Source organism: Cynocephalus volans, chromosome X (assembly GCF_027409185.1).
Source record: "Cynocephalus volans isolate mCynVol1 chromosome X, mCynVol1.pri, whole genome shotgun sequence".
NCBI classification, from domain to species: Eukaryota; Metazoa; Chordata; class Mammalia; order Dermoptera; family Cynocephalidae; genus Cynocephalus; species Cynocephalus volans.
The window spans coordinates 23,735,194-23,879,372 of NC_084478.1; the positions used below are offsets into that span (position 1 = coordinate 23,735,194).

The 144,179-nt window shown below is 39.0% G+C and overlaps 2 protein-coding genes across 7 annotated transcripts; one reads left to right on the top strand and one right to left on the bottom strand.

The window, feature by feature from the left end:
• The first annotated feature begins 7,264 nt into the window (after positions 1 to 7,264).
• On the top strand, positions 7,265 to 55,689 carry ZRSR2 (zinc finger CCCH-type, RNA binding motif and serine/arginine rich 2). Of its 4 annotated transcripts, XR_010022359.1 has the most exons (14): positions 7,265 to 7,327; positions 7,732 to 7,811; positions 11,338 to 11,419; positions 14,779 to 14,887; positions 15,249 to 15,335; positions 18,250 to 18,288; positions 18,896 to 19,014; positions 28,561 to 28,774; positions 32,838 to 32,893; positions 33,672 to 33,781; positions 36,674 to 37,136; positions 38,080 to 38,277; positions 40,876 to 41,022; positions 55,641 to 55,689. XR_010022359.1 is itself a non-coding variant. In XM_063083097.1 (12 exons), the coding sequence occupies exons 1-12, from the start codon at positions 7,287 to 7,289 to the stop codon at positions 38,150 to 38,152; spliced, it is 1,473 nt and encodes a 490-aa protein (XP_062939167.1). In that variant the 5' UTR covers positions 7,265 to 7,286; the 3' UTR covers positions 38,153 to 39,498. The 4 variants fall into 4 exon arrangements, 2 of the variants coding, with proteins under 2 accessions (XP_062939167.1, XP_062939169.1); XR_010022358.1 differs by lacking the exon at positions 55,641 to 55,689 and having other exon boundaries at positions 40,876 to 41,113; XM_063083097.1 differs by lacking the exons at positions 40,876 to 41,022; positions 55,641 to 55,689 and having other exon boundaries at positions 38,080 to 39,498.
• AP1S2 (adaptor related protein complex 1 subunit sigma 2) lies at positions 39,721 to 66,252 on the bottom strand. Of its 3 annotated transcripts, XR_010022360.1 has the most exons (8): positions 66,078 to 66,252; positions 63,778 to 63,956; positions 57,592 to 57,700; positions 56,887 to 57,024; positions 52,939 to 53,033; positions 51,344 to 51,475; positions 41,415 to 41,576; positions 39,721 to 40,998 (listed from the first exon to the last, which is right to left on the bottom strand). XR_010022360.1 is itself a non-coding variant. In XM_063083100.1 (5 exons), exons 2-5 carry the CDS (start codon positions 63,954 to 63,956, stop codon positions 40,951 to 40,953), a joined length of 474 nt encoding a protein of 157 aa, XP_062939170.1. In that variant the 5' UTR covers positions 66,078 to 66,252; the 3' UTR covers positions 39,721 to 40,950. The 3 variants fall into 3 exon arrangements, 1 of the variants encoding a protein (XP_062939170.1); XR_010022361.1 differs by lacking the exons at positions 41,415 to 41,576; positions 51,344 to 51,475; XM_063083100.1 differs by lacking the exons at positions 41,415 to 41,576; positions 51,344 to 51,475; positions 52,939 to 53,033.
• Positions 66,253 to 144,179: the final 77,927 nt, after the last annotated feature.

Consider the following 144,179-nt stretch of genomic DNA (forward strand, 5'->3'; position numbering starts at 1 on the left):
TATGCTAATAATAAAAATTTGAAATAAAAACTATCTGAACTTTATTTTATTTACTCATTAGTCAGGGTTCTTTGCAAGGCAGATGATCAACTTAAATCTCCCAATTTATACAGTGGTTTAGAATACTTTTGTTACAGTAATAGGGAGAAAAACTTGTCAGGCAAAAATCTAAAATCTAGATAATTCTACATATTCTGAGGAACCCCTGCTGCTGTTGCTCTGGCTTGTGAATATCTTGGAATGTTTCCAACTGCCTTTAAACCTAAGTTCAGACTCAACGTTGTATCAATAACTAGTAGTATTTCTTTCATTAATATGCTTATCATCTGATCTGCAAGATAGGGTTGGATGAATATACTTAACACTACTGAACTGTACACATAGAGAGGGTTAAGATGGAAATGGGACATCAAACTTAAAAACTTCTGTGTGTCAAAGAAAGCAGTCAAGAAAGTAAAAGGTAACCTACAGAATGGGAGAAAATAATTGCAAATCATATATCTAATAAAGGGTTAATACCCAGAATATATAAGGAGCTTCTATAACTCAACAATAAAAAACCAAATAACCCAATTTGAAAATGGGCAAAGGACTTGAATAGACATTTCTCCAAAGATACACTAATGGCCTATAAGAACATTAAAAGATGCTCAACTTTACTAATTATTAGGGAAATGAAAATCAAAACCACAATAAGATATCAGAAGAACAAAAAATTAACAAGTGTTAGGAAGGATGCAGAGAAGTTGGAACCCTTGTACACTGTTGGTATAATGTGAAATGGCTTTCCGCAACCATTACGGAAAACAGTACAGAGGTTCCTCAAAGAACTAAAAACAGATTTACCATGTGTGAGGGTTAATTCTAGGTGTCAACTTGGTTAGATGAAGGAATGCTGAGAAACCTGGTAAAGCTATCTTTTTAAGTGCATCCATGAGGGTGTTTCCAGCAGACATTAGTATGAGAATCTGATTGGACTGGGTGGGAAAGACCCACCCTTAATGTGGGTGGGAACCATCCAATCCACTCGGGGTCCGGAGAGAACAAAAGAGAGGAAAGAGGTGAAGCTCTCTCTCGATCCACTGGAGCTGGGATACACTCTTCTCTCCTGTCCATGGACATCAGAGCTCGAGACCCTTCAGCTTTTGGGTTCCAGGACTTACACCAAGGACACCATCAGCTTCCCTGGTTTTGAGGCCTTTGGACTTGGACTGAGCCACGCAACCAGTATCCAGTTTATAGACGGCCTATCATGGGACTTTTCTTCATAATCACGTGAGCTACTTCCCCTAATAAATCCCTCTCATATAATTATAACATATCCTATTGATTCTGTCTCTCTGTAGAACCCTGACTAATATACCATGTGATCCAGCCATCCCACTTCTGGGTACATATCCAAAAGGATTCAAAGCAGGATCTTGGAGAGAGATTTGCACGTTCTTGTTCTTAGCAGCCAATAGCAGCCAATTATTCACAATAGCCAAGAAGTGGAAGCAGCCCAAATGTCCACCTACAGATGAATGGATAAAAAAAATGTGGTATATACATACAATGGGATATTATGTGGCCTTAAAAAAGAAGGAGATCCTGTCAAATGTACAATGTGTATGAACCTTGAAGACATTATTCTAAGCAAAATAAACCAGTCACAGAAGGACAAATACTGTGTGATTCCACTCATGTGAAGTATCAAATGTAGTAAATATCATAGAAACAGAAAGTATGGTTACCAAGAGCTGAGAGGAAATTCATGTTTAGTGGGTACAGAGTTTCAGTGTTGCAAGATGAAAAAATTCTAGAGATCTGTTGGGTGTGAATATACTTAACACTGCTGAACTGTATGTGTAAAAATGGGTAAGATGGTAAATTTTTAAAAGTGGTCGAGATGGTAAATTTTATATGTGTGTGAAACTTAAAAATACCACAAAAAAATTCAATAGAACAAAAGGTAGGGTTGAAGTTGTATGTGTAATTTTGGGGGATATCTCTTCTCTAAAAAAGGGAAGGTGTGAAGGCATGTATGCCCTAGGAAATGCATAAAAGTCTTAAAAATATAAACATGGTAAAAAAAAAATGTTTGTTTACTTTATGCAATTGATCTCTTTCAAACTAGTTACCTTTAAAAGGGTAAATACAAAAGATATGTGTTTTCCAGGCACACAGGCTTTCCTACCAGCCCTCTTGCAAACTCTTAATGCAAAACTCTATTGCAGTGAGTTTTCCAAATTGGGACAAAAGTAATGTACAGAATGCCTGACTTGGGCCGAGCCCATGGCACACTCGGTAGCGTGCTGCGCTAGCAGCGCGGCGACTTTCCCGCCGCGGGTTCGGATCCTATATAGGAATGGCCAGTGCACTCACTGGCTGAGTGCCGGTCACGAAAAAGACAAAAAAAAAAAAAAAAAAAAAAAAAAGAATGCCTGACTTGCCCTTATATCTTAGAGATACAAAGGATGTATCTTTAGAGTGACTATGTTTGGAGGATATTAACATTTGTAAAACAAATGTATTTCACAGGGCCTAGCTTCCAAAGCCCTGTAGTTTCAGGTGTAACCTAACTTTTTAAAATTACATATAGCAATGTTAAGCTTGCAAAAGACAGGAAACTTTCCCCAGGCTAAAGTCTCTGTTGTAGACAAAAAATTATAACACAGCAAAATTGCTGGCTCAAGGGACAGATGTCTTTGGTGCAGGTTAACCTACTGATTGATATGTTAAGAAAGTTGCTTGATTGCTATGTAAATATACTGAGGAAATTGCTGTATGAAAAGAAAGTGTTTGCTAAGAGCAAGCTTTTGTTGGTAGATCGACTTAACCTTTTACAAATTACATTATGGAATGTCACTTTGTTTATTTCACTGATGTTACTAGTTTCCATTTGTTAAAACTATACTTAGCCATAATTCTGCCCATATCTTGTGTTCTTTTTTGTTGCCGTGCCTCCCATGGATTTGTCATCTCTCTTCCCCTGGGTGATGGAGCCACAAAAGGATTACTCAAAGCCCATGTCTTCTGAGCAGTGAGAAGCCCCGAAGGGGTTAATCTCATGGAACCCTCAAGAGAGAGGCATTCCTTCTTTTTGGGAAATTAACCAAAAACTGGGGTTCTTGCCCCACATTTATTTTCCAGACTAGGAAGTTACAGGAAAAGAACAAAGGGGGGGGTAATAGTTTAAGTATAGTTTAGCAATAACATCAGTAAAACAAGCAAGATGACATTACATAATGCAATTTGCAAAAGGTTAAGTCAATCCACCAACAAAAGCTTGATCTTAGCAAACGTTCTCTCTCCCTACACAGCTTCCCAGTAACTTTACATATCAATCAGTAACTTGTGTGTCCTTTAGCCAGCAACCTTGCTGTATTACAATTCTTTATCTTACAACAGAGACTAGCCTGGGAAAAGTTCCCTGTTTTTTGCAAGGTTAACATTTTATATGTACTTTTAAGAAGTTAGGCTAAACCTGAAACTACAGGGAACTAGACTCTGAAATATATTTGCTTTATAAATGTAAGCATACTCCACACTTTGTAATGATTAAATCAACTGAATTTTCTTGTGAAACTTCCTTGTCTTTACAATAAAAGGGGGAGGCTAACTTTGAATCGGGGCTCTCACATTCAGTTTTCTCCTCCTAATGGGGAAATTACTGAAGTGCAGTCCTTCCGGGCCTCTCAATGCATACATAGTGTTTTGAGTAACCGAGTAATCCTTTTTTACATCTCCGTTATACAGGGGGAAGTGTAACAACTGTGTGTCCTGGTTTGCCACTCCTGACTTACTAATACTAGGTGCCCTGGTGAAATTATTAACAGCACCCTCCTTCACTCTCAACCATGTCCTGGTTTGCATGATAAATTCATGGTCATCTTCTCTGCAGAAGTCATCAAAACTTCCTTGAGGGGGTGGTTTGTTCCTCCATGCCTTAGTCATATGACCCTCAAAGGGGCATTGCAGATTCCTTGGCTACCGATACACCTTCACAAGAAACTTCTGGTTTTTTATACCCTCAAAAGGCTTTTATTTGCACCTTCCTAGACATGAAGGCCAAAAATGGACCTGAGGTCTATCAAACGTCTTGAGAAAAAACTTTGCATTAAAATTGCTGCTTATCTTCATTAAATAATACTAAATCAATAAAACCCTTTCTTCACAATATTAATGGTTGTTGAATGACCCTTCCTTCGTATCAGTTGTTTTGGTATATAAGATGTTTGAAAAATTAGCGAGACATCCTTTAACATGTAGATCAGAAAGCGACTGGAAAACTCAGAAGAGATTTACTAGAGAAGAAGTAGTGGGAAAAACCAGGTGATCTTCCTCAGCTCACCTCTTTCTTTTGCACTATCCAGTGCACAATCTGCTGGCATTACCATAAAGGGCAAGCTGCCAGCCCCTTTCTACTTTCCTAGGGCTACAAGGTGTGAAGTAGGTTCACTGTGCACTGGCTACCAACTTGTCTGAGTCCAGTGAGACAGAACTCACATGCAACAAGTTACATGAAGCAGATTTCTTACTTACAGACAGGCAGCAATGGACGAAAGAAGCCTAGGATCCACTGTGAGCTGGTCCCCCAAGGCTCGAGAAAGCTGCCCACGGCAGGGCGGATGGAGTCTCAACTGCATGTGCCCAACTTGCACCACAGCTGAGGGCCCCCGAAAGGCAGCCTCGCCTGGCTTATATACCTCAGGGGGCATGTGACTCACTGGGCAAAGCTTTGATATCACCTGGGCTGTCCCGGGCAGTTCCTCCTTAATTCAAGCTGTTACATTTCCTAGGAGGGACAGGAACAAGGCCTTGGCTATTTCATGCAGTCCTCAGGATGCTGCATTCCAGCACATTCTACAGCTGTTCTTGAGAACTACAAGAAAGGAGGGAGAACTAGGTTGGTCCATGGACACCTGAAGAACTATCCTATACATGGGTTAGGGTAAAGTTGGCTATTATAAAACGAGGCAGCCACCCCAAAAAAGTTTAGGAAGATGTCTTCCCCATTGAATTCAAATAATGATAATTATAGTTTGGAAATGGAATTGGCTTTTAGAGTTACTTCTGTAATGAAATTAACTTGAGCAATTCAAGCTTGTTCATGAAAATGGATTCAGTTGTTAATTGTTGGAAATAAATGTCTAACTCCTATAAAAGGAGATTTACATTCATTTCTAAATCACAATCAAACCAAATCTACGTCTGTATCTTTTTATACTTAGGAGCATCATCCTAGATACTCTTACTTACTGTTCTGAAGTGAAAGTCTGGTCTGATTCATAAGAAATGTTACACCAACCCAAAACTGACATTTTCAGAATGGCAGCAATTCTCAGCCTAAGTCCTGGTCACAGGGACCAGCAAAATTGTGACTTGCATAGCTACAACATTCTATGCTACCCAGGGCATTCTCTAGTTTGGGGATACAACTGCCAAATCTCCACCTTCAAAGGGTTTAAGATTTGGTGCAAGCAGCAGACAGGTGAAGGCAACAAAGCAGTTACTGTGACAGGCATTATAAAATGTGGAATACTTGTGCTGGGAGCACACATAGTACCTAACCCACTCTTGAGGGGGCTGAGAAGTTTTCACATCGAGGATGATGATGGTGATGATTACATAATAGCTAAAGTTTTGGGGACACTCACTATTGCCAGGCACTGTGCCAACATATAGCAGGGGTTATCTTATCCAATCTTCACAATAAAAGCCTTATAAGATGGAAACTATTATTATCATCTTGATTTTTACAGATGAGAAAACTGAGAACTAGACATTAAGGAATTTACTCAAGATCACAGAAAGCCAAGGCTTGAGATTCCCAGTCCATTCAACTCAAAAACCTGTCTCTAATTACTGATGCACTGACCTGGACAAAGTCAACTTGGAGGCAAAGGGGGACATGTATTGATGCAAGTGTCTCTGAGAGGGAGTAGGGTGAGGTTTCATGCAGGGTTTGGCCTTCTGCTGAATGATTCTAATGAAGGATTAAGGGAAGGAGGGGCAGTTGAATAATTGGGTATGTCAGCAATTTTAATTTAGAGGAGAGAGGAACAAAGCTAGGCCAGGGAAGTTATTCAATCCCTCAAAAGATGAGAGTTGTCAGTCATTTCACAACTGCAATGTGTCCTTGGGAGAAACATTTTTCTTGGCTTTGTCCCTGGCCTTGTATGTGTACATCACAGTCTGCTTATTAGCAGGGCTGACATTTACTTTCTCACTCCCTACTCTCATTGTCCCAGTTTAATTCCTCATCACTTCTCACCTAGATTATTGTGATATTCTAGTTTTATCTTTTAGTCATTTATCCTACAAACCAGAGTAATTTACCTAAAATACAAATGTGATCACAGCAAGCCTCTGCTTAAAAGCTTTCAACGGTTCCCCGTTGCCTACAGAATGTAATTAAAGGCATCTTAGCATGGCGTAACCGAGCCTCTGCCCACCTCTGCCACTGTATTCCTTGATACACTTGAACTGCACTTTAAATTCCACTGCCAAATTTCTTGCTGTTCCTAACATATTCCAGTTCTACCTCTCACTTGCCTTTGCTTGTGCTGATCTGCCTATAATCCCATTCCCACACTTCTCCACGTGGGTAAAGACCATCTTCCTTCAGAACTCAACTCAAGCATCACGAAGCTTATTACGAAGCTTCACGAATCCCCAGGTGGACTATGTTAGCAGATCCCATTAGAAAGCGCTTCCTGAATCCCCAGGTGGACTATGTTAAGTAAACTTCATCTTTGCCTTTACCATACTATCTTATCTACGTATTGGTCCTTCTACACCTTTGTTGCAGCTCCAAGAGTTCGGAGTCGCTTATGCTTGAGGAGCCAGCAGGTGTGACTGGAAGAGGGTGGAGTCTGGAGCTTTGTCTGAGGCGCTGAGAGGCGGAGCCGCGGAGGGGGGCGGAGCCTGGAGAAGACGGAAGGGAAGCAAGACGAGCGGTTCTGTGTGGGACGAGGCTTCGTGAGTGGATGAAGAGAAAAGGGGATGTTGGAAAAAAGACATTCCATTACGGCGGGGGGGGGAGATGGCGATAAAGCACTGGGGAAGCGCTGAGGAGAAAGAATTACTTCTAGCACGGCGTAGGAGCCCCAGAGGGTTTTCAGGAAGGAGATGCATATTTGACCAGGGTTTTGGAAGACGAGCCCCCGAAGGAAACCTCCCGCCCCCGTTTTTGGTTTCGCCCAACTGGGCGCCGCGCTGCATCTGCGGCTGCGCGTGCCCGCCCCCGCGCCTAAGCCCGCCTCTTCCGGTCTGACGTTGTGGGGCGGAGGGGCGCTAGCAAGATGGAGGCGGCTCAGGAGGCATCTGTCCCAGTGAAACTGAGGTAAGCTCCGCTAGGGGAGCTGAGCAGGCGAGAAAAGGGGAAGGAGCGGGCCGAGCCTGGGCATCGAGGATGTGGAGACAGGAAGGAAATGTGATCTGAGTCATCTCCAGAGTGAAACCACCGAGTGAACCACCACGGCAGCTCGAGCTCTTTACGGGCTGCCACAGGCGTCCGTTGGCTCAGGGAGGTGAGGAGGGGAAAAGGTGGCGGGATCCAGATCATCTGCCGTCTGGGCGTGGAAGGATGAGGCTATGGTAGGTGCATGTGCTCCAGTTTAAACACCGAAAGCAAGACTTCTCGCCCCAGCAGACGAGCGATTCCTGTCATTGGGCGCGAAGGAGAGGGGGGCTCGGGCAGGGCCGCTGCGGCGCTGACGCTGATGTGCGTATGTCTCAATTTTCTAGTCGCAAAAAGTACAGGGCCGCCCTGAAGAAGGAGAAACGAAAGAAACGTCGGCAGGAACTCGCTCGATTGAGAGACGCAGGTAATGGACGACGTCTCATCCTGTTTTCTGTGTATGAAACTGCTCCCCCCACTCCCGCCCTAATTTGAGGCTCCAGTGTCAAAAGGAAGTCAAATACTGTGTCTGACGGAGAATTGCTGTGGCTACTGCCTCCCAAGTAAAGTTATGTTAGACCCATGTCAGAAGCAGTGTTAACATACTAAGGTGGGGGTTCATGGTGAATCGTTATCCACTGGTTACGTGCGAGTATTTTCTAAAGTATCTAATATTACAGGTGCAGGCATCATGAATTACAGCTGATAGCACAATCCTTGCACATAGTATTTGGTGAATGTTTTTCCTTGTAAAACCAGCAGGAATCAAGGGTTTTAATGAGACATTTTGCAAGTTTTTCTCAAACTTGAGTAATATAAGAGAACTTTTTTTGACTCAAGTTATTATGTTATCTAAATATGTATAAGCCTAACAGTACTTATGGAACTCTTATTTGACTATAAAACAATAGATTTACAACTTATAAAACCAACTGAAATCACACATCCAGTAAAATACAAATCTGCAGTAAGGTAAAGCTAGGGCTAGATGTGAAACAGATGCTCCTCACAAACATGAGTATGGTACTGATGGGAGTTTGGAATGCCTCCACTACTGTTGCCCTATAGTCTTTTTCTACTAAACTACTGTAGAACCTTCATTTGCACAGCTGATCATGGTGTCATGTGGCCTACACATAGCAAAACCTACCATTTATGTATTAAATATGCCTGTTTAATATGATAAAGTTAGTTGTATTGGTCATAAAACTGTATAGTCATAAAGTTACATAGTAGTTATAAATGTAGATGGGATCACCAAAATCACACAGCAGTATTGGGTTATAATGGTTGCCATCCAGAATATGCTTATTAAGTATCCTAGACAATTCTTGAAGTCCAGAAACCACGGCCTTAAGTAACCAGGATTCTCGGGCCTTGAGAAACATAACCGTAGAGGTTTCATTTACCATTGGAGTTCCCAAGTAATTATTTTAGTAGCAGTACTTATAATATTTAGAATGGAAGGAGCAGGTGTTTACCTGCAACCTGTGTTAGCATCTCTCTTCTGTTAGTTGAAAACTGGTTCACTAGAGGCAGGACAAAGAATCAGGGATAAAAGGACCTTTTAGAAGGGTAGCTAGAGTTATTGATGCCCTTGTTGTACTCCCTGCCCCCTTCCTGAAGTTCTCAGCTACCTTACTTTGATCATTTAACCTGTTTTATTCTAACATACCGTTTTTTAAAACAAACAAACAAGAAACACCTCTTTTTTTCTTTCCCTGTTTTAAATCCTATAACAGGCAGTGTTTGTACTGTTGATTTTTTTTTCCCCCTTTTGACTAGCAAAGTGCATTCAGAGTGAGCCTTCGTGGATAGTCGAGTAGATTGTGATCCTTGGTAGTTTAGTCCATTGAAGGATCTAAGTCACTGGTCTGCTCAAGATTGTATACCTAAGGGCACATCCAAGACTAAGTACCTGTATCTGGACTGCTGCTCCTAATTTTGCCCACTCCAATTCACAATTCTTTACTTAGTGGTGCTTCATGAACACTGGACTACGAAACACTGCTGTTCATTGTAACACACATCGGATGGGCAAACGTTACCCACAAGGCTAGAGTATTAAGAGCATTGCTGTAAGAGTGCACTGGCAAATGATTGGTAGAAATTTCTGGAATATCGACCTCTCAATTACAGCTGGTCTCTTTGGCACCCAGTTAGTTCTATTTGAGATAATCTGAAGCAAGCTGCCTTGTCAGAAATTAAGGTAACTACGAGGCCGGCCTGTGGCTCACTCGGGAGAGTGTGGTGCTGATAACACCAAGGCCACGGGTTCGGATCCCATATAGGGATGGCCGGTTGCTCACTGGGTGAGTGTGGTGCTGACAACACCAAGTCAAGGGTTAAGATCCCCTTACCGGTCATCTTTAAAAAAAAAGAAAAAAGAAAAAAGAAATTAAGGTAACTTAAGTATAAAAGCAAGTTGCAAAACTATAGCATGATTCTATACGTACAGCTACATGTATAATACAATTAGATATTTGATTGTACATGTAGAGAAGATGTTACACCTGGAACTTTTAGTGATCACCTCTGTGGAGAGTGTGAGCTTGGTTTGGGGGAATGGGGAGTTGAGTGCCTCAGTTATAACAGATATTTGTGAGTATCAGCTATGTGCAGGCCATGTCTAGTATATGGGCATACCTCTGTGCCAGGTTCTCTGGCACTTTATGAACATTAGATCATTTTATTATTATTTTATGTGAGTTAGAACTTATCCTAAATATTTTGCCTTTTAATTTCAGGTACTGAAATAATAAAGTTTACTTACAAAAAGTAAATTATTGTAACTATCTAGTACTGGATAAGCCTTTGGTAAGACCCTATACTGGATATAAGTGACAAACACAAAATCTTTTTCCTTTAAGTCTGAGATCTGTTACATTCAGTTTTCTCCTGTTCTCTACTTTCACTGCTTTTTTTCCCTCAACTTTAGATTTTGAATAGGAGAGGATATCAATTTCTATTCCATTAAAATTAGTTTACCATGTTTTTATTTTTAAAATGTTTCAATCTACAAAAAGTTGAAAAAAAAAATACAATAAACATCCATGAACCCTTCAGATTTGCCAACTGTTAGCATTTGGCCTTACTTTCTCTCTTTCTCCTTATGTAGAGAGAGATATATATACATATAAATTTTTTTCTGAACCCTTTGCACTGCAGTTTGCAGATATCACAGCACCTCACCCCTAAGTCCTTCAGCCAGCATCTCCTATGAATAATGATGTTCTCTCACAGAAACATAGTATCAAACTTGCACTTGAGTAAATGAACAGTAATTCGATGGTATGATATACAGGCTGTATTTAAACCTTCCCAAACCAAGATTGACTGTTTTGAACAGCTCAAGTCAGTTATCTTATGGAATGCCCTGCATTCTGGATTAGTCCGTCTTCTCATGATTAGATTCATGTTACGCTCTTTATGACAAAATACTACAGAACGGATGTTGTAAACTTATTACGTACATCATGAGACCTATAATGTCGGTTTGTTACACTCCCAGTGATGCTAAGTATAAAAAGTGTTGCCCACCAGATTGCTTCATTGTAAAGGTGCACTTTCCCTTTTGTCATTAGTCCTCGTCTGTGGGGTGAAATTTTGAGATAGTGTAAATATCCTCTTCCCAACAAGCTTTCATCTAATATTTTTAACATCTTTGTCTAAGTTTTTAGATGAATGTTCCTTCCCACACCCCCACTTACCTCTTTGAGTATCACTACGGAGCCACTGATTAATCTTTTAATGTGTTATCCACTATCGTTATTGTTCTTTTTGATGCTCACATTGTACCAAATATGGGCAACTAGAGTCCTTATGATTAGAAAGTTTTAAAAACAGGTTTTTATCATAATTGTAAAGATTAAAGATTATATGTATGTTTTTTCCTGAATTTTTGTCCCAAAATTTTCAATACTCAGTTTAATAAAACATTTAAATTCCCTCAGAAATCTCAGAGGAGGATGAGGAAGATGACACTTTGACTGAAGAACAACAACTAGAAGAAGAGAAGCTGTTGGAGAGAGAGAGGTCAGTGCTAATTGAAACACTTAAAGTGAACTCAGTTATTTTACTGGAATATTATCACCCTTTACTAACCTAGTACAGGTTTTCTGTATAAAATCTTGTACTAAATAGGTCTTATAAAATACCCTGTATAAACTATTTAAATATCTAGCTGATGGGCTAAAACTAGATGTTACCATTTTTTTGAGGTGGAAGTATTTTTCACTGTTTTTGCTAATTTGTACATTTAAAAAAAGAAAAATTAACAATTGTAAAAAGTGAAAAGGCTTCAGTTAACACGACACATTATAGCCACCGTTAAGAAAGAAATGAAGTATAAATGTCCTGTACATGTGTATTTCTATAATGGGATGATATTTATATATTTTTTCTATAAATTGCTTTCTTGTTAAATATGTAGTACATATATTTCATTGTTGATGCAAAGATCTAATTCAACCATTTTAATGCCAACAGAGTGTACATTGTATGACATAGTAATTCTTTATAATTTATTCATTCATAATTGATAGTTCTGTACTCAGGGACATTCAGGTTGTAATGGTTTTTTGCTATATAAAAAGTTGCAGTGAGCATCCATGCTTATTTGTCCTTGGTAATTGTCCTATCATTTCCTTAGGGAAATGCCTAGAAATGAAATTGTTGGGATCCATGGGAAATGTAGTTGCCTGGGTAGAAAGGGAACCTAGTTGGTAGCCCTTCTGGCAGTGAATCAAGGTGCTCATTATCCCTGTACCTTCACTCACACTAGGCATTATCAATTTTTAAAAATCCTATAGTGAAAAGTTATATTTTATTGTTTCAAATGTACACTTCTGATTTAGTAAGGTTGAGTATCTTTTTATAAATTTTATTACCTATTTGTGGATTGCTTAAGTCTTGCATCTTTTTCTTTTAAGATATGTGTTCTTTTTTTTTTTAAGATGACTGGTAAGGGGATCTTAACCCTTTGACTTGGTGTTGTCAGCACCACGCTCTCCCAAGTCAGCTAACCGGCCATCCCTATATAGGGATCCGAACCCATGGCCTTGGTGTGATCAGCACCACACTTTCCCAAGTGAGCTACGGACTGGCCCTGAGATATGTGTGTTTTAATTTGTTTTGTAAGCACTTCTATTACTTGAGTAAGGATATTAATCCTTTATCTGTCATATGTGTGATGTATATTTGTCTCATTTGTCATCAGTTCTGACTTGGCTTCTGGCATTACCATGATTTGATTTTCATGTCATCGACTTTTGTCATGATAACTGGTCGTGTTATCTGCTTAAAAAAGTCTTCCCTATCTGAAGATGATGAAAATATTCTATTTTTTCTCTTGGTTATTTTTAGAGGGTCATTTGGGGGGGGTGGAAATCGGGGCACACACCAATGTGAATGTACTTAGTGCCATTCAACTGTACACTTAAAATGGTTAAAATGGTAAATTTTATGGTATGTTTTACCACAATAAAAAAATAAGTTTTTAAGACAGAGAAAAAAACTATATTATCTAGCTATTTAGCATGTTACTGGAAATGTTGCTTCTTCTCTTGTAATTGATTCCTGTTATCTATCTAAGCACATAAATATGTGGAACTATCAAAATGTGGGGGGGGGGGGGGGGAAGAGCAGTAGTGATTGAGAACATGGAGTTGGTTTCAGCCAGACCTGAGTTCCAGTACTGGCCCTGCTACTTTCTAGCTGCATTCGTTTCTTAATGTTTCTAAGCTTCAATTTCTTTGTCTTTAATACAGAGATAAAATTCATCATAGCATTTACCTCATAGAATTGTGGAGATTAAATGAGGTGATATGCGTATAGTGTTTAACACAGTGTTAGCAGATAGGAGGTGCTATAATAACTCTAGTTGTTCTTATTATAGATTTCTGTTAAGATGAAGACAGTGTACGAGGATACTTCAAAAAGTCCGTGGAAAAAATCATATTATCTTTTAGTTCTATTTTTCCACAAACTTTTTGAAGTACCCTTGTATATGGTATGAAATAGGGAAGTAATTTTTGTTTTCCCATTTATTTGAAATGCTTCTTTTAAATCACATACATATATCTTTGCGTTCTTTTGATCTTTGTTTATTCCTACACAAGTTGCATCCTATTTTAATTATTGAAAAACAGGAAAATTACTTATGTGAAAATACTGTGTGGCTTTATATCCTATTTTAAAGCAGATATATAGTATATTCAAGTTATTAAGTTTTGCAGTTTTTAACATTTTACTTTTTTGTCATCTTAAATTTGTATACCATTTGGTTTAGTTATATACAATTATATGTTCCTCAAAAGATTTATAAATCAGAGCTCTGCACACTGAAATATCTATAGGGTACCTAAAGCATGTATAGGAACATTGACGTCTGCAATACAACAGCCTCTACCATGGCTAAAAGATGTGCTCCTGGAATCTATAGTTGGAAACGGAATATATTTTCCTGTAGAATATTTAAAATTGTGGTTAGGTTCCCAGGTTAGACATAAAACCTTATTAACTCCTAATGTTGCTGAAGTAATATAGAATAATTTCTCATATTTCATTTCTTTTTTACAAATTCAGTGAGAAAATGAAATCTAGGTTCTAAACACCTGATTGGCAAATAAACTTTGGAAATCTAACCCCTCTTTAAATTAAAAACTTGTGATATTGTATATCTGAGACACTTGCCACTTTAAGGTAATATCACTCTTTATAATGGGTCATTTTAAAAATAAACTAGATGGTCGCTAATTTATTTTTATAATTTCTTGTAATCTTTTCTTAAAACCTGTAGCTTGCTTTCTTTTAAAAACATGATCACAATGTAGTTTTATTTTCCTTCTTTCAGCACTTCAGGTGTTTGGAGGCAAACAACAGGAGTCTCTTAATTGTATCGAATGGTAGTCCAAAGGTTTATGGCAGAAAATGCCAGCTTTTCATAGTGTTGCAGTCATGGAATTGCCACTTTTAAAATGCATAGAATAGGAAGGATAATATTTTCTGAATGTGAGAAGCTAAATGTTGCTTTGAAACTTGTTACCCACTTTATTGGCACCTGAACATCACTGTGATCAGCTTAAAGGGAAAGTCATAGTGGTTTTTTTTTTTTTATTGTAAAAGATGTCACAGCTGTACCTATCTATGAAATGTAGAAGTAGTGATTTTAATTTATTACTCTCTAGGAAGATAGTTGCTGACACCTGGTGCTTTTCCAAAAGCTCTACTCATATCTTCTGGTTCTCTTACCTCCACTTGACTACTTTATAGAAAAATACCTTTCTTGATATTTTAATTATTCCCCAAATGTGTCATTTTGCTATCACATGTGTGTGAGTATGTATTTGGTTACTGCCCATTTCTTTTATTTGATTACATCATTATATTGATAGGCAAAGATTACATGAGGAGTGGTTGCTGAGGGAGCAGAAGGCGCAAGAAGAATTCAGAATAAAGAAGGAAAAGGAAGAGGCAGCTAGAAAACGGCAGGAAGAACAAGAGGTACAGTATTAATCAAATAACTGGTTAACTAATTATTTAGTTAGCCAAAATAATTCATTAAGAGTTGTATATCTTGAACTTTAAAATACTGATGTTTTTAAAGTTTTTCATTTATTTGTGCAGTGTTAAATGTTCTTTGGGGCTGGCCCCATGGCTCACTCATGAGAGTGCGGCGCTGGCAGTGCCGTGGCCATGGGTTCGGATCCTATATAGGGATGGCCGGTGTGCTCACTGGCTGAGCGTGGTGCAGGCGACACCATGCCGGAGGTTGCGATTCCCTTACTGGTAAAAAAAAAAGTCTTTAAAAGTAAATCTGAAAAATAATTAACTTTCCTTCTTTCTCTTTTTTTTTCCTTTGAAGAGAAAGTTAAAGGAAGAATGGGAAGAACAGCAGAGAAAAGAGAGAGAAGAGGAGGAGCAGAAACTACAGGAGAAGAGAGAAAGAGAGGTGATTTCTGTCACAGGAGGATAAACGCACTGCATATCCTTAGTGTCCCCATGTGCTGTGTGATGGGTTTGAAGAATAAGCTGTGGGCATGTCAGGGTTTGGGTTTATTTTTTTCTTTTTTGTTCTTGCTTTGTTTGGAAAGAGCCTTTTTTGTGTGTGGCTAGCCGGTAAGGGGATCCAAACCCTTGACTTTAGTGTTACAAGGTGGCACTCTAACCAACTGAGCTAAGTGGCCAGCCACGAAAGAGTCATATTTTTAGTCTAGATATACACCAGAGTTTCCTTATGATGTTCTTCTTTGGGTCTGTTCGGTGGCAGATTCCTTAAATTAAGATTTTCTTCAACTTTACCCAATTTACCCTTTATACCAGGGATTGGCAAACTTTTCCCATAGAGTCAAATAGAAAATATTTTTGTGTGTGTGGTCTGTGTGACAAACATCCAGCTCTGCCAGTATATGCTAAAAGCAGCCACAGATAATATGTAAATGAACCGGTATGGCCGTGTTCCAATAAAACTTTATTTAAAAAACAGGCAGCTGGCCCATACTTTACACTCTGTATTGCTCTAGCAAATGGTGTTTTTCTAAGGTGCTATTCTATGTGGGTTTACTTCTTTAGAGAATATTTTGTATCGTTTCCACATTTTAGTTCATATGAGATTTAACTGCTTATGACATGTCAGCAAGAATATGTTGATTCGAAGAAATCAGGGACTCAAATATTGAGGAATTAGAAAACATTCTTGTTGTTTTTATTAAATCTTGACTTCCTTTCTAACTTAGGCTATACAGACAATTGTAGCTAACATGCAGTGGCTCATTTAAAAATATCTATAAGCTATATGTATACATCTTCTCTGCCAGGATTCTTTTTTAAAGATTGATTTGGTATATTTTGTGGCTATTCCTTAACAGTGTATTTATTTCAAAGATAGCACAGCTCATCTTTCCTTGACTGGTTCATCAGGATGTATCTTTTCTATAATATTGCTAAGTTTGAATAGCGTAAAATTGGGTAGTTAATCACCTGATAATGAGGAAAAATGCATTTGTTAACATCCTAGTCATGACAGGGTAGAAGCAGCTACCACAACCTCTGTTTTTTTATGTCTCAGGCCATCAGTTAATTCCAATGTAAATTTTAGACGCCCTTATTTGAGCAGTGCTTTCCAGATGAGGCAAGATCACACTAGGTTTTTATGGGGCAGAAAATTTGTTGGAGATTGTCATTTTTCATTGAGAGGAATCAATTCTTATGAGATTGTCATTTTTCATTGAGAGGAATCAATTCTTATTTTAACAGTAGAATGTTCTTCAACTGAGGTCTTTCAAGGATCAGGTAAAAGCTAAGGCTTTTTTTAAATGCTTTTGTTTCAAAGGGATTCCGGTGAGTCATTAAGGAGAAGTGGGTCAAATGAAATAGATTCTAAGCATACGTAAAGTATTATGTGTTATGTGTTTCTTCTGTGTGCTAAACACTTCTCTAGTGGATGGAGATAGAGCAGTGAAAATGACAAGTCCCTGCTCTCACTGGGTTAGTTTTTTAGATGGGAGCATCAAATAATAAGCAAAACATCATTTTAAATGTGAGAAGATAATGTTACGTGCTATAAAGAAATAAAGCAGAGAACAATGTGATAGAATGATGGGGATAGAAAAGTACTTCTTTAAATTACCTGGTAAAGGAAATCTCTCAGGAGGTAATGTTTGAGCTGATACCTGAGTACAGAGATCTCAGGAGAAGAGGCCTGAAGCCTGGAGGCTAAAAGACGGCCAGGGTGCCCGAAACCTAGAGACGAAAGGAGAGAGGGGCAGGGGTGTAAGGAGGAGGTCAGGAAGATAGGCTGGGTCAGATCACGAAGGGCCTCCTGGATTTGAAGGAGGAGTTTGGATTTTATGTTCATTGTAATAGGAAGCCGTTGAAGGGTTTTTAAGCAGGTCGTGACTTCATCTCTCTTATATCTTTACCTTTAACAGATCATTCTAACTTTTATATAAAAAATGGGGGATGGGAAGAAGCAATGACCAGTTAGAAGGCTGCTATTCCAGATAGGAGATGATGATGATTTGGATGAGGGTAGTGCTTAATAAAGATAAGTATGTAGATTTGGGGTAGGTTGAGGCAGAGACAGCGGTTCTCTAGCTAGTAGACAGAATGGGAGGGAGGAGACAGAAAGGGAGGGGAATTCAAGTCATACTTTTAGGTTTTTTGTTTGAACAGGTGGGCAAGTGGCAGTGACATTTACCAAGAAGGGCATTTAGGTGGCAGGGTGGGTAGAAAATAACAGGAGTTCTGTTTTGAACGTATTAAGTTACTGAGGACTCTACCTGACTAGTTAAGAGTTATCAAGTAAGCAGCTAGACATATGAGTCTTATGTAATGCTTTAAGGGGCTTGGGAAGAATAATCTGTTGAGCATAATTTAAAACTTGTTCAAATGCTAATTAGGTAGAAAAATACTGGCATATTGCAGGGCTTCTTTTGCCTTATTGAAAAGTTTGAAATTTCTCCTAAATCCTAGTTACTGCTGGTTATGTCATATTTTAGCTTCTGTTAAATGTTTATGTTTCAGCTAGCATCGTGTTTTATATTCAATAATACTTCCTTTTAAAAACTAGAATGTGATAATATATGCTCAAATGTACTAAATATCACTGTTACCGGAACTGTTACAAATCTCTATTTTTAATATTTTGCAATGTGATCTATCAAATTTTCTATTTGAATAGAAATTCTCAGCCATATATCCTTTGAAAGCTTTTCAGAAGATCTATGAATAGAAAGAAAGTTAGAACCAGAAGCTACGCATGTGTTTGTGTGTTTTGTTACACATGGGATTCTTAACCAGAGAAACCATATGTGACTTACCTGACTTATCGGTTTTCATTAGTCCTATGTTTGCACCATTTGTAGGAAGCTGCGCAGAAGATGCTGGATCAGGCTGAAAATGAGGTATTTTCAAAACATTTCGTTAAGAATTTGAGACCAATTAATGTTTCTTTAGAAACTGTAGTTCCAGTAATGTTTTGTGGTATGCTCTTTAGATCGTGTCTGGATATCTGGAATCACCTTTGTGGTTTTTCAATTTATACAGCAACAACAAAAGTTTATTGATGAACAAAATTAAATGGTATTGAATCTTACCTGTGGACTGTACTTGTTTCGAGTCCTTATAATGTGTGTAAGCAACATCACATACTGCTAGCCTCAAATGGACAGTCGACTTTGATTCAGAATAACTTCCATTTCTGTCAGTGACAGTTTCCTAATAAGTCCTTGGACCCTTTTCAGAATGGATGGACAGAAGGGAAACCCTGGTGACTGCCCCTGGTAGCAGTAGTGATGCCTGGTAAAGGAAATTGACTACGAGCCAAGAGAAATACAGCTCATGTCTCAGAACAGTTCTTTGTAAAGTTTTGATTGCCTGTTAACAATTTAAATGTTTGTATTCTTAAATTAAACTGTTTTTACCTTTGACAAATATTTGAATTCATTTTGAATCATTTGTTCTTTCATGGGTTTTTAATACCACCAGTGAAGTTATGGTTATTTTCAACAGTTGGAAAATGGTGCCACATGGCAAAACCCAGAACCACCCATGGATTTAAGAATAATGGAGAAAGATCGAGCTAATTGTCCATTCTACAGTAAAACAGGAGCTTGCAGATTTGGAGATAGGTAACTAATTTTGTTTTATCCTGTGTGAATGAATGAAGTAAATCAAAATGTCAAGGTCTGGGAGTTCTCTTTGGAGAGGCCCAGGCTTCAGTTTGAAATGTTCATCATCAGGCGTCTGCTGCTTTGCTGCTGCTGCTCCGTTTCCTCAAGTGGTCGTCCTCTGTTCCCTCTGTTCCTGTCCCCTGGGCTTAGCCGAGTTCTCTGATGCTGCTTCCTGTGCTTACATCAGTCCACCGTGGACAACTAGGATGGGGTAATAATATATTTGAAGAGATTGGAGCAGCCTGGCTATAGTTTTGGAATGGCAAACACTGCCCAAAACAGGCTTTTAAAACTTGGCATGCGTAAAACGGTATTTGTGAAAGAAGGATCAGACTGAATAGAGGAAAAGTATTTTAATGCACTATTGTCAGTTTGCTCAGACTCAGGAACCCCCTGGGTTCAAAAACTGGCTTCAGTGGTTGTCACTTTGGGAAAGTTACTTAAGCTCTGTGAGCCTTAATTCCTTCATCTGTGAAATGGGGGTAAACGTAATGTATTTGTCCGTTTCTGTTGCTTATAACAAAATACTTGGAACTGGGTAATGTGTAAAGAGAATGAAATTTATTGCTTATAGTTTCAGAATCTGGGAAGTCCAAAGTCCAAGGAACACATGTGATGGTGGCAACAGTTACCCAGGAGTCTCACACTGCAGAAAATGGCAGAGCACAGAGAGACAGAGGGTCTCAGTGCTCTCCTTTTAAAGCCCTCAGAACCACGTCCATGACCACCACCATTAATCCATTCAGTAGGCTTGGTCCTGAGAATCTAATCACCTCTTCAAGGCCCCACCTTTCAGTTACCATAATAGGATTTCCCACCCTCTTAACAGTCACAGTGGGGATCAAGCTACTAATACCTAAAACTTGGGGGATACAATCCATATCATTCTGCCCCTGGCCCCCAAAGTTTATGTCCTTCTCACAGGTAAATACATTCTTTCCATCCCCAAAGTCTTAACTTGTTTCAGCTCAAAAGTCCAAAATTCAAAGTCCCATCTGTGAAGTCAAAACAAATTATCTACTTCCAAGATACAATAGTGGAACAAGCATGAGGTACATATTCCCATTCAAAAAAGGAGAAATAGGCAAAAGGAAAGGGGTAACAGGTCCTAAGCCAGTCTGAACCCAGCAGGGCAGGCATTAAATCTTACAGCTGGTGAATCATGTACGTCGACTCCATGTTTGCTGTCCTTTGCATGCTTGTGCAGGGATTGTGTCCCCAAGTCCTCAGGCAGTTCGGCTCCTGTGGCTTTCCTGGTCCCCAGCTATGCTTCAGCTCTCGGAGGCTGGCATTGCACACTGGTAGCTCCCCAATTCTTGGGTCTCCAAGGTAGTCCAGCTCCCACGGCTCCACTATGTATAGTATTAACGGGGCTTTTCTGCTGCAGCTCTGACCCACATTTCCTCTTGGCATCACTCTAGCAAAGACTCTGCAGTGAATCTGCCCCTGCAACAGATCTCTTCTGGGCCCCCAGGCTTCTCCATACATCCATTGATATCTGGGTGGAGGCTCCCAAGCCTTCACAGCTCTGGCATTCTGTGAGCCTACAGACCTAACACCATGTGGTCACTGCCAAGGCTTCTGCTTGTATTTTCCAAAGCTGCTGGTCCAACCACACCAGGGGCCAAATTAGCCATGGCTGGAGCAGCCAAAGCAGCTGGGGTGCTAGTTGCTGGAAGCAGCTTCCCGAGGTGGCCCTGGACAGCGAGCCTGTGGAGGGTGCCTTGGGCCTGTTCCCTGAGATCATTCTGTCTCCCTAGGTCTTGGCCTGAAATAGAGGGGTTGGCCCCAGAGGCTTCTGCAGTGCCTTCAGGGCGTTTTTCCCCTTCCCTTGATAATCCCTTTCTTTTGTATTAATCTTCTTAGTACCATTGCATTTTTCTTCTGAAAAAGCTCTCTACTTCTCTCCCACATGGCCAGGCTGCAAATTTTCCAAATCTTTATGCTCTGCTTCCCTTATGAATTCTGGCTTTATGTCATGCCTTTGCCGCCATAACTTAGTGTAGGCTATTACAGGTAACCATGGAGCTTCCTTAATGCTTTGCTGCTTAGAAATTTCTTCTGCCAAATACCCTGGGTCAGCTCCTTGAAGTTCCACATTCCATAAAGCTTTTGGGCATGAACAGAATGCTGCCACGTTCCTTGCCAGTTCATAGCAAGGGCAATCTTTGCCCCAGTTTCCAATAAGTCTCTTCTCATTTATATCTGAGACCTCTTTAGAATGGTCTTCACAGTCCATTTTTCTATCAGCATTCTGCTTACTACCACTTAACCAGTCTCTAAAAAGTTCCAGTCTTTCTCTGGTTTTATTATTTTATTTTATGTAATGTTATTAAGAATTACTTATAAGAGGAAAATAGTATGCATATAGTCTAAAAGACATTTTTACTTCTGCTTGAGTCCTAATCAATATTCATAAATTCACAGATCAGTATGGACTCTTCATTGGTGTCAGCAAAAGTGTATGCTGTTATGACTATAAACTTTAGGCCTCAGTTTCATGTCAGTCCAGAAAAGCCTTAGTAAAGCCTAGGTTCCAGAGTAAAATTAGTGGGAAATACAAAGGTACTTTATTTTCATTAGTCACTAATGGCCTTGATATAGGCCAGTCATTATATTTCAAAATGATCAGCCAGACATGATGTCTGGAATTTGTTGAGAAATTCTTCAGACCAAAAGAATAAAAGGGTGAGCAGGCAGGGGGAATGGATCATAAAAAATTCTCTCTACTTTTATGTTTGCTAGAAATTCTCCATAATAAGATTTTTAAAAATATAACTGGTTAAAATAGAAGATATATCTAAATTAATTCAGTTAATTTTTTTAACATAGGGATTTATTGAAAAAATATTGATATATCCATAAATAAAATATATATGGACTATTAAAATTACAATTTTTTTGTTTAAATTTTTCCTTTTTTTCTAAAGTCTAAGATCATAGAAAATATGTTCTCTGACCACAATGACAGAAGAAAATTTACAAAACTCACAAATGTGTGGAGATTAAACAACACTCTCCTAAATAAACAATGGGTAGAAAGAAAAATCACAAGGAAATGAGATAAAGTAGGGGCATTATTACATTTTCATTATGGTTTTTTGTGGTGGTAAGATTTAGTTTCTCTTGTTTGCATTTTTGTTGTGCCAGTGCGTTTTATTCTTTCTTGTGTATTCGTGGTAGTGATTATTGCTTTTTGGATTCCAGGTGCAGGACTTTTGAGGATTTCTTGTAGGGCTGGTCATGTGGTGGTAAACTCCCACAGCTTTTGTTTGTCTGGAAAATACATTATTTTTCCCTTATTTTTGAAGGGTAGCCTTGCTGGGTATAGCATTCTTAGCTGGTAGTTTTTTCTTCTAGTACTGTGAATATATCATCCCATTTTCTTCTGGCCTGTAGAGTTTTTGTTCAGAAGTCTGCTGTTAGTCTGATGTGGGCTCCCTTATTGGTGACTTGATGCTTTTCTTTTAAGATTCTCTTTGTCTTTAAGTTTTGCCAGTTTGACTGTAATGTATCTTGGAGAGGATAGTTTGGGGTTGAATCTGTTTGGGGATCTTTGAGCCTCCTGGATCTGAAGGTCCATGTCTCTCCTTATAACCTGGGAAGTTTTCTGTTATTTCGGTGAATAAGCTTTCCATGCCTTTTCCTTTCTCCTCCCCTTCTGAGGACCCGTAATTTGAATGTTTGTGTGCTTAAGGTTGTCTGCTAGCTCTCTTAGATTTTCACCTTTTTTTAAAATTCTTTTTTCCTTTTTTTGTCCACCTGGTTTATTTCAAAAAAACTATCTTCAAGACCATAAATTCTTTCTTCTGCTTGTTCTAGCCTGCTGCTTAAGCTATTGGTTGTGTTTATTATTTCGTTGAGTGAATCTTTCAGTTCCATGAGTTCTGCTACATTCTTTTTACAGGTATCAGTCTCTTTGTAAATTTCCTCCTTCATAGCCTAGATTTTTTCATCTCATTTCATTATGTTGTCTAACTGAGTCTTCTTGTATCTCAGTGAGTTTCCTTAAGATTGTCGCTCAGGATTCCTTTTCAGTCATTACAAGGGTTTCCTGCTGTATAGTGTCTGGTATTTGAGACTTACTGTATTCTTTTGGTAGTGTCATATTTTCTTGGGTTTTCGTATTTCTAGTATCTCTGTGTCGATGTTTGGTCATCTGGTAGAGCAGTTGCTTCTTCTGTTACTCTGGAGTGGGTTCTGAGGAGAGAGACATCCTCTTCTTTTTCCAGTCTCCATTGGTGACTCTCCTTGTGTCAGTGCAATTGAGTGTCTGGTGAACTGCTTGCATGGTGACTGGCTGCTGCTGTAGTGTTGAGCCACTTTTGTGGCAGCCATGGCTGTGGCATTGGCCGTGGTGGGTCACCCATGCAGAAGTGGTGTTTTCAGTGTTCTCTCTTGCCTGCTTTCAGGTGGGGGGTACTGCCCTTAGCTCCTTGCCTAGGACCCTGGGTGTGCTTTCTTGCCTGCTTCCAGGTAGAGGGGGCTGTGGCCCTCGGCCACTTGCCTAGGACCTTGGACATGCTCTCTTGCCTGCTTCCTGGTGGAGGGGGCTGTGGCCCTCAGCTCCTTGCCTAAGACCCTGGACATGCTCTCTTGCCTGCTTCCAGGCGGAGGGGGCTGCAGCCCATGGCTTCTTGCCTCTCCCTGATTTTTTTGTCTTCTAAACTCCCACCAGCCGCCAGGCTTTTTCTAGCCAGCTTCTTCACATTCTTCCAGCTTTTCCTCAACACCCAGTTCCAGAGCCACTTCCACATTTTCAAATATTTGTTATAAGCAACACCCCTTCTCTGTTACCGATTTTCTGTATTAGTCTGTTTCTGTTGCTTGTAACAAAGTACTTGGTACTGGGTAATTTATTTAAAAAGCCAAAATTTATTGCTCACAGTTTCAGAATCTGGGAAGTCCAAAGTCCAAGGAACACATCTGATGGTGGCAACAGTGACCCAGGGGTCTCACATTGCAGAAAATGGTAGAGCACAGAGAGAGAGAGTCTCAGTGCTCTCTTTTTAAAGCCCTCAGAACCACACCCATGTCCACCATTATTAATCCATTCAGTAGGCTTGGTCCTGAGAATCTAATCACCTCTTCAAGGCCCCACCTTTCAGTCACCATGATAGGATTTCCCACCCTTTTAATAGTCACATTAATCAGTCAAGCTACCAATACCTAAAACTTGGGGGACACAGTCCATATCACAATGTATTGCCCTCGTGAGGCACTCTGAGCCTGAAATGAGTGAATGGGTGGGAAAGCATATGGAACTGGGCCGGGCCCACAGTGAGCACTATCGAGTATGTGCTGGGATTTTCATTATTGTTACTGTCACTGTTATTCTCTAAGGCACTCTTCTTTTTCTATGCATCTTTTGGATCAATGTTTTTGAAACCAGACATTGATGTGAAAAACTAGTATTCATCCCTTTTGTCATTTAGGAAGTATTTGAACACCTACTTTATGCCAGGTAATACTGATTTTTATAATTTGGCTTGTTTATGAATGAACAACTCAAGCAGGTAAATGATTCCTAATGGTGAAAGAATCCATCTGAGGCAAAGTCTAATTATTACTTTATAACCTGCAGAAGAAAAGATATAATCATAATCTTTATGTTCTATTAATCCTAAAAAGGCATATGAAGAGGAAAACATGTCTATTTAAGAAGGAAGTATATATTGTCTCTCAGGTTTACTTTATTCATAAAATTGTCTATGCTGTGAGTTTTTTTTTTTCCTTCTTTGAAAATATGAGCCTTGTCTATATTTCTCTTTTTTAATTTAAGCCTTCATATCATTTTTCATTTTTTTAAGAACAGTGGTTCTCAACCCTGGATACACATTAGAATTATCTAGAAAGCTTAAAAAAATTATGTTTCACCCCAAAGTGAATAAATCAGAAAGAATCTCAGAGACTTGAGTGGCCTTAGTTTTGAAATGTCCTCAGGTGTTTCTGATGTGCTCCAGGAATGAAAGCCACTAATGTAGAATACATAACTTCTTTTGTATTTTTTGGCTAGGATTGTAAATGCCCAGAATATGCATGAAAGAATTCATAGGATCCGGTATCTAGTAGAAAGTCTCCTCCTGAGGAACTAGGAACTAGGGAAAGAGAAATACCTTTAGAAGTGTTTATCAAATGTACACTTAATCTCAGCAAGAAACAGTAATGATTGATCGTTATAAAACATCCCCCACCAAAGAAAAATGTACAGCAAATTACCTTTCAGAGACAACTGAGAATCAATAGGAGTTCATTTGAATGGAGAGTTGAACCAAATTGCATTGAAGGTTTTCCAGCTGCAGGATTCCTTGTTTATGACATATCTGACATTTCCTTGAAATTTAAGACTTGTCCTAGCCTGATTCTGCATTCTCCTTATGTTGGGCATAAGTGAGAGAAGGGGAACTGTCACAAATGGTTTCAGGAATGCAGCTGACAGGCACTTCCTTGTGGAAAGGGGAGTGGCCTATCAGGCTCTCAGACCTCATCTCTGAGAGTCATTTCAAGGAAATATGGACTGGCCAAATTAGTTTTTGAACATATCTTACTATTTTCATAGGCACATGAAATTTCACCATTACAAATGTCAAAGTATGAGCGTGATTCGGGTAGTTTCATCATTCAAGCAATGAGTTGTGACATAAAATTCTGTGAAATTAGCAGACAAAATCCAGCACCATTCCTTCAGACAAGTTTACCATTCTGTTCCTTTTACGGAGAGCCTCAGTGACTTAACTGCAGATCGTACAGCCATTCATTTCTGTTAAGGTTTGTCAGATTATCAGAGAAACACTTTCGTAACTTAAGCATTTCTTTGGTGGTTTACTTTTGTAATTAGAACAGAGTTCAATTCTAGAACCTTTCTGGAATTGGTATTTTCTTAAAGTCATAGCTTTGAGGGGAATTCTATTTTTTTTTTCTCCTAAAAGATTATAATCACTGATGGGAGATAAAACTTTATTTGTATGAATATCTATACCTCACCTACTTCTAAAAGTGATTTAAAGAAGGCTCACAATCTGCTGCACTAAGTTAAATAAAATAGAGGAAATCAAAAGCAAAGAGAAGAGGAGAAAGCAAGTTATTCTGAATGTGCAGTACTTTTGACTCTGGATTTTAATGCGTCCCAAGCAGATAACAAGCTATAATTCTTACCAAAAAGGATGAATGAGTGTTATCTCTGGAAAGACAAGAATTTTCTGGACATCAGATTCTAAATGTTTCTCCCATGGAACATTGTATGAAGACATTGAGTAGGAAGGTGGACAGTAACTTTGATCAGTGTTTCGTAATAGTTGCATATGTAATTTTCATGAGAATATTTCTTATGGTGACCTTTGTTAAATGATTGCACCCTAACTTTGGTGTGCAGTGTGGAGATTCTAAGGTAGTGGGTAGTAGACGGGCTCTCTCAAGAAGAGGAAAAAGAAGAGAATAGTCAGCTATACCTGAGGGGGCATTTGGATACCCACACCATTTATTGGCCATCCTTGGGCTGAAGTAAGGTCCAACTATGTGTTTTGTTTTTGCGGCAATCTGAATTGATTCAAGTGTCAGGGTAAGAGGTACATAGCATGACTTAAACCAGTGGTTCTCAAATATGGCCGATCTTCAAGACCAAAGTAGGAAGCTACTTTGAAAATATGGGTTCTGCAATCTGATTACATGGTCTAGGACAGGACCTGAGAAATCTCTGTTCTTCCTGGATAATTCTGAGAACCACACAGGCTTGGTACCATAGCTTTAGACTGCCTTCCTAAATACCATTACTCTTAGCTGACTCTTCAGTAGAAGCTGTAGGGCTGGCCTTTTGTATACACTCAGACTGTAAGGATTATCTCCAGGCCAAATGGGGATTTTTCCTAGACAGGGACTTTGGCTCTGTTCTAAAACTGACAAATGCTTATTTGACATTCTGGGAACTAGGGCCAAGTTTGTTCAGATCTAAGAATCCTGTAGGCAGAATTTTAACCTCGTTAAATTGGTTCCTGTTTAATTCTATATGTGCTTCATACTTGTAAAATTTTGATTCACTGCTAACATTGCCAGCTAGGTTGAATCCTCACTCTTTGTTCTGTCGGTAGCTATACTTGGGAAGATAGATCTAATTACAAGGTCTCTAACTGAATAATCCAGGAGGTCATTTGTAAAATAGTAAATTTCACTTTAATGAACATTAACATTAAATTGAAGATTTCTGAGCTGGGCATGTTGTATGCTAGGCATTCTGTATGCCTGATCTCAGTATGCTTATAGATGTATGTTACAGACATGGAAAGTATGATTAAACACTTCATCATTTCAGGGCCATTGTTTTTTTCCCAACACTTGCCCTATTCTTCAGCTTTCTTTTTTCCTAAGTTCTATGGATTTTTTTTTCCTAAAAATTTTGTCTTACCAATTTTTAACTAGAAAGCTAACCAGGAAAATTTTGTTTATTTGGAACCTTGAACTACATTTTTTTCCCCCTCATTTTATTTTAGGAGAAGAAAGTAAACTCATATTAAGGATTTTTTAAAAATCACTCAGGTATAGCCTGGTCAGCTTAGCCTGAGTCCAGTTTAAACTATGAAAAGACAATTATTCATAATGGTTAATCATCTTTAATAAAAATTAAATTATATTTTATTATACCCTATAATGAACAGGCTCCAGTTGTAGGGCAATTCAGATCTCTGGACTCATCCCTTCCCGGTCACGTGATCTGGACAAGTGTGCTTCTCTAGGCCTCAGCTTCCTTCTTTGCAAAGTGGAGAAAATACTAGCCCTACCTGTCCTAACAGGTTATAAGGATCAGAAGAAAAAAGTAAAAGTACCGTGAAAACTCTAAAATGCTGTACATGGATGAAATACTCCATTAACTGGATGGAAATTCTTAGATTATTCTCTAAGCATGTGAGTTAACTGAAGATTGTGCAGAAGCAGGATTGGATTGTTAGTTCTCACCTTCCTCACAAGAGTCCCGCCATTGTGGCATCTTTTTACCTGTCCCCACACCAGTGGACCTTCTTTTTCCTTATGGTTCAACATATGTAAGGCTTCCGGAACTCCATTCAGAGGCAGCTGAATGGCATATGAGCTTGGAAATCATTTCTAACTTAACATTTTGATGAAAGCCAATATACTGGTCAGTGTTAGAACAGTTTTCTTAAGTGCAGAAATTTAGCATCTGTTTTTTTTTTTTTTTTTTTTTTTTTTTAAAGGTGACCAGTAAGGGGATCTTAACCCTTGACTTGGTGTTGTCAGCACCACGCTCACCCAGTGAGCTAACTGGTCATCCCGATATGGGATCCGAACCCGTGGCCTTGGTGTTATCAGCACCGCACTCTCCCGACTGAGCCACGGGCCGGCCCAGAAATTTAGCATCTGAGTGGGGTTTATTACCTTATAATTAAGTCAAAACAACTAAGTTACTTGACTCTTTATCTCAAAGTTTAAAGCAAGCTTTTTGTGTATAATTTTTAACTCTTGGACTAGTGCATTTAAGTTTTCTTTCATATATAGGTGTTCACGTAAACATAATTTCCCAGCCTCGAGTCCCACCCTTCTTATTAAAAGCATGTTTACAACGTTTGGAATGGAGCAGTGCAGGAGGGACGACTATGACCCTGACGCCAGCCTGGAGTACAGTGAAGAGGAGACCTACCAGCAGTTCCTTGACTTCTATGACGATGTGCTACCGGAGTTCAAGAATGTGGGGAAAGTGATTCAATTCAAGGTGGGCATGCGCCTGGAGGAGGGGACTGGTTCGCTTCACCCGGAAGTACTCATGACACGAGCGCTCGGAAGCACAGGTGGTTTACCTGGGTGGAGCCTTGTGATGTATGTGCCTGGTCCAGGGTCAGGCACGCAGGCTCTTGGTCAATTTACTTCCTTCTCTCTCCCTTTCCACCCCCTCGTTGCCAATGCCATATAGATACCACATGAAATTAGCATATTTCCAGAATACTAGGGTCTAGATTGGAAAGGATCTTTCATTTATTCAGTACCTTTGTGTTCTCTTTTCCAGTGTATGAATTCTCTGTATCAGGTCCTCGGCACATAGCCATCCAAGCCTTCAGTCAGCCACTGCTTATGACGAACAGTGTGCCGTCTTTCGACCATCCGTCCTTCCGTCTGTCCATCTTTCTTTCTGTCCGCCCTTCCTTCCGCCCTTCTGTAGGCATCTCACCTATAGCTACCGTATACGCAGTGCAACACAGCGCCACTCACTGAATTTGTTGGTGCATTGTATTGATGATACCTGCTTGCAACTTACACCCATTGTGCATATTCATTCTTCTGGAGTTACACAAGAACAAAAATCTAGATCCTTTTTTATTAAACGCTGTTTTTATTCACTGCATACTTTCAGTATAGAACATAGTGTCCCAAAAATTATGGTTTGTGATGCAGTATACTGGGTGAAAAAGACGCATTCAGATGACACATAATTATTTTAAATATGCCTTCAGGCAAGGGTAAAGCCAGCAGTAATCCCTAGGGGCTGACCCTGTGGTGCACTCGGAAGAGTGCGGCGCTGGGAGCGCAGCAGCACTCCCGCCGCAGGTTCGGATCTTATATAGGGATGGCCAGTGCGCTCACTGGCTGAGCGTGGTGCGGCCGGGCACAAAAAAGACAAAAAACAAGCAAACAAAAGGAGTCCTGAGTTATCACTCATCGACATCTAAAAGGGCCGGCCTGTGGCTCACTCGGGAGAGTGCGGTGCTGATAACACCAAGGCCACGGGTTCGGATCCTATATAGGGATGGCCGGTTTGCTCACTGGCTGAGCGTGGTGCTGACAACACCAAGTCAAGGGTTAAGATCCCCTTACCAGTCATTTTTTTTTTTTTTTGTCTTTTTCGTGACCGGTACTCAGCCAGTGAGTGCACTGGCCATTCCTATATAGGATCCGAACCCGCGGCGGGAGCGTCGCGGCTCTCCCAGCTCCGCACTCTCCCGAGTGCGCCACGGGCTCGGCCCCCAGTCATCTTTAAAAAAAAAAAAAAAAAAAAAAAAAGTAATCCCTGCTGTTCCTCGGACCCATTAGTTGAATCTTAACGTAGTGAAGCCTCCTACCTTTTCTGTGATTTGATCACATCCAACCCAGGCAGAGAAAATGTCCCATAATTTTGAAAAATGAATAAAGCTGTGGTTTTTTCCTGCTAGTTGGACATGACAGTGGAGTTTAAACAGCCAAAAAAGAGAGAGATTCCTGACATTCAAGGCTATACTTCTGTCAACTGATTTCGGGATGTTTAAAAAGTCTTTTAAAACGTCTTTTCCCCTTAACCATTTTGTTTCAGTGGTAGTGCGCCTTCCTGTTTTCGCACTACTCAGCACAGGCAGTAACCACTAAAATGGAAGTACATGGTCACCCCCACACAATACCATGTTAGAAGCGCTGGCTGAGGAGACAGCGGGGTTTGCCCAGCCCTGTGCTCTCCAATGTGTTACTTTACTTGTCCTGCCTTTTATCCCACAAGTGAGGGGGTTAGATTACCTCAGTGGTTTCCCTCATAGGTTCCCTGGATTATACAGCTTCTGTGAACTGTTAGCGTTGGAACTCCTTTCAAAACTTGACCGGTTAATGGAAGTTGCACTGTTGCACCCACTAACCACAATGTATTTTTTTCCTTTTGTTTAGAATTCTATCAGCCAAGCTGATAGAATGGCCAAGTTCCTGCTAATCACATTGGCAGTTACAAATGGAAAACTGTTAAGTACATTTTTAGGAGGAAAAATTTCAGAACATTGAATTCAGCATGGAAAATTAATAATGGGTCCTTGGGAACCACTGCATTAAATGATCTCTAAGGTCCCTCGCACGGCTGACACGGACTCCTGAGGCCTTTTATTCTTCCTTCTAAGGATGGTGTTACAAGCCGTCACTAAGTATGGATCCTGCCCTTTTTGGATATTCTAATATTATGGAACAAATTTGTAAAATTATAGATTCATTTTGGAGGTAAAAGCTAATCACTAGTATGAATATTTGAGGACCTTTTTTACCTACTTATTAAATAAAAACAAATCAGATTTGGTTTTTTGAAGGCAAATGATCCAGTGTTCAGCCTAACTAGTAATAGGAACAGTGCATATGAAAATGAGATATTCTTGGGCCGCCCCGTGGCGCACTCGGGAGAGTGCAGCGCTTGGGAGCGCAGCGGCGCTCCCGCCGCAGGTTCGGCTCCTAGTGCGCTCACTGGCTGAGCGCAGTGCGGGCGACACCACACCAAGGTTTGCGATCCCCTTACCGGTCACAAAAAGACAAAAAAAAAGAAAATGATATATTCTTACCCATCAGGCAAAAAATTATAAATTCTATTAATACCAAGAGCAGGTGAGGATGTGTAAATTAATAAAACCACTTTAGAGAGTAGTTTGTCAATAGCTAATGAAGTGGAAGTTACCTATGGATCGGCACACTCCTGGTTACGCATGCTAGAGACAGCCGTCCACCCGCAGAGATGTATTCAAGGATGCTGACCGCAGCACTGTTTGTAGATGAAAAATTGGAAGCACCTTGGATAGCAATCATTAGGGGAGTGGATAAATTAACTTGATAATTTGATATATCCACTATACAGTAGTTAAGATGAATCATTAAGTTTATATGATTACATCTTTAAAAAATGTGGAGTAAATACTATTTATATAAAATTTTAAAATGTACAAAACAATATTATACATTATTTCAGTACATACATGTGTTTCTTTGCATGTGTATACATAAATAGACATTTATGTGTATGATACATGTTTTTTGGCATGTATATGATATATGTGTACATGCCTATGTGTATATGTATACAGTAGTCCCTTCTTATCCATAGCAGATACATTCCAAGACCCTCAGTGGATGTCTAAAACCGTGGATAGTACTGAACCCTACCTATATATACTGTTTTTTCTTATACATATATACCCATGATAAAGTTTAATTTATCATGTAAGAGATTACCACTAACTAATAATAAAATAAAACAATTATAACAATATACTATAATAAAAGTTATGTGAATCTGGTGCCTCTCTCTCTGAAAATATCTTATTCTACTGTACTCACCCTTCTTTTTCTTCTTGTGATTGTTGATAACCAAGACTAAGTAACTAACGGGCAAGTAGCATATACAGAGCGGACAAAGGGATAATTCATGTTCTGGGCAGGACAGAGCAGGATGGTGCAAGATTTCATCATGCTGCTCAGAACGGCTTTTAATTGAAAACTTATGAATTGTTTATTTCTGGAATTTTCCATGTAGTATCTTTTGACCATGTTTGGGAAACTGAAACTGCAGAGGAGAGGGACTGATGTATTTGTGTCTGTTTATGTGTCTGCGTACGTATGTGTGCATTTGGAATGTGAAGGCTACACCCAGCCTCCAGATAGTGCTCACCTATGTGATGGAGGAGGGAGAATAGGATGGAAGGGCTTCAACTGGGTCTTTAATGTTTTAGTTATTTAAATGTTCTCAGTCAAAAATGGAAAAGTTAGTATAAAATCTGGGTATTGTATGGATGGGCTGATTTATATTCTTTATTTTTATGCACGTATGAAATGTTTCATATTTGTAGAAAGAAGCAGACCTGGCTCGACAGGGATCAAATAATTGTGGCCCGCAATGCTGCTATGTGCTGAAATATGCCTTAAATAGACACAAGAGTAGGCTAGTATCTCTGTTTTGGAATCTTTGATTGGTCACTGCTTTTGGGAGTTAGCCTGGATAAGGTGCATTTGATGACTGGATGGTTTCTTTTCTGTAGTTTTTAATGAGAGCATTTTTCATTGCTCCTTAGGTCAGCTGCAACTTGGAACCTCATTTGAGGGGCAATGTGTATGTTCAGTACCAGTCGTAAGTATTTTGAACATAAACATCTTCATGTTTGTCATAGTATGGTGTTCTGTTTCTGCTGACATTTGGGATTTTTCCAGTGGTTATATAGCTTTCATATGCATGGTATTTTTAAAAATGTAAATATTAAGGGCTGACTTAGAAATGCAGAAGGGATTTGAAAATAGTGCACTTGTATTTCATTCTTTGTATACTTACATAGTTTTGAATCTTTTACAATATAGTTATATTATTACTTATATAATTTTAATACTGAAAATACAGATTGAAAAGCAATAACTAGAATAAAGAATATAAAAGTATACATCAAAAGAGCCCGCGATTGAAGCCCCATATAATCTTAGTGTGCATTTGGCCAGCTGAGAGAGCAGCTAGTGTGTCATTTCTGCTTGTCTTGCTGTTTGCCTAGGCCACACCATGGCTAATGGGTTAAATTAACCATTGTAATAAGAAGAACAGCAATCTTAGCTGAGAAAGAATAGGCTCTAACAGTTGAAAACACTTCTGCATTTTTAATGGTCCAATCTTTTGGATTAAGAAGCTTTGACTCAGGCCAAATTCCATGCATCAAAACTTCTCAGAGGGTTAGTAAAAAGGGGTCCTGAATAAATTGTGAGCTTTGGGAGCTTGACTGCTCTAATGAGGAATCCCTAGAGGGTATAAAAACAGTGAACTTGGTGGTCCTACAATAAATTAATTAAAGGGTTAAGTAATAATAGGGTTAATTTACATATTAAAAAGTTACTGTAAAACACATCCTTTGATTTGTGGTTTGAAGGGAAGAAGAATGCCAAGCAGCCCTCTCTCTGTTTAACGGGCGATGGTATGCAGGACGACAGCTTCAGTGTGAATTCTGTCCAGTGACCCGGTGGAAAATGGCCATTTGTGGTAAAAGACAATGTGATGATTTTTTCCCCAATTGTTCCACTGTTATATAGAGGGATATTCATAGGGAAAAAACAGTCTTTTAATGGGGTAAAGCATAGCTCTTGCCTCAGTAGATGAGCAGAGATCTTTATGTATAAAGGGCACCACAGTTTAGATCTGTAACAGACTTTGTGGGTCACTATATGGATGAGGTGACTAAGGTTACAACGTATCAGTGACAGAATTGGGGCTAGAATTCCAGTCTTCTGATTCTCAGTCCTGGGCTCTGTGTCTGACAATTCAGGAAGCTTGAGAAAGTTGCCTCTATAGGAAGCCACAATTTCCTTGTGGCAGTTTCAGAGGTGTTTTCTATTCATTGGCTCGCCTCACTTGAGCTGTGTTTGTGTGTTTTTCCCATCATTATCCTTAATGAAGCTTCTGTCATCCTTGCCACCTAAAATATTAGCTGTAGTATTTCCCGCCTTACTGGAAATGCATGCTTTTGTGCATTAGAGCCTGATTGTAGGCATAAGATTGGTCAAGCATGCTTTCAGACTGACTCATGAGACAGTGGCAGCCGAATCAGGAAGTGATTCAGTCTGTGTGGAGAGCAGCCAGCAGTTTTGAAGGCCTCCTTACTTTCCGATTTCTGTCTATGGCTTTAGCCAAACTATTGTGGACGTTCCCCAGGTAAAAAGAGATGAAGCTCTAAATGCCTCAGGGGAGCACTTATCTTACCCTTTACTTGTGTTTCTTTGCTCTACGCTCACTTGCTTAAAACCTCTTATTAGAAAATGGATAATTTAGGGCCGGTCCATGGCTCACTTCGGAGAGTGTGGTGCTGATAACACCAAGGCCACAGGTTCGGATCCCTATATAAGGATGGTCCGTTAGCTCACTTGGGAGAGCGTGGTGCTGACAACACCAAGTCAAGGGTTAAGATCCCCTTACCAGTCATCTTTTTTAAAAAAAGAAAATAGATAATTTATAATCTGAATCTTTGGCAACCTTATCTTAATGGGTGCTGTCATTTTAAAACCACTTATGAAGGGAAAAAAATAGATTTTAGAATTCCTTGCTTAGGAAAACCAGAAGAACCATTATACCTTAAGTTTAAAGGCTTGGGGGATAAAAGAGATGGAATTGTTTTCTCCTAAAGGCAATTACTTTTGTCAGTTCCTGGGAATCCAGTGTTATTTCAGTGAGGTGCTTCTGAGTGTGACTTTGACTCCCCCCAAGGAGACTAAGACTATTTATTTCTTTTTTAAAAATAAATAACAGCATTGTTGTTTTCCTTAGTGACTAATGATGCTGAACATCTTTCCTTGTCTTTATTATTGTCCATTTGTATATCTTCTTTGGAGAGAGGTCTATTCAGAGCCTAAGCTCATTTATTTATTTATTGAATCATAATTATTATACATATTTTAGGGATTCATTGTTGACATATGTCGATCAAATCAACATTACTAGTATGTATATTGTTACAAATTATACTTATTCTTTATGCTCCTTGTCCAATCTCTCCCCATCCCTCTCTCCCTCTGACCTCCCACCACTGATAACCTTAGATTTCTTCTGTCCCTCTGAAAGAGTAATGGTTACTTTGTTATTTGTTGCCTAGATGATCTTTCCAATGCTGAAAGGTGTGTTCAGGTCCCCCAATATTATCATAGAGCAGATGCTTCTGTCACTCTGGAATGGACTTTGTGGAGAGACATCCTCTTCTTTGGTCTCTGCTGGCAACTCTCCTTGTGTCAATCAATGCACTCCAGTGGCTGACAGACCATCTGAGTGGTGGTTGTGACATCTAGCCACAGCCGTGGTTACTGTGGTGGCTGTGGTGGGCCACCCATATGGAAGTGATGTTTTTGGCATGCTCCTTGGTGCTGGTGGTGTGCCTGGTTGTGCTTTGCCCATTTTTTAATTAGATTGTCTTTTTATTATTAATTTGTAAGGGTTCTTGATATATTGTACAGACAAATACCTGATCACAAAAATGATCTGCAGATATTTTCTCCCATTTTATGGGTTCTCTTTTCACTTTGTGTCCTTTGAAGCACAAAAGTTTTAAATTTTGGTGAAGTCCAATTTATCCTTTTTTTTGGCTTGTACTTTGGTGTCATATCTAGGACACTCTTGCTTAGCCCAATGTCATCAAAATTTACTTGTATAGTTTCATCTCTTATATTTAGGTCTCTGATCCAGTTTGAGTTAATTTTTGTGTACAGTATGTGGTATGGTGGTATTTCACTTTTAACTATTTTACATATTTGGGGAATTTACTGCTTTAAAAAGAAAAGTCAGCCAGTCACCAAAAAAAGTTTGAAAACACCAAAACAATCTCAAAGTTGTTCATGTTCAAATAGATTTCACTTTTGACAAGAATCTTGCATATTAAAAGCACTTGGTAAATTTAAGGCATTAGGCCAGTGTTATCTTAAAGTGTAAAGAAAACACAGGATCCTCCCCCTATAATAGCCCTTCTCTTTTGACCAATGGTTCTATCCTGGTACCACCATGCCCTCAAAGCATGCTACCACAGGGATCCCAAGGGCTGGTGTTTATTAGGGATCTGAATTGTCCATCAGTGGGATGGTGAAACCCTAGAATAGTAATGTGGTCGCCACTTGTTCAGTTGCACTCCAAACCATAATCCAATAGAGTCGTGGGATATTCTGGGTAATTAAAATTGTTGACCTTTCAGAGTGCCATTTGTTAGAGCATTTGCGTATTTTTGAAATTCTGGAAACCAAACTATGACCTCAATTTATGTAAGCCCTTTTTAAAGAATACACAGTGGGAAATAGTTCTAACATATCCAAACATCAGAAATGTACTTTCTGAAAAGACAAAGTGCTGTCTTCAGAATACACAGTTAATAAATGCTGTCTCATCACTGTGCCATTGCAGGTTTATTTGAAATACAACAGTGTCCAAGAGGAAAACACTGCAACTTTCTTCATGTGTTCAGAAATCCCAACAATGAATTTTGGGAAGCTAATAGAAACATCTACCTGTCTCCTGATCAGACTGGTTTCTCCTTTGGTAAAAACTTGGAGAGGAGAGAACGGATGGGCCACCATGATGAATACTATGGCAGGCCCAGGAGAAAAAGAAACCTTAGTCCAGAGTATTCCTACATAAGAAATGGGGAAATTGAGAAGAAAAGGAGAAGTACTGACAGGGGAAAGAGATCTCACAAACATACATCAAAGAATCGTGAGAGGCACAGTTCACGAAGTAGAGAAAGAAAAAGGGACCACAGCTGGGGCCGGAGCAGCCGAAGCCAAAGCCAAAGCCAGAGCCAGAGCCTCAGGAGCCGCCAGAGCCAGAGCCAGAGTTCTTCTAGGTCCAGGAGTCGTGGCAGGAGAAGGTCAGCTAGTAGAGATAAAAATATTCAAAGTCCCAAATCCAAATAAACCTGTTTTGTTCTTAAATGATTTTATATCTTATTATGGATGCTGTGTACTCAGAGGGCTATGAGCTCAAATGGGTTCACAAGTCTGGTTGAATCCTGTGTACCCTGGAGTCCTACTAAAATTACTCTTATTCTCTGATAATCACAAAAGTGTGTCTGGTATAGAAATCCTAGAAAACATGAAATGTATAAATAACGTGAAAATTACTTGTAATACTAACCCTGAGAGAGAACCAATTAACACTGGAGCACTGCTTTAGTCCTTTCTTTTCTTCTTATGGGTGTATACACATTTTTTACACAAAGATCATATTTGGCTGCAGTTGAATGTTTTTTTCACAAGAAACATTGTCATATCTCAAGCTCTACTGTTATTTTTAATATTTTAATAGTGTGTTCAAAAGTTCTTTATACAGGGAGTAAAGCTTATTTTTGTCATTTCCAGGATTTAAAGTTAGGGTCATTGCTACTGAATTGCCTGGTATTAAAGCAATTCTCATATAAAAATCATAGAAGAGTGGTCAAAGAGAACTTAAAGTAGGAAAAAGCATCATGCAAAGTACTATCCCCAGATTTTAGATCATAAATAAGAAAAGATGTTCTCACACTTGCTTATACATTTTTTCATAACTTCCTTTCCATTGACATACTTGGGATATTGAATTTCAGAGTATGTGGCATTTGACAATTTGAGATTTGGGAATAAGGACTTAAAGCTGTACAAAATACTGAAAAGTTAACAAAAATGAAATAGGAAGAAGAAATTTCTTAAATATTGAGACTTCTGTGTGATATCTGTTAAGGATAGGAGTTCTTTAATCTGCAGTCAATAAAAGAAATGAAGTATATGGTTCAGAATAATTTTACTTTAAAAAATCTGTTGCTTTACCCCCCACAGATTTGTCACCCCACTTCCCCTGGGTGACGGAGCTGCAAAGGATTACTCAAAGCCCATCTCTACTGAGCAGTGAGAAGCCCTGAACTTCCCTGGAACCCTCCAGCAAGAAGCATCCCTTCCTTAGGAAATTAACCCCAAGTTGGGGTTTTCTTCCTGCATTTATTTTCCGGACCAGGAAGTTACAGGAAGAGAACATAGGTGGGGTTATAGTTTAACAATATAGGCTGGTAACTTTCTGTGAAACAAGTCAGATGACATTCCCTTAGACAATTAAGTGATCCACCAACAAAAGTTTGATCTTAGCAAACATTCCTTCTCCCTCCAGCAATTTTCCAGTATCTATCTTTACACATCAGTCAGTAACTAGTCTGTCTTTGAGCCAGCAACCTTGCTGTGTTAGAGATCTTACACCAAAGACTTTATAGCCTGAGGAAAATTTCCATTCCTCCGCAAGGTCAATATTTGAAACTGCAAGGCTTTGGAAAACCAGGCCCTGTGAAGTACATTTGCTTTAAGAATCCTCTACCAAAATCCAACTTATTCCACTCTAAATGTGTGCTTTACCCTAAAAATTACTGAAAACTTCCAGAACTATCTACCAGGTTCACTAATGCTGAATAATTATCACTAAAATCAGTATTTTTCAGTACTTTTCTAAATATAGCCCAGATATACACAATTAAATGTGGTATGCAAAGCTGAAAACAGATGCTCCTTGACTTATGATGGGGTTACATCCTGATAAACCCATTGTAAGTTGAAAATGTCGTTAAGTCAAAAACGCATTTAATACACCTAACCTACCTAACATCATAGCTTAGCCTAGCCTAACCTAGCCTACCTTAAACATACTCAGAACATTAGTATGTTCTACATACTAATAATGTAATGTTCTTACATTAGCCTACTTAGCCTATAGTTGGGCAAAACCATCTAACACAGGGCCTATTTTATAATTACATGAATAGCTCATGACAACTGGTATTTCAGTGACTTTTTCCCTCAAATGTTAATAGGCAGTGTGGTAGGGAGGGAAGGTTTTTAAACCACTGGTTCATTATTCTGATAAATGTACATCTTGAACTTACTGAATTTATTAATGTATTTTTGTACATATAACATGAATTACTATTTATGATCCAAAAATTACAACTCTACATTGCTAGCAGAAGCCCACAGGGATATTTTCAGTGAATAGTTGCATGTCTGAGGCTCTTTAAACCTATGTCTTTTTAAAAAAATTTTTTTTTCTGTTCATCCAGTTAGGGGGGCAGGGAGGAGGGAATGAGAGGAATCCAGTTGATTTGAATACTCTTGATTACCTGATAATTAGATATTCATTCATAAAGAGTAAAGTCAATTGCATCAAGGTTTTAAAAGCGGCATTTATTGATTGAAAATAAATGTGTAGATAAGCTCTTGGTAGCGTGGAATACATGTTATTTTTAACGAACTTGAAGTACATGAAGGCCTCCTGAAGTCTTCCACCATTTATCTTGTGTGTGCTTATAACAAAACCACATTCAAATGGAGTGGAATTGTCAACATTTTACTGAAAAAAAAAAAAAATGAAAAATTCTTCTTTCATCAGCTCTCCATAGTTTGACAAACTTTTGGAAAGAGAGATAAAAACACACTACAGTGTTTGTACGTTGAACGTTTATTATAACTAATTGGCGATGTGATAAGACAGTGCTCACGTAGCCTCAACATTGGTCACAATCACAACAAAGCTTAATCCAGCCCAGCATATACAAGTGAAAATGTAAAACATGAACACATATTTAGATACGTATAAGTACGTATAAAAGTGATGCTGAACAATTCTATAGCTTTAAAAAATATAGGGCCAACTAATGCCATTTTCTCTCACTTAACTCACTTTTTTATATGAAAGGTGTCTTTTTAAAATTTATATAAGACTTCTGATAACTAGGCAATGCCATGGAAGGAAAGGAAGCTGTTGTAAAGTTTGCAGCACTTCTAAGAAGAGGGAAGCAAAATAAATTTGGCTTTAACAAGCACCCAGAAGGAATGTTAGTGCTTTAACAGTGACTTTACACGCCACACTCTGTGAAGAGAGTAACACATTTTCTGTAAGATACTATTATGAAGAATTCCTGGTAAAATAACATACCCACTTTATTTGGGGGCACCAAAAGGAAACCAACTAAATGATTATGACCACAAAAAATTCATCTCAGGAATCAAATGTGCCTTGGCCTTAAAAATTATTTGCTCACCATTATGAAACAATGTTTGTCATCCCAGGTTTGAATGCCTAAGAAATAAATTTTAGTGTAAAACAGCATTATTCCAATTTAGTTATTTATTCCCTTTGCTTTAAGATATGTAGTTTCCAGTACAGATCTTTGGTAAAAATTTGTTAAGTTTTAACAGAGTTAAATTTTCACTCGATATGTGACATGTCAATTCCCTTTATTATATATACTGAAATGCTGCACTAGTGCTTGGTTTCATAAAACCAGGTTTCACATTATAATTTAAGTCTCCTTTGTCAAATACAGTAATAAATGTATATTGCCTGATTATTTGATTTTACATCTATATAGATGTCATTTTCATATATGCACATAATCAGATTAAAAGAAACTGACCTATAAACTTTAAAATCTCCAGAAAAAGTATCTTTCTGCATCATTCTAATTCATATTTAAGTCCCTTAATTTATCATTTGATTAACCCAAAGTTCCCTTTTTAAAAAAAATTGTGTAGGCCTGTGTTAAGCAGCTTAGCAAAACAGTAATACTGACAAGACATTTCTTACACCATTAGCTAACATGGACATGAAGGCAGTGACCATCTACAGTGTGTGAAATGCCACAAGAAGTCATCAACAAGGGAGGAGAGTTATGTCAGTCCAATTTCTTCAAGAACACTACGTGGGGTTTCAGCTTCCTGTGGAGGGAAAATGTGACTCTGGTAAGCAGATCCAGGGAGTCCGGAGAATATGAAAAATTGATACGGAAGGACATGCTTGTTTTAAGAATAAAGAAAGCAATTCAGTGTCATAGGAACATTCTACTAGTGACAGCCAGTGGTTATTTAGGGCTTGGGGTCCAAAACATTGGAGATCACAGAAGATATTTTCAGGTATTTCATTAAATACCTACTGATTACCTACCAATGGTGCTGACACCATTACTATAAAACCAAAAGCAGTCAAGTTCAATGTAAACACACTGGCAATTTATGAAATCATAGATACTCAATTATATGCATGAAAGCTACCTTAGTGTTAAAATTGAAAACCACCTCCAAATAAAAAGTAGGAACCCCCCCCCCGCTCCCCCTGAGTTCCCACAATTCTTCACCTAATTTTGTTTTCCATGTTCTTTTTTGTCACATATATACGGAAATGTCTTCCTCCTCGAGGTTTTACTTAGCTGTGTCCGTAGCAGCAAGGCTTCATAAACAGCCAACTTCCCCCAGGGCAACCAATGGCATCAGTGGAGGCCACATACAGAAAGAATGCTCTGGGACAATAGGCATTTTTCTCATAAGTAACAACCAATACTCATTTTTAAATGTCAAAGGAAGACAAAACAAAGCAGGCATATCTAGAAAAAAATTATTTCCAGATTTTCCAAAGTAGCTAATTTTGCACATCACAAAATAATAAAGGACCAAACAGGTCAACTTCAGGTATTACTAGCAATGAATTTGTAATTAAAAGGCAACACTATATTTTAATGGAGAAAAACAATGTAAATTTTTGGTATCCAATAATAAACTTACTTTTGCATCCTAATCGTGGTACAGCACAAAATAAGAAGAAAAATTACATTAAACCATAAATCCTTAGAACGTTAGATGTAATTGTATATAAAGCACTTCATGGTATAATCTTAAGGAAATTACTTAAATGCTATGGACATTTCCTATTTGGAAAACAAGAACAATGGTACTTACCTTCATATGTTGAGATTGAGTTAAGGCTCAGTGCCTGATTTATAGAAATTGCTCATTTAAATGTTAGCCGATACGATTACACAACTGAAATCTAAATGAAGGTACTTAGCATTTAGTACTAAATTGAAATACTATAAATCAACTCTATATAAAGTTCATATCACCTTTTAGTATGTTTGTGTAATAATGAAAAATGAGTAAAATTCAGTTTTAGTGAATAAAGGTATTTTTTTAAAAAGGCAGTCTAATCTACTAAATATTCTTGCCCCTCAAAAATTGAACCTCAATTTAATCAGGTTACTCATCTAAATACAGATGGTGGATAAAAGGACAAGTTAAGCACATAACAAGAATACAATCAACCAAATAGAGAATGTAGGAAATTCTACAGCATAAATGGCCTGGTTTTTTGAAAAAAACGGCAAGGGGGAAATTTTTTTTTCACAAGACTTGTTAAAGATAAAAGAGACTTAAGAGATACATCAACCAGATCCAATGTGAGCCTTGTTTGGAATCTGATTTCTAACAAACCAAACGTAAAAAGGCATTTTTTCAATCAGGAAAAACTGCCAGGCACAAGATATTAGAAATTAATTACTGTTAGAAATTAATTATCTGTTAGGGATACATAGTGAACTATTAAAGATGAAATGAAAGGATGTCTGGGGCTTGCTCTAAAATACTGAGGCAAAATTGGAGGCGGGGGGGTGAGGAAACAATATGATTAAGTCAATGGTTGTTGAAGCTCAGTGATGTACATGAGGGTTCTTTATCCTCTATATTTGTGTCTCGAACTTTTCATGATAAAGTTTTTAAAGAAAGTCTAATAGAAAATGAGGCAACACTCCCAAGAGTGATAAGCCAATCTCTTTCATTTATAATGTTTAACCCTAAACATTAAATATACTGAGAATAATATCTGAATCACATAAATATTAAAACAAATTTTGTCATTTCAATTTAACGTTAAATAATTTTTTAAAACTTCATACAACCTTTAATGTATTATAAAGGATGCCTACATTGAATTCTATACAGTTTACATTCTCAGCTTATCCAGGCATGGAAAAATGTCCCTTAACTACTCCCTGGATCTGGTCAGATTTCCTGTATGTGCTCACTGCCTGCAATCTTATATAGCATTTCCTGAAGAGAATCATGTTGCTTACTGAATATGCATTATTAAAATATATATTCTTTCTAAAAGGCCTAGTTGCAAAGAATCATTTACACATTTTATCCCTTTGAGACATGTACAAGTAGTTTTTTACAAACTGTGTTTAAAATATAAAATGTAATTTTTACATGTTCACCCTGAAATTGTAGCTCAAAATTACCCAGAAAAACTACTAACTAAAGTAGTCAAATTCATAGAAACAGAAAGTAGAGGGGTGGTTACCAGGGGCTGGGGGGAGGGGTAAATGGGGAGTTGGTGATTAATGGGTATAGAGTTTCAGTTGTGCAAGATGAAAAAGTTCTGGAGATCTGTTGCACAACAATGTGACTGTACTTAACAATACTGATCTGCACACTTAAAAATGGTTAAGATGGTGCTATGTTATGTTTTTTTAACCACAATTAAGAAAAAATCTACCTGAAAAAATGAAAATATAAAATGTTATTTTATCAAAAGGGATGGAGAAGAAAAAAGTCATTCACATGAGACAAAGTACATGCAATACTTTTATTTTCGTCATGCACGGAAAGCTATTTCAGAATCTAGTTTAAAGCAAGCAGCTGTATACAGATAACAAAAGAGGCAACATTTTGTTACAGCTCAGCACACAGCATTCAAAGCAAACAGGCATGAGACAATGCATATTTATATAGCATTAAAACCAGATGAATAACGTATTGCAGGGCAGGGGGAGGGATGGAGAAAAATAATGGAAATGAAAGACCGATGTATCCCAATGCTTTAAATGAATAATGCTACATTTCTCATTTGATAGCATATCTAGGTGCCTCAAATGCAGTGCATTACAGCAAGAATGGTAAGAATGGAAATAACTGATTTGTATACACACCTAATACTAAGTTTCACCAAAACACATAGGTGAGAGGGAGGAGGGAGGGAGGCTTCGTTAATGGGCCACAATAATCAACCACATTGTATGTTGACAAAATAAAATTAAATTAAAAAACGGGCCGAGCCCGTGGCGCACTTGGTAGAGTGCTGCGCTGGGAGCGCGGCGACGCTCCCGCCGCGGGTTCGGATCCTATATGGGACTGACCAGTGCACTCACTGGCTGAGTGCCGGTCACGAAAAAACGACAAAAAAAAAAAAAAAAAAAAAAAAAAAAAAAAAAACACATTGGCATAGGTCTTCTTTCAGTGGTAAACCAGTTCAAGCATCTTCTGAAGTTACTGTTCAATGGCAGCTTACTTAACTCAGGCTTTAAACTGTCTTATTAAATATAAACAATTACTTATTTGGTACGTTTCTTCTTATAATAAAATATGCTCCATGTTTTATTAAAAGCACATACAATAGTGATCAATATTAAAGGTTTTAATATTCAGAAATATAAATCCATAGTTAACAAAGCACTAAGTATTTAAATGAAGACTTAATATACTAGAAAACCATAACTAGTAAAATGTAAGTATTAAGATATTGAAACCGAATGTTAGAATTTTTGAACTATATAAATAAACTCAGTATTAATACTTTGAAAGGGTTACTATTGAGCAACAGATATTGAAAAGAGACTTTTCCGACATAGCTTTTAGATAGTTTTTAAAGGGATTGTTCAATATTACTATATAGCACAAATGTGATTCAATAAATGTGGCACTACAAAATTTCTTAAAAACTGAATATTTTAACCTTAAATATTATATAACAGTATAAATTTTACTTTCTTGATTTATTCCCACATACACTTTTATGTGATACTTTAGAACACATTAGTTCGTATAGACTGTAAGATAATCAATCACACTAAATACAATTTCTTTTTTTTTTCCCTAATATTTGAAGACCAAACCACACAACATTATGTTATGGCACTGCTTATTTTCACCTAGCACTTTAGCTATATATATTTTCTTTAGTAAACATTTTAATGATTGCCAGGTTTTTCTCTTACAAGATTAATCATAGATGGTTCATTAATGATAACATGGATGCGATTAAGATGAAATATCACTCAAAACATTCACAGGCCATATTCTGTCAAGATGAAATTAAATCAGTTGTGGACAGGAATAAGCTATATTAAGATCACATGTATAGAATGAAAACTTAAACAGAAAAGAGTTAGGAACAGGAAAAAAATACAATCATAAAGGTACTGGTTCTGAAATGTTCTATTATAAGAGATAATCAGTCACCAAGCTGAGGACACTTTCTTTCATATGTATATCAGCTCTCTATTTCCTCTGTGAAATTCTGCATACTCGATGAGTAGTCATTTAGTACACAGGGACATTAAAATATTCATGACGTGGCTACAAAAGAAATGCATATATTCTTACATATAGTATACAAACTGACACAGACAATTAGATTTCCAGAACATTTAGTTCACAGTAAAGAAAGGTTACTGAAAACTTAAGTTATTGTTTGCTTTTATTCTTTTTAATTTATGGCTGAAGATTTAACTTCTAAACTATGTCCAGGATTTCAGATTCATAACTTTACTGTTTATAATGGTAAACAAAATGATGACCTATGTCCTACAAAAATCCTAAAACACTGTATTTACAAGTACTCTGAAAAGATTTTCAGTGTAACTCATCTGGTCAATACTGAGTTAACTGAAAATTCAGTTAGAATACTCCCTTCCATGAGTGTTTAAATTCATCAGGATTTTATTACACAAAGTAGATAGAGATCCTAAAGGATAACCTTTCCCAAGAAAGAGTGGAAAAGTAGTCACTCGTCTGATATTTTAAGTAGCGAGGTTTTTAACTATTCACTTAGCTACAAAAACAAAAATCCAAAGAATGAATTTGAGACTAAGGATATTACTTTTTTTAAAAAAAACCTCAAGATAGATTTTTTAAAACTACCCAAACAGACTTGTGAAATGTGTATGCCCACAAATTTATCTGACAAGATGTTTCTCACATCAACAAGGAAAACAAGGCAACTTGAGGTGAAGTTTTAAACTGACTCGAATGTTTCCAGATGGATTTCTATGGCTCCAGGAATTCCCTGAAAGTAGAGGAATTCCCTGAAATCATGTATAAATTTTCCCGGGAAGAGGTCCCATCACCCTTTAGACTCTCAGAGGGATTATACCCCCACCAAAAAGGCTCGAGACTCCAAAAAGTTTAAAACCACTTATCTCAGTGTTTTTTAAGTATCCTCATTTTGATATTTACTCAAAGTTGGAACTTTGAAACGTTAGGCTACAAAATCATGTAAACTGTTCCCCCCAAAATATGTAACAGACCCCTAAACTTATACAACCATTAAATACAAAAGTATCTGAGAAGAAAAGCTAGTTAAATTTTAATCCTCAGATAACTTCTAAACATTCTTAAGAGATAGCTGCCCTTTTACTTCCCACTTGAAACAGATTATAGTAGAAGGAAACAGCAAGTTAAAATAATATTAATAATAAATTCAATCCCCAAATGTTTCATTGTCTTATGGAGGCTCTCATTTTCATAGGGAAATTCTACTTCTGTATCAATGGCACTAGCGATCCAGTGTTTAATAAATGCTTTTTTGTCAATGAATCTCTGAACCTATTTCAATAGTCTGTGTAAAAAATAAATTATAAGCCTCAATGGTGGTTCATTTTCAGAGCAAAATTCCCTATGAAAATCTCAGTTTAATGAAATAACCGTTACTATCCCTTGGGATTTAATGTAATCAGACTTTTCAGGTAATGCTAAAATATAAATAATAAACTTGACAAAATTATAATTTCAAACTGAATTCATATACCCTACTACACTTTGATGCATGTCAGTATTCCAGCAAGTCTCCTAGTATGTTTTCTTACACTCAATGAAACTCTCGCTGTGATGCATACTCTTTGTTTTCTGGAGAGAACAAGAAAAGCTCAAGTCTGTCAAATACCTTTCACCTAAATTACACCAGTTATTTCAGCCTTTATATTATAGTTTTTAATCTTTTTGTTTTAGATCACACCATGTTAAAACCAACCATGAAGAGCTTATGCTCATTAAAAGAAAAAAGAAAGGTGATTTCCCAAATACGGCTGAGTATGCAGCCATTCCTCCCCAGAAAAGACTTACTAAGAATGAAAACAAACAATTCTACATGAACAGTTTTCAAATGCGACCACCCCAGCTATATCCACCACTTGTTATCTGGCAGACCTTTTACTACCTTTAGGAAAGGAAAAGGTTGATGATGAGCCACATTATTCTTTTACAGCCAATGATCCATATTACTGTACTTAAACAAGAAATTAGCACCCATCAATTGTGAAGAATACTTTTTGTAGACAGAAACCCCTCTTCGCTGGAAAAACATTCTTCAAGAAGAAAAGAAACCCTAAGATATATTCTTTCACCACTTCTAAGCTGTTATAACATGTTTTAAATACGTTCCCGGTTAAGAATGCTAGGGTCTGAAAAAGTTCTGCTATAAATAAATTCCTTAAGGACCACTTACCATTTAAGGTTGATTTTTAGCTAAATGCCAGGGATATGCCCATAATTAACCAAGATATGTTTTGTCTCATATGCAAACAAAATATTGTACTGGATTCAATATTAACTCCAGTACTCTGAGCCCTCATACTACTAGTACATCTTGTGAGTCACAGAATTATGGAGAGGCTGGCTGGTTAGCTCACTGAGAACACTGAGGTCAAAGGTTAGGTTCCCCATACCCGCCAGCTGCTAAAACAAAAACAAAAACAAAAGAATTAGGGAGGGTGAGAATAAAGTCTACCATAGCATACAAGGGACCCTGTGCAGAACCAAGACTACCGTCTTCCTCTTCCCCTGGGCGCCTTTTGGAAATAGTTCATATATACTACCCAGCAAACTACGAGTTTCTTAATACACTAAAACATCAGTGATTTAAATCAAGTGGGAAAAAAGGCCAGAGTAAGAAAAAAAATTTTTAATACAATTGCATTACACAAATATAAGCCACAAGTTGCCCTTAGTACAGATTCTTACTTTTTTAATAAAGACTACAAATGTATTATTTTCAACCTGAAATGGGCCTTCAATCCTGGGCAATCCTTTTGCTCATCACTAATTTGCTCCCCACCAAGTCTACTGCCAATGCTCCACACTGTCCTCAATTTATCTACCCTTGTATTTCCCCCAGTCCTCAACGGTTCTCCTTCATATGTCATTTCTCATGACGAGAAATGACAAGAAAATGACAACTTTCTCTATTTTGCTCATCTTACTAACGAAGGAAAAAAAAATCTACAGCTTTACCCCGTTACTGCCTCATAACAGAGGAGAAAGACTCTTACCCAAGACCAGTGCTTTTGATTCCATTCCCATTCCCTCTCCCAGTATGTTTTTTCCTTTATTCTATTCCTGCTGGTCATTCATCACTCTCACCATTGGCTCCTTCTTTTTAGTATATACATGCATTTTCAATTTTCCTATGCACTGAGACTAATTTTGTTCTCAATCCCCTACAAAAAGGGCCAGATGTAGTGGGAAGTGTAGGATGACAATTAAACACACAGGAGGGAGAAATCAAGGTATACCTGTTCTCAAAACCACCTACCTTCCTAAGAAAAGACAAACCCCATTACCATAAAATTTCCTAGATATTCACTATACTAGACTAAGTAAAACCAACTGGAAAGCTACAAGGAACCCTGGTAAGCTAGCAATTAAATGCAGGCTTAAGTCTTGATGAGATGAGAAGTGCCTAAGTAAACTAATGGTATTGGATATCCAAGACTTAAGCTCTATTGTCCTGATTCTTTTTCTAGTACATAGTGTGCTGAAAAAGAAAATAATTTATATTTAATGAAAAGTAAATATAAATAAATGTAATTTCAAGTTATTGCTCTACTCCAGTTTTTCTTGTAAAAGGGCTTCTTCACTAATTCTCTGCACTATAAAGTAGTACCCTCAGTCCTTCATGCTCTAGAACACAATGGTCCTTTTTATTGCCCCTAACTGAATTCTGTGGCAAAGTATGCAAAATCCTTACTCTTAACTCTGGAACCCTATTCCTTGTGTTAAAGACCGAAAGGGCCGGAGAGTATCCAATCTCACATTAAGATTTATTTTGAGCAATAAATAAAAAAAGATTAGAATTGAAAGCACTTTAGCACTTTATAAGGCACCTTTTAGATGATGGTTCCTGGTGTTAGTCTTATTTCATGAGCATTTGTGAAGCACTAAGAAAGTCAAATGATTTTTTTCTTTATGCTAAGTTAGCAATGTGTGTCAAGAGCTATATGGTTGCTCTAGATGGTTAGTGTCTAAAATGGCCAAGAGCAGACAAGTGCTTCACTTTATGTGCCAAAACTTTATTTTAGTAAATTCTACTCTAGTTTTACTATCTGTAGCAACACAATGTATACTTTCATTCACACAGCAGCACTTTTCCATTTAAAAAAAATTTATAATATTAAATACAATGCTTATTCTACACTTCTAATATAAAGGGAGAAGGAACTTCAAACATTTTCAGAGGTATACCTTTAGTATCTTTCCATATCATTACGTCGAAAATGATTTCATTCTTACAGCTATGTGACAGTTTCACGTATGGTTGTACGATAATTTTTTAATCTATTTCCCATTGATGGTGAGTTCCAATGGCTTAATATTATACTGAACATGGTGCATCTGTATATTTCTGTTGGATAAAATTCCTTGAAATGTAACTGATGGGTCAAAAGGTGTACACATTTAATTGTTAATAGATTTCACTAAGCTAATCCTCCAGAACGAAATATAAGTTTAAGTGCTCACAAGCAGCAACAAGAGTCTCTCTCATTTTTGCCAATCCAAGAAGAAACAAACAAAAAAGGTCTAGTTGATATTTTAATTCTATTTCCTTAATAAAAGAACCACTTGTGTTTTTTTCATCTGTAAATTACTTATCCATGTCTTCTGCAGTCTTTTTCTATTGTGGTGTTGACCTACTTCTACTACATTTGTCTTATAAATAATGAGGGGGGTAACTTTACTGCATCTTATAATAAAGCCTGCTCTAAAACCTGCTAGTTATAAAATACTAAGGACAAATTACTTTCTCTGGCAGTTAGTTGTAATTTTAAACTAAAAAGCAGATTAGCTTAGCAAATATAACTTTAGATTATAAAGAAATATTTTAAGCATATTCTAGGGTAACTTTTATTTGCCTTGAAATACTCTAAATTTAATCAGTGTTTTCCAAACACAAAAGATTTCTTGGAATCACATAATTTCAAACCCTCAAGTTCTAAATATCTTTACTAAGGAAATTCTTTAAGGCTAATAGGGGACAAAACCAAAAACAGTCTATATGTGAAGCAAAAGAAAAGTCTATATGTAAATTCTGGTCATTTAAACTATTTCTCCTTTAAGAAATTATCAAATCCCTAAAGTGGATGGGGAAATTGACAGAAAATTCAAAAAGTGTTCTGACTGCCTGCAGGGTATACTCAATTGGTTTCCAAATAGAAACTCAATTACCTTAATAAAAGTTAACAGATTTGGTTGTTGTTGAGGAAATTAAATTATATAGTGACATCCCACAAGCTTTCCCGTGGGTTAGGTTCTAAAGCCAACCATAGATTATCTCCCCAGTCAATGATAATCAAGTAAAGGTAATTTTGGTGAATCACAGGGGTGATTTTTATAGCCATTTATGTCTTCTTAAGCATATTTGTCCTTTCACAATTTTTAGGCTTTTTCCTCTCCTCCTTTTACATTTTTGATTCATTTTCAGCCAGTTATCTATACTGTGGATTACATATAATATTGAATAGATGTAGCAGTCTATAAATGTAAATGCAATCTTTATTCCATGGTGTTAAATTAAACCGGGATTTCTCAACCTGGGCACAACTGACACTTGAGGCTGGATCATTCCTCGTTCTAGAGGGACTGTCTTCTGCACTGTAGGATATTTAGCAGCAGCACTGGTCTTCACCTACTAAATGCCAGTAGCACTGCTTACCCAGTTGTGACAACCAAAAATATTTCCAGATATTGCCCAATGTGCCCTGGGGGAGGGAGCACAATCGCAACACCCCCACCCCATGTGAGCCACCGAGTTAATCTAATTGGCCCTGGTTGTGTGTAATATTATATTCTGGTGTGCTTGCCTGTTTACTATTTTTTCTATAATGGGTACTTTTATTTTAAAAAGGCAACAGACCAAACAAAAGAAAATACAATGTCAGTAGGGGAAAAAAAGAACTCAAACCTGAAATTTTTCAGGAAGTATTTTTTAATGAAATAAATTGCCACCAAAACCTTGGAATATGCTCTTTGCAGGTCCCTGTGCAGGTCCCAATCCTAGGTCTGATGAAATCAATTTAGTAGGTCTAGATCAGCACTTCAAAAACAAAAAATAGAATAAAATACAAAATATGAGATTGCAAAACAAGAAATGAGAGTACATATTACTCAATAACTTTATTCAGTTTCTCTTTATGTAGTACTGTGGGTTCTAGTCAAAAACTTTTGAAGATCAAAATTATAGTTACTGAATATTTTAAGCTAGTCCAACTTTTCATCATTATAGCCCACAGTAGCAAGAGCTGGCTCAAAAGGAGTTAGAAATGAAACAGCAAGGGGGAAAAATCCTCAAAATTCTAAAAGGCAGACAAAAAAAAAAAGCTCAAAAACACAAATATACAGCAAAATGATTACATCCTGAAAAACAGTGAAAACTGGCCAAACTGTTTCTTATTAAACATCAAGTGAAAGGTAATATTTGTTCTGCTTCCTGCATTTTCTCTATTTGCCCTACTGTATTTTCCATTTCAAGTTTACCTATAAAAAATTTAAATATGCTCGCATAAAAGACCATAGCATTATTAACTTTTAACCCAATTTAAAAGAAAGAGGTTTAGGCTTTAATGTTTTAACAAACACTGGTAATTACAAAGGAATTATAGCAGTTTGTCTTATTAAAGCAAATCCTGAAGATTTATATCAAAATGCTTTTTGCTATTAAATGACATTATTATGTATATTTGAAAGCATTTCTTTTAAAACAATTTAAGATATTCTTGAGTTTGACTAGCATGTCCAAATATTCTTAATTAGTAATATTTGACTTTCAAAAAAACCCATCCCTGTACTACCCAGCTGCCAAAAAGTAAAAATAAAAATAATTAACCCAAAACTCCTTATTAAAAGACATAATAATATTAAATACTTCAAGAAGTACTTACTTAAAATTTTAAGTTATGACAGCTTCATTTTTTTTAAAGAAATCACTTTTTCTCCTAAGATTCTTACCTTTCCATTTTATGCAGTCCCAGAGACTTATTAATTATTAATTTCACAAAGATATAGCACAGTACTAAGATATATCATGCAGCCCCAGCACTAAAATAAATCCATTTTAGCAGCACTAAATCTCCATAGAGCACCACTTTCTAGACAAGGCAGATAAACAACTGCAAATCCAGTAAATCTATTCATAAAGTGATCATCTTGAAGTAGAAACAAATTCATGAGTGTAATGCTTGCGTTTGGTACCTCACTTATTTTTCATTGCACAGATTACTTTTAGTGAGAAACAGTACCAAAAGCAAACAAAGCTCAAAAGAAAAAAACCACCGCAAATTTCAAAATGATGCTGTTAGTATAAAAAAGAAAGGCTGACACATCTCAAAGCACTGATGAATACCATCATGCACCTACCACTAAGGGTTAAAGCCCAATGTCTGGTATTTAAATATTTGATCTTCACGGATCAAGCAAGGACTTGAAATCATCTCACGTGCAACAGTCTTTGCATAGCACCCATTTTATCCATGCCACAAAAAATGTAAATTTAGTAGTTACCAATAAATAAGTTGGGGGTCAAAGGGACTAAAGCCTTAGACTGCTCTTTATCATAAGATATCCTCAGACAAACCTCCCCATTCTTCATTCTGGCTCTATAAAATTAAGGAGCAAAGAAAAACTGGTAAGTGCCTGACTGTACATGATAAATGTCATGCTATTATATCCTTTGTCATTACATATGTTAGTGTTTATAAAATAAATTCAACTGCATCACCCCCACCATTCTACCCCCCAAAACTCTAGCTTCAAATAGGTGATGGGGAAAAATATTCCAAGTATTCCAAAAAAAATATCAATTTAAAAATCTAAGCATTTGTACTTTAATAATTTAAGAATCAACTTTAGTACCAGTGGCATGTTAAAAAGACATATTTTAAATTCCAACAGTCAAATATTAAAAATTGGATAATGGGCCAATTTCTGGGCTTTATCCTCAAATCTAATTATGTATTCATACAACTAAATACTAAAAGGCATAAACATAGAGTTCAGTCTAGAAATGTCAAAAATGATCTCATTCACCAAGTAATCGAGTAAAACAAAAAAGACACCTTTATTATTTAATCACAATGTCTGTTGATATTTTAGCAATTATAATGAAGGATTCTAAACTATGTGATATTTATACAAATTGTGTAAAAGGGAAATTTTGAGAAATTTTTCTGAAGAAAATAAACATTCTTAAGGATAGAAATGTATATTTCACAAATTAAAAAAGAATTAAAATCCTAATCTTTTTGTGGTTTACATATACCATTAAGCCAGATAAAAGTTCATTATAAGTTCAAAGTCATCTTTGGTGCTTAGAAATAATCAATCCAAGTAAAAGATCTGACACTAAATAGAAAAATCACGATACATGAAAAATTATATTAAAATCAACCAATTAGAATTTTTACTACAAATTTAAGGCAGAATTTAGATAAGTATCTTTACAGCTATATTTACAATTTTGGAAGCAAAATTATTTCATGACATTGACTAAGTGAATACTATAACCCAAACTATAAGACCAAAAAACTATGACAGGTCCAGGCATTTTGATCAATCCAACAAGAAGAAAAATATTATTTATATCTACATTCCCAATTAAAAATGCCAACTACTAATAATTTAGACAATGAAAAGTCCCAGCCTAAGAAGTCAAAAATGGGATTAGCCTTAGGAAATCTACTCCATTCTATATAGAAAAACCTTTGGGAGAATTATGAATTTCTTTACTATGTGACTGAGAAACATACAAGTTGGTATCTAAAACAGAACGTTAAAATACACATACCAAGACAATACACAAATGGGGGGACAGAGCAGAGTAGTTACAATTCACACAGCCCCAACCAGTCTAGCAGATATGGGTTTGGAATCCTGGTTTAGCCAGTTGCTAAACAGGTGGCTTCAGGCCAGTCACTGCAGTCTCACTGAGCCTCCACCTTCTCCTTTCTCCTTTGTGGAGTGCTTTTGCTCATCTTATTCCACCTTCTATTTTATAAACATAATATTCAAATACTCTCTCTCCCAGACATGGAAACCTGTATCATGTCTCAACATATAAATGAATCTACTTTAGGAAATGAGCATCTTGTCATCCCTGCATTTCTTCTGTGTTATGGTGATGTAGTGAACAGGATAACCCAAAGCCTTACTGCCCCATACAGACTTGAGGTTGGCCTCCCACAGCCTTATGCTGCAATGTATTCTAACTCACTCCAAATTCAGAACGGCCCACCAGCTTCTGCTTCCTCAACACCTCAATGACTAAGAAAAACGGTTCACCCAGACTACTAAATAGAAAATGTCTTAATGTACTACTCAGTTTGATTTGTGTACAAAACAATGTCAAAGTAGTCACAGATGAGACATAGGGCCAAAGCCCTCTTCTGAAAACAAGAAACTGTAATAACAGTAGTCAATTTTTTTTTAAACAAGGGTGAGAAGGGGTAAGAAAAATTGTACATGGGACCATAGTCATCCTATGCTTCTGTCCCTATTCCTACTTTCCCCACTTAAAGACATAAAAATAGCACTTCAAAAAGAGAGACAATATTAACTATTAAAATACTCCCATAGGGATACATGGATATACATACACACAAATAAATATGGACATGTAATAATGTTTTTATCCCCTAGTATATTAAATACTCAATACATGGTATAAGACAAATTTAGCATGGCTGTCATATAAAGTCTATAGCAATTTCCCAGTAGCATTTAAAAATTAATCCAGGCACAGGGAGATATCAGTCCCCTAAACACTACTCTCCAGGAAAAACATTAAAATATAGTTCCATAGTAATAAAATATAAAAATGATCAAAGGAAGAGACAAATATGAAAAATTCCCAATTCCTAATCCTGGTTTTGACCGAATTTTTTTAAAAGTCTGATTAGCAACAGCAAAATAAGGAGGTGTTAACTTTAAAACCAATTTTACAAGTTGAGCATGAGCTTGCAGTCAGCATACCTGATGTTTGAAAAAAATCTCCACAATTACATGTTTGTCATCAATTAATAAACTGCCATAGCAAACTGTACACAAAAGGCAAAGGGTCTATGCTCATTTCAGTAGTGAACAGCAGATGGCATCAGGGCTGCCAATAAAATACCTCACTTTTGCAGGCACTTTAACCATTCTTTGATAACTACAAGATCATTAAGTGCAAAATGCATTGTCTCACATGTAATACATGTTTATTCCAGATGATGTCATCTCAACTTTGAGCAATCCCCACAGCTGACTCAATCGATGACTGATGCAGGGGGATTCCCAAGTAGCTCCCCCCTCCCCAGAGAGGCCAAGAAGTTATCATACAGAAAGTAAGTTATTCTTCTTCCCTTAATTTCACTCTCTTAAAACTTGACATTTCTGTTATAAAAGAAATACTAAAAAAATGGATTTAAAGTCTCCTTTAATAATGAAAAAAGACAAGAACTGATTAACAAATATGTAATGAACAAGAAGGGGCTAAAATAAACTGGAAATACAAAACCATACTTCTGGAAAATGAACCAATGGGCCAAAATATTCAAGACCTTTTATATACATGCACACACATATTTAACAACTACCTTAGTGAAAACACACTGCGGTTTTTTTTTAATATTTACTAATGCCTTCTCATGCTGTAAACTTTCTATATGATAAAAGCACAATTAGCTCTAAAGCAATTCAATTTGATATGTGAATTAAGATATCATTAAGTTTTTAGAAAAATGAACCTTATCTATGAAATTTAAACTTTGGAAATAGAAGGTACATTAGCATCAAATATACAATTAACCCAGGATGACTATAGTAATTACAAAGGGAAGGAGGTTATGGTTCTGAGGACAGGGAGGTAAGACAAGAATATAGTAGTCTGACAGAACATGGTTTGTTATTTAAGAAGAGCAAAGAGAGAAATACAAATACGTTTTAGTTAGTTTTGCTAACACAAGACTAGAGGGTTACACAAAAAGTGTAATTAGAAAACACTAACATTTGCTTGGCTACATTTGCACTTAATGGATATGAGGTGAAAATATGAACCAATTTGGAATGAGAATGCCATAATCTCACAGTCAACTCCTGATTATCCACAGTAATGAAAAAGGGGGTTATTTTAAGCAATTCAAAACAAAGATGGAGAGTTCTCAACTTACTATTACTTTTGGCCAATCTTTTCCCTTCTTAAATTAGTCAGTCCTCTAAAGGTTTAGACTCCACTGTCTTAGGCTCCAAAAATGGGCCATCAAGAAGAGGCCTGACCGACAGACCATGTCCAAAGTGAACCATTCATCCATAGATAACTGAGTTGACGTGACTGACACATATTCCAATCAATAAACTGCACATGGACACTACATGCCAAGCATGCTTCGGAGTAATTTCTGAAACTGTAAGAATGATGACTGAGACTTCCCTAGAAAGAGCAAAACATGCTAGCACCTAGTCGAGAAAACTTACCTCCTGCAGTAGATCAGCCTGCTCAATTGCTTTAAGGACATTTTTCTTAGATGTTTCCTGAACTTCCCCTCCCAAAAGAAACTCATCTAAAATAAAATACGCCTTCTCAAAATTAAAGATGATATCAAGTTCACACACCTGAAAAGCAAAAAAAAAAAATACCGTTAAAACTTAAGGAAGCAAAAGATGCTTATTCGCTATCAGGTAGTAAATAAAATCTGACCAGAGTGATCAATCTTAATTCTTTCTTAAAATGGCAATCATGCTAGCTAAGCATCACTAGTTTTTAGTAAGCTTAATTTTCAAATCTCAAGTACTTGAAAACACAATGCCTACAAGCTGAATAAGACCTGGCTCTGTACACTCCCAACGTGGGCAACATAATAATTTTCTACTCGTAAAAACTGAACTTATTTCCTGGGTAATGTGATTAGAACTGCTATCTGAATCTAAATTCTATATAAGCACTTCCAGAATATTAATGTTTACAGTCAGACTCCCTTCTATTTCACTATTATAAAACTCATTCTTACCAGCATAATTAAATGAATATGTCTGAAGGGCCAGCAATTCTGGAAGTTAACTGACTAGGCCCACTCACAAGAAACAGAGTCATTCCTGCTCTCTCCAAATAATAAACTTGTTAGAGAAAAGATTTAAAAAAATACTATGACATTCAATTTTCTAAAATAAAATACTACTCACACTGCCAAAATACTTGTCAAGTAATTCCACGTAACGATGAATTATTTCCAGGGTAATTAGCTCATTGTCCTGATCTTCAATAGCACAGCAAAAATACAGACTAGCATATCTGTAACAAAATACAAATGTGGAAAAAAATGTTACCCTATAATCATGTTCTCTAAATACATTTTCATACACTATTGTGAAAGACCCCATGCTTATACAGTTTATTTCTTCTTTTACAACAGTACAGGTTATTTTTCTCCTAGACTTCTAAAGTAATAAATGCATAAGAGAAAGTTTGAAAAGCACAGGCAAGCAAAAAGAAAAAAAACAATCGCTCAATCATGCCACCTAGAAAGAGTAACTGATTTTGCTCTCCTTCCATTCAAACTCCTTTCTATGAATATTTTAAAACATACTGACCCAGGTTTTTCTTAAGTTTACTTGATTAAAATGAAATATACTGAGTGATTAATTCATACTACAAAAAAACACGGAAGAAAATAAACCCTTCAACTGAAGGACTTATTGAAAATACTGTCAATGCGAGGTCAATGTTTTAAAACATTTCGTTGAAGTACTGTATAATATACACACAAAGAAGACTTCAAGTCATAAAAGCTCAATGAGTTTTCAAAGTAAAACCCATCTATGTACCAGCAGCCAGATCAAGAAACAGAACAGTACTGAACCCAACCCTCTTCCATCCTCTCCCAGTCACAATCTCCCACCCCTAAGGGTAACTACTATCTTGACTTCTAATAGCACAGAATTGTTTCTAAAAGGAGGTTTCTAAAAATTGTGGAATAAACCCTAAGAAAAGAACAGCTCCAAATTATTACAGAAGTTAGAGAAAAAGATCAGAAAGTTCCTATCACTTAAGGAAAACTGAGACCTGCCCTCAAATTTTCCAAGTTCTAAAAAAAGGGAAATAAAAAAAGAAAAAGATTTTTTCCAAGTTCTACTCTGTTGAACTGAAGTGTAGGTTATTTGCCACAGAAGAAGGAATAAGGTTGGGAAACTCATATTCTCCTCCAAATTGGGATTCTAGCACACTGGACTAGGTTATACTTGACCCAAGGAAGCCAACTTTATTAATGTACAACCTTGAGGCATAGAAGTCCTTTTAAGGAGGATTAAAAGAGCATTTTTAAATGGTTTAAGTATATTTAAGTGCTTTTGAAAAAAAAGAAAATAAAAACCTAAGACATTCTAAACAAGTCTCAGTTGAGATTGTAATTTTCACTGAGGAGCACTTAATGATTTTCAGAAAAACACAATGGGCAATTACTGCTCATAGCGTCAATATAAAATAATACACAGAAAACACACACACACCCTCAGTTTGGAGATTCAATGAATTCCTGTTCCTCGGTATAAAAATAACTATTATTCACACACACTGTTAATTTCAATATGATCAAAAATATTTCATTTTATCTAATCCTTTCAACAGCAGCACTATCAACCTTGATTACAGATAAACACACAGGAAAGCCCAAGAGTACAGGGCCTACAAGTGGTAGTACTGGTACAAGAAACCTGATCTTCTGACTTTAACTCCAGGCCTTTCTCCACTTCAACAAACCAACTCCCCTGTCATATATACCATGACTTTTTGCACGTCCATTCAACCGACTTCTATTCAGTAAGTTATTTAAAGTGGTGGGTCTCCTGCAGTCTTCTAGAGTAGACATTTGAATGTGTTCATTTATCATCGTGAAAGGAATAAATCATGGCAGACCTAACAGAGCATCCCCTCCAACTTTAACAAAGAGCTTCCTCTCTTTCCCATCTCAACATCTTATTTCTATCTATTTAAAAGACAATGGGATATTCCAACTCTCCATCCTCCGTAACCCATGATCATTAAATAGAATTTTGAATTTGGGGAAATTGATACAAACGATACATAAGATTCCCTGTATTAAGAAAACTAAATATTAAATGGACTGGCATAAAAATGGTAGATTAAAAAGCAGATATGACAAGCTCCTATGAACAGAATGCTATATAATTCCATTACATGGAGTTTACTAATAGTCAGGTTCAAGCAAATTCCTTTTACTCTTATTTTCAAGATTTCCTCAATGCTACTGTTAAACAATCTAACGCTTGTACCATCCTCATTCCTTATCCACGGTATTGCTTCTTTACTTACAAATATAAACAGCACTTAAACACTAGTCAAAGGTCCTAAATTATAGGAATCATTCAGAAAAATTAATTTAAAAATCATCAGGACTGATGTGTCTAAGCACCAACCAGTAATATTAAAAAACAAACAAAAAAACATCTCAATACTACCCAACTGTTTACTTTCACTCAGAATGGAAAAAGAGCCATCAAATTAATGAATTCTTCCTTGCAGGTGTGAACAGATAGCTATGAGGATGATCAGAACGCACCTCTTTCCAGAAAACTTAGGGAAGGAAGGAACACAAGCATAATAACAGGCACCATTCGCTGAGTCCTCACTCTAAGTGAGGCACTGTTAGCTAAGGCTTTTGCATATTTTACCATCTTAATCCTCACAACAACCCTACCAGACACACCATCATTACTTGCACTTACAGGAGACCTAGGCTTGAATAACCTGCCTAGGAACAGCAATTTGCCTCCAGAGCCTAAGTTTTATATTAAAAACTATAGCCAGCCACTGTATTCAAGTAATCCTGTACCTGGCAAAAATGAAAATATGTTCAAAGCAATACTGTAAGAGCTTTGAAGAGGGAAAGAAATAAAAAGTGTCATACTGATTCGGTAAAAGATTACCAAGAGAACCTGAATTGTACCCTATTTTGAGGACCAAATGGTTTTTAAAAATTCAATAATGAGCTCAGTTTGCTCTTTTAGTAAGTTTAAATCTGAAGTAAAATTAATAATAGACTAGTAAGAAAGGTATGTTTGGTTATTTTTAGCACAGTGGATTAAGGCTTACTCTAATTACTGGCACTCAGAGAACATCTGAAAGCGCCTATTCTTATATTCAAAACACATGACTTCTCCGCAGTCAGCTAAATATCAGCTGACAGTGGGTGAATATAGCTAAACTGTTTTCAATATCCCCCGGATGTTATTGAAAATGCTTTCATTAGTAGAGATAATCAATAAGTACTCTTTGACAAATTCTTAAGCTAACAACTTGGAGGTGTAAATATTTTAAAATTAATTTTAAAAGGACTTTAATCCAGTGCCTCTTCCATAAAATGCTGCACAAAATACGAATCAAAAAAGCATACAATAGTCTGTCTTCAAGGGATCTTCAAGAGCAGTTAGAGATGAGGAAACAAAGGCAAAGTGATATGTTCAAAGTCACAAAGGGAACAGCAAGTCCCAAGATTTTCAGTCTGTCTTTTCAGCTATATTATCCTTATCCCCCTACCTCTCCCTCCCCAAAAAGGGAAACTTGTATGCCAGATACTCAGGATGAAGAAAGTGGATGAGACAATTTAACGAAGACATAAAAATCACAGACTGAACAACAAAGTGCTATTTAGAATTTCTTAGGAGCTAAGCAGCAATTCCTCTGCTTAAAAGGTCTTCTCTTCCAGCTGGAACAGGGAAAACAGATCACCCGTTTACATCAACAAAAAATATGTCCTTAAGTACAGTAGATGAGGTTTTTGGCATAAAATGAGGGGTGGGGGGAGCGCATAGAAAAACAGATTATAAATCCACCTTTTGTACATGAATGATATCTCAATAAAGCTGTTATTTTTTAAAGTCCACCTTTTATTTAAAGGGGTCTGATGTACATATCAGAGTCAGATTAGATTACCCTTTACAGTTTTCAAAAGAAAAAGTGGTGGCCCAGCATCAGGCTGAGTGCAGTGTTTTCCTTTCTTCCCTTAATAAACAGCCCATTCAAGGGACTGATTCCCTTGCTGGTATTTTCCTCCTCCACACGGTGCACTCCTTCTCCTACCTAGAAATAAGCTTAAGCCTCTCAGACCTTTTTTTTTTTTTTTTTTTTAACCCTGTCCCCCACTCCTATGTCTATGGGTGGTCACCACCTCTTCTGTCCCTCACAGCAAAGCTCCCCAGAATAGTCTACATGTGGTGTTTAAATTTCTCCACCTCTTCACGCTTCACTCCATTACACTGAGAGTTCTGTCTCTACTAGTCCACTGAAAATGTTCTGGCACGGGGCATTTTATGAGATGCTCACTGTAAATAGATTCTTTCTTCACTTTCATTGAACTCTATGTGACATCTGGCACTGGTGATCTTATTCTTGAAATTCTCTCTACTTCCCTGACTTTACTGACCCAATAGTACTCCATGGTTCTCATTCCACTCTGAAGGTCCTTTGTCTGCCACTTAAACGCTGGTGATCTAACACTTTATGTCTAATTTTCCTCAGATTTCCATGCCTGTGCCCACCATATGCTATCCAGGCATCTCTTAATGGAACTCACATAGGCATCCCAAAGTCAACTTACCCAAAAATGATCTGAGTTCTCTGGCTCACCATTCACCCCATCAGCCAAACCAGAAATGTGGAGATCACCTGACTCCTCCCTTTCCTTTGCTGTCCTCCCCGCTTCTAGGAGCGACCAAGTCTTATCAAACTTACCTGGGTACTAGCTCTCCTTTCCAGTGCCTTGGTTCAGGACCTCATTATCATGTAGTCTCCCACTGATCCTGCAGGTCCCAGACCCCCATCCATTGTCCTATTTCAATCTTTTAAGAAATGCAAATCTGATCTTTTTTCACCTGTGTTTTAAACCTTTGCTTTCCATGCTTAAGCTGTGGGTAACCAGCATATGACCTTGGACAAGTCACTTCTCCCAAATTCTCATTTTTTGTAAAATTGAAGTTTGATCAACAACAGTAGTTTTCAAACTGAGGAACTGTCTCCTGTGCAGAAAGGGCAGAGGTCAAGTGAGCAGGGGTACAGAATCCCCATTCCTGATTTCACAAGAGCAGCTCCAATTCTACTTGTTTTATTTAAGGTTCTCCCCCTAGGGCAAAACACTTAAAAAAAAAAAAAAAATCACTTGACTAGATTATTCTATCTCCCAGATCTCAAATGCTATGATTTTTCTATGATCTTTTTCAACAAGTACAAAACCGAACACTGGATACAAAATCACCCAAAGATGACTAAATTCATCCTACAATAAAGAGGAGTCTACAGTATTTAAGAAGCTCTCTATGTCCTATAATCTCCATTTCTTCCTCTATAATTTTCCCCATAAAAATCCCCTTCCATACTTGGGATGCTACAAAGGGAAACCGAGGAGAAAACCAGACTTCTCTTCCACCCTCATGCGTCCCATACTGTTAGTTCCCTGCATATTCTCCATGCAAGATAATTTTTCATATGCAGAAATGCTCTTATCTTAAATTCAGTAAATTATTCAAAAGGGAACAGAAATGGAGAAGAAACAAAGTAAATGTCCCTCAAAACATATCCTGTAAAAGAAGTAACTGTATTTATTTAAGCCTGCTTAGAACAATCTTGAGAAATTCATTTTAAGCTATTCAAACTTTCAGATATTAATATTAATAAAATAAAGATGTATAGTGGTTTTTAAAAATCTCAGTGTTAAAAGCCAATCTATGAGTCATCTTGCAATCTCAAATTTAAAAAAATCCATCATTGGCAAAATTATCTATCTATCATATCTAATCTACCTCCACCACAGCAACAAGTGTACTTCAAATTAATAAACATTACTAATAGATCCTTAAATACACAAAGTTTTAAAACATGTATATGACTGAAATGTCTATGTATTCAAGGTGTTTATAAATGAGTAAGATTCTAAAAGTCAGATAAAAGGAATGTCAAATATCGGTCATTACTTTCTAAATTTGCAAGGAGAAGGGACTAGACTGTATTTACGCTTGTCTAAATTCAGAGAATTACTCCCACAATTTAAAATACTGACCCTATTTTCCCCTGCAGTGAAATGAATTCACTGAATTTTTCTAAAAGGATGATTAAGCATGAATAATCATTTATGCCTTTAATTTATATAATTAGGTCTCTGCTTTTATCATTTTTGTCTGGTAATCAATCAAAACAGCAGTTATTTTAAAAATAAAAGCTTTACCTTAAACCTATTTCATCTAAATATTTATTACTCATTACTTATAAATGTCACTGCTCAGAAGTCTGCAATCTCCACATTATAAGTGACCTAACATCTGATTCTGCTATTTCACCTTTCTGATAAATAAAAATTATACCTTTTGTAAACAATCTTCAGATCTCGCCACTCAAGGAAGCTGCACATTTTAGGTTTCCGTGCTAAAACGGTTTGAACAAGTTCTCTTGTGATCTTTTTCTTCTCTTTGTCTGATAGTGGGACATACCATTTCTGCAGTCGAAGCTTTCCTTGACGACTAAAAAGCAACATAAACTGCATCTGTTAAGATAAATAAAATCAAGAGTACATGCAATACTGTTAATCAATAAAGTTAAGATTACCTGTCTTACAGAGCTTTGGGAGAGAGTGGACATTTAACTGACAAATGATTAGCAGCCATCAATATTTCTATGCTAGTTAAAATAGCAAGACATTCTTTTAGAAAGATCTTCCTACTAGACGCAAACCTTCCAACCCACCCTGACATTTGCAGGGGAGTGTGTGAAAATAAAGAAAAACAGGTAATAAGTTGGAGTGAAATTTTTGAAGAAAAAGAGAGGTAATTCGCAATTTGAGAAACTATTTTTCACCTGTACTATACATTCCACACTCTCCATATACATCAAAAGAGACATCAACTGGTTTACATTTGAAAGAAACAGGAGACCTATTTTTCACCCTGAGGCCATTCCAGTTCTAGGCTGAGTTACTTGCAGACATACTGCTTATCACTTAGAATGATCTCTCCATTTTATGCTAGCATATTTTAAGCAAAATAGAATGATCTAAAATATTAACCAAAAAGAGGTCTCATAAATACACGTTTTTCTCAAGAAAAGCCTGATTTTTAAGTATCTATTTTTATCTCACTTTAAAAAATTCCAACATAAATATGCACACAACTAAGAACTAAGTTAATGTAATATTATGAAAGAGAATACAAACCTTAGAAAGGCCAAAATAAGTTACGCATATTTAGAGAGACATACGAAATACTTCATTTAAAACAATACGAAATAGGATCTACAGATGGACTGGATGCTGAATTCTAACGTATTTTATACTTAAACTAATGTGTATATATTTATTTGGAATCTGCAAATCTGTTGATTTGTCTGCACATTTAAATTTTAAGGCAAGCTTCTTGTAATTCAACTGGTCATCTCAACTGCAAACATAAGTATTGTTTCTAAAGGTAATTTAAAGGTAAAATTCAGCTAGGTTTTCTTTTAACCACTATAAGTTCCTTTAACAGTGTTACTGCAAGTAAGATTCAAGCCTGATTCTTAATATTCACACCATCTTCAATTTGAACATGGGGAAGGGGTAATTTACACAACCAATGTGGAATAAAACGGGCCCTAAATGTCGATAAGAAACTATTGTCGCTTTCTGTAATAACCCAAAAAGGCATTATCAACAAGATATCTGGAAATTTATGACGTGGCAATTTAACTTTATTAAAGTTAAAACCGGCTCACTACCTCACTTAAAATGCTTCAGTGGCACAAAATATACGGACATTACTCGGCGATAATCAAAGCGTCTCCCACATAAGTCCTGAAGATAGCGGAATTCGAAGTGGACAGCAAGTGAAGCATCAACCCGACAACATTACTGCAAACCCGTTACCAGAACTTGGAAAAGAATGGACCCCGTATTTCTGGATCTTGGGGACCAGAAGGAGCGGGGATTTGCTAGCGAAGAGTATAGGCTCCAGGCTGTCCGTAGCAAGGTCCTGTATCCGCCCTACCACTTTGTAGGGCGAAAAAACCAATGTATTCTCCTTAAAGCAAATTATGTGCTAACATGGGACGAAACCCGGTTTCAAGGCACAAGTATTCCTTCCCTCTTGTTAAAAACGAATGCTCTGATTTTGCCGCAAATCACAGGGCACCACAATTCCTCGAGATTGGTGTTAAAAACAATGGGCTCAGCCGCGGAGCGGGCTCGGGGCCAGCGTTCCTCGGATCCAGCCGTCTCCGATGCCTCCCCGCCTCCCGGGGCCACACTCCATCACTGACCATGCCCGGGCGAGGTGACAGGCGGGGAGCGGAGCAGACAATGGCATCCGCCGCCGCGCAGGGGGCGCCAAGAGTCCTCGGCCGCCGCTGCCCCCGGCCCCTCCCGAAAACGCCCCGCAAAACTTAAGGCGATTCCCGAACCACAGGTGCCGCGGGGCCGCCGCGGAGTCTGGGACCGGCCCCCGCATCCCGGGGCGCGGCGCGGGGTGGTGCACGGGGTGCGGACGCGGACAGAAGTGAGTTGCGGGGCGCGGCAGCGGCGGGCCGGGCGGGAGCGGGGTGGGGTCGTCGGGGCGCGCGCGGAGCGGCGGGGGGCGCGCCCAACCCTTCCTCTCCTCCCCATCCCCGGCACCCCCGCTCGCCTCCCGGGACTCACGGCGGCCGACGGCCGCGAGTGCGGCAGGTCTCGGGCGGCGACGGCAGCGGCGGCGGCTGAGGGGAAGCCCCCGTCGCCGTGCTGGGGAAGAGAAGCCGTCTTGCTGTGGGGATGGGACCCGGTTGTCGGAGGGCAGGCTTAGTCGGCGAGGGGAGGGCGAGCCGGCAGACCCCGCCCCGGGGGCTGGACGAGGGAGGAGCCGGGGCTGCGGCGAGCGGAGGGGCGGGCTGAGCGACGCGCGGGAAGCACCTCAGCCTTCGCCAACCGCACTGGAGGCGGCTCAGGTGACAGAACAGTCAAAGGAAGCCGATTGGCGGTGTGTCCACCAAGGGGGTGGTGCGAACCGGAAGCCGGGGCCACGTGACCCGGAAGCTGCTTCTGCCCAGACCGGCGCGCCTGCGCACTCATGCCTGTGCCTCCGGGACGCGGGCGGGCGGCTTCCCAGGGTCTTGAGTGACTGCAGGACTGGGTTTCGCGGCACGCTTAGCCAGCCCCGGGGTGCGGGGCAGGGCAAGTCCGGCCCTCGAAGAACCAAGTTCGAACTCCGATGACTCTCTGTGTCCCAAAAGGGTGGGACGGGGAGGTGGGACGGCCGGTGATGATGGCAGGAGAAGAGAGGGAGTATTGCAACTCTGGGAAAAACAAGTCAGCTCTTTTTGTGAGGCTGGTGCACGCGTTCACAGGGCCTTTTGCTAGCGTTTTGCCTGAACGTTGTCCGGAATCCGGCCCCTCCTATCACACTGCTACAGCCCTACCTAGTCCAGACACCTTTCGCCCGAGATTCGCCAAGAGTCTCTTCGCTGGGCTTGCCTCGCCCATCCTCAGTGGTGCGGACTGGAAGAGTTACCGTGCGCTGTCGGCTGAAAAGCCCAGACAGCACCTCATCTTCGAGATCCCGCCTCTTTCACACGGGGTGGTCCCCACCAGCCGCCTAGGTTCCAGTTTAGCCTTGCCGACGACTTGTTCCTCCCGGCATGTCCTTCCTCTCAAATGTCACATCTCCTATGAAGCCTCATCCTAAAACCTTGTAAGAATGAGTACCTCTTTCACCCACATGTCCATTAGTCTTTATTTACCACATCTTGGACTTTATTCATTTTGCATCCCAACCTAGTTCACTGGTATATAAAACAGCTAATAAACGTGAGTTGGCCGATAAAGACTATAAAATGATAGATTTTTTAAGGGCTGAGCGTAGTGCTGGGTACGTAATGGATGTTCATGTTTTTGTGAATGATAGAATGGGTGAATCATCTAGTCCAACTCATCTTTTACAGGTAAGGAAAGGGGAGCCCCACAGGATTAGGTGACCTTGTTTGTACAGCCACGGGTTTCCCCATGTCGAATGCTATTCATTACTCCAGACTCCTAAGTTCTTACGAAAGAAGCTAAAAATTGCTTCTGTTGGGCCATGTCCTTTTTGCAGAGGTTCCTAAACATAGTTGCCTGAATTTTTTAATGGCCCAAAGTAAAAAAGAAATGCTAAATTTTTCATGAAGCTAAATTTAATCGATTTAACGGAATCCTTTATTAGGGATTATATTCTGTGTGTGTGTGTGTGTGTGTGTGTTACAATGTCTGTAAAACTAAGAAAGTATATAAGGAATTTGGGGGCGTTTTTTAATGCGCTTGTTTGGCGAAATAAAAAATGTATAATACCTCCCCTTTTCAGCACTACTATGCTGCTTGGAAAGTTTCCTACTAATAAGTAAGATGCACGCATGCTGGAATATTAAAGAAGAAGACAACACAAAGCACAGAGCTGGCTTTCTGTAGTTCTTTAGACGCCCTGCCCAAATTTCTCCCTACTCCCTGCCCAATTATGCCCCAAAAGTGGTTGTCAGTGTCCCATTTCTTTCTTACTACACGAAACTGCAATTAGCCAGTTTGAAGATAGCTCTAACACTATGCAATGAAAACTCGTCCTCTAATTCTAAGTGCTTCTTTTCTCTTTTCTGTACAAAACATTGATGTCCTCAAGGTTCCCGAGATAGCAACCTCCAAGTTTAAACTCATTGGTTATGCTCCTAATGTTGGTCTGTGGCTCTGAAAATTAGGACGGGAGACTTTACGACATATTGGCAGTCTCCTGTCTGTGTTCCTGGCCAAAAACAGGTGGGGGTGGGGACAGAGAGGGGAAGGAATTATGGGAAAAATAATTAGCAGCTAAAAGCAGCTATTACATAATCTTGGCTGCCTATTAATTGAGCAGAAGGAATGGCTTATTAAATTCTAATAGCGACAGTACAACTGCAAACAACCTAGCAATTAGCAGTGCAGGACCCATTATTTTGTTAATATGTTCACTTCTTTGGCAAGTGTATGAGAACAAAATTTATAGAAGCAGATGGTCTTTTTCAGTAGATTATAGATGGTTTATTCCCCTGTCTTAGTATTAAGTGCTAATTGCGCATTCACTGTGTAAGACAAAAGAAACACAGTTGCCATCTTTGTTAGTAATTAACTGCTTGACTTTGAATCCCACAATTTCCAAATTGTGGGCTTCGTTATGTACTTGTTTCTTTTCACCTAGTGTCTTCTTCATCTGTCGTGTCAATATGGTATCCTTTAAAATTCTTTTTGTTTTCTGGATGGTCCTGATTTCTTGGTGTTAACGATATAAAATTATAGTACAAAAATTATTTTTATGGGGGCTGGCCGGTTAGCTCAGTTGGTTAGAGCACAGCCTTGTAACACCAAGATCATGGGTTCAGATCCCTGTAGTGGCCAGCTGCCAAAAAAAAAAAAAAGAAAGAAAGAAAATTATTTTTATGAAAAATTAAAAATCAGATTTTATACTCATTTCTTAAGTTTTAAAAAAGAGCCTCACTGTTATTTATACGAAATGCAGGAAATGAAGGTAAAATAGGGATTTTTACCTTCTAACAATAAAATTTTGAGACTTTTAATGTAATCTTTCAAAAGTTTTCAAAAATAATTTTAGTTTCCTGTTAAATGTGTGATGGCCATATGCCTTTATTCCCTTTCCCTCTCAAAATACCATTAAATGAAGAAGGAAAAAAGGAGTATTTAAAACACATACCAACATGGACAGTGAGAGGGGACATTAACATGAGGGTGTTAATAAGGATGTCAGGGTACACTGTCAGCTCATCCTTTAAACACTGATTAACATAAAATTTATGGAGGAACAGAAGTGAGGAGAGGTTGAACTAACACTAAATCCTCACGAGCTAACAGGAAGAAAATAGAAAACATCTAAAATAAATAAGGAAATAGAATTATTAGTGTATTCTTTAGATACAAGGAAGTAAATTCCAGAAGCAGTGGTGAATTTCTTTCAAGGGATAGAATCTTGAGGTAGGATGTAATAAAGGCTATTATCACATTGTAGTTAGTTTTTTTTACTTAAATAATTTTTTAAGATATTGTAATGAAGTAGCTAGTTGCTGATTCTATATTATGGAATCATACAGAGTTCCTTTGCCAATCTATAGATTATTTAGAAATTATTAAATAAAATTGCCTAATGAAATTCAGTGCTGAATCAGTGTAGAAGATCACAATAAGTATAGAAAAAATGCTTAGAGTTTGTGAATTTGCATCTCCAAAGATAAAGTTGTTCCAAGGAGAAACTGGCCTAAGATAATGAGGATTTGTGAACCAAATTATGTCCAAAAAATAGAGCTGTCACTGCCAAAGTACTCAACAATGAACTAAAGAGAAATGTGGAACATATGCTCTTTCCTGAAGCCTGTTTCCATAGCTTTGAATAAAATGTAGGAAAATTACTATTCTCCTGTTAGGTTACAGCAGTGATTCTCAACCTGGGTGATTTTGTCCCAGTAGCACCTGGAGACATTTTGGTTGTCACAACTGGAAGTAAGTGATGCTAGCAGCATCTGGTAGTGAGTAGAGGCCAGGGGTGCTACTCAACATCCTGCAATGTACAGGACAGTCCCCACAACAAAGAATGATCCAGCCCCAAGTGTCAATAATTCCAAGGCTGAGAAACCCTGGGTTAGTCACTGAAATGGTTAACATGCTATAACAATCTTTTAGACATTTCAAGAAATGGAACAAGTACTATCTTCGTATATTTTTTCTCTCTCTCAGAAGAGCTGAAACATTCTTAATATTTGGTAGGTAAAATCCTAAACTGCTGAAAAAACTGGCTACATATATAAGGCACTCAGTATTCTTTAATTGTAACTAGAATAAACTCTCCAAGTGGGATTTTTTTAAGTTACCCCAGAATATTAGTGAAAGTTATTTAAGAACCTGAATCCATGAGATGACTATTCCATCCATTTATTCATTTATCATAGATGTTTATTATGTATCTACTCTATGCTGGGCACTCTGGAAGGTAATGGGGATACAAAGATGAATTAGATATTGACTTGGTCCTAAAGCTCCAAAACCATTTCTCCTGACACAGAATTCCAAGTCTTTTGGAGACAAACCCTGGATGGTCAAAGGAGCAGTTACCAATCAAACATATGAACACATTTGCTTTTAGGAAACCCCTAGAGATGCTTCATTAAACCTTAGATTTCCGTGACCAACACCTTTGAAAACTATTTGCCCTCATGACTTCCAGGGCTCTCAGCAATATTTCCATTCTGTGAATTTTCTACTTCACTCTTAATTCAAAGCAATATAAGAGAGAGACTATATATGTTTTAAAAAATGATTTCAAATAATGTTTTGACCTGGTCCTTAAGATGAAATGCTGCACCAATAATCTAACTCAACTCAAAATTGCTAGACCATTGGTTCTAGAATATTCTCTCAGAGGATTTATGAAGACACAGATTGCTGGGCCTTATTCCCAGAGTTTCTGATTCAGCAGGTCTCAGGTGAGGCCTGAAAATTGCATTTCTAATAAGTTTCCAAGTGATGCTGATGCTGCTGGTCCAGGGACCACACTTTGAGAACCACCGCTCTATACCAAAAAAAGCTATGATATCCAGCTGGAAAGTTCTCAAAGCTAGCAATTGTGATATAATTTTCCCAGACAAATGATCTAAAGGAAATTTTAGATCTGAATATTTTTTATTGCTGACCTCATTAAGCCTGATAACATTAGGCGAGTTATATTCCCAGCTATATGAACCTAAAGCTATGTCTATATGCACAACCCAGAGTGACATATGGTCATTTTATGCCCTGTACAAACTAATGCCCTATAAATATTCTAAAGCAGAAATTAGAGTGCTTAGAGAAAACTGAAGGTTGTACCATAAAAATCAGATGCTTACTTCATGACTATCACTACACGAAAAATATTTTCCAACTACTCATGGCAAGTAGGAATTACCTCTGAAATATTTTATCAGCAACTATAGACCTGTGGTAGAAAGGAGGAAGCTGAAAGGGAACAGAGAGACAGAATCAATATCGCTGGGTGAGGAGGAGACCAGAGATCACAATGTAGTAATCAAAATCTGCCCTTTCTCTTCCTTAGCTCTCATCTAGACCCTGTTCCTCAGCCTCCCCTGCAGTTAGGTGTCCCATGGAGCTGAGATCTGGCCAGGGAAATATGGATGGAGGTGATGTAGGCCTGGCCCATAAAAACCTCCCACAGAAAAGCCTCTTTCCTCCCTCCTTTCCCAACTCTGCTTTTGCCACCTGGATGTTGACACCCAGAGAATTCCTGGAAATTATGTACTATAGACGGTTGGGTCTCTGCTGGCCTGGATTCCTGAATGACTGCATGGAACAGACATACACAGAACACTACCACCATCATCCCTCCTACCACCTATTGTACTTTAAGTGAATGAGAAATAACTTTGTATTAAGCCACTGATTTTTCTGGATTCATCTGCTATAGCTGTTAGCATTACTGGCCATTCTTGCAAACTGTTGCACACTTAGTTACAAAGAGAAGGAGCCCTAGTAATGGGGAGAGCAGGTGAGTGTTCGAGTGGTTAGCTCTTTTTCTTGATTCTAATCCTGCTTTCTGTGCCCCTTCACATGTCTCCCTTCCACTGAAATTTGTGTGTGTGTGTGGCTGGCCAATATAGGGATCTGAACCCATGACCGTGGTGTTACAAGGCTGCACTCTAACCAACTGAGCTAACCAGCCAGCCCCTGCTGAAATTTGAAGAGAATTGTCAAACAGTCTGAGCCCAGAATTTAAAACTATTCATCTATCAAAGAGGCAAAAAAGACTGATTTGAGGCTCTGCTTCACATTCCTCTGACAAAGCCTAGCATTTATACCAAGCAATAGGTAAGGCAAAATAAAAAAAAAAAATCATAAGGCTAAAAGGGCAGAGGAAGTTGCAGGGGGGCACATTTGGGTTAACTTTCCCTATTTGGCAAAAGTGAATATTATCACCAGTCTCCTAGAATCAAGAAACCAAAGCGTGCACTTTATTTGTGGCCTTATTATATCCTTGTCTTTTTCTAGATACTATAGGAAAAGTTAAAACATTTATCCTAAAGCACTGTTTAGACTGCATGGACATTTTAATTAGATGATTTGAAAATGTTTTAGAAATACTACACACATTTTAAATATAACAAATATATAAGATAATAGAATTTTAAAGGCCTTTTCATTCAAAAACTTCATTTTACAAATGAGGAAATTAAGCCCCAGAGAAATTAGGCAGATTGTTCAAGATTACTCTACCAGTTGGTGGCAGGTAAGGAACTCAGATTCCTAATATTCCATCTCCAGGGAATGTACAGTAAGTCACTGCCTATTGCCCACAAACTACTAAACAAAGGCAGCACCATTATCAGATTTGAGTTTCAGAGTTTCAGAAAGATCACTCTGGATGCAATGTGGTTAATTGTAGGATATACCATAGTCAGAATTTACTTACAGATAAAATGAACCATTCTAACTGATACAAGCAGAAGCAGTCTAAAAATGGTTGGAACAGCCAGAAGAGCAAAATCTAGGCTGAGTTTTCAGGAAAATCTTCCAAAATAACACTGTAGAATTTGACTGCCAGAGAGAGCTGCTTCTTCTGCTGTGATCAGTGAACAGGAATATTGAGAAGCTGTTTCCATAACTGCTGGCTTGAGAACTAGCCCTCCTCTGCTGTGATCTGGAAATCATGAAGCTGCTGCCACCAAAGTAGATTCCTTAGATCCTGCCTCTTTTCATTCATGTAGCTGGACAGGGCACTGGACTCCCTCTGTGATTGCCGCTGAAAGACAAATGCCTCCATAACCCTGCTTGCCAGCGGAAATAGCAGAAGCAAGCCCCTCCCTTCATGATATATCACTTCCACCTTCCAAGTCTTACATGGGCACACCTGATTATTGGAATCTATATCACACCCTGAAGCCTGGCTAAGAAATGTAGTTTTTAGTTTTCTGAAAGGAGCACTACAAGGAGGTTGGAATAGATATTGAACCAGCAGATTTACAATGTCCACTGCGGAGTCAAGACTGGTGGCCAAGAGGCCAATTGGAGAGTGAAGGTAGCCTGAACAAGGAATAAAGAGAAGGAGGTAGCTTGGAGAGAATTTAGGAGGTAGGATTGATTGGTGTAGGTTGCTTTGACGTGGCAGCAGGGAGGGTGAGATAAAAAAGATGATACTGGGGGATGAATCCGTGAGAAAGGGAACCCAGGAAGAAGGCAGACTGGTGGTGAAATGACTAACTCAGTTTTCAGCCTCCAAAATCAGGTGTCTGTGGGGCCTCCAAGTGGAGAGTGGGTGTTGTTGACACAGGTCTAAAGGCTCAGGAGTGAGGTTGGAGCTGGAGCTAGAGATTTGTGAGTCATCGCCATGGATCTGGTTAATAAAGCTGAGTAGGAGGATGAGATCACTCCAGGAGAATGTATACAGTAATAATATATTTTTTTTTAAAAGTACTGTGGAAGGCAGAATTATAAGATGGTTCCCATTATGTTCCATACCTGGTTCAACTTCCATAATTAAGCAGTGAAAATGAAAGGGCAAAAGAGAATTTGTGATTTAATTAAGGTTACTAATCAGTTGACCTTAAGATGGAGAGATTATCCAAGTGGGCCTGACCTAATCATATAGGGCTGTTTAGAAGAAGAGAGTTTTCTCTGGCTGATAGAAGAAAAAGAGAGATCTGAAGCATAAGAGGTATTCAACAAGAAGGGGTTTCTTCATTGCTGAGATGGAGGGGGCCACGTGGAAGGACCCGAGAGTAGCCTTTAGCGGGTGAGAATAAACCCAGCTGATAGCCAACAAAACAACAGAGACCTGAGTCCTACAACCACAAGGAGCTGAATTCTACCAACTACCTGAATGATCTGGGAAGAGGATCCTGAGCTCCAGATGAGAACACAGCCCCAGCCAACAGCTTGGTTTCAACCTTTTGAGACCTGAGCAGAGGACCCAACTAACTCATGCCTGGACTCCTGATCCACAGAAACTGAGAGGTAACAAATGGATGTTGTTTTGAAATGCTAAGCGTGTACTAAATTGTTACATTTTAGTAGATCACTTATACAAATAGCCAAGGCATAGCTCAGGAATACTAACTCTGAAGGGGCAAGCAGTGGAAGAGCCTCAAAAGAAGACACAGGAGGAGATGCAGAAGTACATAGAGTCATGAAGCTAAAGGAAGAGATCCTGATAAGAACAAGGAAGTTATCAAATGTGCCTAATATTGCTGAGAACTCAAATAGGAACAGAAAGGGCTTACTGGATTTAAAAATAGCTATCTGAGTAAAGTAATGTGTCAAAATACCCATTGTAGCATATGGAGAAAAAAGTGGAAAGGGAGAAGTGGAAACAGCTGCTTTAGGAGGTTTGGCTTTAAAGAGAAAAGAAAAAATAGAGAGGTAGCTGGAGAGAGGTGTGTGGTGTGTGGCATCAAGCTAGAGGTGCTGTTGTTGCCTAAGGAGGGGAGGCATGCTAATGGGAAGGAGTCAGTAGAGAGGGAGAAGCTGAGGATACGGGGAAAGGAGTCAATGTGCAATACTACAAGGACACTGAGTAGTGAGCAGACAGTAGTTCTAGCAAGCCAGAGCGCAGGGAGAGAAACTTTAAATAAAAGAAGGGGCATTTCTTTCATTTGTTCAGAGCAATGAGTGGTAGGGGAGAAAGAAAGGATGTAGGTAAGTACAGAGGAGGTTTGGTGGTTAGGAAAGAGCTTCATCCAGTCTGACACAGAGGAGCATGTGAGATTGGGGGGCATGAAGAGGGAGGTGGAGGTAAAGAAGGGTTGAGAAGTGTGAAGCAGGTTATCTACTAGAGACCTTGGAGAACTAGAGAGAGGCTTCTGGAGCAATATGGAAGGATAACTGAGGGCATTGAGAGTGCATTGAGATGCGATCTGTGACTGGGTCACTCTATAATTAGTTGCATTGCTGGAGAGTTGGGGATTTGCAGATGACTGAAATGGAAGGATGGGAGACTGAAGTGATGAAACATGGAATTCAAGCCAGACAAGGAAAGCAGTGAAAATGGAACTGGGGAGTTGCAGAGCAAGGAGGGAGGTTGTAGATGCTGATAGAGCAGAAAGAGAGTAATGGGGTTGAGGAAGAGGAAGACCCTGTGCTTTCTACATGCAAGTTATAATTAGAACAACTGAGTGAGACATCTGTAAGTACTGGAAGTTGTGTTCTGAGATGAGGGTGTGAATGCATTGTTTCAGAGGTGGGGGGTCAGGTGAGGTGTGTAACAAATGAGGGTGGAGTGGGTTGCCAAGTGGAAAGGAGGTGAAGTTCACTAGAGAAGCAAAGACTAAGAAAGGGACTCACTGGGGTGTTGAGTGGTGGGTTATCCATGTGGATGCTATATTAGTCTGTTTCTGGGTAATTTTAAAGAAATAGAGTTTATTTGTTACAGTTTGGAGGCTGGGAAGTCCATGGTCCAGGGGGTGCATCTGGTGAGGGACTTGTTCTTGGTGGGAACTTTCCACAGCAACTCGGGATGTCATATGGTGAGAATGAGCTGAGCAAGAGAGCTAACCTGCTCACTTGTCTCTTTGTAAAGCCATCAGAGCCATGCCCATTACACCATGAGTGGATCCATTCATGGGGACACAGTCCTCACAATCTAATCACCTCTTAAATGCCCTACCTTTCAAATACCATAATTAGATTTCCCACCCTCTTAGCACTGTTACAATGAAGATCAATTTTTTTTTTTTTTAAAGATGACCAGTAAGGGGATCTTAACCCTTGACTTGGTGTTGTCAGCACCACGCTCTCCCAAATGAGCTAACTGGACATCCCTATATAGGGATCCGAACCTGTGGCTTTGGTGTTATCAGCACCACACTCTCCTAAGTGAGCCATGGGCTGGCCCTATGAAGACCCAGTTTTAATGAGTTTGGGGGGGACATTCAATCCACAGCAGATGCCAGAGTCACTCAGGATGGTAGGATCCAATAGAAAGGTGACAGTGATCCATTTGCTAAAGACTCCAAAGAAAGAGGGGGAGTGGTATATGATGGCAACAGGAAGAGCAGAGTATGATTTTTCTCCAACAGCTTTATGGAGATATAATACACATACTACAAAATTCACCGTTTATAGTGTACTTGTACATGTCAATGGCTTTTAGTATATTCACAGAGTCATATGACCATCACCACAATCAATTTTAGAACATTTCCATCACTCCAAAAAGAAACTTCATGCCCCTCAGCCATCACCCCACAATCTCTTCCATCTCCCCAATCCCTGATAAACACTAATCTGCTTCATGTCTACGGATTTTCCTGTTCTGACCATTCCATATAAATGGAATCATGCAATATGTGGTCCTTTGGGACTGGCTTCTTTCACTTCACATAATGTTTTCAAGTTTTATCCATATTGCAGCATGGATCAGTACTTCATTTCAGAGCATGATTTTAATGGATGGAAAGAACATCAAAGGAGCTTAGGGGAGGATGCAAGGCCAGACACTTCCCTCAGACACCAAGTTAGCTCTGGTCATTAACATTCAGCACTGAAATTGTTATAAGTACCTCTTTCTCTTGAGAATAACTAAAATACGTCAGTATTAAGTGCTGATGTTGCTTCTTCCCTTCCCACCCCCATACTAGATATAACTGAAAACCTTGCTTAATTATAAAACAGAGTCAGTCATTGTTGCTTCGTATTAACTACTTGCCTAAGAAACACATTCATCTTGTAGAGGAGATAATGAGCAAAACTGGCAATGCCCTAATAAGCTCTAAATTAAGCATACATAATGTTGAACAGAATATGAGAATCAGCAAAAAAAATTTTTCCACTTATTGATCATTAGTGCTAATGAGAACAGTAGCAAGTGGCTTTGTTCCTCTTCGCTTAGAAAGTATAAAAACAAGGTAAGCAAGCAATTAGGAAGGTTAATGCAAGGATTCAGTTTTCACCCTGATGATGGAATAATTTATTTCCTAGCCTGTCAACCTTGGAAGCCCTCAATGACTTCGTTTTCTCTGGTCTCAGGCTAATTTTCAATCACGTTAGTAACAGAAATCATGGAAATGGGATCAGGGCCTACTAAAAGCAATAAAACTGAATGAATTTACCTCCAGGAAATGTCAATTACAAACAAGCATAAGGGACTGTCATCTGTATAAAGGAACTAGAGCCCTTTATTAATAATAGTGGAGTATCTTAGAACACCACAAACTGCGTGGCTTAAACAACAAATATTTGGGCAGCTTTGACAGAATATCACAGACTGAATGGCTTAAACAACACATACTTATTTCTTACAGTTCTAGAGGTTGGGAAGTTCAGGATCAAGATTTCAGCAGAACCTGGTGAGGGCTCACTTCTTGGTTTACATACAGCCACCTTCTCCTACCCTTGCAAGGTGGAGAGTTAGAGAGATCCCATCATGAGGGTTCCACCCTCAGGACCTAATTACATCCCAAAGGCCTCATCTCCAAATATCATTACAACAGGGATGAAGGTTTCAACATATGAATTTGGGGGGGACATGAACACTAAGTCCATAGCATGGAGGAAGTAATCCAAGACAGTAAATTTGCTGGTGAGAGAGGCTAAGGCCGTCTGACGAGCTCAGATTATAAAAAAACTGGGAGGAGGCAGATAACAATCAAAGACTCAAACCCCAAAGACAGCACAGACCGTTAATGAAAGATTAGCTAGAGAAAACTGTCTTGCTGAAGGGTGTTTGAATTTCAAGGTTCAGTGCTGCGTGGAATCTGCTTTGTTTGCTCAGTATCCCTCACCCCTTTTGAAAACAGTACCCCCATTCTTTGGGGAATCTGTTCTCTCCCCCTACCATTATTACTCCCATTTCAACAATGCATACTGAAAGAATACAAGTCTTCAGGTTTGGAAAAATCATATCTGAAAATATGAAAACAATTTTCAAAAGAGATCCATAAAATATAATTGGCAATCTATGGGAAATAAGTGCTTCCTGAAGACAGGAGATGGGTAAATGTCTTGGTCTTCTTGAGAAGAAGGTTAATGATATAGATGATACAAATGTTAATTGGGGATTTCAATGTAAATTCTCTATTAAAAATATCAAGTGGATGGTGTGTGAACTTCCTGAGAGAGAACAGGTGATCCTTAAAGAAACCAGCATGGATTTACTAAGAAAAGACAGCGTGACAGGTCTTGGTTTCTTTCATGATATGTTTGTTAGATGAATAGATCAAAGAAATTCCACAGAGTTTCTATATTTCTGAAAGGCATTTTTCAAAGTCTTTCATGGCATTGTTGGGAGAAAGGTAGAGAAACCAGATGGATGATAAGATAATTTAGCAGCATGAACACTCTATCCTAAGAATGCTGATTAATGGATCTATCTTCATTGAATCCGGCAAATTTTGTCAAAGGACTGTATTGAACAGAGCTGTTTTCCTAGCATGGTCTTTTCCAACACTTCTTTAAGTAAGTAACCTGGATATGGGCTGAGCAGACCTGGTTATTGATATATGCAGACCAAGAAGCTGGGAGGGAGTATGAATGAATCAGGTGACAAAGCAGGATCCAAAGTGGCATTGGCCCAGGGATGATGTATCAGCCACCTAGCGTCTTTTGGAATAGGGCAGGCTAAATGCATAAAGAAATGCATAAATAGCCATGTCTATTAAAATGAAATTTAAATAGGACAAGTTTTAGGTTCTATCTTTGGGACCAAAGTTAAGGATGTAGGGAGAACTTGTTAAATAGCAGCATATGGAAAGAAAGACTTGGGAATTTCAGTGGCCTGAATCTAGTAAGAGACAAGATGATGATAAGGCTGCAAAACAAAGGGAAAAAAACAAAAAACCAGACAAACAAAAAACAACAAAGAATTCCTAGGCTGTTTAAATAGAAATATAGTATTCAGACTGTTCTATTCTTTCATAATCAATCTTACCATACTTTGATTTATTATGCTAAATTCTGGGAAACATTTTTCATGAGGGACGTAGACCAACTTCAACTCCTTCATAGGAGTCATATCATATATTGCTATAAATTACGACATATGAGCAACAGCCGAAATAAGTGAGGATAGTTAGCTCAGAAAATAAAATATTTAGGGGCAAAAGGATGGCTCTCTTACAGAATTTGACAAGATGGGATATGAGCTAGAATTCTGTTTAGTTCCAAGAGGAAAACATGGATCAAAGGATGAAAGTTACAGGGTGATAGATTTCAGATAAAGTATAAACAAGTACTATGTAATAATTAGGAGTCTGGAATTGAAGTAGGTGAGCTCCCAGTTATTGAAGATGTTTGAGGAAGCCTGGACAGTCAGAACCTGAAAGGTCCTTTCAATTTGGGGATTCTGTAAAGCCCACTTCAAATCTGCTGTTGTTTTGGGATTTATGTATGTGTGTGTGTGTCCACTGTACACAGAAATGAAATGTTTCATGAGTTATGTGTCAGAAGTGTAGAAATAGGCTAGAAGGCCGATGTCTAGAATTTCCTTTGAATTGCTCCCATAACACCTAACACACAAGCACTCAACGAAGGGGCTCTTTTCTTGAGGCTTCTCCATGTTACTTATGCAGATGCTTTCTTATTTTATGCCTCATTTATATCATGAGTTAACCTTGAATTGAGGTGGTTCTCTTCCTCTTAAATAGAACTCTTTCCTTCACCTGCTTTCTTTGCACTTGTGGGTATCTCCTAACCTATCTCTCTTTTTAAAATTTATTGATATCTCCTAATCTAAGTAGAGAATCATGACTTTTCACAAGTACTAGAGAAACTATAATTCCTCATTGTTGATTTCCATCTATGCAAATTCACAGTAAGTAAAAATACTTTCATAATTTTCATCTGTTCCTTCTCCAACAAGACTTTGTTTTGGAAGGTACTTGGTGTTTGCCACAAAAGCCTGTAAGAGCTTTTCAGGGCACTATACAAAACAGTGTGCGTGGTGCTAATAACACCAAGATAAAGGTTTCCGATCCCCATACTGGCCAGCCCACATGCCAAAAAAAAAAAAAAAGAAAAAAGAAAAAGCCAAAAATACCCCAGAAAAAACCAGTATGCCCTCCAAGTCAGGCAGACCCAGGCTTTAAATCTTGGCTTTTCCATATATCTTAGTCAGCTTGCTTAATCTCTCAGAATCTTAGTTTCCTCATGTGTTAAATAAGGTTAATAATAGATATATTTCAGGAAGTTATTTTGAAGACAAAATAAAGTATACCAAGGACCTATCATAATGCTTAGTAGATAGTGGGTATACAGTGGAATGTGAATACTATTATTAATTCCCCACACAGCAGCTGGCAGTACGGGGAAGTGAATCCTTGACCTTGGTGTTACAAGGCCACGTTCTAACCAACTGAGCTAACTGGCCAGCCCTTTAATATCTTAATACTATAATATTTATATTTAAAATATTTAGTGCCAATGCCTGTTTCTTTCTCTAACCTAACCATTTAACTACAGTTAAAACATCCTAACTTCATAATTACTTATAGGTTTGTTTTAAAAAAATGACCTGATGGTAGCCAAGTCCAAGGCATGTGTTTATCAGTAGCCTAGACTTTTTCTACTACCTGTCCTCTGTCTAGGTCTGAACCTATAGTTTTCCCAAAATACCTCAGCCAGAGCAAAGCAACTGCAGGGCTCCTGCCTCTGTAGCCTGCCCTAACCAAGCCAAAGGCACTGACTCTTTCCTTCCTATACTTGGCAGAAATTGACCTCCTCTGTTTGATTTGAAGTCCTGAGTCTGGATCGCTGTGAGTGGTACACTCTGCTTAATGAATCATTAGTAGAACAGAGAAAAGAACAAACTCAGTTACATGCTGAGTTGGTTAACCAGCCTTTCCCTGAACATTGCCCTGCTCCAGCCTACGCTGAAATAGGGAGGCTTTTGTAGAGCAATGACTCCCTCACCAGTAGTTCTGTCTGTTGAACTTAAGACCCATATTCTACATTCTTGAATGATTTTAATCTGACTTGGCAGCTTTCTTAAGTACTGCCACCATCTGCAAGCAGGAATAATAAGGGTTTTGTACAAACAGCAGAATCGCTGGGCTCTCTGCCTCGTTTTCCCCCTCTCTGACTTTTTGACCATGTGTTCCATCACCTGCAGCTGTCAAACTCCAAGTGGTGGTCCTTCAGAGTCAGGCTCTTGAGGTTTGCTCAGAAGGTGATAAGCCTAAGAGGTAAGGAGAAAGAGAGTAGCGGACAGATAAAAAGAAAAACAGATAATCAGGTGATAAGTGCCACTCTTTATTCCTGTGTATCCGAGCGCCAGCCTCAGAATATCGAAGTTCCCTGAACAAGCTACGTTCTCTCACACCTTGGTGACTTCAAACACCTGTGGAAACCTTTCTCAACCTTCAGAAGGTCTCAGCCATTTCCAGCTCTTCAGTGAGGGCTCCTTGATATTCCCCACATCATGGCTCCTCCTAAGACAAATTGTTGTCTATTCACTCCTACTAGTCCAAAAGCTCTTTGCAAGCAGGGACCATGTCTTTTCATTTTCTGCATTTCAGAGACCTAACATAGTGCCTGGAATATAAAGATTGCTCAATAACTCTTGGTTGATTGACTGAATGGGTAAGGGTAGTGTTGAAGCCCAACCTTGATTTATTACATAAATAATTAGTGAGCACTGGTGACATGCCAGGAGAGCCAGACCATCCAAAAATAAACACATAAATGTGTCAGGTGTGAGAAGTACCAAGAGGTAAGAGGCAGGGAGTAACAGTGGGGGACACACAACAAGCAGATAAATAGGTCAGGAGGTGATAAATAGCAAGAGAGAAATGCCAGAGAGGGGACCGTGGGGGTGATATTTTGGATAGAGTGGTCAGGGAAGGCCTCCCTGGCAAAGTGATATTTGAGCACAGATCTGAAGAAAGTGAGGGAACAAACCAGGTAAAATGTGGGGGGATAAGCTTCCCAGGTAGAGGGAACAGAGAGTGTTAAATCTTCAAGCTTAGTGCGATCAGAAAAAAAGAAGGAAAAAACACAGATGAAAGTTGCAGCACCTATCGGCTGGAAGTATGAGTTTGGGTGCAGGTGAATGGGATGAACAATCAGAGAAAACTTACAAATGAGACCCTGAATGTCTAAGGTTGGAAAGTAGGAGAAAAGCCAGAGAAATGAAGGGAGGAGTTCTAATTCTGAAAAAGGAGACAGTACCAAAAATGCCAGTCTAGTATACTTGGTGTTATTCCCAAGTAATGGATTGCAATGTCCAAAGAATGATTTGCAAGCATCCACACAGGAAATCAGTGAGCTGTAGGAGCTGGGACAGTGAGACCACAAAGAAAACCACATCAAGTCATTAGGTTTCCTTTCACTTGTATCTTCACTGTGATGTTAGGCTGGTTGATCAAAGTAATGTGGTACAAATAGTGTGCAGAGATTCCTGTGAGGCATTTGGCAAGGTCTTGGTATCCTTGTGGACATGATGGACAAGTACGCTGTGCATGGTCACTCCATTAGATGGCTTTTTAAAAAATTCTTTCTTTTTATTGTGGTAAAATACACAACATAAAAGTTACCATTTTAATGATCTTTAAGTGTGTAGTTCAGTGGTATTAAGTTGTGCGACCATCACCACTAACTAGTTCCAGAACTTTTTCATTACCCCAAAAGAGAAACTCCGTGCCCATCAGCAGTCACTCCTCATTCCCCACTCCCTCCAGCCCCTGGCAATGACTAATCTGCTTTCTGTGTCTAGGGATTTGCCTATTCTGGATGTTTCATGTTAATGGAATCATACGTGACTTTATTTGTCTGGCTTCTTTCACTAAGCATAATGTTTTCAAAATTCATCCATGTTTTAGCCCATATCAGTATTTCATTTTTTTATGGCTGAATAATACTCCATTGTATAGATAGATCACATTTTGTTTATTCATTCATTTGTTGATGGACATTGTTTTAGTCCGTTTTGTGTTGCTATAACAGAACTACCTGAGACTGGGTAATTTATAAGGAAAAGAGGTTTATTTTGCTTATGATTCTGGGACAGCTGCACCTGGCACAGGCCTCAGGCTGCTTCTACTCATGGCAGAAAGTGGCAGGCAGCCAGTGGGTACAAGCAGATCACATGGCGACAGGAAGTAAGAGAGAGAAGAATGTGCCAGGGTCTTTTTAAGCAACGAGCTCTCGCGGGAACTAATAGAGCGAGAACTCACACACTAATTCCCCCTCCGCCAGGGAAAGCATTAATCCATTCATGAGGGATCAGCCCCCATGACTCAATCTGTTTCCAGCACTGCCACATTGGAGATCAAATTTCCACATGAGTTTTGGAGGGGACAACACATCCAAACTCCATCAGACATTTAGGCTGTTTCCACCTTTGGCTGTTGTAAATATACTGCTATGAACATTACTGTACAAGTTTTTGTTTGAACATCTGTTTATAATTCTTTTGGGTCTATACCTACGAATGGAGTTGCTGAGTCTTGTAATTCTATGTTTAACCTTTTGAAGAAGTGCCAAACTGTTTTCCATAGTAGCTACACCATTTTACATTCCCACCAGCAATGCAAGAGGTTTCTAATTTCTCTATATCCTCACCAACACTTGTCATTTTCTGGTTTTGGGTTTTATTTTTTTATAGCTATCCTAGTGGATGTGAAATGTTATCTCACAGTGGCTTTGATTTGCATTTTCGTAAGGACTAATGACATTGAGCATCTTTTCTATATCTGTATCTTCATTGGAGAGATGTCTATTGAAGTCCTTTGTGCATTTTAAATTGGTTTGTTTGTCTTATTGTTGATTTCTAAGATTATTTTTATAATCTTGACATTAGATCTTTATCAGATATATGATTTAAAAATATTTTCTCCCATTCTCTAGGTTGTTCTTTTACTTTCTTGGTAGTATCCTTTAATTCACAAAAGTTTTTTAATTTTGATGAAGTCCAATATATCTATTTTTCTCTTTTATTGCTTGTGCTTTTGGTGTCATGTCTAAGAGTCCACTGCCAAATCCAAAGTCAAAGAAACCCACAGGTTTTCTTCTAAGAGTTTCATGGTTTTAGGGTCTCTACCCTGCTGTTACTCTACATATTCATGGAGAAGTTAGCAGGGGCAGGGAGCACTCTATTTGTCATTTAATAGTGGGAACTGGAAGCCCTTAGGTGATCAGTCAGATACTGGTTAGAGGAACATTCTCCTGTTGAAAGACCACTGGAGAGGAGGTGGCTTCCCAGCATCCATTCAGCCTGAAGACTTTGCAGACCTTTCTCTAGGGGCTCATTAAACATAACTTCCTTTAGGGGCTGAAATTAACTGATCCCGAAGTAGGGTAAATGAGAGATCAAAGAAGACACTGTGTGAATAGGCAGACTCCAATCATGCAGCTCTGCAGAGCTGTCTCATTGCATGCGTGGGTAAGGAGTCCTGAGACAAAATCCCGAGAAGTGATCAGGAGCCATGTGGCCGCTTTTGCAGATGAGCAGGAGGTGTTAGCCTCTGCATACACTCATCCCCTGGCTATGTTGTTTTCCAACACACTCTGAACTCTTCTGCCTCCTTCTTCCACTTTTAAGAACCTTTGTGATTACACAATAATCCAGAATAATCTCACTATTTTAAAGTCAGCCAATTAGCACCTTTAATTCCCCTTTGCCATGTAAGGTAACATATTCACACGTTCTAGTGATGAGGACATAGACATTTTTGGGGGGAGATTATTCTGCCTAGCACACTTTATTTGTCATCTTTAGGACTTGAAAGGATCTCCAAACTGCTGAGGAGGAGCCAGGGGATGGAATTATGGGCAGCTTTATCTTTCCATGTTTTTTCTTTCATTGCAAATAGCCTGCTCCAGGGCTTCTGCAGTCTTTGGGCATAGGCCATGTGAAAACTAGTCAATGGTTATTACAATTCAGCCAGGTGACTTACCAACAACCCCAGGGAAGATGTATCCCACCCCCAGGTGAACCTTTCTATCTTTGCAAAAGACATTAAGCCAGGTGGTATTTGCCCCACGTTGAATGCCAGCTATTAAATCCCGGGGCAGGGGCAAATACTATACACAGTACATAACGTAGGGGTAAGGCAGGTTTGTTGAGGAAACTTAGAGTTGAAGGGTCAATGGCATTTATGACAGATGATGTCATACATATATTGTATGTGCCCCGCCTCACATCCCCTAACTCATCTCTTTCCATAGAGAAGTGTTTGGGGACAGTTGGAAGCACCAAGGGCTGGCTCTAGGGGATGGACTCTGCTCCCCTGCACTTATATAGAAGTTGGGAAGGGGCAAGTGACACCCAGTCAGGAGTGTGTCATCAGGAAGTAGAAAGACTTGGATTATAGATTTTGTTTTTGTTTTGTTTTTTGTGGGGTTTTTTTTGGCAGCCAGCCGGTATGGGGACCCGAACCCTTGACCTTGGTGTTATAACACTGTGTTCGAACCAAGGTAACTGGCCATCCCCTGAAGGACTTTGGTTAATGGTTAGTGAAATGGCCTTGCTGAGGTGAGAAGCATCCTAGTCTTGGATGGGAGCCACCTGGAATTGCATATAACACCCACCCCGCTCAGCTGAAAATCTCGAAGTTATTCCTATGAGCCTGTTGCTAGGTTCTGTGAAGGGACCCACAGGGCGGTCCAGCGGACCATCTGTTTCTCTTGAGATGGCAAACTGATCAAATTTTCAGATGACACCGGAGTGGAAGAGATACCAAATTCAGAATCAGGATTTCAAAAGTCTGCAGCAAGCCGGAAAGATGAGTAAAACCGAACCAGATGACATTTATTTGTAATTTCTCTCTTCTCTTGCAAATGTGTCTAAAAACTCCGACAGCTAAGTTCAGCGTGGCTGAGATGAGTCACCTGTGGAGAAAACGCAGAGGTTTTTTTAGGCCAGTTAATACATTAATATATGTATTAGTCAGAGATTAATTTTAAGGACTTTGTTTTTCCTTCAAAGAGTAACAAAGAGCTAGAAAGAATAAACCCCTGCTTAAGAAAAATCAACATGAGGGCCGACCCCGTGGCGCACTCAGGAGAGTGTGGCGCTGGGAGCGCAGTAGCGCTCCCGCCGCGGGTTCGGATCCTATATAGGGATGGCCGGTGCGCTCACTGGCTGAGCACGAAAAAAGACAAAAAAAGAAAAAAAAAGAAAAAAAGAAAAATCAACATGAAAATAGCCACTAGTGCTCTTAACCAGAGCCCAGAGGCTACCCAAGTAGTGATAAACCAAAAAATGCACTAAAAGTGCTTGAATTTATTTCCAATGTCTCATAACAGATAAATGCTAAAATTTCAGCAATACATCTCCTTCGAAATCAGCAAACTCAAAAGCTACTGGTTACCAAACATTCTGTTTGATGTACTAATTATCTCTCCTCCATTCTTAAGGGGCAGCTTTCACTAAGAAACACCCTCCCCCAGCCATATGTAATTCAATTAATGACTGGAGTGTGTATATGAGGGTGGGAGTGGAGGTAGAAAAAGTACAATTTAGGCACCAAATCGGAAACCGTATAATTCCAGAGTCAATTTCCCCACCACAAATTTTTTAAAACCTCAAAATCCATCAAAATGGTTATATAACATTTTTCATCTTCAATATCACGAGAGCACCAAACAAGCCAATTCCTTTCTAAAAAATTTATGCAAAAGTAAATCAGAGAATTCCATTCCGTTTTTAGCTATGTATGATATTTATGAGTCCACAAAGTACAAATGAAAAATATGAAAAAGGTAATAAAAGTGATTTGTTTCCAACTGGGAAGCATGCATTAGAAAATTTAAATCTGCTCCTGCAAAGTCTTTTTCACCATTTTTTCTCCTGGGAGCCTGGTTAGTAAGCATCATACTTATAGATTTGCAGATAAAGAGTGTCTCCTGCGGCTTGAAATTTTACAACTGGCTTTAATTTTGACAGTTTTAGCTGATATCCAAGGATCTAACCCTTAGCCAGACACACACACACAAAAACTGCTTAGAGTGACCTAGGAATGTCTGTACAACCCGTCCAATTCCAATAGCCGTTATTTATACTATTCACATGACTTCAACTTGAATCTTCTGGCTTGCACCGTTCCTTCAACATGCAAACAAGCAGCAGGAGAGAGCTGATAAATAAAACATCTAAGAATATTATAATTTCAAGTGTTGAAAGAAAACTCATCTAAACAGTACAGCAGCCATGATTGTAAAGTAATATTTGGTGTTTGAAAACACAAACGAGTATTCCATGTAATATGGTAGTGTTTGAACTTAACTGATTATTTAAAATTTTTCAAAAACAAATTCCTATTTGAAAAACATATTTCTATCCTAGCAATGAAGAAAGCAGGAATCCTTCTAAAACCCAGGATAGAATTTAAGTGCTATATCCGGAGAAGGTAACATCTTCATGAGCAACGCACATAACATTTAAGTCAGTTTGGGGCTATTAGATGATTCTAAAATAACTGAGCTAAGTCTCAAACAATCCTCACTTAAGATACACCAAAATTGCACTCTCTGTTCGTCTCAATACTGTCCATTTCAAACCTGTTTTTTTCTTTTGAAGTTGCTTACAGACCAGAAGGTTGGTATTTGATAAGTTATAAAAATAAGCACAGATAAGGGCAATAATCTTAATAATCATTTTTGGAGTGCTGAATAACAAATAGTCACCTCTTTTAGTTAAAAGTCTGCCTCAAAGAAGACGTGAATGCATTTTGAGTTTTCCCAAAAAACTGATTTCCATCCACGATCCAAAAACCAATGGCAAAGATGAAAAGTCCCAAAGAAGAATGTTGAAAAGATCACTACGTCTTCCCACTTCCCCAAGAAAATGTCATAGTGAATACATTCTACCCTTTCTCCATGTATCCTTAACCCTGCGGTAGTAATAAGCATCGTGATCTGGAACACTACTATGGTTTTAATGAACATGTGAATATTTCCACATTATTATTCTTATCAGGAATGAAGTTAGACTGCAGACCAAACCCAACCCACTGGTTTCTCCATCCCTACACAGAATGTTCTGGTATAAGTGGACTGATGGCTAAAACAGGAATTGTTTGTGTATTTTAGAAACCATGAAGAAGATACTGAGGAGGTCAAATATGCAGTCACTAGCAAATTCAGCCTGGGGGTCGGGGGTGGCTTCACTGATTCTCAGTGTCTTTTTTTCCTACTTGAAAGAAAGTGAGCCAAGACGCTGGGTACCTTTCAAGCTTTATTAAAGGAAAAGAATCTGTCGGCTGAGCTCAAAGTTGGGGGGGAGGGGAGCAGCCTAGGGCTGCCCTGAAAATGGAAGGCAGCACCAGGTGTGGGGGTGGTAGAGCTTATATACGGCGCCAAGGGCTGGCTGATACCATCAAGGAGGGTCATTATGCTGCTGTGGAAACTATGCGACCAGGGTGGAGAACTGCAACCTTGCAGAAGCAAAGGGGTTTCTGTAAAGGAAGGGGGGAGGGGCTTGGTGCTGGAGTGGAAGAGGAGGCCGCGGCTCCTTTGTGCTTATTGTGTGCACAATGGCACCGGTCATGTCCAAGATCCATCACTACTTACCTGCTTCCTTCTCTTCAAGTTTCCTTAAGTGTTCCCAAATTCCTACCTCTTAAATTTGCATGCCCTTTTATTAAATGAATCTAGAAGGGGTGGCCACGAGAAATGTTTCAGATGTTGCTTCACTATCTGGCTGCCTCCTCCCTCGGTCATGAATTAGGATCAGCGCTTTTTCTTGTTTTGCTTTGTTTTTCCTCAGAAGCAATTTGCCCATTTCTAACTGTCACACTCTATCAAGAAACACCCAGCTTTGCACTCTCGTTTGTCATGACCACTATGACCCAATCCTGACTCCAAAAAATGAATTAAATTATGTTCTAATTAAGATCAGGGGCCAATGAATTAAGAGAAAAAAATTCTGATGATCAAAGGTTCATTTGTGAATGTTATGTATAGCTTAGACATTTTAAAAAATCATCTAGGGTTTCTTGAAAAGTAAATATAAAACTAAAAGTAAAAGTAAATATAAAACTAAAAAAAGCTTTAACTACATGGTTCATATTGATACCCTTGTTTTTAAGGAAATGCTTTAAAATTCCTTAAAATACAAATAATAGAAATGTAACCAGCATAAAGGGATCAAATTATGGAGAAAAGATGGCAATTCTACTAAGAAGGAGCCCTACTTTCCGTGAAGAAAGTGCAGGGTGGCCAGCCCTGACTCAGCAGATGAGATGATAGTAGCTGAAACTGAATTCTTCTACTGCAGGATTATCCACTTCATTAGGGATTTGGGCTCAGAGAGAGTTGTGCATTTTTGTCAAAATAATAATACCCTTTCCTTGAGCCAGTCAATTTTATTTAAAGTTCTCTATAGCTAAGACTGCTATAAGCTATAATACCCAGCAGGGTCTTTTGTATATTGCAAAGAAATGGCAAAGTATATTTACTTTTTATGGTGCAACTCCAATGATCTCCCCCTTTTTGTCTCGTTTTTATTTAAATTGAAGCAGGACAGAAAAAAGAAAAGTTGAATTTCTCTGTTAGCCTTAGTCTGTGACCCATGTTAAATTGTTCTTATCTCAGTGAAAAATGTTTCCATGACACATTTTCAACATATAATTTTATGTAATGAAGCATGAATGGCTATTCATGATAAAACTTGGGGGAAAAAAGCACTAACATTCTTTCATTAATTGCTTGAGCATCCCCTGTTTGAAAAGTAGAATTACTTCTAATATTTGCTCAAATCAACCATTTTTCTTGTGAAGAACCCACTAATAGAGTCATCAGAGTGCACATATACAGGGAAAAATTGATCTATGCCTGTCTTTATTAACAATATACTTTCCTCTCAAGAAATTAAAGCCCATTGCATCCATTCTAAAACCCCCTCATGATGGTGTTAGATGTTATCCTCCTTTAGTGATCAAAATGATAGTGTTTGTGAAAGCTCTTTGTAAGCCATAAAGTACTATTCATATATAAGTTGGTGTCGTTGGTAGCTGAATGCTTGTTTATATCCGAGGTCAAAACAAGACACCTGGAGGTGGTTCTAGTGTGGCTCCCCAAAAGCAGACCCTGAGACTAGGGTTTGGGTGCAGGAAATTAACTGGAGAGGTGACCCCAGGAAGCATAATTGAGGGACTGAAGAGTGTTAGTCACCAAAATAGGCTGTTACTGAGTAATTATAACCGTGGGCAAATGAAGCTCAGGAGAACCAAGCAGCCTCTGAGTTGTCCCACTGAGGACAGGGAAGCTGAGGTATTTAGCCACTAACTTCTGTCCCTCATTGGTTAGGGGCTGCACTTCGGGGTGATAAATCCCTGGCACTTCCTGGACACCCAGTGCACAGGCTGAGCAGCTCCGAAGGTGCTGGAAAAAGCTCTCGGGAAGAAAGGCAGAGACATGGGTGGTCATTGACGTGAGGAGCTGTCAGCATGTCCAGGACTCTTTCCCCAGTAGCTGCAGATGAACCCGCAGTGGGTCAAAGGCATATGGAGCAGGGCATTTGTGGTGTGTGCTAAGAAGTCAACCACCATAGGCTGGCTCAGAACCAAAGCCAAGAGCAGGCTTCTGGGATCTCACTTGTGCTATCTTGGGCCCAGGCCTATTATAAACCCTTTGCATGAGTGCAGCTTCCTAGGTGAAATTACCCTGAGTTTCCTCTACTATTAGCTATTTTTAGATGTCAGGATTGAAGTGCTGTCCAGCCTCTGCTATGTTTCATGTAATTTATTGATATGGTTTGGGAGGCAGCACATTCTAGGATGATTTGTTCTAACCCTGGGTTTTCATTGGAATCATATGAAAGGCTTTAAAGAAAATACTGATGCTCAGCTCTCTCCCATTTAAAATAGGGTCTCTAGGATTGGGGCCAAGGTCTTGGGTGTGTGTGTGTGTGTGTGTGTATGTGTGTGTGTGTGTGTTTCAACTCTCCAGATGATGTGTGTGTGTGTGTGTGTGTGTGTGTGTGTGTGTGTGTGTGTGTGTCAAGGTCTTGGGTGTGTGTGTGTGTATGTTTCAACTCTCCAGATGATTATTATGTGCAGCCAAAATTGAAATCCCTAGGTAATTGAAAGAAAGTGAGCCGAGATGCCAGGTACTGTTCAAGCTTTATTAAAGAAAGAAATCTGCCGGGCTGTGCTCAAAATGGAGGACAGCCCAGAACTGCCCTGAAAATGGTGGACAGCACCAGGTGTGGGGGTGGTAGAGCTTATATAGTGCCCTAAGGGCTGGCTGATACCATCAAGGAGGGTCATTATGCTAATGTGGATCAGGGTGGAGAACTGCATCCTTGCAATTCAAAAGGGGTTTCTGTTTAAGTCAGGAGGCTTCTTGTAAAGGGAAGATGGGAGGGAAGGGTAGGAGGTGGGTGGCACCATTTTGTACTTGGGCTTGTCTAAAGTGGCGCTGGTTATGTTGCAGATCTCTTAGTAATAAAGAGCATACTCTTGGAAAAGCTTTGAAATCCGATGGTCTTGGGTATAGATTTCTGTGACTCCACTAAGCAGCTGTGTAACTTTCTATGAGTAACATGCCTTCTCTGGGGCCCAGTTCCCTCATCTGTAAAACAGGGATACTGTATACCAGAGACTTTTTGAGAATTAAATGGATGCAAAAAATAAAAAGTAAAAAGGCTACTCTCGTGGAGTATACTAACATTTATAAAGCAAGTGTATTTCACATGGCCTAGTTTCCAAAGCCCTGTAGTTTCAGGTATAACCTAACTTTTTAAAATTACCTATGGAAATGTTAAGCTTGCAAAAGACAGGAAACTTTCTCCAGGCTAAAGTCTCTGATGTAGATAAAGAATTGTAATGCAGCAAAATTGTGGGCTCAAAGAAAGACGTCCTTGGTGCAGGTTAACCTAAAGTTGCTTTATTGTTATGTAAAAATACTGAGGAAACTGCTATAGGAACACACAGTATTTGCTAAGAGCAAGCTTTTGTTGGTGGATCAACTTAACCTTTTGCAAATTGCATTATGGAATGTCACTTTGTTATTTCACTGGTGTTACCAGCTTGTATTGTTAAACTATACTTAGCTATAACTCCACCTATGTTCCTTTTCTGTAACTTTCTGGCCTGGAGAATAAATACTGAGAAAGAACCCCGGTTCAGGGTTAATTTTCCAAAGGAGGAATGCCTCTCTCTTGAGGGTTCATGGAAAATTAACCCCTTCAGGGTTTCTCACTGCTCAGAAGAAATGGGCTTTGAGTAATCCTTTGTGTCTCCATCACCCAGGGGAAGAGAGGTGACAAAGAGAGTGTAACATACTCTCATGCTAGGCACATAGTTAGTGCTTAATAAATGTCAGTTCTCACCTTCTCAGCACCAGCCAACTTGCTCTGAAAAGTGCTACTGTGCCTCCATACATTGGAAAATGAAAATTCAGTTTTCACACGTAGGTGGAGAGGGAGGAGCTGTAAGCACAAATGGAAGAAGGCAGGATAGGCTAGTTACACTGTCAGAGTTAATGAAGGAGAATGTAACAAGAGAACAAACAGCTGGCTGAAAATGGAAGCGACAGAACCACTAACTGGCTCAAATACAATTGTGCAAAGGCTCCTGGAACAGATTTAGGATGGCATGACAGCCAGTCCCTGCCAGGTATAAGTGGATGCTGTAGGGAATGTCTATTTGCGGTTTAAATCTCAATCGGAAATACCTTCAAACACAGGTAAAATATATACCAGGGAGCCTTTATGATACCCCAAGTGAGGCTAAGTACCCTCCTCTGGGTTTTTTGGACTACCTTTCAATGACCATTTAATACTATATTCTAGGTAACTATTTATGTACTGACTAGAAGACTGTGGGTTTCTTTTGGGCAGGACTGTGTTCATTCATGAACACTGTCTGCTACGCAATAGAAGTTAAATAATTATTAAACTAAACTGAGCCAAAACAGAGGCTGGCTCATGGTGGTGGACTTGAGGTTGCCTCTGCAAACAAGTGGCACCTTAATTCCTTCCTCTTTGTTTCATAAATGCTGAGTTTGTCCAATTGAAGAAAAGTCTAATGTCAGGGAAGACAAAATTCCACGCCCATTTTGCTTTCTTCCATAAAGAATGCTAGTTCTACTGTTAGGATGGCTTTTATCAAAAAGACAAGAGATAAGTGTTGGCAAAGGTGTGGAGAAAAGGGAACCCTAATATGCTGTTGGTGGGAATATAGATATTGGTATAGCCACTGCAGAAAACAGTATGGAGGTTCCTAAAGAAATTAAAAATAGAACTGCCACCTGACCCCGCAATCACTCTTCTGGATATATCCTAAAGGAAATGAAGTCAGCACCTTGTAAAGATATCTGCACTCCCATGTTCATTGCAGCATTATTCATAATAGCCAAGATATGGAAACAACATAAGTGGAATGGATAAAGAAGCTGTGGTACACATACACAATGGAATATTATTCAACCTTAAGAAAGGAGATCCTGCCATTTGCTGCAACACAGATGAACCTAGATGACATTGTGTTTAGTGAAATAAGCCGGACATAGAAAGAAAAATACTGAATGATCTCACTTATATGTAGAATCTAAAAAAAAAAAGCAATACATAGAAACAGAGTAGAACAGAGGTTACCAGGGACAGGGGGAAATAGGAAGATGTAGGTTAAAGGGTACAAAGTTGCAGTTATGCAGAATGAATAAGTCTAGAGGTTTAATGTGCAACATGAGGACTATAACTATAGTTAATAATATTGTACTGTATACTGGAAATTTGCCAAGAGAGTAGATTTTTAGTGCTCTTACTGCCAGAAAAGAAAAGAAAGGTAACTATATGAGATGATGGATGTGATAATTTACTTGACTGTAGTAATCACTTCAGTATATATGTATATCAAAACATCATGTTGTGCATTAAATTTATACAATAAAAAAGTTTTTAAATAATGCGAATCTTTTTTTTTTTTTTAATTTTATTTTGTCGATATACACTGTGGTTGATTATTGTGGCCCATTACCGAAACCTCCCTCCCTCCTCCCTCTCCTCCCTCCCACCCAACAATGTCCTTTCTGTTTGCTTGTCGTATCAACTTCAAGGAACTGTAGTTGTTATGTCTTCTTCCCGCCCCCACCTCCGGGTTTTTTGTGTGTGTGTGTGTGTGAATTTATTTGTTTATTTTTAGCTCCCACCAGTAAGTGAGAACATGTGGTATTTCTCTTCCTGTGCCTGACTTGTTTCACTTAATATAATTCTCTCAAGGTCCATCCATGTTGTTGCAAATGGCAGTATTTCATTCGTTTTTATAGCTGAGTAGTATTCCATTGTGTAGATGTATCACATTTTCCGTATCCACTCATCCGATGATTGGCATTTGGGCTGGTTCCAACTCTTGGCTATTGTAAAGAGTGCTGCTATGAACATTGGGGAACAGGCATACCTTCGACTTGATGACTTCCATTCCTCTGGGTATATTCCCAACAGTGGGATAGCTGGGTCATATGGTAGATCTATCTGCAATTGTTTGAGGAACCTCCATACCATTTTCCATAGAGGCTGCACCATTTTGCAGTCCCACCAACAATGTATGAGAGTTCTTTTTTCTCCACAATCTCACCAGCATTTATCATCCTTAATATGGCGATAGTATTACATAGGAAAGCAGAGGAAAGGGTCACACATAAATGGAACTAGAGCCCCTACTACTGGACTTTTATCAGTTATTTAAGCCAATTTTGTTTGAGTTGGGTTTTCTATACCTTTCAATATAAAGTTTCCAAGTGGATATGGTTATATGTAGTCACATTTTGCACAAAAGTGTAGTGAGTATAGATAACCGGGATAGTGATTAAATTTCTGAACATCGATAGTTGTATTAGTTGGAAATTTTCGAAGCAGATGACAAAGCAAGGAAAAAGGACGTTGAGTAAAATGAGATTTATTGGAAGGATCTTGGGATAACTCATAGCATGGCTACCTCAGAAGGAAGGACAGTGATGTGATTGGTGGAAAGATGCCTATAGATACAATAAAGGAATACATTTTCTCTGATAGCAAGATACAGAAATTTAACTGCATCCAACAGCCTCACAAAGCAAGAGAAGATGCTGCTTGCATCTGTGAAAGTTTTCAGAATCAAAATGGAATCACTTTTGTTAAAAACCCCTGCTAAATAGAGCCAGGGAAAGGCCATGAAGGGGGAGTTCTCATGCATGTATGCCTGATAAGAAGAACTGTCATGTCACAAGGGATGCTGCAAAGGCACAACTTTGCACAGAGGCCATAGCAACCTTAATGAAAAATGCTTCTGCAAAGATATCTGCCCAGCAACTGTCCAACCTCAGACTGGTGTCACCCTTGTTATTAATCCTCATAGCCAAGTATAATTATCTCCAAACAATTATGTAATCTTCCATCACTTTTCCTTTAAAACCTTTTGTCTTATTTTACTTCCCTGGATATGCACAGTTTAGTATGGCACAAGTATTCCCATTGCAAGGGGAATTCGATTTCTCTTCCTCATTTAGAGGAATACAGATATTTAGAGAGCCTCTCTCTCTGTGTTATTTAGGTTGACATACCCTTTATTCCTCAGAGAGCCATTTAAGAATGGCAAGCCCAAGGTGCAAATTTTGCTGGGTGGGAGAAGCTCTCACCTTTCTCTTCTTTTAGGGTCTTTCTACTCTCTTAGCTCCTTTCAATCATACCAGAGAGCCTGGCTACCTACTTGCCTACTCACCAGGTATAAGAAATGGACACAAAACCCCTAGCACATTCCCCCTGTTTGCCACAAGACTGGTTGCATCAAAGGTTAATTTACCACCAGTTTCTGATTCTGAACCTTCAGGCCTGTCTGACGTCCATTCCACACTCCCATAAGGATCAACAAACCAAGTATTCAGGAAGCAAGAAATAAGAACACCTTAGAAACCTCAGGGACAGGATGGGGATCCCCTGTCTTCAAGACTCTGCCTTCCTCTTGCCTCTGCTTCTCTCTGCATATTTCAGCCAGTATGTTGAAACCTTGGTTGACATACTACTCAAAGGCTCACATCCTTCCAGCATAGACATCTGAAAAGAAACAGTTCCCTTCTCTTAGGGATGATTTGAAAATGTCCAAACCAGGCCTCTGACAGAGCAGGCTTGGGTCATGTACCCTCTCTTATGAATTGGGTTAAGGGGAGGGGGTGATGAGGGTTTGGGGAAGGGTGTCATATCATGATTAGCTGCCATTAAAACCACACCACTGAAGCAGTGAAGACATGTCTTCCAAAACAAAGAGTGGGCCATTTTAAGAAGGTGGATGATGACCATGTAAAACATGTAGATCCTTCCACAATCCAAGTAACCTTCACTACTGATGCCACTGACCCTGTTCAGGAAGAGATGTCATCCCCGAGAGCTTCATTTCTTAAAGAATGGTGGCTGAAAGACTAGTTCTTCTAATCTTGTTCGTGACAAATATTACTCTGCTCCTGTCCCTTTAAGAAAACACTAAAACTCCGTCAGTGTTTGTGAGCAGCACAGCCATGTCTTAAAAAAAAGAAAACACTAAAGAACAGAGGGTGATTGTATAGTTTCATGCCTATAAAACATCCAGAGAGGCAAATTCATAGAGACCGAAAGTAGATTAGTGGTTGCCAGGTACTGGGCGGCTGGAGGATGGGGTGTGATAGCTAAAGGATATGGGGTTTCTTTTTGAGGTAATGAACATATTCTAAAATTGTGGTGATGGTTGCTGTCTTAGTACATTTGTGCTGCTGTAACAGAATTTCACAGACTGGGTAATTTTTGAAGAACAGAAATTCATCTTCTCACAATTCTGGAGGCGGTGAAGTCCACGATCAGGGTGCCGGCAGGTTTTGTTGTCTGGTGAGGGCTGCATCCTCCAGAGGGGAGAAATGCTGTGTCCTCACATGGTAGAAAGTGGAAAGGTAAGAGAGCCAAAGGCTGCATGAAGCCTCTTTTATAAGGGCCTTGATTCCATTCACATGACCTAATCACCTCATAAGGCCCCACTCCTTAATATCATTACATTGGCCACCCCCCACACTCCCGTATACACTATAGAACTAGCTTTGTTTTCCCTTTATAACTTGCTCTTAATGATTAACTAAGATTGTATCAAACGCAGACATCCTGTAACTAAGATCATATCAAAAGCAGATATCCTGGGCCGACCCGTGGCGCACTCGGTAGCGTGCTGCGCTGGCAGCGCGGCGACGCTCCCGCCGCGGGTTCGGATCCTATATAGGAATGGCCGGTGCACTCACTGGCTGAGTGCCGGTCACGAAAAAGACAAAAAAAAAAAAAAAAAGCAGATATCCTGTCTTGCCCCAATACATTCTGATACATCTCTCAAAGCATCCTATCTCACCTCAGTCAATTGGAGAGTCAGTTGGGACTTTACCCTCTGTCTCCCAGTTGACGTTTTCCGAAATAAAAAGCCTTTCCTTTAAGTTCTATCTGGTGGGTGTTACTGGCGATCCTATAGCAGTGAGCCCTTGGACCAACATGTGTCAGGGATTCCCCCAACTAAGTTGGCCTCTCACATGTTGGCTGAAGGGGAATCCTAAGGGACTTGTTCGCTACCACCATTAAGTTTCAACACCTGAATTTTGGAGGGGACACATTCAAACCATAGAAGTTGTACAACTTTGTGGACATGCTAAAAACCATTGAATTGTACACTTTAAATGGATAAATTGTATGATATATAAATTATATCTCAATAAAGCTTTTTTTTTTTTTTTTTTTTTAAAGAAAAAGAACAGAATGCTGAATGCTTGGTCCTTGAAATGAAGCTTAAAAACTGGCAAAATAAAAAAAACAGATTAACACCTTTTCAGCAAACCAGACACACAACTGAAAATAGCAGGTGGGGACAAGGTCATTTTTTAATTCTCCTGGAAGCTGATTAGAAATGCAGATTCTTGAGTCTTACTCCAAACAACCAAATCAAGACCTCTGGGGATCACTAAAGTTTAGGAAGCACTAATTTAACTCATTGTTGCTTTTAGCAAACAATAGCTCCTTCCCTAGCAGTGTACAAGAGGCTGCTGGAAATACTCTTCAAACTGCAGGTCAAACAAACGTAAAAGCAGCAGTAACTGATTTTTTTTAAATGTTACTTGGACAAAGGAACTTTAATTCTGTACTTTAAAGATAATGATGCCAGGCTGGCTGGTTAGCTCACTTGGTTAGATCATAGTATTGGTAACATCAAGGTCAAGGATTTGGATCCCCATACCGGCCAGCCACCAAAAACCAAAAATAATAATAAAGATAATTATACCAACATAGCTGGGCTTATTAACAATCAATAGTTACTTGCAGCAACAGTAGTTTATTTGCTGGAAGCTGCCAGAGCAGTTAACCAGACTGATGTGCCTTGAAGCTGCAAGCATTTCCTACATGACCTGCTGAAAAGATCCCTCTATCATTTTTCTCTAGTGAAGATGCTGAAATCGGTGTGAATGCAATAAAAAGCTGAGATGCAGGGGGAAATTCAGAGATAGTTTTGTCATCTTGAAAGCCAATTACTTGCTCCAATGCCACATTTCCAGATCCAAGGTATGAGGACGAATTTTTCTCTTGTGATCATGGGAAGCATTTTAAGTGCAGCACACCTATTAGAGATGAAAGGAAAGAGCAAGAAAAACAATCTTAAGGCTGCTCCTAGAAATATTCAGAAATTATCTTCTTTAAGCCATGCACAGAGCTTGGTTGGTGAGACTGCTTCAGCGAAATCGCACTGTCACCATCAGCCTAACCTTTGACCTGGGAGGTAAATGTTGACCTTGGTAAGTTACCATTAGGAAGGAAACAGTAATATCACCAGCAACGTATCCAGCAGCAGAACTCTGTACTGTCAGTGTGGGCCAAAACATCATGCACCTTCTCTGACTTCAGTTGAAAAGAGAATATCCATTTGGTACAAAATTGGAAGTGTGTGGTTGAACTACTGGAGCTCAGATGCTTTTTAGCAACAGTAAAATGACGTACTTTGAAAAATGACAACTGTAACTCTTAGTAATAAAATTGTAATATTTTAAACTAAAGTTTTATGTACGGAAGTTCATTCAAAAGAGAATATTTGGCTCTGGCCTTGATGTGGGCCACTGGGCATGTGACTAAAATGTGTATTCTTTTGCACATGGGTTTACAATGGGCAAAACTTAAAATTAACATAGGATATGTGGTTCTTAACAATTCCTCGGCCCCTTCTGCAGCTACGGATCAGCTTCCTATTTCCTTGTTCAGCTCTCCCTCTCTTCTTCCCCTTCTCTGGTTTGTCTCCTTCAGGAGCCACACACAAATTCCTTCCATTTTCTTAGGGGAGCAATTTGGCCCTCTCTCATCTCTACCTCCAAACTCAGCCAGGGCCTTTCTTTCCATAACTAAGGCTTTATAGCAAGTACTGAAACCTAGAGCAACGTCTTCCCCAGACACTTACAGAGACAAACATTTATATTAACAAATATATGTAATAGTTATGTACACAGTATATGAGGGTGCTTCAAAAAGTTTATGGAGGGCTGGCCAGTTAGCTCAGTTGGTTAGAGCGTGCTGTTATAACACCAAGGTCAATGTTCGGATCCCCATACCAGCCAGCCACCAAAAAAAAAAAAAAAATTTTATGGGATGATTCATGTTATCTTTTAATTCTATTTTTCTAAGTAAAATTTTCCAATAGGTAGAAATAAGGAGTGTATGGAAACTCTCTATTTTTAAATATATATGTGTATATATATGTATATATACAGTATTTTATATGATTTAGCCATTGCTGTCTTTTGGTCAGTGAAAACCCTTTCAGGTTGGCAGATTGGCTCCTGTGTTTTTTAATATTTTGAGGAAACCTTATACTGTTTTCCATAATGGCTGTACCATTCTCTCTGCACTATCTTTACAATTTTGCTGCAAATCTAAAATTATTCCAAAAAATTTTTTAAAGTTTTAAAGAATAGAATAATGTGTTAAAGAAACAAAACAATTCTGCCAACAAGACCCCCTCCATACCAATATAGAAGAGAGAGAAAACATAATTTATTATTGAATATGCAATCAAAACACATGCATGCAGGCAGCCTGCTCAAGAGATGGTGAAATGAAGACAAAATCTCATGTAATTTATAGAACAAAACAGAAGAAAGAACAAGTTTTCTTATCTCTTGGAAAGACCAAGAACTATGCCTTCTGGAGGTCTCCTATACACCTTGTGAAAGACCCCTGAGCTAATTCTGGAAGATATCTGGAGGATATTTGGCAAACCTTGGAGATAGTAACGTTGTAAAAACTGGACATTGAGCTTAATTCCTGGAGAGATTCATCTCTATTCCAAAAGTTAGAGTAAGGACTCAGATTCACTATGTCACTATCTTAGGAAACACTAAGAAAAGGGGGGAGGTAGGTGAATGGCCTCTTTGCCCTTAAAAAAAATTTTTTTTTAAGAATTGGAAATATTTTATTCTTTTTAAAAAATATTTTTATTTATTTATTTTAATTGACAAATATGAATTGTATTATTGTATGTCACACGTTGTTTTGAAATATGTATACATTGTAGAATGGCTAAATCGAGCTAATTGACATATGTATTACTTCACATACTTATCTTTTTTTGTGCAGTGAGAACACTTAAAATCTACTCTCTTAGTGATTTTTAAGAATATGATACATTGTTATTTACTATAGTCTCCATGTTGTACATTAGATTTCCTGAACTTATTCCTCATATCTAACTGAAACTGTGTACCCTTTGACCAACATCTCCCCAACCCCCCCCCCACCCCGTCCCTGAACCAGCCCCTGGTAACCACTGTTCTAGTCTCTACTTCTGAGATCAACTTTTTCAGATTCCATGTATAAGTGAGATCATGCACTATTTGTTTCTCTGTGCCTGGCTTATTTCACTTAACATAATGCCCTCCAGGTCCATCCATGTTGTCACAAGTGACAGGATTTCCTTCTTTTTATGGCTGAGTAGTGTTCCATTGTGTATATATACCACATTTTCTTTATCCATTTATCCGCTGATAGACACTTAGGTTGATTCCATGTCTTGGCTATTGTGAATATGTAGAGTATGCATAAAGCAAATGTACTTCACAGGGCCTGGTTTTCCAAAGCCCTGCAGTTTCAAATATTGACCTTACAAAAAACAGGAAGTTTTCCCCAGGCTATTGAGTTTCTGGTGTAAGATAAAGAGTTGTAACACAGCAAGGTTGCTGGCTCAAAGACAGACAGGCTACTGATTGATATGTAAAGATACTGAGAAATTCCTGTAAGAAGAGAATGTTTGCTAAAATCAAGCTTTTGTGAGTGGGTCAACTTAATGGAATGTTACCAGCTTCTATTGTTAAAATTTGTTAAATGGTACTTAGCAAAAACCCCACCTATGTCTCTTCCTGTAACTTCCTGGGATGGAAAATAAATGCAGGAAGAGAACCCCAATTTGTGGATAATTTCCTAAATGGAAGGAATGCCTTGCTCTTGAGGGTTCTGGGATATTAACCCCTTTTTGAGACTTCTCACTGCTCAGAAGAGATGGGCTTTGAGTAATCTTTGGTGGCTCCATCACCCAGGGGAAAAGGGGTGACAAATCTGTGGGAGGCAAAGCAACATGAATAATGCTTCAATGAAGAAAACGATTTTAATTTACCTTAACAATACCCAGTGTGGAAGACGTGCAGCAAGTAGAACTCTGATATTCTGCAGGCAAGAATGTGAATTGGTAAACCCATTCAGAAAACAATTTGGCATCATCTAGAAAAGTGAAGATGCAAGTACCTCATGGCCTTACTTCTATACTCTAAAGAAACCCTGGTCTCTGCACACCAGAAGACATAAAAATGTCCACTGCAGTTTTATTCAAAATAGCAATAAACTGGAAACAACCCAATAGTCCATTGATAGAATAAATGGGTAATTCAATGGTGATATATTCACACAATGGAGTACTGTAGGACAGTGATCATGATTGAACTAAAATCTCACATATCAGCGTGGATGAGCCTTGCAAATACATTATTGAAAAAAAGGTCACAGAATATAGAATATGAAAATATATATGTAACATTCAAAATGTTTGTGTACACATGTATAGTAAAAGCAAATTCAAAAGCAAGCAACTCTAAACTCTAAACTCTAAACTTTAAGAATACTTATATTTAAGAATACATATATACCCTCTTATATGAGAGAGTACTTCAAAGAGTTCATGAAAAAATAGAATTAAAAGGTAATGTGAATCTTTTCATGAACTTTTTGAAGACCCCTCGAATGTTGTATACCTATTCAGAAAACAAGTGAGTCATAAAAAAAAGACTGCTGGGAGTGAGCGGAATGCAATGGAAATCTTAAAAACATTGGTAACATATTATTTCTTAGACTGAATGGTGGATACAGATAATTGTTTTATTGTTCTATATATGGGGTCTTCAAAGAGTTTATGGAAAGATTCATTTACCTTTTAATTCTATTTTTCCACAAACTTTTTGAGGTACCTTTGTATACCTTATAGTGGTAATATGTACCTCATGATGGGTTATTTTGTTTTTTGTTTTGTTTTGTTTTTATAAATATTATTTTAAATTTTGTTTTGTTCAGTTTTTACTAATTGTTCATACACACTTTTAAATTTCTCTAATTTATTGGCATAGCAACGTGAGCTTTTGTATTTGGTAGCTCTCTAACATAAACTTTTTTCTCATACTATGCTTTTTTAAAAAAAATTTAATTGTAAAATAAAGATTGTATATATTCAAGGTGTGATTTATTTTGTTTTCATGGATTATAAAAGCTAAGGGAGACATTAGTACTGGCAGGATTTCCAGAGCAGAGCCCTGCAGGAGGAGGTGAGACTTCAGTTGGGCCTTTGAAGGGAGAAATCACATAATTTTTCAAAGCTGAAATGGATGTTAGAGATCATCTGCTCTACCCCTTCCTTTTGCAGATGAAGAAATAGAGATCTAGGGAAGCACCATTTTCAAAAATAGCTTAATATATTTTCTACATTGTCAGACCAATTGCAATGTAGAAAATTTGAGTGAAAGATGAGAAAGGAAGAACATTTTAAGAGGAGAACCCACGGCCCTACAAATGTCAGGCTGTGTTTCTCTTTTTCTCGGTCTTTGCCTGCCTCTCTGCTCAGTGTGTACTCCCAGCCCTATTCCAGGGGCCCTGAGTGGGTCTTTCAGCTGTTGTTGGTCAAGCATGACAGGCAGAGACAAGTGGACAGGCAACTGCAGACCTCTCCTCTTCCCCTCTTGACCCCAGCAGGTGTTGCCTGGGGCCTATTAGATTACATCTGGGGCAGTGTGGGCCCATTGAATATACTGTCTCTTGTGGGCTTAGATTTCTGGGTCGAGGGTCCAACAAATCCAGAGAGTGCTAGAAACGATATATGTTTTCACTTTGTCTTTAAAGAGCTACCTCACTTTATCATACAACTCGTGTAACAGTGACCTAGTAAGAGAACTGTAATCCCCTCTCCCACCTGCAACCCCTACCATTTCTCTTTTTAAGTAAAGGTGGAAGTTAACTTGCCCAAGGTCAAATCTTCAAAAAAGGCGGTCAGGTTCCATCTCAGAGCTGCCTGGCTCCAAAATACGTGTTGTTTTCACTATAACTCACTGACTGTGAACTATGTTATCCTTCTCGTCCTAACTATTGAATCCTGTTTTCCCCTGTCATGAATTAGCAATTCATCTATAGTAACTTATTTATGGTATTAGTACTTTACCAAAAATAGGTTGCCAGATCAAACGCTGAGCAATATTTGGGACGTATTTATACCAAAAATTATTTATTTTTTATCTGAAAATTCAAGTTTGACTGGGCACCCTCTGTTTTTTTTTGTGCGTGTGTGTGCTAAATCTGGAAACTGTAACCAAAAACCTTTGAGAAAATACTTTATTATTTCTAGTGAGGCTCTCTCCCTCATAAGGTAACGAAAACCACACTCAGTAGGTTGGCTACTGAGTAAAAATCTTAAAGAAGTCTTCTCAAGTCTTAACTGGGGGTTAAGACTTCACTGCCACCAACCCCTTGGGAGACAGCTGGCAAAGTGTGGAGATGTTTTTGGTTGTCTTAACTGGAGGGGGGTTGTGCTGTTGGCATGTGGTGGGTGGAGGCCAGGGACACTGCCAAACATCCTACAGTGTACAGGACAGCCCACAACAAAGAATCATCTGGTCCAAAATGCCAGTAGTACCAAGGTTAAGAAACCTTGTCTTAAAAAAATCATTCATCAACCAGTAAAGAGAATTATAGCTACAATCTGTCTTAAAAATCACTTAGTATTTTTAAAAAATCACTTATTTATACTAAAAAAGTATAAATCCAGGAACATTTAATATATATATGGTTTTTTTTCTTTTCTTTTTTTAATCCCTTTAAGGCTACCTAGATATCTTCATATAGAGCTTAACCTTTTATTTCCCAGAAAAATAATGCCAAAGCTGTTTATTTATCTGGACTAGTTAACTCACAATTATGGAGTAGACTCAATTTTTAAAAATACTTTAGTATGTGTTACAATAGACTATTGATATCAGATTTGCACCTTTAATTATGTTTATTGGATAATGTTTTTGACTCATATTAGGGGCAGGGTTAGAAATGAAGTGGTCTTGGGAAGCATCCTAGATACTAGGTTGAACCATATGATGGTTGCTGTGGTTTGAATGTCCCCTCCGCCCAAGCTCATGTTGGAAATTCCCCAATATGGTGGTGGAAGGTCGGGCCTTTAAGAGGTGATTGTATTGAGAGGACTATGCCCTCGTGAATGGATTGATCCATTTATGGAGTAGTGGGTTGATGCTTTAATGGGTGGTCATGGATGTGATTCTGATGGCTTTATAAAGACAGCAAGTGAGAAGGTTAGCTCGCATGCTCTTGCCATATTCTCACCATGTTAGACCCTGCATTGCCATGGGACCCTGTACAAAGCCCCCCCCAAGAAGAAGACTCCCACCAGATGCTCCCCCTGGACCGTGGACTTCCCAGCCTCTGAAACTGTAAGAAATACATTTCATTTCTTTATAAATAACCCAGTTTCAGGTGTTCCATAATAAGCAACAGAAAACAAACTAATACAATGGCCGAAACTGGTTGAATGCTGGCAGTTTCACATGGTGTGAGCTGATGTGTGCTATGCGGTCAGATCGCACAAATGCATGTGCATCCAATCCAGTCTATGCCGTGAATCACAGCTACAGCCTTTGTTGCTTCCCCAGAGTTGCTGTAGCTTTAGATCCTGGTGTACAACTTTTACTGAGCAGTTAGAGGGACTGTTTTAATTTTTAGTTTTAATTACTAATGAAACTTGGAAAACTGTCTTTCAGCTATTTGCTGTGCCATCCCTTTTCTCCTTTATCCAAGTCCATGCATTTCACAGAAGTTAGCTTTACAGAACTTGGCCTCCCAGGAGCACAAGCCTTTAATAGCAAGTAAGCAACCAGTAACGATAATTCTAATTTCAATTTGTAGCCTTTAAAAATTCAGATTTATCTCAGGGTCCTGAAGTAAAAAGGGGAAAGTATATTTTAAGTTTATTTCTTGTCAAGAACACCTAGAGATAGGGGGCACAAGAGAAATGCCAACTGCTCATAGTTCAACATCCTTGAAAATAAATATTAGCTACATTTTGGTGTAATAGATTTATAAAAAGAAAATTCTTTGCTTTAAGAAAAAGACTAAAGACAACATATACTACAATGATTTGAATTTTACAGATGATACCCTACTAATATTTTTAGTTTAACACCATCTGTTTATCTGGAATTAAATTTCTAGCAAATGGTCATGCCAGGAGATGCTGTTTTTATTTTTATGTGCAGCTGAAACACAGAATAATAAAAATCTGCTTGAGTTGAAGAAATATGTTGATAAAATGTTTTTTTTTTTTTAACCTGAGTTGGCTGAGAAAATGACTTTTTAATTTAGTGGCAGCTGCTTTCATTTGGCTGGTTTCAATCTAAATAGTTTATGTTGGAGACAGATCATTTGTTTTATATTTGGATGCAGTATAACAAACAGTGCCTTTTAAGCTATGAGGAAGACCCAAATATCACAAACATCTTATTTTCCCTGTTAGTCTACCTTTCTAATTATTTCTTGTTTCTTTGACTGACACAAGTGGCATGCAATAGGTCTGTCAATTAAAAGTACAAAGTAGCAAATTGTATACCACCCGGTTGCTGTGTTATTTTTATTCCACTCTGAGAAAGTCACATCCTACACATTAATTGGCATATGTTTACAGGAGAGGAAAACGATGGCTTTTGAAAATATGACTCAGTGGAAACACTTCTCGTCACACTGGCTTGCAAATAGAATCACTCGCTCCCTTTGGGTACTATTGGTGATTCCACTGGGAGCCTGGGATTCTTCCCAACAGAGTGTTAATTAAAGAGAGCCTCCTCTTGGCACCTCTCTTGCTCCAGCTACACTTCAAAAATCCTCCAGCCGCCTCTTTATCAACATGTGTTGGACGTCTGCTTTTAGTGTGAAGTACTGATTTCAAAGGCAGCAGCAAGGACAGGGTTTTATTGCATTATTTCAAAGTCAGGACACCTAAACCTGCACTGGAGACACCAATAATATTGGCCGTTGACATGGAATAATTGAAACTTTCCAAGTAAAATGTGAATTTTGTAGAAGAAAGAGATCTTGTTTTCTTGTCTTTGCACCCCAGCACTTAGCGCTCATTATGTTTGTCTAATAAAACCACTTTTACTGGACAGTATTAAAATAATTTTGTGTGCCAGCTTTTATTAATATTGACAAAAACCAATGCATTATTTTGAAATGTAGAGGCTGGTCTTCAGTGATTAACTTCACTTAAAAGCTTTTACTCAAAAAGTGACATACATTTTAAGAAAACAGGTGTATTAGTCAACTTAGGCTGCCATAACTAAGTGCTACGGACTGGGTGGCTTAAACAACAGAAATTTATTTCTCACAGTTCTGGAGGCTGGGAAGTCGAACATCAAGACTCAGATTCAGTTCCTGGTGAGGGTCCCTTCCTGGCTTACAGAAGGCCACTTTCTCTCTGTGTCCTCACATAGGTGGCGAGGGAGGGATCTCACTTTTCTTTCTATAAGACCACAGTCTTATCTGATTAAGGCCACACACTTATGAGCTCATTTAACCTTAATTTGGGGCTTCAGCATATGAATTTTGGGAGGACACAATTCAGTCCATAGCAATTGGACTGGACTAAAAGAGACACTTTAATATTCGAACCCTCAGATTACTATGAAAAAAACCCAACTTTTAAAAATTTGGTGTTAGTAATTTAAAGTTTGAAAATATGCTAAACGAATCTATGGAGTGTTAAAGGTCAGGATAGATATTCCACTGGGGAATAGTGATTGAAAGGCACAAAGGGGGCTTCTGGGATGCTGCAGGGCTCCATTTCCTCTTTGGATGCTGATTCAAAGGATGTGATCAGTTTGTGAATATTCACTGAGCTGTTCATTTATAATTTGTGCACTTTCCTGTATGTGTTTGTAGGAATGCAAAAGATCTCAGCCCAAAATATACTTCTTTGACATATTTCAAAATGGCTAATTCAGAAATGCTGGAAAAACAAGAGTAGCTAGAAGGCTGCTTTTTGTGAAAGAAAATTGCATCAGACTTCTTCCCAGGCCCCACCTTTGTCTACTATCTATTCTTCTTGAGGGCAGTTACCTGAGATATTTTCGGCTGCATAACAAGACAGTCTTTGCCCACCACGCCTTCTTTCCTTTCACCTGGGGGGGCTACCTCCCTCAGAGCTTGGAGAAACTCCTCCCAGGCCATTGCTCCTATGCACCTCCCTTCTCCCTATGAAGACTGGTCTTTAAGCTTATTGTGCAATCACTCTCTCGCAATTCCCAGTGCAGTGCCCCTCCCCAGCATGTTAAATTTTGTTGTGCCTTTTCTTTGTATTAATTGAGTCTTGTCAGTTGATTTTCAGTGAAACTTCAGACGGTAAAGAGGAAGCTTTTCCCTTTGCCCCTACATGTGTTATAGGTCAATCAAAAGTTAAAGCATAAAAGAGAAATAAAATTGAGTGATGCATTTAATACCAGAGATAAACTGCACAAATGTCTCAGCCTAGACAATGAACCAGCAACTCCTTTGTCATCTCTTCTTCAAAAAGTCACGAGAGGTTAAAATCTAATGAGTCAGAATATACGGAGAAGACTAGCCTTCTAGTTGAGTATAATATTATCTTCCCAAAGGCACAGGCAGAACTGCAGACACAGTTGAAATTTCTGGCTGACATGGCTTGATGCTGTTTTTCTCAGCCTGGTAGCTTACCAGCTGGAGGCTAAAAGCCAGGTTTCCAGGGAGAGGAAGGAGGCTTCAAGGCAAGGGACAATGTGGAGTCCAGGCCAGGGGCATAGCTGAGGTCCTCTCGAGAGTGGTGACAGTTTTAAATGGGTTGTAAACAAACATTGCCATTCCAGGTACCCCGGATAGAGGCTTTGTATTTGTGCAAGTGCCAAACCTGGCTTTCATAGGTGATGGGTAGAGCTGAAGGGTGATTTGTGACCCTGAATATTGATGTCCCTTGAAGCTTCACAATCACACACCCAAGGTGGAGCTCATCTTCCTAAAGACAATCGCAGCTAAAGAGCTTGCACTGTGTAACCTTTTAGACCAGCCAGTGGCTCTGTAGAGCCCTTCCAGATTTATGAATAGGTTACTGCCCAAATTCTGTAACGTCAAGACTGTGCTCCATTGTTCCCAGCTCTTGCATTCAGTATTTAATTGTTTCACATTGGGCTTTAACTTCCTACAGAACATTAACAGCAGTAGCCGGTAGTTAAATGTTTTCAAAACCTTTTAGATTTGTGGAGCTGACTGTGCCACACTGGCTAATGGGAACTTCATGGTTCCTGGAGTCCTGCTTGGCTTTGTCAACAATTACCTCGGTGATCTTGTACGGTCTGTCATATACATCTACTTCTACCTACCTTTTATGATTGTTGAGATATAATTTTTTAAATAACTGCATAAAATGCTTTTAAAATAAAATCTGAACCAAAGAGCCTTGTGGAAAGTAATGATTTGTAAATTGTTGAGGTTGTTGAAACATTCTGATTTGGTGTTTGTCAGTTGTGTGTGTTTGTGTACAGGGAATAGGCCTATCTCTTGGTGCTTTATTAAATTAATAGACTCTAGACATTCATGATCACTTGAGGCTCTAGGTGTTGGTATTTTTCCAAGCATTGGGGATGTAGCTCTCTTTTCTTCACCATTAACCATCCCTTGACACTCAAAATGCCTTTGGATCACCAGCATTTCATTACCCAGGAGCTTGTTAGAAATGCAGAGTCCCAGAGCCCCACCTTAGATACAGTACATAATAGCATAATCTGCATTTTAACAGGATCTCCCCTGTGATTCCTACACACATGCAAACGAGTCAGCAAGAAGGCAAAGGCAGGAACTGAAAGACCTCTTTCTCAAAACATCTCCCACTGGGCCAGAACTGCCATTATTTAGGATGAATTTCTCGATTATGCCACTTAGGAAATATCCCTGGCCTGCGTATGTAACTCAGCAAATCATTTTCAGTTCAAAGCCTTCACATGAATCCATCCACTGTGGCCTTTCCAAGTGGACAGATGGTAGAGAGCAGGTTGACCAGGGGGTGAGGGTGGGAAGAGGAAAGTGGAATAGAAAACGCAGTGCCTTTGGTGGAAGAAAGTAGGCAGACTCCAGAACCGCGGCACCCTGGGGCCTGAGAGCGTTGCCTCAGGGGTGGGCAGGAAGTTAACAGAATTGCAATGACAACGGTCACAATCAGGGTAAATAACATTGGGCAGGGGTTCCTAAATTTGTTTGACAATAAGAACCACCGGGAGGAGGAGGACTTCTTAAAAAATACAGATTCCGCAGAGGCAGGGACCTGGGTTTATGACATCCTAATCTGTCGGGGAGAAATCCGAGAATCCGTATTTTTAATAAGTGCCTCAGGTATTCACATCCACAGGCAGGACTGAGTAAATGGTGAGCCTGGATTCTGTGCCTGATGCTCTATAAATACTATCTCCAGCGCTGATAATAAGCCTAAGAGCTATGGCGTTTTACTAAGTGCATTCTCTAACGGAGAAGTTGGCTAGCTTGCCCAGTGTCACACAGGCAGTGGGCAGCAAGCAGATGGAGAGATGGACGATTCCATCCCAGATCTGTCTGTCTCCAAAGCCTTTGTTCCTTCCCCTCTGTCATACCAACTTGCCATAAAGCCATTGAGGGCCAAGGGGGATTTTCCTTAGGGTACACTCTGCTTATCCCAACCCTACTCTTTGGGGGTGACGGTTTCTGCACAAGTTCTCTAACCTGAGCTGAAATTATGACATCAACATCCAGGTTTGGGTGGAGTTCTGCAAGGAAACCAAACTGGTGAATGAACGAGGATTCCCTTCCTTCTTCCCCTCCTGCTGTGGTTAACAATCAGCAACCCAGAGCTAGGATACTGGTCCCCATATGGAGGAGAAGTAGGGCTATTTCTGGTAATTGAGAATTTCTGGATGTCTTGCTATTCAGGCAGTTTCCAAAAGTGATGGAAACAGGCACATATTGCTCCTGCCCTCTGAAACCTTATTTTGTTCCAGGAAATCCCTAGAAAGAAAAGACAGTAATTTAATACAGCAATGTTAAATAGTGATAGTAGCAAGAACAGGGCACCATCTGGTACATTTGAATAATTGTCAAGGTTGGCTTTTCTTTAAATGCTGCTTACTGCTCAGTCCACCCATATTAAATTACTAGAGCTAGAAGTCATCTGGTGGTGATGTGTTGGTATTACAAAAGCATACTTGCATATTAAATTCTTCAACTTGGGCTCAGTTTGGGAATTCAAATGCAGCATTCATTGATCTTCATCTATATTTAATCTTCTGGTGTTGGTTACAGCCTCCTTTATAGGTTTGTTTCAAAAACTTAATTCTGATACTGTCATCTAGGATGCTGGTTTTCCATGCAGGATGTGCAAACCCCCCAAACGTTATCCTTTTCATGGTAACATTTAAATTTTTTAATTTATGTGTATGTTGTAATGTATATAACATTGTACTATAGTAGTAGAACATGTATAAAATTTATAAATAAATACATATAAATATACTGGAATGTACATGATTCAAAAGTTCTTGCCCGTTGGAATGTTGACTCAAAAATGTGTACAAACTTTTCTTCCAGTATATTAACTCTTCCTGCTGGCATCATGTTATCTGCTAATTTGATAAAAGAGCCTTTATCCCTGTCAATTCAGTTCATTTACCTAACTATGCAGGATCACGTGCTAAACGTGCCAGCGTATATACTGATCATGTATTCAATGCTCCGATGTATATATGAGGCTAAGACATATTTGCTGTTCTTAGGAGAGTTTACTATCTGCAATGGAGATGATGATAATGGAGGTGATCTTGGAGGAAGTGACGATAATGGTGGTGGTGATGCTGCTGCTGATGGTGATGATGGTGATGGCCAAGAAGGAGAAAAGGAGAAGAAGGTCTTATTTGTGGTTGAGATTAAAGCAAAATGGGAATTGAAGGCTTCTCCCTCCTGCTCTCTGGTAATGTGACGTTTTTCCCTAGCAGCGATGCTCTTGCTTACGATATAGTTTAAAAATAAATTTTAGTCATCCCCGGCATGTACTATAATTCTCAGCTTCCTAGGATTTGAGCTTTGGGAACAGGAGGTTTTTCTAGGCCTCTGCCACTCTCCTGTATTTTGGTCCTCGGTGCTCTGCAAGCTGTGAAAGCTGTGAGTCACAGTTCCCATACGGTGGGATTCCCTCCCCTCCCCTCCATCCACATGCCTGTCCTGCCATCTGCTGCCACTCTCAAGGTTATGGAGCAAGAGATGACACAGGGCAGGGAAAGGAGAACACCAGGAAAATGAACACTATTTTAGAAAGAAAATAGGGAGAAAAAAGATGTATTTTCTTATTATGAAAACAATTTGTATTCATTACAGAAAAATCAGAAACCGAAGCACAAAAAACCAAACCAAACTAAAACACAGTCTCCCTGAGAGCCGATTAATGACTCTAACCATCTCCATGTATGTTTTTCTAAACCTGCATCCTGTATCTATCTATGTAGCTAGCTATCAAACAAAATTGGATGATTACTACATAATTTTGTGACCTGTTTTTTTAAACTGAATTATGAACATCTTTCCATGTCAGGAAATATACCCCCACACTAGCATTTTTGATGGTTAATGAGTATTTTCTATGCCAGGCATTATTCCAATTGCTGCAGTTTATATACAAAAATAGAGAAGAGTCTCTGCCCTCATGTGGGTATCTCGTAATTTATTTTTCCCATCTCACATGTGGATCATTTCCATATATTTGCTTTTACAAACAATGCTGTGCTGAATATCCTCGTAGCTTAAGTCCTTGCCTGTACTCGTCGTTTTAGGACAACTGCACTGGCTACTCTCTATTCGCCCCTCTGAGTCTTCTCTCCATCCTTCTCTGCCTTGCTCCACGGACCACATGAGTGGGCTCATTTGCCCCCTGGCAATAGGAAGCTCATGCAGGACATTGGAGGAGGGCAGTAGAGAATGATGGGTGATAACTGAGTCCCACCTTGCCTCCTTGTGGGTTGTCATTAGCTGCATTCTAGTACTGATGGCTGTGGTACCTGGGCAGCCCTTTCCCAGAGCTCAGTTCTCAGGGAGTTGCTAACCCAGGGGTACTGCACCATTCCTTGGAAGTTTCCCTTAACCTTGCCCTTGCTCTTATAGAGAGTTCTTCATTAAACCCTTCTCACTTACCCCATGTGAATGTGCCGTCTGTTTCCCAGCAGGACCCTGGATGATAAGAGCATGCTCCTATTCCTGTCATATTCTCCATCCCCCAAGTGCTCACTGCATTGGGGACTTGGGATGTATTATTTAGAAAGGGCAAGACCTCCCTCTTCTCCTTTGACTTAAGGCCTGGACACTGGTGACCATTGAGCAGCCATCTCCCATTTCTTTCTCCTGGACCCTCCATACCCTGATGGGGATTTCTCAACCTACAACTGAGGCCCTCTGGTGGGGGGCACAAGAAAGAACGAAGACAGCCCTTCAGCCCTCCCACCCAGAGCTTTGACCCCAGGTATGTGCTACCTCCACCTTGTTCTTGATGCCCAAAACCCTCCTTGGAGTCAGAGTGAGTTGGGAGAGGTTGTGTGACCATTTCTTATCCTTTTAAACATCTGACTTCACAGCAAAATTTGTTTAAGTCTTTCTCTACTTTAGTCTTAAAAGATATTTCAGTATTCTTATTAAATAGCCGGAAATACAATTTTAGGGCTTCTAGCTTGGATTAGAGTCCCCTGGTACCATCTCTTCTGTGATTCTATCTTTTCTGGGAATCAGTGGAAATGTATTTTCTTAAAGTCTCCATCCAGTTTTACCTTCCTTGCCTTCAAAGGTTCTTCACGCTTATGTTTAACCAGTTGTTCTTGCTGTGCTCCAGGCCCCTGCTCCTTAATGCATTACTGCATTCTGGAATTCCAGTTTCTGGAGGTAGGCACTAGAAGGAGCTTGGTTTCAAAATCAGAAAGACCTAAAGTTAAATCCAATCACTTATGGGCTAAGTCTTTACTTAGTCACAAGCTTCCTGACCTGGACTGTGGTTGCTCAGTCTCTGTGATTCTCTCCCTCTCATTCCCACTTTCTCTCTCCACTCCTCTTCCCTCCCCCTTTCACCCTTGTACACTTTCTTCTTCCTCTCCCCACTTCCTCTTTCCCCTTCTTTCGGCTCCCTCCCCACTCCCTCTCTCTTCTTTCCACTTTCTCTGACTGTGAGAGGAACATTAGGATAAGAGGGATTAACAACCAAGTCAGAAACATGCCAGATAGTTCCATGTCTCCTTGAAAACGGATCATAAATGTGCAGGGAATTGTACTCAGAAGGAAATCTCCCAATCATAAATCCAAGTCCCAAATGGCTTTTCCAATATTCCCCAATTATTTCATGAACTCCTACCTTGGAGCATCAAGGACACAAAGAATGGCAGAAAGTTGCTGATAATGGTTAGTATTTTCCCAGTCTTTGAAAAATGTCTGTCCAATATTCCACACTGAACATTTGTCCTGGTAAATCAAAAGGTAAACTCTCAGAGTGGTTACATAATATGTCAAATGGTGCTATGTGGTGGAAGGGAGCTGGCTAGCTAACATGAGACAGTTCAATAATTCTGATGTATTTGGAGTCAAGTTGGGAAGGTGATCCTGGGTTTTAGGAAACTGCAATACCAGCTGATAGGGGCTGCTCTAAAGATTAGCTGGAGAAATGGATTGTGGATCTTTTGCACCAAATTCAGACATTGCTTGGTCTCTCTTCTGAATTCTTATAAATCCTTAACTTATCAATGAAAATAGATAGGTCTGAAGATTTTTTTTTTTTTTTTTTTTTTGCAGCTGGCTGGTACAGGGATTGAAACTTGGACCTTGGTATTACCAGCACCATGCTCTAACCAGGTAAGCTAACTGGCTAACCCCTGGTCTTAAGATCTTTTAAGAATTTGCTTCACAATATTATGACAGAAAATATATTTTTACCTTATATTTTTATTACATAATATTATCTATAAAATAATAAATGTACTAATAATATATGTAAGTTATGAAGAATATTGAAACATAAACACATGGGCTAGAACATTCATATTGGGTTCTCCTCCATGATTTCTGCCTCTTCCTTGAAAATAACTGATCTCCTGAATTTTGCATTTCCCTTCTTTAAAAACAAAGTACTTTTACCGTATATAGATATATTCCTAAACAATTAGTTTAGTTTTGTTTGTTTTTGAGTTTTATAAAAATAGCATCACAGTGTACATGGTGTTTTTTCCTTCAAGTTTTCAACATTCATCAATTTATCCATCTGTAGCTGAGGTTCATTCCTTTTTACTAGTGCTCTTGAATTTCATTTGGTGAATATACACAATTCACTTATCCATAGTCTTGTCTATGAACACTTTGGTTGTTTGTTGTTTCTGGGCATTTGCTTAATAGTCTTGTAAACACAGATGAGAAATACACTAAGAATCTTTAATATTCCTTTGTCAAATTGTCATAAATGCTAGTTTAATTTATCTGGTATCCCTTCGAGCTTTTTCTGTTTCATCATTCCCATCTGTCACCTAAAGAAATGGAGATTCAGGGGGAAATGATTTGCCCATTCTCTGTTGTCACTGCTGTTTCTGTTGCCATCAACTCTAAGAACCAGTTAAGTCTTTTCATGGTTCTTCTTGTCTGAACAAACAGTGCCTTCTATTCTGACACCAGAATTAGAAAGATATTAATTTGATTTCACAAAACTTATGATCCAGAAGGCAGTGTGTTACAGTGAAAATAATATGGGCTCAGGAGGCAGGAAGATTTGTCAACAGCACTTGTAGTAGGGGTAGTCTTGTGCAAATTACTTTATTCTCTTAACCCTCATTTCTTCATCTGCAAAATGGAGATAGCAATGCCTTCCTCACAAGACGGCTCACTGTTTACGTCAGACAAGACGTGTGCACAGCCCAACCAACACATTATAAAGTAAAAGAGAAGACTCATAGCCTGACCAATGGAACTCATGATCCTACCCTAACACCAACTCAGGTGGACTAGAAAAAAGGTCAGTTGTGGCTTGTGCAATTTCTGACCCTTCTGCAGATAGCTCTGGCTCAGAACAGAGACTAGCAAGGCCCTTTGTTGACTTGATGGTAATATAATGCTCAGGATATCATATTTTTCTTCCTAAACCTATCTAGTGGGTGATTTTAACAGTCCTTTCATGCTGGGCTAATAGCATAAAATTCCTTTGTACTTTCTGTTCCTCTGTACTTTCTGTAAATGATCAAATGATCACAGTGTGTAACAATTAGGGAGAGCATGCTGGATTCTTTTGGAGAAAAATTTAAGTTAATTAATGTGAATGCATGTTAAGGCCATTACTTAAAGCATTTAAACCTGGATATTGGACTGGAGCTCCGTGAGGATTTTGTGACCCTGTCTTGTTCACCACTCTATCCCCAATGCCTAGCACATTGCATATAATCGTTGCTCAACTAATACTGGGTGAATGAATGACTAAGTGAAAGGACTACTTCTTTTTGTCTTTTCTTATTGGTAAAGTCATGTTTTCTTTTGTGCTCTGAGTCTCAAATATCAGAAGCTTGGGATATCATGAGAGTTTGTTAACAACTAAGCATTGCCCTTTTGGAGAATTTATCTTTCAAATGCCAATATTCCTGGGAGTAACATTATCTTTTTTTATTGTATATATTTAAGGTATACAACTTGATGATTTGGTATATGTATATATTGTGAATAGTCACCACAATCAAAATCATTAACATTTCTATCTCACCTCACATAGCTACTATTTTGTGTGTGTGTGGTGAGAACACTTAGGATCTACCCTCTTTTTCAGGTATACAGTACAGTATTGTTACCTATAGTAACCATGCTATATATTAGATCTCCAGAACTTACTCATTTTGGATGACTGAAACTTTGTGCCCTGTGAGGAAAGTGGAGACAGTATAGGCAAGCTCCTTCACCACATATCTGGCTGGACATGACTCAGCATGTCTGCTGTAAACATGTTGTGTAACTGTAGTGTAACTGCATATGTGCACCCATGTACTCCTTGGCTCGTTGCCACTATTGTGTGCTTTAATATAAAAGACAATGGCTTTGATCCACTGGCGGGCAGACCTCACTTCCAAATAAAGCATGTCTACCTTGCCTATAGCTCCCAGAATCTTTTCCCAACTACTTAGCTTGTGACCGGCACAAGACGGGGTGGAGGGATCTGTGATCCAGCCCAACATGCCCCTTGACCAATCTCTTCCCATATCCCCCTCCTAACAGCCCCTGGTAACCACCATTCTACTTTTGTCTTTCTGTGCCTAGCTTATTTCACTTAGCATAATGCCCTTCGGGTCCATCCATGTTGTTGCAAATGGCAGAATTTCCTCCTTTTTAAGGTGGAATAATATTGCATTGCACATATTTACTGCGTTTTCTTTATCTATTCATCCATTGATGGATACTTAGTTTTATTCCATGTCTTGGCTGCCATGAATAATGCTGCAAGAAACAAAGAAGTGTAAGTATCTTTTCGAGATTCTGATTTCAAGTCCTTTGGCTAAATACCTAGAAGTGGAATTGCTGGGTCATATGATACTTCTATTTTTAATTTTGTTGCTTTGTTTCTTTAATTTTTATTTTTGGCTGCTGGCCAGTAAGGGGATCAGAACCCTTGACTTTGGTATTCTCAACACCATGCTCTAACCAAGTGAGCTAACTGGCCAGCCCTATTTTTAATTTTTTGAGGAACCTCCTTCACATTGTTTTTTGTTTTTTTTTTTAAAGATGACCCATGAGGGGATCTTAACCCTTGGCTTGGTGTTGTCAGCATCACGCTCAGCCAGTGAGCAAACCGGCCATCCCTATATGGGATCCGAACCCGTGGCCTTGGTGTTATCAGCACCGCACTCTCCCGAGTGAGCCACGGCCGGCCCCTTTCACATTGTTTTCTGTAATAGCCATATCAATTTACCTTCCCACCAGCAATGTACCAGATGTCCCTTTTCTCTACATTGTCACCAGCACTTGTTATCTTTTGTTTTTTTAATAATAGTGATACTAACAGGTGTGAGGTGATATCTCCTTGTGGTTTTGATTTGTATTTCCCTGATGATTAGTGATGTTGAGCACCGTTTCATATACCTGTTGGCCATTTGTATGTCTTCTTTGGGAAAATCCCTATTTAGGTCCTTTGCCCATTTTTTAATTGGGTTATTTGGTTTTTCACTATTGAGTTGTATGAGTTCCTTATATATTTTAGATATTAACCCCTTATCAGATATACGGTTTGCAAATATTGTCTCTCATTCTGCAGGTTCCTTTTTCATTCTGATGATTGTTTCCTTTGCTGTGCAGAAGCTTTTTAGTTTGATATAGTCCAACTTCTTAATTTTTGATTTTGTTTTCTGTGCTTTTTGTGTCATAGCCAAAAAATCGTTGCCAAGATCAGTGTCAAGGAGCTTTGCTCTTATGTTTTCTCTTATAAGTTTTATGGTTTCAGGTCTTACATTTAAGTCTTTAATTCATTTTGAGTTGATTCTTGTGTATGGTGTAAGATAAAGGTCCAATTTCATTCCCTTGCATGTGAATATTCAGTTTTCCCAGCACCATTTATTGAAGAGACTGTTTTTCCCCACTGTGTATTCTTGGCACTCTTGTCAAAGATTAGTTGACTGTATATGTGTGGTTTATTTCTGGGCTGTCTGTTCTGTTCCATTTGTCTGTGTGTCTGTTTTTATGTCAGTACCATGCTGGGGTTTTTTTGTTGTTGTTGGGAGGGTTTTGATTATTGATTCAACCTCCTTACTCATTATTGGTCTGCTCAAATTTTCTGTTTCTTCATGATTGAGTCTTGCTAGGTTGTATGTTTCTAGGAATTTGTCCATTTCTTCTAGGTTATCCAATTTGTTGGCTTACAATTGTTCATAGAAGTCTCATGATCCTTTGCATTTCTGTGGTGTCCAATTGTAATGTCTCCTCTTTATAATTTTATTTATTTGAGTCTTCTCTCTTTTATCATAGTCTAGCTAAAGGTTTGTCAATTTTGTTTATCTTTTCAAAAAACCAACTCTTAGTTTTATTCATCTTTTCTATTGCTTTTCTAATCTCTATTTCATTTATTTCTGCTCTAATCTTTATTATTTACTTCCTTCTTTTGACTTTAAGCTTAGTTTGATCTTCTTTTTCAAGTACATTCAGGTATAAAGTTAGGTTGTTAATTTGAGATCTTTCTTTTTTCTTATGTGTTTATCACTATAAACTTAGAATGGCTTTTGCTGCATCCTGTAAGCTTTGGTATGTTGTATTTCCATTTTTGTTTGTGTCAAGATTTTTTTTTTTTTTTTAGTGGCTGGCTGATACAAGGATCTGAACCCTTGACCTTGGTGTTATAACACTGTGCTCTAACCAAGTGACCTAACCAGACACCCTGCATCAAGATATTTTTGATTTCCCTTTTGACCTATTGGTTGTTCAGGAGTGTGTTACTTACTTTCCACCTATTTGTGAATTTTCTAATTTCTTCCAGTTATTGATTTCTAGTTTCATACCATTGTGGTCAAAAAATATATTTGATATGATTTTGACCTTCTTAAATTTGTTGAGACTTGTTTTGTGTCCTAACGTATGCTTTATTCTGGAGAAGTTCGATGTGTGCTTGAGAAGAATGTGTATTCTGCTGCTGTTGGATGAAATGTTCTGTATAGGCCTGTTAGGTCCCTTTGATCTATAGTGTTGTTCACTATAAGTCTGCTGTTTATTTATTGATTTTCTGTCTGGATGATCTATCCAATGTGGAAAGTGGGGTTTTGAAGTATTCTGGGAGTCACATTGTGATGGTAAAGATCTAATGGATAAGATGAATTTAGCTAATCTTGTCTCTTAACTTGGGGATCAGGGAGGGGACATGAGGAAGGGAATAGGACATTAAAAATTTTTTCTTTAACTGGAATTAGTTTAAACTGAAGCTTTCCTGCTGCCAGCTTGCTGATATTCATAGGCAAAAGGAAGGAGACTGACAGAATGGGGTCAGGAGAGGAGAAAGACCTAATCTTGGAGCACATACCACTGCAAGAGAAGGGAGGCCCTGAGCAACCTGAAGGGAATCTAGAGGATGGTGCACCTTGCATGAAGAAGTGGAAGGCTTAGCAGACAAACCTTTCTACGTGCACTTTTTCTAGGGGTATATAAATAGAGTTATGGTATCCTTCCATATAGGTCAGAGAGGTTTCAAGGCAAAGAATAGTAGCCTTTGTTCACTGATTCAGTGAACATGCAGTGAGTGCCTTCATTGTGCCAGGTACTCTTCTAGGTTCTTAGGATACATGAGTGAAGAAAATGGACAGTGATCCCTCCCCTTGTGGTGCTTATATTCTAGTGGGAAGAGACAGACAACAAACAAAAGGCACAAAACAAACAAATAAGCAAATCATATAATATGTTAAAAAGTGATACTACCGATAGAAAAACAAAAATGTGGAACAGGATAAGGGACACAGAGATGGGAGGAAAGGGGAGCCATTGAAGAATTTTGAGTAGAGAAAGCAACATGATCTTACTTATGTTGCAGAAGGGCCCATCCCTCTGGGGGAGAGAGAGAGAGAGAGAGAGAGAGTGTGTTGGGGGAGGTTGAGTTTGATATGTCTGTGACACAGAATTGTTGAGTATATGGTTGGATATAGGAGCCTGGAATTTGGAGAAAAGTCTGGACTAGAGACATAATTTTGGGGACTTAAAGGTATACAAGTAGAATTTAAAGCCTTGAGACAGGATGAGATTATGCAGGGAGTGAAAGAGAAGAAAAGAGAGCCAGGATTGAGCCCTGGAACATTCCAGGAAAGGAAGAGGAACCCAGTAAAGGAGAGTAAGAAGGTCCAACCTGTGAGATGGGAAAACCAAGAGAGAGTGGGATCCTGGAAACCAAGTGAAGAAAGTGTATCAGGGAGAAGGGATTATGGATGGAGCAAAATGCTGCTGCTAGGACACAGTAAGAGGAGACCCGGCCATGGATTCAGCAATGTAAAGATCTTTACCGAGCTGTGGAGACCAGGTTCAGTGGAGTGATAGGGTCAAAGGCATAATTCAAGAGGACTTAAGGGAGAATGGGAGGAGAGAATTTGAAGATATCAAGAATAGAGAACCGTTTGAGGAAAGATCTACCTTTCTGGAGAATGATAGATCTTGGATGTGGCCAGCGCCATCTTGGATGTGGTTGCATCACTGACGTCATCACGGATGTGACTGGCACTATCTTGGACGTGGTCACATCACCTTGGATACGACTGATGTCATCATGGACACCAATGGTGCCATATTGAATACAAAATGGCCACCAGTCTTTTACCCTACCTCGTGGTTTCTTCAAACAAAGAAAAACCTCTACCTTGTGGTTTTCCAGACAAAGGACCCTTCCCCTCCCACCTAGAGGTACCTCCCATCTTGACTACATCACCCCTACCCACCACACCTGAACCAATAGTCGACCTGATCCCACACACCAGCACTCCCTCCTCCTCCCCACCTGCGTTTTTCATGCCCACCAACCCATATAAGCCTATGTACTCCTCCTAGCACCCACCCCTGCCATTTTGAGCACAGCCTGGCAGGTTTTTCCTCCTTTAATAAAGCCTGAATGGTACCCGACATTTTGGCTTGTTTTCTTTCAGAGAGCTATTTGGCAATACATTTAAAATAAATAAATACATTATTTTAATTATTAAAATTAAATTAATGACATTTAAAAATTAAATATTGTAACACCAAGGTCAAGGGTTAGGATCCTCATACCATCCAGCTGCCAAAAATAAATAAATAAATAAGTAAGTAAATAAAAATTAAATAATTTTTAGTCAATTTTTTAAAAACAGGATTCTCCCTAACCCAATAATTCTAAGAATTTTTGTTGTTGATTTTTAAGAAAAAAATCAGAGATTTGCACTAAAGTCTATATCTTTAAACACAAGGATGTGCATCATAGCATCATTTATGATATTAAGGAAATGGAAACAACCTAAGTGTCCAATAGGAGAGAGGTTCAAATCAATGGTAGTACTTCTACTTTATAAAACGAGCCATTAAAATCAGTTTTTTCAAAGACTATTGGCAAAATAGGTAATGATTACTAGGGATGTTAAGTGAAAAATAAGACAGGCTATAAAACTAAGTAACAGGGTCATCTTAATTATGTGGATAAAGAAATAACATGTGTAAACAGTGTTTCTCCAAGCCTTTCCTTTTTGTCTATGCAAATAAAGTTAGAAGAACAAAACTAATGCAATTGGCTATTGTTCTCACCCGTGTCTGGGAAGTCAGCTCCCTATAAAGGATTCCTTGTGAGGTCCTGGGGGTTCCTCAGGGGCTTCTCTTTTGGCTGTGGGAACTGTCATTGGATTCTTTCATGTTCACTATGCATTTTCAACAACTGAACCTGTAAGGTCCTGGAGTAGCAAGGTGATCTGTGCTGGACAGACGAGGTCTTTGGTCTCCTCTTGCCGTTGTATTTCTCTGGGTTTGAGGGCACCAGGAAGATTTCCTTATTTTCAGAGTCTTACAGAGTTTTGGGTTTTATAGCTTCTTGCTCTCATTTGGGGGCTGAGGCAGGAGATAAAACCGAGTGGTGAAACCTGGGTTGGCAAAGCAGACTATTTTGACTCTGCCACTTTCTGTCTGCCTGGACTTGGGCAAGTTAATTTTCCTCTTGCTGCCTCCATTTCCTCATCTAAAACATGAGGATAAATGGTTCCTGTTATCTATTGCTGTGTAACAGACCACCACTAAGTGGCTTAAAACAACAACATTAATTTTTCTCATAAATCTGCAATTTGGGGAAGGGTCAGTGGGGACAGCTTGCTTTTACTCTACTTGGCATTAGCTGGGCTGGCTGGAAGCCTGGGGGCTTGGGTCATCCAAAGGCTCATCATTCACTTATCTGGTGATTAATGCTGGCTGGCGGCTGGGACCTCAGCTGGAGCAGTGTCTGGAACACCTACTCATGGCCTCTCCATGGGGCTTAGGCTTCCCCATGGCATGGTGGCCAGATTCCCAGGGCAAGAGAGCCAGGTGAAAGCTGAATGCCAGCATCATCTGGGGGGCTTTAAAAAAATGTCTTCCTTCAACCTCCAGAAATTGTGATTTCACTGGTATGGGATGGATCCAGGTATTGATACTTTTATAAGTTCCCTAGGTGTTTTTGTTTTGTTTGGTTTTGGTTTTTGGATGCTGGTTGGTATGAGGATCCAAACCCGTGACTTTGGTGTTATAACACGTGCTCTAACCAAGTGAGCTAACCGGTCAGTCCCCCAGCTTATTCTGTGTGGCCAGCGTTAAGAACCACTGCTGTCATGGAAAGAACATGAACCAAGAGATTTGGCTTCCCGGCCGACTGCTATCAGCAGTGAGTTTTAGTCATCATCATTGGACTCCTGAGGTTCCAGTCATGTCATGTGACTGGTGTTCAAAGGGCTGCCAAAGAAGTAAGATCAGGAAAATGCTCAAAGCAGTACATAAATAAGTGCGATTACTAAAGAGCTCCACAGCTATCTTCCGGCTGCTTCAAATTGATTGTAAATGGGCTCAGAGCTTGTGTGTTTTACTGAGGTTATCCTGGCGAGGTGGAAAGTCTGAGTGGAGGAACTAGAATGGGCCTCCTAGTTAGATGAGTCAAATGCCAAGTTGAGTTTTCCCCATCATTCCTACAAGCATTAATCTCTGCATCTGAGAAAGCCTCTGTTTTATTACTTGATCAGCAGCTAAAAGAAGCAGATAAAGAGGAATCTTAGCCAGGCTCCTCCAAGGTGCTCCCAGTAGACTCCACAAGGAATTGAGATCCTGTTACTTTTTAACCTGACACAAGATGTCACCATTGCTCCTGTGCTTTTAGCAATAACAGTATAAAGTTAAATAGCAATGAGAGTTTGACTCCCTCATTACACGAGTTTTTTTTCCCCCTTACAGAGGGAAAAGTGAGTGCATTCTGTCAATGAGGTTCATTAATCTATATAGTCCATTCCATCCATCCAAGTTAAAGTATTTACTATACAAACACTTATTTGGTTTTTTCCTCCCCTAATTCCAGCTATAGATCAAAATTAGTATCTCTTTGTGAACACTTCACAAAGAAACTTTGGTGGAGGTGACTGTAAAGCAAGAAAAGCTGACTTTTAGTAGGATAGCTGGAAAATTACATAGTGTGTTTTTGTCTGGCTTCACTGCTGCTGACAATGTTGAAGGGTTCTCCCACTACCATGCTTAGCTTGGTGCTGCAGTGGAAAAAAGGCATGGACATTAGCCCAAGGTATACTGCTGGCTAACAAGTAGAGTGGGTAAAAAATCACTGGAGCACTAAAACATGATTGGAAATGTTGCCAGGATGGAGAAAACCATATTTATAGAATTTCTCTCACACACAGCACTGGGCATGGTTGGAAGGAATACTTGGCAAAGTTGCTTGGAGGTGGGGATGGAGAATTCATGTGCAGTGTGGGGAGTGGAGGGTGGAGTTGCATTACTGGGAACATTAAGAGAGGCTGGGACTATCAAGTATCCTTATACTCTGTCTGCCATTCTCCTACTCTCCCCTCTATAAATCTCCTCTCTAGAAATCCCTCTCTGCTCTATAAATCCTGACCATCACCTAAAGAATATCTGTTTGAGGGAATGCCAAAGTATTACCCTGCTGTAGGTTTTCACACCAAAATATTAATATCAATTAACTCAGTCTCGTGGAATTACAGTGATTAATTTCTTCATTTTCCAATTTTTCTATGAGTATATAACTAGGAAGAAAAGATCTCGAAACAATATGATTCTAGAGATTTTTAGTGAAGAGAGAAGTGCATGGTTATTAATTAAGAAAATATTATTATCAACTACTTTCTAGTCAATCTTGATTAAGATATAGCTAAAGCTCTGGATCAGTAAGGGTCCTGGGAGGAAGTACATAACACATTCAAGTTAGATAGTTTGAAGAGAATTTTAACAAAGGGATGGTTTCCAAAGGTGTGGGCAGAGTGTGGGGACGCCGTAAGGGAGAATGTACAACAGATCAATGGAACTGTTACTGCTGGTAGGTCTGGAGGGCAAGAGGAGAGAGAACTTTGTGGACCACCCAACAGGAGTTGTGACCTTCATTGGAGGGATGTAGACAGTCTGTGGTGCCAACACTCGGAGGGAGCTGGGACATTAATGCCCTGATCTCAGTCTTCTCTCTCACTCCAATCTCTACCATTAACCCACTCAGCTAAGACTGTTTATGTGGTCCAAAAGGGCCAACTTCCCCGGACACTGAACAGAGGAGCTGGGCAAAGAGTAAATCTAAGGGGGAATGGGAAGATCTGCAACGAGGCTTATTTTTAAAGAAGGACTCCATTTTATTCGATTCTTATTGGGCCCCCATTACATATCCTTTCCAGAAATAAGGAGGAGTATAGTTTAAGGAGGCTTGCTAGCACTCCAGAGGGAAGCCATGAGGTGTGGTTAGAGCAGCTCAAGTTCCTACTGTGCTACCTACAGGCTAGGTAACCTTGGAAACATACTTAACTTATTTGAGTCTTGGTTTCTTTATCTGTAATTGGAGAGAATGATGCAGGTCTGATGGATTTATTTTGAGAATTAAATATATAATGTATATCATGTGCTTAACACAAACCTGGTGCTTAGCAAGGGCTCAATCAATGAATTTATTAGCAAGGGCTGAATAAAAGCTTGGTTCGGTGGAAACAGTGTGTATGTGGGTGGGGCTTGTCAACTGGCCGACCTTATTACAAGGTGATTAAGAGGGCCTGGCTGTTTCATCGAGGATCCCCATGTTAGTATCTCTAGGTGTTTTCTTAGGGATCGTCCTCTTATCTGGAAAGTAACGAGCGACGGCTGGTGTTCTCAGAGCCAAGCTGGGGAGGATATCACTAGTTGGGATGTAAGAACACTGGATGAATTCCTCTGTTTTTACTACACCCCACCCTCACCTATGACTGTTTTTTCACCCTTCTGCCACTCAACATTCAGAGGTAACTCGTGCCTCCAATTACTGAGCATTCCTAGGAGTTTGCATTCCTAGGAGTTTGCAACTTGAATTGCATTTTTTTTTTTTTTTTGGTGCCACTGCTCCCTGACCCTGAATCCTTGTAGAAGCAGATTTTAGATTTATGCTCAGTTACCACTTAGCCGTCTGTTTTCCAGCTTTCAAAATTTTATGGCCATCTCTCATTTGCTGTCATCTACTCTCTCATACTTTTTGACCTTATGGCCTTTCTAAAAAAATCATTTTTCCTGCCATGTTGAATCCAAACTCTTCCAATTCTTTTTTTTTTGTTTTGTATCCAAAACCAAATGAGTGCTCGGGAGAAACTATAAGTAGCTCAAGGTTGTTCGGCTTCTCAGGGTCACTCTTCCCCAAGCAGACACCTGCTAGAGATCTCCGGAAGCCCCATTTTCCCCTTATAAACTTGCTTTCTTCTTTGCTGTGTTGACTGTTCCTCAGACATGTGGCCCATTACATCCATTACATTACATATTCCCCCATTACACTCTAGAGTCCAGTTCCTTTATTCCTGAGAAGACTGGAGGTTTGCATATGATTCGGGTTGAAATGAATGAATTTCTATTCTATCTATAGAAATCAAGTGACATTTCTATTTATAGAAATCAAGTCTCCTAAGGTATAAATGGAATAATGGGTGTGGACAAGATTTTCTGTAACCATGGATACCTTGCAATTATTCCTGAATCATACACTTTGTTTATCTGTATCTGAAATTTAACAAACAGGACTCTTGCTGCTAATTCACAAATTCTCCAGTGAAAACATCTCTTCCATTATTATTCTCTTCTCATAAGTCAGGCTCCATCTTTCAAGTTCAAATTCAACCGTATACATACATTTGAGATGACTGAATCAATCACTCTTTTTGGATAATTGCTGAAAAGTCATAATGAGAAGAATAATAATGGTAATAACAGTGATGACAGTATTGTAATAAAAACCAAATATTCCGACGGGGTAGTTTGGAAAGCACCTGACACTAGATCTGCTGGCTAGCTATGGTCTTTCCAGTTATCTACTTGGATATAACATTTGGGAGAATAACTGCAGAAAGCATTGATCCACATAGCTTTACATGCTTCAGAATTGTTTCCAAAGTTTATATATTCTACAACAGCTCTCTGCAGAGTAAGTAACACTAATCAGTTTGGTGAATATTCCATTTGATATACTTAAACTGGTTGACCACTCAGCACTTCACTTAATTTCACACTCCATTTCCTCCTTTGTAATATAGTACGCCACAGGTATTCCAAATATACCTTAAAAATTAAAAAATTTTTTTTAAAAAAAACTTCTAAATTTGTAACAAACAACTTATTTTTCTTAAATATTTTCTTTCTTCTGGAATTCTGGCATCCCCTGAGTTAGCCATATTCCATTTCTAATGATTCATTTGAATGTAGCTAAAATCTACCATATCACTAAACCTTAAATAACTGAAATGCATCTCTGAAAAATATTCTGGAATGTTTTTGGATGCTGGGAGGCAAATTTGAATTATTTGTGTTGTTAAAATACATGTTAAAGACACTGTTTTTTTTGTCTAGCTCTCTCTCTTCTTTTTACTATTCCTACCTTTTTATAGAATATAAGTATAATATTTAGCATATTAAGTTAATGTTGTAATAAAAAGTGAAGACCCCAAAATGTTTAGGTTCACTTAAAAAAATTAGTATAAAACTACAGGCTTGGGGAGGTATTCCCTGAAGTCTTCTGGATGCAGAATTAGCTTGGATTTATTTCTTTGGATGGCTTCCCTGGAGCAAGGTAGGTGCCATGGACTGTGACAACAATGCAAGGAGGGATGGCAAAGTTATGTCATTTCAAAAAGTAGAAGGTAACAGTATTCACTGGGGAGGACTTCCACCAGGGATAGAGAGTGTTCAAAGTCCTGATGGGGAAAGGAAATGTGAAAATTAAATCCGGCACCAGAAATGCTCTTGGAAAGCAACCTCTAGGTTGGGATGGGCCTGTGGGCATCTATGAGCAAGGGCGTAGTTCTTGTCCTGTCATTCTCGGGAGTTTGTGTCTAGTTCTGGCTCTCACCCGCTACAAAGAAGCATTGCCCAGGTGATTGCTCCTTCAGTTCCTTGTAGAGCATAATGTGGATTTTCACTGATAATTGTACCCATAAGCATTTGCTTTTTTCATCAGAGAATAAGAGATAATGTTCCTGATCTTGATTATTCTGTGTTTTGTATTGAAAAAAAAATTCACTCCTGAAGATGCCTGACTTCAAATCACCAACTAATGTGATATTCATAAGAATTCTGTTATGATAGAAAATTGTTAAGTTGGACAAAAGCATTCAGAATAACTTCTTTATTCTTACTGGTATTTTCATGGCAGAAGATATACCCTTTTTTTCCCCTCCAAAGAAAATACGTAGTAACTTCACCCCAGAAGCCTACATTCTGATTGTATCAGACAGACTATGTCTCTAGCATTTTCATTCCATTAGAAAATTTGCAATAAATCTTAATGATACATGCAAATACACCAACCTAATGGTCCATTCTAAAAGAAATGACTGACTTACCATTTGTTTCCAGTAATTTATATGATTTCTCACGGTAAAAAGTTTCAGAAGGAAGGGCACTCAATGTTTGTTTTTTGTTTCTGTTTTGTTTATTTTAATAGCAAGGCATATCTGAGTGAAAAGGGAAGACTAAGAAAAAATATTGTTCTTTTCTCGTAACTGCATTAGAATTTTTATAGACTTGCATAACTTGGCATAATTCTGAGCATTTGATTTGAAAACCACCTAAAAGTAGTTCTGTATAAATGTTTTTCTTTTGTTTCTCTTGCTTGGGCATTCTTTTTGATTCCCTCCTCAGTGGAGCGATCTCCACTGAATGCAAAAAAACAAAGAGGAGTGGGTAAAAACGAGGTCCCAGAAGGAAAAAAACCTTTTGAATGGGTTTCATTCTTCTGAGAAGTCAATGGCATTCCCCACACTCCCTTCTGCCCCTAGGCTATTGAGTCACCTTCCAATTGAGAAATCGCAATTCTTTCTTGCTAGATATGGCTTGATGTGCATATATAATACTGGAGCTTGAGAGTCACTTTTTTTTAATGGTTGAATATGTTTAATTTTCATTTACAGTGTTTTAAACTTTGAATTAATAAAAATAAACTATATTTACTCATTTTTTGGATTTAAGAATTTATTTTTTAAAATTTAAAGTCAATTGATAAGGAACAAATTTATCACTTAATGTAAAAAGAACTCTTAAAAATGATCTGGAAAAATCTAAGCAGAAATTTGGTGAAGGACATGAGCAGATAAGTCACACACCCCAAAGAAACATATGTGACTAATAAGTACATTCTAAGGTGTTGTGGGAGGGTGCAGGGTCTGGCCCTCGGCTCCTATCTCAGGATCCCAGGCTGCTGGCTCCATTGCTTGCCTGGCTTGAGAGTCACTTATGATACCAAGTTATAACTTCCTGGGCAGGGTCCACGTCTTATTAATATGTGTAGTCTGCATATCTAGCACAGTGTAGAACTCCAGTTGAACTCAGTTTCTCAAATTGAATCCTGTAAGCCAAACCAACTGGCTGAACTGTTATCACTACCTTTATCCTGTGTTAACATATGGCAGGCAGGATGGCTGTATGGGCAGGAAGTAATAGATGTTCACTCAAAGAAATATGCACTGGGTGGGGGCTGGGGTACATATACAACAATCACCAAATTTCATGCTGGTTCCAGTGTGCCAAATGGAAGGGCCACAGAGGGAAAGGTTTGGGATTGTATTGGTTAGGTCACAACAATAAAGGTAGTTTGGAAAGCAACCAGCTTCACCAGCTATTTATGGCCCTCCCAGTTCACCTACATGGGTATAGCATTTGGGAGAATATTTGTGGATAACTAGAGCAGAACAAGGACTATACTGTCTCTGCTTCCCCCTCCTCTGTCCAAAAACTGGCTCTTAGTTGACCCATAAACATGGCAGAAGATGGCTGTTTATCATTTCTGAATTTACATCCCTTTGTTCAAATGACCAGTGGAGACTGATTTGTGATTTTGATCCCAGCTCCAAATTCACAGAAGAGAGAAATGGGTCTGCTCAGCGTGGGTTACTTTCTATCCTTGGCCCATACTATTTGAGGGCCAGGGAGTGGGTTAGATAATTATAAATATGACTGTTAGGGACCACACTAGTCTAGGAAAGCATGACTCAGAGAAGGGAGCTAGTGGGCTTGCCAGATAGCCTAGAAGACTTCTAATACAATGGGGGAAAAAAGGAAAATTTACTTTTGCCCAGAGAGGAAAGAAAGTACACTAAGAATAGGTTTTATGGACAAAGGAACCAATAAGCAATATGTGCAAATTTATGAAAGGCAATTGAACTGGATCAATGGCTCTCATAAATATTCATCCATCTGGTAGCACAGGAAAAAAATCTCCTCAGTCTTTTTTAACTAAAACTTTCTTTTCAGAACCAAACCCAAGAAATGGCTGTGACAAATAGTAACTGCCTAGTACTTATTCTCCTGATCTTCTGTGACAACAGTTGGAGCACTTTTTTGCACAGCTAAAAGAATACATTTCCCAGCCTCCTGTGTAGAAAGGTGCCACCAATGAATTGTATGCTGAAATTGCCTGCAAACAGTGGGACTTGCCAGGAAAAGCTTTTTTTTCCCCAAAAAGGGGCAGACAGCTGGCAAATGCCCTTTGTGCTTTTCACTCCTTGCCCTTTATCCTGGCTGGAACACAGATATGATGACTGGATCCCCAGCATCCATTTTGGAACATGAGGTAACCAAGAGGATGGTAGTCATATTCAAAGAATGAAGGAATAGAACATAGGAGGTGGGTGGATCTAGGATGACACCATGGTACAGCTTAGCTATAGACTTACCCAAGAGGGAAATAAACCTTCATCTTGGTTAAAACACTTTTATCTCCAGTCTCCATAACTAGCAGTGAATGCAAATTTTAACTAGTTAAGTATTCTCTGTTCAGTGGACAGCATTATGTGATTGATGGATGGTGACCGATAAAAACAAAATTCATGACATGACCCATCACTGAAACTAGTTTGTTCTCTGATCCTGGCTGTGTTTCCATAGTGGTCAAAATCTATTAAAACAAAATGGTAGACTGATAGGATGTATAAACCCATGTTGCCTTTTAAAAAACCCTCTGTAGAGGTTATGAGAATGTGTCTTGAAGAACTCCAGGGAGTGAAATTGACTGATAGCCTCAACTGCTGAGCTCTGAAATCCATCTTCACGTTTGAGTAGAGGCCTTGCCTCCCGAGGCTGCTCCCAGCCAATGATAGAAGAGTGTGGCAGGGATGCTAGGGCAGGTTTGTTGTGGAGGGACATGGGATTCCTCTGATGCCTGACTTTGGCTTGAGGACTCCCTGATGGTCTTGCCAAAGCTTCCTTAGACTATGTGGCAACCTAGGACACGTCCACTCAACCCGCTCTCCCTCTCTTCTTTACTCTGGGTCAGACTTGCTGTGGTCTGATGACTCTCTAGGCTTCATGGCTCACTCTCCATTTTCTCTCACAGGCGTTTAATCCCATCTTGTCATCTGCTTCTAGGAGGACCTGGACTAACACACTCATTCAAAGCAGGATTTGTTAGAAGTAAAAAGGCTGCAAGTCAAAAGACTATTGCAGCTCAACATTTTCTCCATTCTTGCAGCTGAACTATTTTCTGGGTCCAATTTATGCAAGCATAGATGATTTTTGAGCAAAAACGTCGTGGAATGTCAGGTTCTCACTTCTTTTCTCTTTAAAATGAAGAAAAATGGGAAAAAAAGACATAATCACCTATAGCAAAGTTTTAGTGGAGGCATTTGGAAGTATGCTGTGCTCAGAAACCTGAGGTATTAAGAGGACTGAGTGACGAAATAATGTAGTCTCTCTTCTGCCAGGTCATGATTTGGTTGGGAATAAGAGAAAGCAGAGAGTGGCTCTGTCCCACACAGAGTTCAGAAAACAAGGCAGACCAGCCTTTGCCATCGTCAACATGTGGGAGGAAAGAGTGGGGAGGATTACATGGGAGGTGTTTACCAGCCATGCCCCAAAGTGGGGCACATCACTTCCTGCCTACATTTCATTGGCTAGAAATCTGTCCCTCAGGAGGCTGGGAAATGTAGCTTACGTGGGAGTCAGGAGGAAATGAAAATAGGTTTGGGGAACAGTTAGCTAGTTCCTGCCCTGGCCACTTAGAAGAGGAAATGTAAGGAAGAATGGGGCTTTGGTTTCCTCAACAAGGGTAATTTCTTTTTACAAGGACAATTCCACATAGTACTTTTTCTTTACCAATACTCTGGCTGCATCATTTCATTAAAAAGTATCCATTTTTCAAGGGATATGGGATATAATAAAATATTTAATGGTAGTTAAACTGTCTTAACATCACTTAATTTACTTGGAGATTTGTTATGCCATCAAGTATTCCCAGACTAATTTGAACAGATTGCAAAGCTGCCTGATCAAATTTTTCATTTCTTATTTATAGGCAGATTATAGTTCACATCCAGATGTTGAATGTGGGGGGGCAGGTAGGGAAATTTATCTTGTGTTTCATAGGCATGTCAAGTAAAAAGATGAATTGCATTTTCCTTTAAAATGCACAAATAGATGTCAAACCTTGGCTATGAATTGGACACTAAATAAAAATATATTTAAGATCTAATACAATTTCAATGAATTTGAATACAAGAAGGCTATTTTGTAAATTCAAAATAAATATGGTCTTAATCATCTGTATTGAACATCACCCAAAGATGTAAATTTTATTTTTAGTAGTGCATTACACCAAATCAAGCCTTTACTTTGAATACTGCCAATTTTGGGGGTAGGGGGTGGTGGTGGAATCAGGAACATGTGTAAAATTTTCTTATTAACATTTCATTTAACATCTTCCTAGACTGTCAGCATATATTTTTCTAGCTTGTATTAGCTATGTCGCAATCCCAGCTGCTTGATAACAGTTGTAGTATCCCAATTTCTCCAGATTGTTAATTACTGCATGAGACCACACAAAGTCAGAAATTGATTAAAAATGATGTTTGCAGAAGAATAGCAGCAAACTAACCCAAAACATTATTTTTTAGTTTAGTTCCATAATACCTGCAGTTAAAGAAATTCTCTTGCCAGTAACACTTTATGAATTCAGCATTTTAAATTCAGAAAGGATCTTAAAGGTCAACTAGTCCAACCTTTTCATTTCACAGTTGAGAGAACTAAATCTCAAAAAAGCTGAAGATTACATAGCTAATTACTTACAGGTCAAGGTTTAGAAGCCAAACCCACCCATCCAACCAGCCATCCATCCATCCATTTATTCATTTGTCCATCCACTTATCCAACCATCAAATATTTATTGAGTGCCCACTGTCCAGACACTTGCTTGATGCTGAGTGATAGAGTGTGGACATGTTTTCCCCCCCAAAACTCATGTGGAAATCTGATCCCCAATGTGGCGGTGTTGGGAGCTGTTTGAGTCATAGGGGTGGATCCCTCATGAATGGATTAATGCTCTTCCTGGGGGAGGGGGGATTAATGAGTGAGTTCTTGCTCTATTAGTTAGTTACCACGAGAGCTGGTTGCTTAAAAGACCCTGGCACCTCCCCCCTCTCTTTCGCTTCCTCTTGCCATGTGATCTTGTACTCACCAGCTGCCTGCCATTTTCCGCCATGAGTAGAAGCTGCCTGAGGCCTTTGTCAGATGCAGCTGTCCCAGAATTGTAAGCCAAATAAACCTCTGTTCTTTATAAATTACCCAGTCTCAGGCATTCTGTTACAGCAACACAAAATGGACTAATACACTGAGGATATAATGATGAACAGAATGAGACATGGGTTCTGCTCTCCTGGAAGAGACAAACATTAATTGGATGGTTATATTGCCACAAGGAGAGCTACACTATGTTTTGAGAGAATATAGCAGGGGCTGACCTTGTCTGGTAAGTGAGGATGGCAAGGAAAGCTTACTTTAGGTCATGAAGTTTGTAGCTGGGAGGTGAAGTTTGAATGTGCATTAACCAGGCAAAGAGAAAGAAAAATGCACCATGGAAACCCATGTGCTGTGAGAGAGGTAAGAATAACACATTTGATGAACTCAAAATAGGCAATGGAGCTGGAGTGTAAAGAGCAAGTGAGTAAATGACTTAAGACAGGGCTGAAAGATAGACAGGGGCTGTATATATTTCACCCTCATCCTAGTGAGTTGGTGTGAGGATATGAGGTTTGGACCCAAGCTGCCATTTTGCTACAATGAAGGGCCAGCCAGCCAAGGGGTCAGCGTGAAAGCCCTGAGGTTGGCACCAACACCACGGGAGGCTGAGAAGAAACCAAGTCTTTGGAGACACTGGAGCTGCAAGGTCAAGTCTCACCCAAATAAAGAAATAATGTGGGGCCACTCAGTTGTGGTTTTTATGATTTGAGTGAGTTTAAATTGGATTTTTTAGGGCCGGCCCACGGCTCACTTGGGAGAGTGTGCTGCTGATAACACCAAGGCCACGGGTTCGGATCCTATATAGGGATGGCCGGTTAGCTCACTTGCGAGAGTGTGGTGCTGACAACACCAAGTCAAGGGTTAAGATTCCCTTACCGGTCATCTTTTCTTTTTTTTTTTAAAAAAAGGGAAAGTTATCATAACAGGATTAAAATATATTGTTGTCTAAAGATTGCAATTGTTTTTAATTACCAGAGCTGAGTCTTCTTTGATTTCCTGCCTTAACGTCACCTATAGTATTGAGCTAAAGCAAGCCTGACAAATAATTTCAATTTCACCAGAATCTCCCTGAAAATGCAGGCTGGGAGCTTGGCCCCAAAGTCAGGAGAGGTTGGTGTAAAAATCAATGTTAAGACATGGCCATTCATCGCAGTCTTTTCTGTTTTCAACATCGGTTGAGAAGAGGTAATTTAATAATGATTTAAATTAGGTCAGAGGACAACAGGGTTTCCCTGCAGAATTACAGATAATATAGATTTTTCTCTAGAAGCAAGAGAGTGTTGCAGAACTCCTTTTAAAATTTTCCATTTGAGGGGCTGGCCCATGGCTCACTTGGGAGAGTGTGGTGCTGATAACACCAAGGCCACGGGTTCGGATCCTATATAGGGATGGTCGGTTCGCTCACTTGCGAGAGTGTGGTGCTGATGACACCAAGTCAAGGGTTAAGATCCCCTTACCAGTCATCTTTTTAAAGAAAAGGAAAAAAAAATTGGATTTTTTTGTCACTTGTAGCCAAAACATCTCCCTCAATTAGGGAGTTAGCCAAATTAAAATGGCGACCACTGTGTGTTTGATGTGATGTTTGTCATTTGATTAGTAATTAATGAATATTTGCAGATGGATGGATGGGTGGATGGATGGATGGATGGATGGATGGATGCATGGATGGATGGATGGATGGATAGGCTTGGCTTCTAAACCTTTCCCTATAACTAATTAGCTATGTAACCTTCAGCTTTTTTGAGATTTATTTCTCTCAGCTGTGACTGCTCATTTTCATCACTGTGTGGATGTGTGAAATGCCTTCTGTGTCTATTTCAATCCTACTCATCCTCAAAGCCCAAGTTAGCCTCCCTACCTCTCAAGAGGCATCATCCTCTTTTCAGCTGCTTCTGCCCTTCCTGTTGGTCCATTAATAGTGTGACTCAATCTATGTGGTCTTGTATTTTAATGTTAGTGCTTCACCTGGGTCTTTCTGTCCTTTGTATCTTTGCAAGTATCACTTCTCAAACTTTGGGAAGCATATGAATTAACTGTGGGCTTTTAAAGGGGCAGATTCTCTCATGTATCATAAAGGTACAGGTAGAGAAACTGCATATAATGTACCACATTGTATAGGTGCTCCGTGTATATTCATGAGTTGAATTGAATTAAAAGTCCAGAAGGGATTTGGGGATTATCAGAAAGGTTTCTCTTATAAGGCTCTAAAATTGGGCACCTCCTTCAACTTGTCCCCAGTGATCTCATAACTACGCTGAGTATCCAAGACTGAAATGCTGCATGCTTAAAAGGCAGCCCAAATTTTTGATGACTCTAGGTAAAACTGGTGAGAGAAACCAAATCTCATTCCTCAAATTCTGCATGACTAAGAATCACAGTGTCAGGATTTCTTGACGAATAATGGATATTTCACCTGCTGTCTATTCATTTTTCATTTCTGCCCAATGCCTTCATTTCCTTCACCTTTGAGCTCTGGCCTGTTCCTATTGATTTGTGGTTTTTGTTCCGATGGGAAGCTCCCTGGTCTAAAGGCAAGCAGTGATGCTTTTACCTGGGCCACAGCTCTATCTCTGCAACCAGATGTTCACTTCTTCCTGTCTCCTTCTGGCCCAAGTTGAATCCCGCCTTATCTGCACCCACGTCTTATACGGAGCCTTTCTCCAGTGTCTGTTAAACTGAAAGACAGTCTTCCAACTTCTTTCCTAATCTTGTCTCTTTGACATGCACATGTGCACACGTGTGCAAACACACTTGGATTTTCTCAACTTCATATATGAAAATAGGCAAGTTTACAAAGTAATGGAGAAGTTAAAAAAAACGCAAACTATAAGAATTTTTACAAGCCATAGCAATAATGGCCTGTTTTAATTATCTCCTCTTTACCCTGGTGATGAAGATGGGATTCCAGCCCTAGGGTTATGGGGATGGCTGAACACACAACACACGACAGCAGACAGATGAGAAGGGCAACAGTTTATTAATTGCATCTACTCATAGTGTGCAAGAGAACACCGAATGCCTTGTAGGGCTACATGGGAGTTGTATTCAGGAACAGAATGAACAACCAGGGGCTGTGGACTTTGTGGTATCATGAGAATTAGGTAGCCCCTGGTTCCTGCGGAGAGATGTGATTGGCTTGTTTGAGTAGTTCTGCAGGCTGGCGGGGGGCTGAAACCCACTGCTCAGGGATAAGCAGGAACTGTGCTTGGTCCCTGTGATAAGGAAGGCTGTACCCGCGGTAGCGGAGTGGGGAAGGGGACTTGTAGTTCAGCCATTTGAGGCCCTCCCTATTTTATCAGATGTCAAGGTAGCACATAACATTAATTTCAGGCCTCATACCATGGGGTCTCTATTTTTTTAAAAAATCTAAGTGGGGCTAATCTAGCTCTTTCTGGCTCCTGGCTCACCTCCTTGGTGTTACTTTGGGAATAAGTCTCGCCCAAGTAATTTTCTTTCTTGTCGGGTTTTGTATCTCCACGTTACCTCTGTAAGCCTTCTGGGTCGGATTAGAATATGTCAAACATCCTTTGGTTTGTGCTTGCCCTAAATTTGAATGATTAAGTAATAACAATGAAAATGGGTTGACTGTTTATACAATTAATTTTGAAGCTCTTTACCTACTCTCTTAGGTTGGGTTCCCCAGAAACAGAGCCCGAGGCAGGAAGTCAGGTGTACAGGATGTCTGCAGGAGTGTTCTTCACCTTGTTTAACCTCCTCAGCAACCCTAAAGGCAGATATCATCATTATCCCTACTTTTCAGATGAGGAAACTGACGCATAGAGAAAGCGTGGCTAAAGTGAAGTCAGTATTCCAACCCAGAAAGCCTGGGGTCCATTTTTAGAGCATTATAGGAGAAGCAGGCCTGATAATTCCAAAGTCTCCTCTAGCTCTTCATTTTATGCTTTTAATCTAATCCAATTCATGAAATATGAGTTGATCACCAATATTGTATAGAGTTGTCTTATAGGAGTGTTTCACTGAAGGGCCCGAGTTGTACAGTGTCCCTCTCCACTGGATGCTTTGATGTTGAAAGATCCTTGGGCCCATTTTGTCTGACACTTCAGATTACATAATTCACTATGCATATATTTGGGACTCAGTCTCAAACTGTCTGATGAATTTGTTCTTCTTAAATCATCCATGTGAATGATCTGCTCATAAAATATGTCTTTCAATGAAGAAATGTGACAATGGATCTTCATTTAAGTCAGTAATTAAGGAACATTGTGGACAGGAACATTATCTCAGCTTTCAGCATTTTTTTTCCTCATGAACATTTTTATCCTCAAGCAAATAGCTTGAAAGAAAGAGGCAGATGACTAAAGATTTTTTGGATAAGAATGGACAGTTAGCCTTCCCAGGTTTTTGGTGCAAAAGGGAAATGGCCGTGAACCATGGGCCCTTGGTGAAAGAGGAATATCCATCTTCTTACAACTTTACCTCCTTGTTTAAAAAGATGAGATGGACATCCATCAGCAGCTGTCCCTGGGGAGAAGGGGAAGATTGCTAGGTCGTTTGAGTTTGACTCTAAGATTTTCTGAATTTTAATTTCATTTATTCTTACAGGTGCCCAGTTCCTTTTCCCAAAGACAGCCGATGTTGTCAGTTTCTTGGTTATCTTTTCAGAGCTGTTTTATGAATATTCAAGCAGGTACATATAAATATTCCCTAAGATCTTTGAAAACTCAGTGGTGAGGGTAGATGCAGGAAAACACATGTATTAGTTTCCTAGGACTGCTGGAACAAATTACCACAAACCAGCTGGTTAAAACAACAGAAATTTATTTCCTTACCATTCTGGAGGCTAGAAGTACAAAGTCAAGATGTCCACAGGGCCATGGCCTCTCTCAAGGCTCTAGGGCAGAATCCTTCCTTGCTGCTTCCCAGCTTCTGGTGGCTGCTGGCAGTCCTTGGCATTCCTTGGCTTGTGGACACATCACTCCAATATCTGCCTCTTGTCATGTGGTATTTTCCCTGGGTGTCTCTGTGTCCAGTTTTCCTCTTTTTATAAGGACATCAGTCATTAGATTAGGGCCCACCCTAATCCAATGTGACCTTATTTTTTTTTATTTTGACATTTATTTGTACATGTGTGTGGGGTGCAGTGTGTTGTTTCAATACATGCATATACTGCACAATGATTCACTTAGGCTAGACAGCATAGCTTTGTACCCATTAGTCCACCACTTCCCCTCCCTTCTTGGCCTCTGATAACTGTTATTCTACTCTCTACTTCTATGAGAACAACTTTTTTTTTTTTTTTTTTAGCTTCCACATATGAGTGAGATCATCTGGTATTTGTCCTTCTGTGCCTGGCTTACTTCACTTAACTTGATGGTCTCCAGTTCCATCCATGCTGATGCAAATGACAGGATTTCATTATTTTTTTTATAGCTGAATAGTTTTCCATTGTGTATACATGCCATAGCTATTTTTTTATCATTCCCCTGCTGATGGGCATTTAGGTTGATTCCGTCTCTTGGCTATTGTGAATAGTGATGCGATGAACAAGAGAGTGCAGGTGTATTTTTGATATATTGATTTCATTTCCTTTGGGTATTTACCCAGTAGTGGGATTGCTGGGTCACAGGATAGTTGAATTTTTAGTTCTCTAAGGAACCTCCATACTGTTTTCCACAATGCTGTTTACTGTCTCACCAGCAGTAGAGGAGAATTCCCTTTTCTCCACATCTATGCCAGTATTTGTGATTTTCTGTCTTTTTGATAAAAGAATGACTCCATTCTAACTGGAGTGAGATGATATCTCATTGTGGTATTAATTTGCATTTCCCTGATAATTCGTGATGTTGAGCTTTTCATATACCTGCTGGACATTTGTATGTCTGTTCAGAGAAATGTCTATTCAGTTCCTTTGTTCATTTTTTAATTGGGTTGTTTGTTTTTCTGCTATTGAGTTGTCTGATGAGTAGTTTGCAAACACTTTCTCCCACTCTGTAGGTTGTCTCTTCACTTTGTTGATTGTGTCCTTTGCTGTGCAGAAGATTTTTAGTTTAAATCAGTGTGGTTTTTACCAACTTTTCTTTGACTTCTGCCCATAGTAAGAAATACATTATGTTTGAATATACAAATATGAATAGATATAACTGACACAAAGACTTGCTCCATGAAATAATATGTACATTTATTATTTGAAATGAACTCTGATATTTTCTATTCTACTTTTTTTCATTCATTTTTTTTTCTCAAGACAGAAAGAATTACTTTCTTGGTGATATGTTTCCTCCCTAAACAGGGGTTTATAGATTTCAATACTTGCATGTTATTGCTTATTCTCATGGAGCTATTTGTTGATGGGAGGAATGAGGTGGAGGACTAATGTTCACCTCCTCAAGGAGAGGTAAAAGGGTATGAAAGGGAATCAAACCCAGCTAATCATCCAGTTCAATATAGATTGGACTGTTGGTGCCGTATATGCATGTTACTCAATTTTATGTAAGTCAGACTTGGGAAAACATACTAATGTTGGGCTGTTGTGTTCTGATGTCTTCTTGTAGTTGAAGGACCAAGATTGGGAAATGGGGGCTGTCAACCATCTTGGAGAATCCTAGAATTGAAACAAAGATTGGGTAATGTTTTCAAGGGAGAAAGAAATGTCTCTGGGACCTCTGACTCCAGGGAAAAGAGACAGCTCAAGGATATTTTTATTGGTGTGGTGGCAAGGAGGTGGGGGAAATGAAGAATAAGGTTAACTCTTTCAAGCAGTGGTGAAAGCAGCCAGGGACATGGGTAGAGGTGTTCTTCAGGGACTAGCTGTGAGCTCTGTTACAGGTCACTGTAATGGATGCTGTTGCTGCCCATCCAGATCCCCTTTAAGGGCCCGTGCCTCAATCCCTCAGCAGCTATGTCACCCGTTAGTAGTTTATAGCTGCCTCTTTCTCTGGAGGATTGCCCTTGGCAGAATGGGAGTCTCTTCATCTGGGAGGTTATGTTACCCTATCACCTGAGTGGCTATGGACAATGACTGACTAACACAGCGGTACAAAACACTGGCCCACTAGCCTTCAAGATGGTACTATCTCTGGTGCCATTTGTACTTCAGAATTCCCCGTGGGATCAGTTTGAAGCTGAACTCCCAGTGAGAGCCCATGATTGCTTAGCTCTGTCCCCTGCCCCGTGCTGCTTCCCTTGCTCCTCTTCTCCTAAGAGCTCTCCCTTAGTAAGTCATATGTGCAAGAATTCTCAAACCCACCCTAAGACAGTTGTAACTTCTTTAGTTTTCATAGTTTTATTATTGTTTTCTTTTTTATTACTTCTTAGTATTTTCTTTATTGTTATTTTCTTATTACTACAGGCTGCAGCCTTGCATTTTACTTTAGTAATTAAGGAAGGTCATCGGACCACGCTTTGGGCAAAGCTATACGAGGGAATGGAGCAGGAAGGGAAGTGAGTACTGGGAGTGAGTGTGACAGGCACCAGGGGCAGCAGTGGCCCCATGGGTGGAAGGAAGGAGTAGATTGGCACCAGGAGGGTACTGAGTCATCAGGACACAACCTGGGCCAATTCATAGGAGAAGCAAGCTTTCCCCTTTGTTTGTGAAGGAGTCATGACAAAGCCTGGACTTCTCCTGACGAGTGAGATGGGACTTAAGTTATTATAATTTGGGGACCAGTAGCAAATTGATCTCGTCTTGTCTGCATAGGCTTTTGGCTTATCAGTTTCCAATTTCTGCTGTAACAAATGACCACAAACGTAGTGCCTTAAAGCAACACAATTTTATTATCTTATAGTTCTGGAGGTCAGAAGTCCAAAATGGGCTTGCAGGGCTGCATTCCTTCTGGATGCTCTAGGGAAGTATCTGTTTCCTCGCCTTTTCCAGCTTCTGGAGGCCAGCTACATTCCTTGGCTCATGGTTCCCTTCTCGATCTTCAAAGCCAGCAGTGGAGCATCTTTCATCTCTCTCTGTTCCTCTGCTTCTGTCATTACATCTCCTTCTCCCTCTTACTTGTCTTGTGTTCCTTTTACAAGGGCCCTTGTGAATACATTGGGCGTACCCAGATAATCTCCCCATCTCAAGATCCTAAATTTGATAACATCTACTAAATTCCTTTTGCCATGTGAGGTCACTTGTTCACAGGTTCCCGGTATTAAGTCATGGGCATCTTTCCAGAAGTGGGAGGGACACTATTCAGCCTACACAGCTGGGGAGGCCTGGACAGAAAAGTTATACTTGCCTTTCAACATGTGGCTTCATGCTCTATGCCTAGAATCAATTTTGATGAGGTGACAATGACTCTACATCTGAAGACTTGCTCTGCAGTGCTGTCTGCACCTGCTCCTCTAGTATAAGAGTTGATCTCTGTCAGGGCTTGGGGCTGGCCCAAGGTAGATCCTGCCCCCATTACTGAGGCCATGGTCTTGTGTCACACAGGCTCAGAGAGTACAGGGGCTATGTGACATGGCTGTGCCCATCTACGGACAAGGCTTTCTTCTGGGATGATTTGTCAAGGACAAAACCATAAGCATCATCTCCACCAGGTCTGCCTAGCTCTTTGATTAGATCTTTTGGGAACTCACCAAAGCCACAAAGAACAGAATGAAACGACTCTTCTCTGGGCACTAAGAATGTCTAAGTCTATTTGGCTGATAATGTAGAGCCACTAATGAGGCAAGGGGAGTTAAAAAAAAATCACCTTTCACCCCATTTCAGTCTCACTCTTAGTCTCTTCTCTTCCCTCATTTGCTGTGTATGACACCTCTTTACAATCTTTTCAACATCGAAATCAGGTTCAAGGCTCCAGACACAGTCTGTAGTTCATGCAAATGAATCCCGGAACTATTATTTATTAAGACGCTGAAATAAGGTGGTGTATGCTTTCTCCGTTAAATAAAAAATTCTTTATGGACAGCAACTCATGATTAATGTCAGCCAAGGGAGGAAAGGTGTCAGAAGGTGCTGCCATTTGATATCCATAATTTTTCTTTTTTTTGTATTCTTTAAATTACTGTCAAAGGTCATGTAGAGTGAAGTTAGCTAGGCATTGTTTGGTCCGGTAAAGAATATCTGGCTGAAAAATTTCCTGTTTTCTGTCTGTGCATTGCTATCCCGATATGAGAGGAATAATATGACCCCTCAGCAAGGGCTGTATGGTGTCTTCTGCCCCTCATACCTTGAGTTAACTCTTTTGAGTCCTCCCTCTCATTAATCTCCCTGGTCTTCTCTCTCTCTCCTTCTTTCCTGTTCAGATTTTTCATCCATGGTATTACTTACCTTTTTTCATTCTAGTGGTTCTTTACTGAACAGGAGCCTGGTCATCACATGGATGGTTTGGTAAGAGCTAAAGCTGAAAAACTAAGCTGCTTTACTATTAAGATACATACAGTATCTTAAGAAATCATCTGGAGGTTTTGAGTTGCTTGCCATCTAATTTCTAAAATCCACTAGTTATTTTCTCAGAGTAACATTGGTTTGAACCACATGCTGTTTATGACAATTCATTATTCCTAATATAATGCAGAAAAAGAGATATTGATTAAAGGTCAAAATCCTGTACATTGCCTAGTCACTTTTTACAATCCAGGATGCGGAACCGTGAACTTGATAAACTCTCAATATCACTGACATGCTCCAGGAAACCAAGAGGCTGCTTCAAAGATATTTCTTCAGTCTTCAATCTTTCGTGCTAGCTAACTGTGACAATTTTGTACAGGGCAAGAATATTCTTTCTTAATATGTTTCCTTCAATCCCCGGGAATATAAATGAGTTGATGATTAGGGCTATGAAGCATACAGGAGTCCATATCACTCTAATAGGTTTCTGAGATTTGAGCTATTTATTTTGCCAGCTCAATGTTTTCCCAATGCCAGGAAGAGATTTAGCAAGATTGGAAACTCTATGATATTCTTCACTCAGGCATTGCTGTGGAAAGGACTGGATAGAATCCAATCTGCAGCCAACTTGTCTTAAGTAATAATAATAAAAAGGGAAATAAAAAGACACTTTACTTCAAGAAGAAGCGATAATGTGCTGTTAGGGGAAATAAGCAAAATTATTTCAGAACTTGACCATGCTATGTGACAGACATTTTAAAAAGCATTAGACAAAAGATTTTATGGGTACATTTAAATTGCTTGAACTTTTATTTAGGACAGTAATAGGTATGAGACAAATAGAAAATCCTTTCTCCACTGAGAACCATTGACCTGAGGGAAATATTCTTATTGACAAACCACAAAAATACAAAGTTATTAGTTTCTTTTGAAAAACAGATAATAAGTATATTACTCAATAGTTTTTTGAAATTTTAAAACATTTTATTATGAAAATTTTAAACATATATAAAATTAGTGAGGACAGTATAATAAATTCCCATGTATTCATCACCAGCATCAACCACAATCACTACTTTGCCAATCTTTCAACTTCCCTTCAAAAATAAGAAATATGTGAGTCATATCTTGTAGACTGCCTATTCAATTTCTAGCCTAAGCATTCCTATTTCTTATGTATCTTAAGACATCTCATCTGAATTGCATTAGATTTTTTACCTCTTTCTATAGACTATCCAGCTTGAGATCTGCC

Coding starts and splice junctions, on each gene's coding strand:
- ZRSR2 (XM_063083097.1), top strand. CDS start 7,287: ATGGAGGCGGCTCAGGAGGCATCTGTCCCAGTGAAACTGAG. Junction 19,015..28,560: donor GCTTGCAGATTTGGAGATAG/GTAACTAATTTT, acceptor TTTCATATATAG/GTGTTCACGTAAACATAATT. Junction 37,137..38,079: donor AGGAGTCGTGGCAGGAGAAG/GTCAGCTAGTAG, acceptor TACCCCCCACAG/ATTTGTCACCCCACTTCCCC.
- AP1S2 (XM_063083100.1), bottom strand. CDS start 63,956: ATGCAGTTTATGTTGCTTTTTAGTCGTCAAGGAAAGCTTCGACTGCAG. Junction 57,025..57,591: donor TTGACAAGTATTTTGGCAGT/GTGAGTAGTATT, acceptor TTTGCTTTTCAG/GTGTGTGAACTTGATATCAT. Junction 40,999..56,886: donor AGGCTGATCTACTGCAGGAG/GTAAGTTTTCTC, acceptor TTCCCTCCACAG/GAAGCTGAAACCCCACGTAG.